The sequence below is a fragment of the Tamandua tetradactyla genome, chromosome 9 (assembly GCF_023851605.1).
Source record: "Tamandua tetradactyla isolate mTamTet1 chromosome 9, mTamTet1.pri, whole genome shotgun sequence".
In the NCBI taxonomy this organism is placed as follows: domain Eukaryota; kingdom Metazoa; phylum Chordata; class Mammalia; order Pilosa; family Myrmecophagidae; genus Tamandua; species Tamandua tetradactyla.
Genome location: NC_135335.1, coordinates 13,765,677 through 13,906,053, shown reverse-complemented (window position 1 = coordinate 13,906,053; position 140,377 = coordinate 13,765,677). Strand labels below are relative to the sequence as shown.

The following is a 140,377-nucleotide window of genomic DNA, read 5'->3' as shown; positions in this document are numbered from 1 at the left end:
CAATCTCATCTGTCTGCAGTTTGCGTCCTCCAGGAAAGGAAAGCAGCATACTTTTGCTTGCTGCACTCTTTGCCCCTCTAACTGTGTTCACCTCTTTCCCAGGACTCAGCCCAATCACCACCGAAAACCAGCAGATAATAAGGTGCACATGCTAATTAGATGCCCACCATCCCCATATGACGCCATTTCTGGGGGAAACGTGTCCTGAAGCCCATATGATCCACCTCCTGATGTGCTTAGGGTTAGCAGCTTCAGTAACCGCACCCCTAATCTAAGAGAAGTGGGGGAGCTACTCTCGAAGAACCCCCCAGCCTGCTGTCCCACTGGGACACACCAGGGTACGCTGAGTTGTGCCAAAGGCACCTTTGACCAATTTTGTCAAAATATTCAGCTTGTGAACTTTACATAATTTAAGGAATAAGCTGCCACTCAAGCACTCTCTCTGCAGACCCATTCCAGCCCTGTGATGTGCCTATGACGTGGAATGCCACTCAATTGGAAACATCTCAGAATGTGGCTAAGGGGTGAGAACAATCTTATCGAGATTTTGTTTGTGTGTTAGGGGTTAGGGTAATGGGTGACATTTGGAGGCCGATAAGTTGAGCTAACAAGGACTTTTGCTGTATATAAGGAACAGCTCCTACCTGCAAGCTTACAGCTTTCCATCCATCTTCCCTTCTCCGGTGGCTTGGGACCCAGGAAGAAACATGAAGTGGCTGCTGCTACTTAGCCTGGTGGCACTCACCGAGTGCATCTACAAGTGAGTTGGGGACACATGGCCCAAAGAACGATTTCCCAGGGGCTAGTTCTCAGGACACTTCTCACATCATCTGTCTTTCCCCCCGTATTTTTCTTCCTCTCTTCCCTCCTTCAACGCGTCCCTCGAGAGTCTTTCTTTCTTTCTTGTTCCTCTTTTGCCCTTTTGGGGAGGCAGCCCGGAGGCCTGTGGCCAACAGCTCACATCTTCCAGGGTAGCCTGGCTATGATTCCCAGTTCCGCCACCGGCCAGCTGAACAACTCTGAACTTTACCACTTAGAACCTCAGATCTTTCTTCTGCAAATAAGGAGAAGGATAGCGCCTGCCCGGTGAGGTGGCTATGATTAAATAAAATATTTGCTCATGGGCAACGCTTTGCAAAATGCATTACTGTGCAAAAACAGGGAGCTTCTCTCCAGCCCCCTCCTACTTGGGCTTCCTTCTCTTCCCTCTTCCACTGGCTTCCTTTTCCTTCTCGGGCTTCCGTAGCGCCCCAGAATCTTTGCCCACTCATTCTGCCTCCCTCAAACCATCCGCTTGCACATGCTCTGTCACAGGGTCCCCCTCGTCAAAAAGAAGTCCCTGAGGCAGACCCTGATCGAGAATGGCAAGCTGGATGATTTCCTGAAGAAGAGCAACTTCAACCCGGCCATGAAGTACCTCCCCAAGGAGGTGGCCGCCGTGCTGTCCACTCAGGCCCTGGAGAACTATATGGATGTGAGTGCAGACAGGTGCCCACAGGGCAGCTCCCGGGGGCGGGGAACCTGGCCAGGAGGAGAGAGGACGATCCGGGGGCCTTGGAGGTCAGGCCAGGGCTCTGAGGCACCAGTCAGTAATTCCTGGATTTGCTCCCTGGATCTCAGCAGCACAGGGGCTTAAGAAATTCACCCCCCAGAGCTGTGGCTCTCATTGAGTCCATTCGCTATTTATACAGGCTGAGCACACTGTCAAGTGTCAGAGAGTGTGCCGAGCACGGGCGGGGGAGGCAGCTGTGACCAAAATCGGACACGGCCCCTGCCCTCTTGGAACTCACAGTCTCATAGGCATTTTAATCAATGAGCCATCCAAACTGATGAAAAGTACAGCCGGGATGAGGGGCTCACAAGGGAAGGTCTGGGTCTGGGGGTGGGGGTGGGGCGTAAGAATGTGACATGGGGGCAGGCAGGGACACCTTTCTGGAGCAATGAAAGAAGAGCTTGCCCAAGGGAAAGGGAGAGAGTCCCAGAGAGCGGAACGGCCCGTGCCGAAGCAGGAGGGAGCACTGAGTGAGGAAAGAAGCCTTGTGTGTGCCTGGGGGCCAAAAGGGAGAGAGGTGGTGCAAGGGAGGCCCGGAGCAACGGGTGGGGTCGGCCAAATGGCAAATGGTGGTCTGTAGCCTAAAGGTCATTGAATCACCTTAAACAGCGGGTCGACATGGTTAGAACTGAGTTGCAGAGAACTCACTCTGACTCTTCTCTTTGGGCCCCAATGGCAATGCACGAGCCGACATCGTGTGCCCCTCTATGGATGGCACGGGCCAAGGGTCAGAGGAATGCTGCCAAATGCTTAAGAGCTTGGCCTCTGAACTCAGCCAGACCTGGTGCAATGCTGGGCTCTAATACGTCCAAGCCATGGTGACCCTGGGCAGGTCATTTAAATTCTCTGAACCTCAGTCTCCGCACCTGTAAAACGGAACCACTAGTATCTACCATCAGAGGGTTGCTGCATGAAATTATTTGTGTTTTTGGAGTTCTTAGCCCAGGGCCTGGCCCCTGTTAGGAGCTTAATAGGTGTTAGTCCATTTACTCAGTCAACAAGGATTTATGCAGCACCTACTGTGTGCCAGAGGCTGAAGTTACAAAGGCGAACAAGCTAAATTCCTGGAGCTTACTTTCTAGAGGGAAAGACAAATATGTAAGATAATTTCAGGGACTGACAAGTTCCATACAGGAAAATTAATTAGAGTAAAGAGAAACAGTGTAACTGGGTGGAGATGGAGAGGTAATTTCAGATAAAAATAGTCAGGGAAGGTTTCCTGGAAGAGGTGACATTGAACTAGAGCTCTGAATGATTGATGGGAAGGGGTCAGCCAAGGAAAGAACTGAGTAGACATTTTCCAAATCCAAGGAATAGCAAGTGCAAAGGCCCTGGGATGAGAATGAGCTCGCCACCTTCAAAGAGCAGGCAGGAGACCAGGGTGGCTTAAGCAGAGGTGGCCAGGGGCAAAGGACTGCCAATAAGAATAAAAATCATGGCAGAATGCATGGGTGTTTCAGTGATAGAATGCTCACCTTTCATGCAGGAGACCTGGGTTCCATTCCCAGACCATGAACCATTATTTACTAATGGCAATACCTTTCCCTGAAACTTGCTGTAGGCATCTGGGTTTAGAAATAAGATTTCTCCATGGGTTTCCATCTTCAGACTTCTTTATCTCTTGATCAACAATGCAATGAACATGTAGACATTTACTCTGTAGGATGCTAGAAGGTCACACCCCTGTCCTCTGAGAAGGTGGGGTCTCCAGGATGACGAGCCTAAGACATACAAAGACAGTGGCTGAATGCAGACTCTTAAGCTAAACGATGCTTAGGAGATTAAAATCAGAAGGGGAGTAGGGGAGCAATCTGGGAAGACTTCCAGGAGGAAGAGACAGCCAGGCTGAGCCTTGAAGGACAGCTGTGTCCGAGGAAGCAAAGAGAACAGCAAAGGAAAAGGCAAGGAGGTGGACTGAAGGGAATGCCCAGAATCATATTGGGGCAGATCCAGTGCCTGGCTGGGGGGGACGGGGTGGTCCCCGGTCACTGACCTGGACTGTCCTTGCCCTGACAGATGGAATACTTTGGCACCATCGGCATCGGAACCCCGCCTCAGGAGTTCACCGTCATCTTTGACACCGGCTCTGCCAACCTGTGGGTGCCATCCGTCTACTGCTCCAGCCCTGCCTGCTGTGAGTCCCGCGCCCCTCCCGCCGCAGCCCCTCCCTCTGCTCCCCAGCACCAACTGCCCCTGGGGACACCTGAACGCTCGTGGGCTTCCAGCCTGAGGGTCACTCGACTGGATTTTCTGAGCATCTGCTAGGTGCCAGGCTTCGGTGCTCTCCTGGCTGCTCATTGAAGGTGGCGAGCTCATTCCCATCCCAGGGCCTTTGCACTTGCTATTCCTTGGATTTGGAAAATGTTTAACTCTAGTTCTTTCCTTGGCTGACTCCTTCCCATCAATCATTCAGAGCTCTAGTTCAATGTCGCCTCTTCCAGGAAGCCTTCCCTGACTATTTTTATCTGAAATTACCTCTCCACCTCCATCCCGTTACACTGCTTCTCTTTACTCAAATTAATTTTCCTGTATGGCACTTGGCAATCCCTAGAATTATCTTACATGGTCCCTGCCTTCAAGGAACCCACAGAGAGGCAGAGAGAAACTCTCCCAAATAACCACAGCTGGAGGAGAGAGTGCAGGGGTCGATGGGGACCCACAGGGGACAAAGCTGAAGGGCCGTGGGACAGCCAGCTGGGAGGGGCGCCTGGTAGCCTAGAGACGAGGAAAGGTCTTTTTTTATTTAATATTTTCATTGACACATCTTCATAGACACGCAGTCCATCCATGGTGTACAATCCACGGCTCACAATATCATCACATAGTTGTGTAGTCATCACCATGATCATTTTTTAGAACATTTGCATCTCTCCAAAAAAAAAGAAGGAAAAGGGAAAAAGGAAAAAAAACATACATCCCATACCCCTTACCCTTCCCTCTCATTGGCCACTAATATTGCAATCTACCCAATTTTTTTAACCCCTCAGCACACTTCTTATTATTTATTTTATTTATTGTTGTTGTTTTTTTACTCATCTGTCCATATCCTGGATGAAAGGAGCCTCAGACACAAGGTTTTCACAATGAGGAAGGGTCTTGATTAAAAAATGAAAAATCTTCCATCTGCGATCAAAAAGGGTTTTGAAATTGGAAGATGTGGACAGTGTTTTAAGTCCCTTCCCCTCCCAGTTTTCGTTCATCTGAGTTTTTCGTCACAAGGAGGTGCCTGTGAGATGTTCCCCTTCAGAAGTCACTGGAACGCTGGCTGTCCAGGGTGGGGCCAAAAGGTGCTCCCAGGCAGCCCAGGGACTGCTCCACTCAGCGTGTGCCTGCTGGCGGGGATGGGGGGTCCTCGGGAAGCCCCCGGGGATGGCCAGGGGCTCTCCATCACTGAGCTGGTCCCAGATGGTCCAACAAGGTCGGAATGGAACTTGGCCGTTTCTGGGTGCCAAGATCCCGGGAAGGTGTCCCCAACCCGTGAGCCTGGCTGGGCGTGTGGAGGTTGACCGTGTCACTGCTTGCCTTTGCAGCCAACCACAACCTCTTCAACCCCCAGCAGTCGTCCACCTTCCAGGCCACCAGCCAGTCGGTCTCCATTGCCTACGGCACTGGCAGCATGACCGGCATCCTGGGATACGACACCGTCCAGGTGTGTGCCTGCGGGCTTGCCACCTGCTCCTGCCCAGCCCTGGGCCAGCTACTGGGGATCAGGGGGTGCAAAGTGCATGCCCCAGAACTGGCTCATTCAAGCAATATGGGTCCCTGGGTTCACAGAACGAACCCGATCGGGGCTGGCAGGGCGGGGCGGAGGGTAGGCGACAAGTGGCGGAGACGTCTCAGACATTTCCAGATAAGGCAGTGGCGGGACTGGAATGCAGTATATGGAGTCAGGAACCACCCCCAGCCCCCATCAAACCAAGTGCGCAGGTGGAGGGGAGAGCTGAAGGCTCCATTCCCTTGCGGAAACCCCTTCTCTACCTCCCCCTGCCACCCACAGCCCCCCTGAGTCACAAAAGCTCCAAGAGCCCCTGCTGCCGCCTCCAGGGCACGGCCAAGGCCAAGAGCCCCGATTGCCCCCAGATCCATTTTGCATGTGTTCGTCACAGACGCAAATGCATGCAGGGACCAGGTGTTTGGCAGCAAACCCTCACACCAAGCCCCACAGCCTGTGGCCACCTGGAGACCGGTCACAAGGACTCTCTCCAGTGGCACAACAAGCCTTCCGGGGGGAGCAGTCCCACCGGCCTCCTCCCAGCCCTGGAAGCCAAGGAATGAACGAGCGGTGGTGCCGTGGGCCGTGGCTGGCGCTCAGCCTTGCTCGGTGAGCACAGGGACTGACTGATGGTGAGCGTCTTGGTCTCCCCCCTCTCCCAGGTTGGTGGCATCAGCGACACCAACCAGATCTTCGGCCTCAGCGAGACGGAGCCCGGCTCCTTCCTGTACGAGTCTCCCTTCGACGGCATCCTCGGGCTCGCCTACCCCAGCATTGCTGCGTCCGGGGCCACCCCTGTCTTTGACAATATCTGGAACCAGGGTCTGATTTCCCAGGACCTCTTCTCCGTCTACCTGAGCTCGTAAGTTGGGTAGGGAGTGGCCATCCCCCCCCACACACACAACCACCCACCTCCCCACCACCCCCAGGGTTTCCAACCTGAAACTGCAGTCGCCTGGCCCAGCGGGGAGCCGGGGGTGCAGAGAGGCTCTTGGAAAGCAAGGGAACGAATGGAAAGGTTGACGCCTAAGGTGAACGAATACAAAGCAACGGTGCCAAGCGTCTCTCTGACAAACCAGCTTCACTCCAACTTATTCTGCCAGCGTGAATCTGTGTCACCTACCTTGACTGAGCCCGATTGTCCTCAGTCATTTGCTCTCCACTGCCAGGTCCCTCGTCACTGGACACCCCACCCCCACCCCCAAAGAGGCCATCTAGAGTGAATTCATTTAACATAGAGGGACCAAAAAGATCAGATCAGGACTTAAATCTTGAACGACGAACCTCAAAACTGCTGAAAAGGAATTTCTTTTCTTCATTAACCAAACATGGGTCCCACGCGTGACTTTGAGTGAACGCTAAGAACGGACAAAGAGTAAAGCAAGGGTAGGTTTGGGTTTGGTCAGGTTTCTCCCGACAAAAGGGAACGAGGGTGTAAGGAGACAGCCTCCGCGTCATTGACAGTTGCAGCGTGACCCTGGCAAGAAGTACTTTTCCGCAGGAATATCTGAGAATGTGCCCAAGGGGCCTGTCTCAGCCCCCCTTCTCTTTTGAAGCCATTATGTCATCATTCCCGTGTGTTTTCTTTGCTGTTATCTTTCTAACGCTGCCAGATTCTCATGGCTTGCCCAGCACTGTCATCGATGCTTCCAGAATGACGGTGCAAACGAACAAACCCTGTCGAGCGGGTTCTGTTTCATAAGCGGCCGATTTGTTGGTGATTGATGGCATGTCGCCATCTTCCTTTGCATCCCTATTCAACCTGAACACTGCAGAAAATGAGAAGATGAACATTTCAATAAGGAGAACCCCTGGGCAAAGGCCATTTCATCTTGTATTCTACCTCTTCGCCGCCCAGTTGGCTCTTCAACATGACCTGCATTTATGAGTACTTTAGTATTTTATATGGCGCCATCTTAAACTCTCCAACTGGACCAGAGTTGCTCCATCTCTGCCCTATTGGCATCTGGGGACAGGTCATTCCTTACGGCGGGGTGGGGTGTTTAGCAGCAGCCCTGGCTTCTACTCCCTAGATGCCAGCGGTGTCCCCTCTCCTAGAGGCAAAGTGCCCTGGCTGAGAAATCGATGCACTACATTCTGAGGTCCTTAAGAACGAGAGCTGTCGTACGGTCACTTCTCTTGTGTTCCCCATGATGACTAGGATGAGTATCATAGTGGAAATCACAAGCTTTGGAACCCCTAAGACCCAGGTTCTAATTTCGCATCAGCCACTCCCTGGCTGGGTAAACTGGGGCAAGTCGCCTCACCTCTCTGAGCTTCAGTTTCATCATCGGGAAAGTGGAGCAAGTAACAGTACCGTCCACTGCACAGGCCTTGGTGTAAGGGTTAAAAAAAAAAAAAAAACACTGTCACATGCTCAGCACAACTCCTGGCCCTGGCCAGTGGCCAGTAAAGGGTAGCTCTTAGGATGCACATATTAGACATTCACTTATTGCATGCGGAATGAATGAATGAATGAATGATCTCCGGTCTTCTTCCTCCATTTTCCACAGAGATGACCAGAGTGGCAGCGTGGTGATGTTCGGTGGCATCGATTCTTCCTACTACACTGGAGAACTGTACTGGGTGCCTCTTTCTGCTGAGGGTTACTGGCAGATCACCGTGGACAGGTGAGATCATGATGGATGAGTGACATCCTGGCCTCCAGACCTGTTTCTTGTTGGATGCACAATTCACTAGCTTTCCAGAAGCCTCTCAGAATGGCCAGTGCAGGAAAAGACAATCTGGGAAGGGAAGGGGGTTGTTGGCCAAGCCAAAGAGACCCTTGGAAAGGCACTTCAAGCACTCCGTGAGCATGAGATGACCGCTTTCCTTCTGGTCAGGGAGGCAGGACCCTCTAGCAGCATCCCTGGGGAGAGCTGAGGACCCAGTCTGCCCACACGTCTCAGCATTCAGGAGACCTGAGGCCAAGCACACAGGTTTCCCACTCTAGAGACATGGCACATTCAGTCTAGGGACAGGACAAAGGGCTGAGACGTTGTTTGGGGTCATTCCTTCCTGCTCTCACCTTCACAGCCTGTTCCTTGCCTCCATCTGGCTGCCCGAGTGACCAATTATCCCAGTTGGCCTTGAACTGAATAGTTTCCCAGGATGCAAGACTTTGAATACTTAAAGTATGAGCTGGTCCTCCATCCCTGCACCACTACGGTGCTGAGAGTTCATGAGTTCCTGCAATCCCGCCCTTCTCCTCTTGTTGCCCTCACTTCCCTCTGCCTACAATGCCTTCCTCCAGCTCTTCACCTCCCAGCTCCTAAGCAACCTTTGGTCTCTGCTTCTCTGAGAAGCCTTCCCCCTGGCAGCTCCTTCCCCGCCTCCATGCCCACTGGATTGTGTGTCTATTCTCCAATGACATGACCCACTCATCGAGCTCTTCCCCTGAAATAACTCTTCTCTCCAGTTAGACTGTGAGCTCTCTGCAGCCAAAAAAAATCTGTGGCTCCATCTTGTCTATCTTTGCATCTCCCAGGCCTGGCACAGAGTGGGCATTTGATATATATCTGTTAAATAAACGTATGCATGAACGTCAGAGCAAGTGAGACAAACTATGAGATCATATGCATTGGTCAACAGACCCACCTCCCGCCAGGGAAGGAGGCACCCTCCAGGGTCACCTGGTTCCTCCTTGGGGACATGTACCTCCTGGCGATTCAGGGGACCCTTCCTTGCTTCTCACCCTCAGCATCACCATGAATGGAGAGGCCATCGCTTGCAGCCAGGGCTGCCAGGCCATCGTTGACACGGGCACCTCTATGCTGGCTGGTCCAGTCAATGCCATCGCCTACATCCAGAGCTACATTGGAGCCAGCCAGAACTCCTACAACCAGGTACGTGTGGCCCCACCTTCCCTCCTCTAGAACCATGTGGCGGACCCACTGCACAAAGGAGCGAAAATCTTTCTAACCCACGCCACCTCTCGGTCTTCCCAGATGGCGATCAGCTGCTCGGCCATCAACAACCTACCCGACATTGTCTTCACCATCAATGGGGTGGAGTACCCTCTGCCCGCCAGCGCCTACATCCTACAGGTAAGGGGGCCCTGGGCCACCCACCAGATGTGGCCACACATCTCCCCTTCGCCCGGGGGAAAAAAATCACTTCTCCAGGCCAAAGCTAAGAGGCATGTCAACATCTGCTCTCCAGCCTCCAGAGGAAAAGAACAGCATAAAGCTAAATGCATGGATGAGATGTCCATGCAGCCCCCTCCCAACCCCCAAGAGAAAAAAAGCAAAGCCAAAAGGCGAGGGTGTGGAAAGAGGATTTGAAGTTGGAATCCAGGGGGGCTGATCCCTGGATCTCAGGGACCAACTGAAGCCCCAACTTCCAACCTCGTGCGAGCATCAGTTTCCTCGTCCCTAAATTAGAGACCTCAGCGTTCGCCACCCGCAGAGGGCTGTCAGGGTCACTGAGTGACATGGACGGCGTTTGAGCTGCAAAGCATCGGGCAAATGGAAGTCATAGCTCCCTTAGGGTTGGGACTTTAGACACTCTGAGTCACAGATCTTTATTCAAAAGAGCCACAGGAAAACTCGTCACCTTCTATTACGATACTAGGTGGAAGATTAGCTCCTCACTGGGCAAAAAGCGCCGATGCCTGGACTGTCCTCTCTCAGAGGCTCTGATTTAATTAGCAGGGGGTGGGGAGGTCTGACCAGTGGGAGGGAAGGAGAAAGTTTCAAAGCCCTGCACATGGTTCTAATGCCCAGCCCAAATCGTGCAGCCCAGTGACCCAGTGAATGAAACGGACTAAAGGCTGATCTGGTTTGCCACTGTATGGGATCAGGGTAATGAGACAAGGTACCAGGGTTTCCAAACTCCTCCCCTCCCCACAGCTCAGTTCTCCCTAAACCCCTTAGCTCCAATGCTGAGGCCAGGGTCCCTATGTCTGCCAGAAACCCCAGACAATGCAGATAATGTCCAGTCATCCCTGCAATGAACAGGTTAGACAGACAGACCCCAGTCCGAGAACAGCCAAGCCCCAGGACAAAGCTAGCAGGCACCTCCTTGCAAACCTCTTGCAGCCGGGCTCTGGCGATTTGATGTTTTATCTTGTTCCCCCACCCACCCACCCACCCAGGCAACTGAAACTGTTACATGTGTGTCCCATCTCTGTTTTGTGTTTTTGGTTTTTTGGCACGGGCAGGCTCCGGGAATCGAACCGGGGTCTCCGGGTCTCCAGCGTGGCAGGCGAGAACTCTGCCACTGAGCCACCGTCGCACCATCCCCATCTCCGGTTTTATTCTCCTTTTTCTCCAGAACCAGCAGGGCTGCACCAGCGGCTTCCAGGGCATGGACCTTCCCAGCGCCTCTGGAGATCTCTGGATCCTGGGTGATGTTTTCATTCGTCAATACTTCGTTGTCTTCGACAGGGCCAACAACCAGGTCGGCCTGGCCGCCTTAGCTTAAGCCTGAGCCTTTCCAGCCTCTTTCCAGGAAGGTCTCACCTCAGTCCTGTGTCCACTCTAGCTGTATATACTTCTCCTGATTGCTGTTCCTATGGGGTCATGGAGGTGGGCTTTTGGCCCCGTTCCCTGTCCTACTGATAATGCAGAATAAAAAATACAACCCACTGAAACATGTTTCTATGTTTTTTTTTTGGTGTTGCTGCTTCTCTTCACTGGTATCTCCCCTTAGGTCACTGGGGCAAGAGTCAATACATCCAGGCAAAGGAATGGGAAATGGCCATGTCCACTTGGACAGCACCTGAAACAGTAACACTGGCAGTGGACACTTCCTAATAGAACCGGGAAGAAAAGTGGGTCTCAGGGAGTCCTACTAGGAGTACCTGAGAAAACTTGGGGGTCAGAAATGCCAGGTCCATTGTCTCCCCATCGAATAGAGTGCCAAAGTTCTTGCTTGAAGAGGTCAACTTCTTATTTCCCCCAAAGCCCCTTCTGGAAAGGTGGCCGCTGATGGTGACCTTTTTTTTTTTTAAATTTATTTATTAATTAAAAAATTAACAAACCAAATAAAACATCAACATATATAATCAGTAATTCACAATATCATCACTTAGTTGCGTATTCATCATTTCTTAGAACATTTGCATTAATTCAGAAAAAGAAATAAAAAGACAATAGAAAAAGAAATAAAACGAACACAGAAAAGAAAAAAAAAGATTATACCTACCATATGCCTTACCCCTCGCTTTCATTGATCACTAGCATTTCAAACTAAGTTTATTTTAGCATTTGTTCCCCCTATTATTTATTTGTATTCCATATATTCTACTCATCTGTTGATGAGGTAGATAAAAGGAGCATCAGACACAAGGTTTTCACAATCACACAGTCACATTGTGAAAGCTATATCATTATTCAAACATCATCATGAAACATGGCTACTGGAACACAGTTCTACATTTTCAGGCAGTTCCCTCCAGCCTCTCCATTACATCTTGGATAACAAGGTGATATGTACCTAATGCGTAAAAATAACCTCCAGGATAACCTCTTGACTCTGTTTGGAATCTCTCAGCCATTGACACTTAGTCTCATTTCACTCTTCCCCCTTTTGGTCGAGAAAGTTTTCTCAGTCCCTTGATGCTGAGTCTCAGTTCCTTCTAGGGTTTTTCTCAATCCCTTGATGCTGAGTCTCAGCTCATTCCAGGATTTCTGTCCCACGTTGCCAGGAAGGTCCTGAGAGTCATGTCCCACATAGAGAGGGGTAGGGTGGTGAGACTGCTTGTTGTGTTGGCTGGAGAGAGAGGACACATCTGAGCAGCAAAAGAGGCTCTCTTGGGGGTGACTCTTAGGCTTAAATTTTAAGTAGACTTGACCTATCCTTTGTGGGGTTAAGTTTCATATGAACAAACCCCAAGACTGGAGGCTCAGCCTATAGCTTTGGTCGTCCACACAGCTTGTGAGAATATCAAGAATTTAACTTGGGGAAGTTGAATTTCTCCCCGTTCTCACGATGGTGACCTTCTTAAAAAAGCAGGACAAGATGGACTTGTCCCTAAGACATGGGCCCCAGAAGTGACAGAAGCTGACACCCCACAATCTTTCAGGCCGCTGTATGTGATCAGCTGGTTGCTTGAGGTCAGCAATGGAGGGCCTCTCCCACACCAGGTCTCAGATGCTCACCAGATCCATTTCCCCATCTGCAATTCAAAGAGAAGGGTTTCCCACTTTTTAGAGGTTGTGAGAAAGCGGCCTGTGCATGCTTAGAAAGGCAAACAGGAATTACTTAGAACGTCATTCCTCAGAATGGGTTTGACAGTGAAATAGTCAAGAAAACAAAGTTTTAAGATAAGCATGGACTGGAAGTTGAAGGTTTCTGGAAAGTTACCCTAGTGCAAATAACCTTCATAGATTCATATAATGCCCTAGGTGTTCTTTAGACTTGGCAGCAATGGTTTGGTTTGGGTTTGGCAAGTTTTGATAGGTAGCAATGTCTACTGAAGCTTGCATAAGAGTGAACTCCAGGGTATACTCTCTACTCTATTTGCACTCTCCCAGCAACTGATACTTTATCTGTTACACTTTTTTTTCCCCTTTTGGTCAGGATGGCCTTGTTGGTTCCATGGTGCCAGGGCCAGGCTTGTCCCTGGGAGTTGTCTCCTATGCCACCAGGGAGACCTTCATCCCTGGATGTCGTCTCCCACGTAAGGGGAGGGCAATGATTTCACTTGCCTGGTAGGGCTTCGAGGGAAAGAGAGGCCACACTAAGCAACAAAAGAGGTCCTCCAAAGTAACACTTAGGAATACCTATAAGCAGGCTAAACTTCTCCACTACATACACAAACATCACAAGAGCAAGCCTCAAGATCAAGGACTTGCTCTATTGATTTGGTTGTCCCTGATATTTGACATCGTGTCAGAGTTTTCCCCCATGGAAAAGTTTAATAGATCCATATTTTTTCTTCCATGCCTCAAGGGACTTTGCCAATACTTTTTGACTATCTGCTTAATATTCTCTGAGATCTATCCATGCATTATATTAAGGTATAAAAGATAAGCAGGGAACATGCTACGTTCTAGCCTCGGCTTGGAGGTTCACAAAGCACATTTCCCCATCCAGGGCTCTGAGAAGCCCTGCTGCAAATGACCTGTGCGCTTTAATGCAATTGAGTTTGATCCCAGTTCCTCTGTGGCTCATAAATCTACTACAGTCCTGTGCTCCTCAGCACAGTTGTTGGAAAATTTCCTACTTTCATCTCCCCAGATGTCAGCTGGAGACCCTGGCCTGAGGGCTGGAGCCGGGCCTTCCTGCTGAGATGAAATGATTTGGGGGTGCCCAAATCAAGCCAGCTTTAGAGAACCTCGGTTTGCAATTTTTCACTCGTCAACAAAAGACCCTGGACTCTAGGAAGGGCTGGGACGAGTTCTGCACCCAAAGCTCCAGGTCTCACCAGTGTCCCCCTCGCCCCTCTAACTCATTCTCTATCACTGAACAGTCTTTTGAAATATAAATGTGATCACATCCGCATCCTTGTTTAAAATTTTTAATCAATGCCTTGTACTTGCAGGTAGAATAAAACAGCAGCTCTCTAGTGGGGCTTCCAGATCCTGTGGGGTCTAATCTCCTGGTACTTTTCCTGCCTCATTCTGACCCCTTCCATCCCGAGCTCCAGCCACACTGGCCTTCCACAACCTCCAAAAACTCTCCCACATTCTTTCCCACCTCCAAGCTTAGCACATGCTGTTCCTTCCACCTGGGTTGCTTTGCCCCTTTTCCTTGACCTAGCTAACACCTGGCATTCCGCACATCTCAGCTTAAATGTCACTTCCCCGCTAGGCCTCCCCAACTACCCTCTCCTAGAGCCTGCCTTCCTCTTCCTTTATGGCACAGGCTATAATTACACATTAATGTGAGTGTTTGTTTCTGATCCACAAGGGTAGGGACTGTGATGGCTTTCATTACAGTTGAAGTCGCAGCTTGACAATAAAGGTCGAATGTGTGATTCGTTGAAGGTGATATTTTAAAAGGAAACAACTAAGATGGGATGACAGACCAGTGCTGATCTAAGACTCGTGTAAGATAACAGATGGGTCAGCTTCCACTCCAACCAATATTCTATCTCAGATGTGGTCATGGGACACGTGGGTGGATTTCTTGGGTTTCCAGGGAAGAATCTCACCATTTCCTGGCTCCTTTGCTGCCATTGCTTTTGCTGATATTTCCCAAGCACCTGCTATGAGCCAAGCCGAGTGCTAGGCTCTGGGGATGCAGGTGGGGTCCTCCTGGACCCTCTGTTTCCTCTTCTTCTCAGCCCCAGCAGCTGCAGATCAGCCTCTCTCCCACCTCTTCTTCCGTTTCCTCACCCAGGGATTCCTGGATCCAGACAGAACCTAGAGAGGTTCCTGTGTCAACACATCCGACCTGATACTTCCCACTTTGCTCCAAAAGACAAGATGGATTCGCATTCCTTTTTCTACAGTCTCATGCCTCTCCTTCATCCATCTGTTCATCCTTCTCCACTTCCTGAGAGCCTCTGGGGGTCCAAGCAGAGCTCAATCCATTCTTTTCATTCACACACGTCCAGGAGTGTTATTTTAATCTCACAGTCTCTGCTCCACTCATCTATGAAACCCAAACCCTCCCCAAATGAAGATTCTCACACGTTGCTAGTGGGAATATAAATTGGTACCATCCCTAAGGATTGGCAGTATCTATCAAAATTAGAAACGCCAAGAGCTTTTGGCCCACTTCTGGGGATTTCTTTTCAAGATACCCTTGAGCATGTGCAACTGATGTAAGTACCAGGTATTCTTTCTAGCGTTATTTGTAATAGCAAGATCTGAAATGCTTCAAATCCATCCATAGAGGATACTGAAACAACTGTGGTACATGGACTGTGATGCAAAGCCACTATGCAGCTGTAAAAAGAAAAATGAGTGTGCTCTCTAGGTACTGAGATGGGAAGATCTTGAAAATACATTAAGCTCAAAAAAAAAAAACATGCACAACTGGGTCTGTGTTGGGATTATTAGGACAGAAGAAAAATCTTTGCTTGCATATGCATAAAGGAACTCAAGAACTGGTCACCGTGGAGAAGACAGGGATGGAGAGAGATTGGTCACTGGATACGATTTTACATTTTTAAATTGATGAGGACCTACTACATATTCAAAGTAAGTTCAGGTATTTTTAAACCTTGGAAAGTCTGTCCTAATTAGAAACCGATTGTGATTTACCTTTAGGCCTGCTCACCTAACAATCTCCAAAAGCAGGTGTCTTGAAACTGGTCTGACCATTTGGCCCTTCTGGAACGTTCCATGTCCAGTGAAATTGGCATGACACCGGGCCATTGGCTTCTAACACAATCTTCCCCCATCCTACTGATTCTCAGAACTCTAAACGTGGAAATCCAGGAAAGGGGAAATGAAGGTGTATTCACCCAAGAACCAACACCCCCTTGCTTGATGGAGTTCAGATGGATGAATTTTGAGAGCAACCCACCCCAGCAAAAGCTCTGCCTGCCCTGCTTTCGCCCAGCTGGGGTCTCCAGCCACCCCTGGGGTAAGGGGTCATGCATACCAGGGGCTTATTCAGGGCAGAAGATGTTCTTGTCAAATTGGATTCCACTGGAATGCTCCCAACTTGTCATACAAATGCCCACGAGGGGAAGAGGGCAGCTCTGAGCCCTCCAGGGATCCTGAGAAGGGCCTGCATTTACCTAGGATATGAGGCACATGCAATGCCTGGAGGCCCACTACGCGCAGTTGCTAGAACCTTCTTGTGCCTGGGGCAGGGGGGAAGCAGGGTGAGTCCTTGGGTGGGGCCAGCTGGGTGCAGGGGAGCGCCGGCTACCCCAGGAGCAGCTGTCACCCAGTGGGGACGAGGACTCCAGCACCCTCACAGTCCCGGGGGGCCAATGCTGCAGAGGGTCCCCCGAGGGCCCGAGTGCCAGCTGCCTGCACCCTCAGAGGCTCCCCTTCCCCGTCTCACTCCAGCCCCCCTCACTGTGCTTCCTGGGCTCACCTCCCAGATCAATCACTGGCATATGGATGCTGGTCTCTGGGTCTGCTTTAAACTAATGTGATTGTAGCACCCTCCCCCCACCCCACCCCACCCCATAAACTGTGGCTGTCAACGGCGCCTCTGAAACCCCAGCAGAAGAGGCCAAGCCGAGTGAGATGTGAAGGGGGAAAGCCCAGACTATGAATCCAAAGAAAAGGGGCCGTTCTCTGCATTCACAAGCTGGGCAACCTCAGAACATTCTAGTCTCTCCCGGCCTCTGTTTTCCCAGCTGTAAAATGGATGGCAAATGGGCATGTCCGGATAAGCACATTTTTATACTTGAACCAACCTGAAAATGTTTATAGCTGCTTCTCTTCCCTTGCCTCCCCCTCGCCCCTTTTTTACTAACAGAATAAAAACCATTTACTTGTGTGCCATGGGGGTAGGAGATTGTTATTAAAATCTGAGTGAATAGCCTGATCAAGATGATGGAGTTGCCAGCCAACACAACAAGCAATCTCACCACCCTCCCCCTGTCTATGTGGGACATGACTCCCAGGGGTGTGGACCTTCCTGACAACGTGGGACAGAAATCCTAGAATGAGCTGAGATTCAGTATCAAGGGATTGAGAAAACCTTCTTAACCAAAAGGGGAAAGAGTGAAATGAGACAGTGTCCATGGCTGAGGGATTCCAAACAGAGTCGAGAGGTTATCCTGGAGGTTATTCTTACACATTAAGTAGATATCACCTTGTTAGTCAAGATGTAGTGGAGAGGCTGGAGGGAAGTGCCTGAAAATGTAGAGCTGTGTTCCAGTAGCCATGTTTCTTGAAGATGATTATATAAAGATATAGCTTTCACAATGTGACTGTGTGATTGTGAAAACCTTGTGTCTGATGCTCCTTTTATCTACTTTATCAACAGATGAGCAGAACATATGGAATAAAAATAAATAATAGGGGGAACAAATGTTAAAATAAATTTAGTTTGAAATGCTAGTGATCAATGAAAGGGAGGGGTAAGGGATGTGGTATGTATGAATTTTTTTTCCTGTTTTCATTTTGTTTCTTTTTCTGAATAGATGCAAATGTTCCAAGAAATGATTGTGATGATGAATATGAAACTATGTGATGATATTGAGAATTACTGATTATATATATGTAGAACAGAATGATCAAAATAGGAATGTTTGCGTTGGTTACGTGTTCTTTGGTATTTAAAAAAATAAAAAAATAAAAGGTGATGGAGTTGCTTCAGGGTTCTATCAACCCATTGAAGAGGTGAACAACCAGCAAGAACTGGCAGAAATCTCTCTCTCCAAGCTCCAGAAAACAGTTAAAGGACAGAAGTAATAGGGCAAGTGTCAAATCAAAAAACAAAAGCTGAGAGTTTGTCACCAGTGGACGGGCCTTGCAAGAGAAGCGAAGGAGAGTTCTGAAGGTGAAAGGAAAGGACAACAGAAGGGATACTGAAGCCACATGAAGAAATAAAAGATCTCTTAGTGGGGGTAACGATATAGCTAAATATAAAGGCCAGCACTATTGTCTTCTTGGTTTATAACACCATTTTTTGATTTCTTATAGGATCTAAAAGGCAAATGCATAAAGTGTAACGATGCTGAGAAACTCTGGAATCTGTCCTGTAACTACTTGTTGAAGAGTGCTTAGAAAACTACTGCTGTTTTCTTTCTTTGCTTTGTATATATATTATATTATATAATAAAGTTTAAAAAAACGTAATGATACAAATGTTCTAAAAAATGATCGTGGTGAACTTTAGGGAAACCCAAATCAATAGGCCACGCCCTTGATCCTGAGGCTTACTCTTGTGAAGATTGTGTAGGTAGCAGAGAACTTAAACTACCTATAGGCATGCCTAAGAGTTACTTCTGGAGGACCTCTGTTGTTGCTCAGATGTGACCTCACTCTCTCTAAGCCCAACACTGCAAGTGAAATCATTGCCCTTCCCCTTCCGTGGGACATGACATCCAGGGGTGAAAGTCTCCCTGGCACGAGGGAGAGGACTCCCAGGGATGAATCCAGACCTGGCACCATGGGATCAACAATTACATCCTGACCAAGGGGTAAAAGAATTGTCACAAATAAGGTATCAGTGGCAGAGAGAGTTCAAATAGAGTCGAGAGGCTACTCTGAAGGTTGCTCTTACACAAGCTTCAGGTAGACATTGCTACCCATCATAACCTGCCAACCCCCAACCAGGACCATTCCAGCCAATCCTAAAGAACACCTAGGGCAATATATAAGATTCCACAAGGGTTCCAGGCACTAGAGTAACTTCCCAGCAACCTACAACCTCCAAATGGGTCCCTGGTCCAGATAAGTCCTGAAACCTAGCCCAGCCTCTCCAGAATATCAGATAGTTCCATCTCCCTACCCCATATTAGTGACAGACCCTTCCAATATGAAAAGTTTAGAATGGCAATAGCCCACACACCCCTAAAGAGTGGGATGGAAAAATCAAAGGTAATGGTGGAGTTATACAGTGAAGATAGGATTTAACAAATGAATATGAATGCTGAACCATTAAATTGATATATCTTTTAGTCTCCAGTATTTTAGAGCAGATAGAAGTAAAAACCTAAAATTATGGAATTGTAACCCATGTCAAAGTCTGAAATATGTTCTATAATTAATTGTGGTGCTGTGCTTCGCAATTTATAGCTTTTTTGTATATATGTTATTTTTCACAAAATAAAGAAGGAAAAAAAAGTCAATTTTGATGATAAAAAAGTATTTAAGCCCACTAGCCTCCTTTATTCTGGAGCAGCTAGAAGGAAAAATATGAAAGGATTGTATGGTAGCCCATAACAAACTCTGGGATCTGTCCTGTAACTACTTGTTGAAGAGTGCTTTGAAAACTATTGCTTTTTTCTTTCTTTGCTTTGTATATGTATTATACAATAAAAAAAGTTAAAAATAAAAAAAAGATCATGGTGACAAATACACAACTATGTGATGATATTGTGAGCCATTGTTTGTACATCATGTATGGAATGTATGGGTGTGAAGATTGGTCAATAAAAACATTAAACAAAAAAAATGTACTGATGTCAGTAGTTTGGGGCTTATAATGTAACTTGTGAGAAGAAATACATAAAGTGGGGGGGACAGAGGGGTATAGGAATATAGTTTGTGTATGCTATTGAAGTTAAGCTGGTACCAAAGCAAATAAGATTGTTACAGATTTAGGTTGTTAAGTTAAAGCCCCATGGTAACTACAAAGAAAATATTGGAAAATATGCAAGCTCATAGAGACAGAAATTAGAGTACAAATCGCCAGGCGTGGGGGGCAGAGAGAATGGGGAGTTGATGTATGCTGGGCATAGGGTATCCGTTCAGGGATGGGAAAGTTCTAGCACTGGAGGGCAGGGTGAGGTAACCCAATATTGTGAATATAGTTAATCCCACTGAATGGTATGCTTGGGAATAGTCGAGATGGGACAGTTTATGTTGTATATATGTTCCCATAGTTAATAATTTTTTAAAAAAGGAGCAATAGTGCTCTCTTCGGCAGTACATATACCAAAATTGGAATGATATAGCATAGATTAGCATGGTCCCTGTGCAAGGGTGACAGGCAAATTCGTGAAGCATTCCATATTTTTTTAGGGACATCCAAATCAACAGGCCAAGCCCTTGCTCTTGAGGCTTGCTCTAGTGAAGCTTATAGGTAGCAGAGAAGCTTAACCTACCTATAGGTATGCCTAAGAGTTACTTCTAAAGGACCTCTTTTGTGGCTCAGATGTAGCCTCAGTCTCTCTAAGCCCAACTCTGCAAGTGAAATCATTGCACTCCTATCCTACGCGGGTCAGGACATGCAGGGGTGAATGTCTCCCTGGCAATGTGAGAGAGGACTCCCAGGGATGAGTCTGGTCCTGGCACTGTGGGATCAACAATCCCATCCTGACCAAGGGGGAAAAGAATTGTAACAAATAAGGTATCAGTGGCTGAGAGAGTTCAAATAAAGTCAAGAGGCTACTCTGGAGGTCACTCACACGTCAATTAGACATTGCTACCTACCATAACCTGCCAAACTCCAACCAAAACCATTCTAGTCAAAACTAAAGAACACCTAGGGTCAAGGAACCTAGGGTATGACATAAGATTCTACAAAGGTCCCATGCACCAGGGTAACTTACCAGAAACCTACAATCTCCAGATGGGTCCCTGGACCAGATAAGTCCTGAAACTTAGAGGGCCCAGCCTCTCCAGAACATCAGCTAGTTCTATCCCCCTATCTCATATTATTGACAGCCCCTTTCAACATGAAAAAGTTAGAATGGCCACAGCCCAAATACCCCTAGAGAGTGGGATAGAAAGACAAAAGGTGATGGTGGAGTTATACAGAGATGTAAGGTTTAAGAAACAAATATGATTGCTGAATCATTAAATTGATATTTCATTTAGTCTCCAGTATCTTAGAGCAGCTAGAAGTAAAAACCTGAAATTGTGGAATTGTAACCCATACCAAACTCTGAAATCTGTTCTACAACTAATTGTTGTGCTGTGCTTTGAAATTTATTATATTTTTGTATATATATTATTTTCACAAAAAAAAGGAAAAAAAGTCGATTGTGATGATAAAAAAATATTTATTCCTTCTGGTTTCCTAATTCTGGAGCAGCTAGAAGGAAAAATCTGAGAGGATGGTATGGTAGTCCATGACAAACTCTGGGACCTATTCTGTAACAACTTGTTGAAGAGTGCTTTGAAAACTATTGCTTTTTCCTTTCTTTGCTTTGTATATATGTTACATTATACAATAAAGAAAGTTTTTGAAAAAAGGGTAGCTAGAGAAACAATGACAATTAAATAAACGATCTTGGATGAGATGTGGCAAGGAAGGACGAAAGGCTCAAAGGGATATCTTGGGACATACAAAAAAATGGAAATATTAACTGTAAGTTTTATATCAATGTTAAATTTCTTGAATTTGATAACTGCACTTAAGGTGGTTACATAAGTATCTTTGCTCTTAGGAGATGGACATGACAGTGTTAAAAGTGATCAAGGAACATGATGTATGCAGCATACACTCAAGGGTTCAGAAAATGGATAGAAAGAAAAAGAAAGGAAAGAGGGATGGAGAGAGAAAGAAAGGAAAAGGAAGGAAGGGGAGAGAAAGAGAAAGAAATAAAAAAGAAAGACAAAAAAGTGAGAGAGAAAGGTAAAAAGGAAGAGAGGAAGAAAGAAAAAGAAAGAAATAAGAGAAGGATATGTTGGAGCTCTCTGTATGGGGGGGTTGTATTATTTCTATAAACTATCCTGCAAGTTTGAAAATAGTTCAAAATAAGTAAAAAAAAAAATATATATATATATATATACACATATATATTGAATGGAGAGTTATGAGCAATTGGCACTGATTTTTAACTGCTAACATATGGATAGCTTGGCTTGTTGAGAATTCCCAGCCTAGAAGCAGCGACCCTCCATCCAGAAATTAGATCTCAGGTAGCAGCGTGATGTGGGACAGGCTGCGGGAAGCCTGGGGACCAGGGAGGACACAGACAAACCACTGAGCCTTATAGAGGCGTCACCACAACCCTAAGAGAGAGGACTATTATCATCCCCCTTGCACAAATGAGGCAGCAGCGACCCAAGGGCCCACAGCCAGTCGGTACCTGGGGAGGCGCTGCAGACCTCACTGTCAACCTCCACCCCTTCTGTCTTCCCAGATGCAACAGTCTCTAAGGCGTTTGCATCTCTCAAGTCCACGGTCTCCACAATCCTCACTCTGGAACGATCATTCTATGGCACTACTCAAGTTAGAATCCCACTATTACACCAGCATCTGGGCTGGACACCCCAGAGGGCCTTTGCAGCCAGGAGATGCCTGCAGACATGTGACCCTAGGACCAGGCAGGTCAGAGGAGAGCTAAGGGGAGGTGGCCTCGGCCAGCGTGGGCATGGCCTGGGCCCTGGGGGGCTGGAGTTCATCCTGCAGCCTTCATGGTCTCCAGTGGTGGCCATCGGGTGACCTGACGATGACAGCTGTCTACCAGCCCCCAACTGAGATTCCTCTTCTCCCAAGAACGGAGGGCGCTGTCCCCTGTCTGTCCTGGAACTTTTGCTGCCCTGCCTACTCCCAACCTTTAGGACAGAAGGATTTATTCCACCAGCAGCTGGGACCATTGCCACTGACCCCCTTGGCCACCAGCCCTCATGGGGTATTGCCCTGGCAGAAGAGTGGTGTCCCCTTCTTGGGGCAGCCCAGGTAGAATCACCATCACCACAGGAGCCCAAAGCCCTGCCCCTTTGTCCCAACTCAGGACAGCTGTGCAGGGCCCATGGAGCCTCAGCGGTCCCAGATGGGGTTGGTTGAGGCCTTGGGGCAGGCGACAATCAACGAGCACGCCCTGATAATCGTCTCCACCTGAGACGTTCCTTCCCGGGGAAGCCAAGCTGCAGAGCCACCTGTCCCACGGCTCTTCCCTCCTCACCAGGGGCTTACATAGGACCCCTCCCCACATAGCCCAGCTTGGTGTAGGATTCCCAGATCTCCTGGGCCCCAGGCAGGGTTTTCTTCCAAGCTGAGGGGTTGGAGTGGGGAGCTTTGTTTACCACCTCTGGGCTTGGAGTAGAGATTCCACCCCTTCCCTCAGGCCGGGAGTGAATGAGCAGATCAGCCTGGGGAAACTGAGACAGCCTTTAATCAGGAGACCTCAGGGAAGGGCGCTGTCTGACTCTGCTCCTGCGGAAGGCGAGGGCTCAGCAGCCTCCAGCTTTTCCAGGAAAAACCAGCCGACCCCATGGTCCAGAGAGGACTCTGGTCAATGGAAAACCTTTGCTGAATTCTCACCCCATGTCGAGGACAAGGTGAGACTCTCCATTCCCACCGAGACGCCAGAAGGAAGGAGCCTTTGGCGTCAGCAGCCGGATTTGCCCCGTACGGTGACCCTGCACGCTCCTTGGGCCCCTGGCAGAGTTTTCTCGGTCCGGAATCTCCCACACATGTCTTGAAATTGACACCTGCTTACAAGATGGGCTCGTCCTCCCTCGAGGTACCCATTGCACTCAGAGGGGTGAGGCTGGAGGTGGGTGCAAGGACTGCAGGGCGTCTGGACGGGTTGGGAGAGAGTCTGTGAGGCCTGCGGGGGGTGCTGGGGCTCCCTGAGGGCCTGGGGACCCTCGTGGAAAGCGCTGAGGTTTCAGCCAGGACGGTGGCAGGCAGGGAGGCCCATCTGGACACTGTCTGGACCTTGGAGGCTGAGGAGGAGGAGGGCTCCGGAGCAGCAGGGGGAGGCCAAGGAGACCCCGGGGAGGCTGGAGGTAGAGAGGAGGCTCCTGGAGGAACCCAAGGCCCCCGCGAGGGATGAGGGTGCTGGGAAGCCCCAGGATCCCCTGGGAAAGTGCCCCCTGGCCCCGAGGGAACGTAGGAGGAGGCCTGGGCTCCTGGGGGGTTGGTGGGGGGAGTCTGTATGCTAGACAAGTTCTTTCTTAAGAGGAGCTGGAGGAGGCGGAGCGCTGGCCTTTGAGGTGATGCCGACGGGGGGCCGGGGCAGGTGCTACAGTTGGTAGGAGCAGAAGGGGCCTCGGGGTCTTCTCGGGGGCTCCGGGCAGCTTTGCTGAAGGTGGCGTCTCCAGGAGGAGGGAGGCCCTGCGGTTCTCCCCGAGGAAACCGGAAATCTAGAGGGTGGAGAGAGGTGAGGAAAACAAGGGGCACAGCGTGTCTCCCCAAAGCTGAAGCAACGGGGTAGAGGCCTTGGCGCACCTGGGGAGGCCCTTGGCACACCTGGGAAGTGGGCTTGACACACCTGGGGAGAGGCCCCAGCACACCTGGACAGGGACTTCAGCACATCACAGGAGGGGCTTTCACACACCTGGGGAGAGCAAAACAGCTCTTGCCTCCCAGGCAGGAGACCCAAAAAGGAACCCTGAGTGACGAGAGGCAGGTCACCAAAGCAGCACCGCCAGGGATTTGCCGTGTGACCTTGGGCAAGTCATGTGACAGCTCCGGGCCTCTATTTCCTCATCCATAAAATGGGCATAATAAAGACCACATGGCCTTGAATGAAGAAGGCATGGAAACTCTCCGCAAAGAGGCTGACGCATCATAAGGCCTTGACACATAATGGAAGGAAGAGGGCTGCACAAAGAGAAAATGGTGAATGGGGGAGCAAAAGAAGAGGGATTATGCAAGAGGAAGGTCTGATCAGGGAGGAAATGGAGGCCCTCAGGCACCTAAGAAAGAACTTGAACGATCACATTTAAAAATCATCTGACTGTGTGATTGTGAAAACTTTGTGTCTGATGCTCCTTTTATCTACCTTATCAACTGACAAGTAAAACCTATGGAATAAAAACAAATAATAGGGGGAACAAATGTTAAAATAAATTTAGATTAAATGCTAGTGATCAATGAGGGGGAGGGGTGGGGTAGGGGGCATGTATTAATTTTTTTCTGTTTTCTTTTTATTTCTTTTTCTGAATTGATGCAAATGTTCTAAGAAATGATCATGATGATGAATATGCAACTATGTGATGATACTGTGAATTACTGATTCTATATGTAGAACGGAATGATCAAAAGTTAAGAATGTTTGCATTTGGTGTTTTTTGGTATTTTAAAAAAAATTAAAAATTAATAAAAAGAAAACCTAAAAATCATCAACAACCACATGGATGTACTAAAACCCATCATATCGTACACTTTAAGTGCGTGGACTGTATGGTGTGTGAATTATGTCTTCTCCATGAAGTGGTCATGTTTTTAAAAAAAAATCACCCAAAGGAAGCAATTCATGTACTACATCAATACAATGCTGCTTTTCCTAAAGGGGAGGTCTCACTAGAAGGAGGCTCTCAGTGAAGGCAGCGGAGGCAGCCTGTTTCAGGAGACAGAGAGCTTGACTCTGGTGTGAGCAGCCCACGATGAATCCGGTGGGCATATCACCTCTTTGGGCCTTTCATTTCCGCACCTGGGGGTAGAGTGGGAAAGGGCATGGAGTAGGGAATCAAAGAGACCTGGGCTGGAGTGGGAAAGGGCATGGAGTAGGGAATCAAAGAGACCTGGGCTGGAGTCTACCAGCGCCAGCTGGAATGCAGCCTTAGGACAGAAATGTCTCTGTGCCTCCATTTCCCCATCTGTAAAATGGACATAACAGTGGTGCCCACCCAGGAACGTTCCCCTGAGGATTCGAAGGAGGCGATACAAGTAACACGGTTGGCACTCTGCCTGGCACCTTAGCTGAAGGCTGTCTCTGGAAAGCAGGGGGAATGATATCCATCAGCCTGCGGGGGAGTCGGTGGTGATTAAAATGAAGAAGGATCTATAAGGGCTTTATAAGCTTAGGCCTTAAGGTAACTTATCATCCCACAGATCTAAAGAGCAGCCCTGGATATAAATAACACTCCGCAAAAGATCAAAGTGGTTCAACTGGTACTTTCATACAAGAGAAAATTCTAGCCATAAATCAGTGGAAACATTCACTAACTTCTTGGCAGCTATGAAAACACAAAATAAGCCCATTTAAGGTACTTTATAAATATAGTAAATTGCAATAGGCCAAGCCCTTAATCTTGAGGCTTACTCTTGCGAAGCCTATATATGCAACGGAGAAGCTTAGCCTACCTATGGTATGCCTAAGAGTTACTTCTAGAGGGCCTCTTTCGTTACTCAGATGTAGCCTCAGTCTCTCTAAGCCCAACTCTGCAAGTGAAATCATTGCCCTCCCCCCATGTGGGACATGACATCCAGGGGTGAAAGTTTCCCTGGCAACGTGGGAGATGACTCCCAGGGATGAGCCTGGCCCTAGCACCATGGGATCAACAATTCCGTCTTGACCAAAACGCGGAAAAGAATTGCTACCTATCATAACTTGCCAAACCCCAACCAAAACCATTCCTGCCAATCCTAAAGAACACCTAGGGCCTTATATAAGATTCTACAAGGGTTCCACGCACTAGGGTAACTTCCCAGAAACCTACAACATCCAGATGGGTCCCTGGACCAGATAAGTCCTGAACCCTAGAGGGGCCAGCCTTTCCAGAACATCAGGTAGTTCCATCTCCCTACCCCATATTATCGACAGCCCCTTCCAACATGAAAAAGTTAAAATGGGCATAGCCCAAATACCCCTAAAGAGTGGGAGAAAAATCAAAGGTGATGGTGGAGTTATACAGAGAAGACAGGATTTAAATATATTAAATTGGAAAAATTAAATCAAAATCACACAATGAAGAGTCGGTGGGAATTGGGGAACGAGCTCCCTCACTATGAGTCTCCCCTTTCCTTCAGTCTAGCCCCAGGTCTCGGACTGCGTCAGAGCAATTACCAAATAGCACTCAAGGTCCTCTGACCCACTTACTCCATTTATGGAATCACACCTCCAGAATTCAACTCAAAAAAAAAAAAGTTGACTGACCAAAGATTTTCATAGCAGGTCCATTATGGATTGGGGGAAAAAAAAAAAAAAGAAACCACTTAAATGTCAATCAACAAAAAGGTAGTGGGTATTGTGGTGGTTTGCAGCTGCATGTAACCCCAGAAAATCATGTTCTTAAATTTAATCCATTCCTGTGAGTGTGAACTCATTCTAAGTAGGAGCTTTTGATGAAGCTACTTGAGTTAAGGTATGGCCCAGCCCAATTAGGATGAGTCTTAACTCTATTACTGGAGTTCTTTATAAGAGAATGAAATTCAGATAAAGAAAGAAAGAAGGCCATGGAAGTAAGAAGTTGAAATCAAGGAAACCCAGGAGAGAAGGGAGAGACCAGCAGATACCGCCATGTGCCATGCCATGGGACAGAGGCCTCAATGGGTCTTTGAGACAAAAGCATCCCCCTGATGATGCTTCTTGATTTGGACATTTCCCCAGCCTCAAAACTGTGACCCAGTACTTGCTTCAGTGGCACATATACTAAAATTGGAATGATAGCGAAGATTAGCATGGCTCCTGTGCAAGGACGACATGCAAATTTGTGAAGTGTTTCATATTTTTAAAAAAGAAAAAAAAAACAAAAAAAAAATGTGACCCATTTCAAGGTATTTGCTCTGAGCAGCTCAGAAAAGTAGCCAAGAGCATATTTGGGGTTTTTTTTTAATTGGCCAGCTGTGAGCCGTGTCAATACTCTGAAACTGCATGTGACGGTAGGTCATCAACCTGTTCACAACTCTGCAAAAAGATCCACATGGACGTACAGTAACATCGGAGAAAGACGGACAGACGAGACGATAAGCCTCAGAAGCCGGTACATGTGTAGCTACAAGCAACAACTCTGGGCTGAAATCCTGGCTCCACTCCCAATCCGCTGTGTGACCTTGAGCATGTCACTTTACCCTTCTGTGCCTCAGTTCCCTTGTCTAGAAAATGGGGGTGATGACAGTGCCTGTCTGAAAGTATCGCTGTGAAGAGGAGACAGAATAAGACATATGACGTGTCCTGACACACAACGAGGGCTCGGTACATGTTGGCCGTCTGTTAAAATTGATCCAGTCCCTAAATCATCATTTTAAAAAGGAAGAAAAAGAAGAAAGCAGAGGAAGACATTAAGGAACGTTAGGTGCTAAATCCTGGCATTGCCTGAAGAGCGCTGGCCGTGGGCCCATGAGGCTGTGTGACCTTGGGCAAGCTGCATGCTCTCTCTGAGCTAGTTTGCCCATAACCAGCCTTTTGGAGGTTGGGTTTCCGGGGATAAGGGCAAAGTGGGAGAGGGTGGTGCTGAAACGCAAGGAGCCAGTGACCTGTTTACCTGGGCAGGAGGAGCAGCAGTCCCTGGGGGGAGTGGAAGTGTCTACACAGTCCTGGTGACAGGGGACCTTCTCGCAGCTCACCTCTCCGAGCTGGGGAAGCAGAAAGACATGCTGGAGGAAGCCCAGAGGATGTCCCCAAGGACCTCTCACGCAAGCAACAGGACCCATGGAAAGGTCAGGGGACAGGAGGCAGCACCTCAGCGCCCACCTGAACACCGGGGGAAGCCAGATGCAGCGGGACCCCTTCTCACTTCCATAAAGAGGGGTCAAAAGCAAAGGTATTCTCGCAGGTAATTTAAGGTGAAGAATGGCCGGAGGAGGGCAGTTCGCATTCGCTAAGGAGCTCCCTGTTTTGCAAAGGGGCAAGAAATAGGCTGGGAGCCTGCAGGTTCCCCGGCCCACCTCACCTGGCACGTGCACCGCGTGCAGGGCTCATCATCCAAGGTGAACACCTGGCCGTTCGCCACCTTCCTTCCCTCATAATTGCAGTCTGCAGAGGCAGAGGAGACAGGGCCCACCAGGGTGAGAGCCGAGGCCCACCCGGAAGCCTCGGGCATGGGGGGCCGGTCCCACTTACCTAGGCACACGGGGCAGCACTCCCCATCTGGGTGGAAGGGGTAGGTGCAGGTGATGGGGCAGTCCACAGGTGAGCAGGCCACTGAACCCAGCTGCAGGACACAGAAAACACACAAGGCCCTTTGGTCCAGCCATTGAGGACCCTTCAGAGCCCCCACCAATGTCGGGGAGACATCCACGGCAGGGGGCGGCCATTTGCGTGGTTAGGGTACGCTCTCCCACTAGACCTGTGAGCCCAGGAGCACAACGGCCTGCCTGAGTTCCTCTGTCAACAGGCACCTGTCCAGCGACTCTGTGAACCACCCAGGAAAGGTGAGGGTGAGCCCTAAAAGCCTAGAAGAAAGGGGAACCCAGAAGCTGAGGCTCCCCAAAGCATGTGGCTGTGAACACACGGGGCGAACATGCAGTGGGTCACTTCAGCGCCCTAAGAGCTGTGGACCCCGTGTTTCTCGAACTTTCTGCAGACCCTGTCCCTGTCCGTGTGCATCCCCAGCTGGGGCTCACCGGGACATGGGGACACTCACACCTGCCTCCCACCACCTGCAAAGAAGCTGCGTCAAGCATCAAACGCTTTCAGCCACACAACGAAGGAGTCTGTTTGTTTTTCAAATTATCTAATGTGCCTTTTCAGACTGAGAGGCGGCATGGTTTCTGGGTAGAAGTATGCACCCCAGGATGAGAATACTAAGATCAGTTCTCGCCTCTCTGTTGGCTAATTACAGGATTTTGAGCAAATGGCTTTGTCTCTCTGGCCCTCAGTTTCCTCATCTAGAAGATGGAGGTAATGGTGGTTCCTGCTTCATTGAATTCATATGTGGATTAACTGAGTTATTACATATAAAGGGCAGGCACTTGTTTGTTCATGTAAATAGATTAAGCCCCAGGCTTTCTGCTCCCCACTTCTACCCTCCCTCAGCAAGAATCTTGGGGCCACACTTTGTCCTATGAGGAGCCGGCCCCCAAGACTCTCCCCGGTAACTGAGAAGCAGAGGACTTTGGCCTGCCTGGGTTAAAAATATTTATCTGGCCCTGGCTAAAATCCATCCTGGGTGGAGCTGGCTGGAGCCGTCTTTGGCCGTGAATGAGAAGTGACTCTTCTCTTGGAGGTCTCTGGATTTGGCCTCTGGGATTCGGGGGAACTCATGTCAGCCCCTGGGGGTGATTGCAGCGAGGGGTCAGACCTGGGAGATTCGTACCAAGCAGATGCAGCTGAGACAGGGGTCCAGCATGGACAGGAAAGTCTCATTGTTGTAGAAGATTCTGCCCGTGTAGGTGCAGCCTGCCAGAGAGAACATGCGGCAAGCAGCGGTCAGGGGGGTGATTGGTGACCAGGCTCTCCTCCAGGGCAAAGGTCGGGGGTTTATCTGTTATAGCAAAGGTCAGGCTGTCCACCTCCCCAGAGCAGTCCCTCCAGAGGGGTGGAGGGTGAGCGGTTAGGAGGTGACCAAAACACGTCTGAACTAGGTGCTGGCTTCATTGCCCTGGATTCAGCAAAGGGATCGAGTAGATGGGGGAGACACTCCCAACCTTCGGGGTTCTTGCCCCAGAGGGGGGGAGGAGCTTCGTCCTTGACCCCTTTTCCAGCTGGATCATTCCAGAAAGCTTGGGAGATGCCAGCTGGGGTGGGAGAGGGACATCACGGTCATCTGTCCACTATCCTCTCTGCTCCTTCCCACTCAGCCAAACCCTGCCAGGGCCCAAGGCCCACCCCAAACCCCATGCCCTGACCTGCCGGAGGCCTCCAGAGACCCAATCTGAATGCCTACGTGATGATCCTTATTACATACTGTGAAATCTAAAAGCAGGCGGTGAAACAGTAAGGAAAATATATTACCAAGACCAAAACATATAGACAGTAAAAACCAATTATACGTTGTATCTAATCTAGATACATCCTATGTAGAAAAGAGACTAGAAAGACATAGCACGCAGTTAGCAGTGGCAACGGGCCCCTTTTAATTTTCCTGTTCTACTTTTTTTTTATTTTTGCTTTCTGCATCTTCTAAAGTTTCTACAATAAAACATTACTCTTGAAATAGGAGAAAAGTAAAAAAAAAAAATACTATTAGCACTAAAAAACCAGAACCCAATTCCCTCATTGTCTCTCTCCGCCTCAGCATAGTCGATCTTTACGTCTGCTCACAGCGCCCAGCCAGGACCTGCCCTGGGCAAATGGCTCTACCTTTCTGAGCCTCAGTTTTCTCTTCTGTCAAATGGGACTGCTGGGAGGATGACACAAGATGAAGCTGGAACAGCACCTAGGCCAGATGGCAGCAGACCCCTCCCCGGTCCACCCCGAGAAACCCCATCATCGGGGCAGGGAATTACCGGCAGAGCAGTCAGGGCAGCACTGTCCAGGGATCCGAATGGGGTGGGGGCAGGAGTCCACGCAGTCCGTCCTCTGACAGATCACCGAGCCGTCTGCCTGCAGGAGAAGCTTCACCAACACCCCACCTGCAGCCCCAGACCCTGCCTCCCCAGCCTTCCACCCCCGTCCTGCCCCAAAAGAAAGGACAACGCTGCACACAGGCCAAGCCTTGCCCTAGAAGGTGCCACGCTGTAGCTGGCAGGTGGCAGTTTCCTCCCTCAAGAGGACTGCCTCCTTGGGGAAGGGGTCGGGGGTGAGCCTTCCAGAAAGGTCCCTTGGATCACTGGCTTAGGGAGCTCAAGGCTGGGACTCCGGTCTCCACGGCTTCCTGTCCCCCTGGAGCAGCAGCCAGCAGCAAGAATTCCGCGGGGCTGCACCCTCGCCCCCTTCAAAATTCTTCTCTCCGCTTTTCCCTGAAACCCTGGCTCATCCCAAACCCTTGGGGGACAATAAAATCCTATTTTTTTAATAGAAAACGATTCCACCGGACATGCCTGTGTCAGAAGACGAAAGTAGCATACAAAGCTTTTCTTTTTTTTTAAAAGAATCTGAATGCTATTATGAACCTTTTTTTTATGCTATTTCCTGATAATATGAGATAATACGAGTGCCCTAGATCAGGCATTGGGGGGGGGAAAAAAGCATCTGGCTGTACTTCCCTCCCACGTCTAATTCTAATGAAACATTCTAGAGCATTCCGGGGGCCGAGGCTTTTTAACAAATGGCACATCAAAGGTACTGGAGGCCCTGCTTCTCATTTTAAAGGGTCCCCAGATACGTGGGGATCAAAATGCAGATTCTGGGTTCAGAGATGTGAGCTGGGACTTGGGAATTGGTAGGGGATGTGAAACTGCTGGTCTGGGAATCTCATTTTAAGAAAGAAAGCTCCAAGGGATTTAAAGCTTTTAAAAGACAGAAAGAAATGCACTTAACGCGATACTTAAATTAGCAGAAAGAAAGCTTGGTAAGTAGCTACGTTTGTTTCTTGGACAGTAGCTATGTTTGCATTTCTTTCAGTCCGACCCTAATAACACTCCTATACCATCTACTTTCCTGTTTCTGATAGGATGAAGTCATATGATTCATACTAATAAAGAAAACATTGGAGTTTCATAGAAATAGCCTGGGCTGTTTTTTTTTGGGGGGGGGGGGTCTCCTCCAGCTCCCTCGGTTACCCATGCCCATGAAAACCTACTTTTAGGGCCCCGACCATGTCCTCATGCCACAGCCCTCTGCACAAGCAGACAATTCACAGGCAAGTCTTAACACAGACTGCTGAGCTCCACTCTGGAAAATCTACCAAAGCCCCAAGAAACTGGGTCCCAGTCCTTGCAAGGGAGCGAGACAGAGCTGAAGGGGCCAGGGACCCAGCCCGGGGCAGAGGGGTCTCCTTTGGGGGAGGCGGGGGGGGGGGCAGCTGAAGGCTGGCGGGTTGTCATTCACCTGGCAGACGCACAACTCACAGGGGTCACCAGGCGACCAGATCTGTCCAATCGGAAATTCAACTCCGTTGTCGTCGAGAGCGCAGCCTGGCCAGGGGGGACAGTGAGGGACAAAGGACGAGTGGGTAGATGTGGCGAGGGGGCTCCCGGGGGACCGCCGGTCCTACAGCAGCCCCTGCCGAGGGCACAGACACCCCCAGCCCACTCACTCTGTGCAGGCGACTCCTGGGTCTTCACACATCACCTGCTGAGCCCAGGGGCCACCCCACCCCCAGTATACACATGCACACATAAATACACTTATGCATACCTACACACACACACATGTCCCCTACGCAGATACAAACATATGCACACACAGTCACACTCAACTGACACACAAACGTACACACATACAACTCAAAGTCTCAGCAGGTGAAGCTCAGCCTCCCTCCTCCCGGGCATCCAAAATCCAAGCTGGCAGCAGCCCTGGGGTGGCAGGGCTGGGTGTCCTCACCTGTCATGGGCGTGGGCTCCCGGCAGGTGAAGCAGCACTGCCCAGGGCCCAGCCACCACTCCTCACGGGGACAGTCCAGCTCTGGACATGGCGTGAAAGAACATTCCACCTCCCCATTCTGGAAGACAAAGCCCAGGGGCCCGGACCAGTGAGCCCCCGTTTGCAGGCTAAAGAGGAAGCTGCAGGCTACCATCACCTTCCCCCTTCCCCTCAAGGAAAAGTGACACGGAAATCTCCAGGGAGCTGGAGAGAGAGGGAAGGGCGAGTCCTGCAGTGGGGGGCCACAGAGAGGGGCTGGGTGTGTGTCCCGGGAAAATACTGATGTTTGGCTGGAGAACCCCAATGCTGTACCAGCTCCAGCCTGCACCAAACGGTACCCTCAACTGCCACGCACCCATCCAGACTTCCTGCTTCCGTGCTTTGTCCCTCTACCCACCTCTCACTCTGCAGCCAGAGAACTTTCTCGAAAAAACCAATCAGATCATCCTTAGCCCGCTTTGCAAAGCGTGAGCCCTTCAGCCTGGCTTCCCAACTGAGCCTGAGGCAGAAGCTGCGGGTACCTTATCCAGATCCCCTCTGCTGAGTTCCCCCAGCGACTCCGGGATGGTTACTTTGTCCCCCCATTCAGCATCAATGACTGATTGATGCTGGGGTGTCACAGCCCAGCTCCTCTGCCTCTGGACAAGAGCACCCTGTGCATAATATGGTTCATATTTTAAAACTTCAACTTCTATGTGAGACCAAAGGGAGAGATGTTTATTGGGTGCAAAATTTATATTTTGGGTAGTGCATTTCCTAATTTCACCTGTCTGGTCAGCCTAGTTCAACACCATAAATACATGGGACCTTGACTAGGGCATGAGATTTTGTTGGTTTGTCCAGGTTAGCATGATGCCCCGATATATCCCAGAGTAATTTGAGCAGTGAACAAAGAAGTATTTGCAAGGTCCCCTCATTACGTGGGAGAAAGGAGGAAATATTCAGCTTCCCCATTTGGAGAATTTCAAATTTCACATCAATAGGCCAAGTCCTTTGACCCTATGAAGCTTATTCTTGCAAAGGATAGGTTAAGGGTACTCAAAATTAGGCCTAAGACCTCTCTCCCCAAAGCCAACTCAGCAGGCGAACTCACTGCCCTGCCCTCTACGTGGGACATGACTCCCAGGGGTGTCAATCTCCCTGGCAATGTGGGACAGAACTCCTGGGGATGAGCCGAGACCCAGCATCATGGGATTGAAAAAGACTTCTTGGCAAAAAGGGGGAAGAGAGAAATAAGACAAAATAAAATTGCAGTGCCTGAGAGATCTCAGAGTTGAGAGGTTATCCTGGAGGTTATTCTTATGCATTATATAGATACCCCTTTTTAATTTATGATATATCGAAGTGGCTAGAGAGAAGTACCTGAAACTATATTTCAGTAACCTTGGTTTTTGAAGATGATTATATAACTATATAGCTCTTACACTGTGACTGTGTGATTGTGAAAATCTTGTGTCTCATGCTCCTTTTATCCAATATATGAACAGATGAGTTAAAAAAATAAGGATAAAAATAACTAATAGGGAGGATAAGGGGTCTAGAGAAATTGGGTAGATTGAAATACTAGTGGTCGGTGAGAGGGAGGGGTATGGAGTATGGTATGTGTGAGGTTTTTTTCATTTTATTTCTTTTTCTGGAATGATACAAATGTTCTAAAAATGACCATGGTGATGAATTGACAACTATGTCATGATATGGTGAGCCAGTGATTGTACACTTTGGAAGGGTTGTAAGGCATATTAATACATTTCAAGAAAACAGCTTAAATATATACATATATTAGAGTAGCCAGTTGTGCCAGTTTGAAGCTATTATGTATCCCAGAAAAGCCAGGTCCTTTAATCCTCAGTCTATAGCGCTGGGTGGGATCTTTTTTATTGTTTCCAGTAACCTCTGATTACATGGTTTCCATGGAGATGTGTCTCCACCCACTCAAGGTGGGGTTGCTTACTGGAACCTTTTAAGAGGGAACCATTTTGGAAAAAGCTTTAGAGCCACCAGAACCAACAGGGTCCATACAGCCAGAGACCTTTGGAGATAAAGAAGGAAAATGCCCCTGGAAGAGTTTCATGAAACAAAAAGCCAAGAGAGAAAGCTAGCAGACTTCACCATGTGCCTTTCCAGCTGACAGAGGTTTCCTGAGTCAAGGTATCTTTCCCTGGATGCCTTGCTTTGGACACTCTTAGAGCCTTGCCTTAATTTGGACATTTTTATGGCCTTAGAACTGTAAACTTGCAATGTAATAAATTCCCCTTTTAAAAAGAAAAAAAAATTATACCTAAGAGTCACACCCAAAGAGCCTCTTTTGTTGCTCAGATGTCACCTCTCGTCCCTAAGCCAATGTGGCAAGTGAACTCACTGCCCTCTCCCCTATTACATGGGACATGACTCCCAGGGGTGTATCTCCCTGGTAATGTGGAACAGAAATCCCTGGATGAGCAGGGACCTGGCATCAAGGTATTGAGAAAATCTTCTGATCAAAAGGAAGAAGGGAGAAATGGGGAAAAATAGAGTGTCAGTGGCTGAGAGATTTCAAACAGAGTCGAGAAGTTATACTGGAAGTTATTCTTACTCATTATATAGATATCCTTTTTTAGTTTATGGTATATTAGAATGGTTAGAGGGAAGTACCTGAAACTGTAGGAATGTGTCCTGGTAGCCTTGTTTCTTGAAGATGATTGTATAATGACATAGCTTTTACAATGTGACTGTGTGACTGTGAAAATCTTGTGTCTGATGCTCCTTTTATCTAGGGTATGGACAGATGAGTAAAAAACGTGGATAAAAAATAGACAAATTAGAGGGAGCACAAAGGTTCAAATAAATTGAGTAGACTGAAGTACTAGTGGTCAATGAGAGCAAGAGGTAAATGGCATGGTATGTATGAGTTTTTCTTTTTTCTTTCTCTTTCTGGAGTAATGCAAATATTCTTGAAAAATGACCATGGTGATGAATACACAACTACATGATGATATTGTGAGCCACTGATTGTATACCGTGTATGGAATGTTTGCATGTTAAGAATGTTTGTACGTTATCGAACAGAGTTTAAAGTTTTGTATGGGTTCCAGTTCAATTTTTCATTTTTTTTTTCTAGCTGCTCCAAGACACTGGAGACCACAGAAATATCAATATGATTCAGCAGTCATACTCATTTGTAAATCCTTCTCCTTGTTACACTTCTCCTTGTCTTTAAATAACATACTTGTTAAAATGTACTTGGAAATGTCTTGCTTTTTCGTATATATATTCATATTTCGTATATATATATATTTCACAATAAAAAAGCGAGAAAAAGTAAGTTAGATTTATCAATAAAAATATTAAAATTTAGGAAAAAATAAAGAGAGCACCCCATAGGATCAGCCTGAGGCTTGGTTTCCCCCCTTAAAACCACAAATCTGCTTGGCTCCTTCCCCTGACCTGTCCTACTTCCCTCCTGCTCACTTGTTTGTCCTGAGAGCCCTGCCTCCATACATCACTTGCACAAGAACCCCAACTCAGGCTCTGTTTCTAGGGACCCCAACCTGAGATACGGACCCTGCCTCCAGCTCGTCTCTGGCCCCGAGCCCACTCTCTGGCCCCCTGGGCTCCAGCCAGCACCGTCTTAAGTTCTTAGAACTTGCTGTGCTCTCTCATGCCTCAGCTCAAGCAGTGCCCTCTGCCAGGCCCGCTGCCCTCTGCTCTGCACGTGGCTAGTCCTAGATGCATCTCAGGTCTCAGCTCAGCACCCCTTCCTCCAAGAAGGCTTCCCTGATGCCTATAGTCTGGTTGGGAGTCCATTGGCTGTCCACTGCCCACCTCATCTCAGAGCTTCCGGGCAGAGGAGATGAAGCTGTCTTGTGCTTCACAGGGCCCCCCATGCCCTGCACGGCACCTGGCATACAGTAGGTGCTCTGTAATAGCAGCGCTGAGGGATGCACTGCATACCTTGACTGCCTCCGCTTCCCTCTTGCCAGGTAGCCACTCTGCTTCTCCTGGTCAGGGCGAACTGGGGGGAAAGTCCTGCCCCCCACCCTGTCCCCCTCTCCCACCAATTCAATGGGGCCCCGGGCTCTTCAGCCCCCCTACCTGGCAGACACAGGTGGTGCATTCGTCAGCACCCCCACTGAACACGGCGCCGTCTGCATACCACCTGTCCTGGAAATAGCACCGCACTGCAGGGGGGGAAAGACACGAGCAGCTGGAGGTCTTTGGGCTGTGACAGCTAAAGCAAAAAGGGCGACAGGGGCAGGGGGCCCGGGCAGCTAACACACTCCCATGACACTCCCACAGCACGCTCCACACCCAGGGAACCAGCCCTCTAAACCCCAAGCCAAAAATATGTATATATTACTATTTAAAAACTAATGGGGAATGAATTATATGTAAAATAAGGCCCTTAATCAAAACAACAGGGGAAGCCCCATATAACTAAAGAGTAAGAGAAAAGAAGCAAACCCCAGATGGCTACGACAAAGGCTAGAGGATAATGCCTCTTGGGGAAAGCCTCTGATCCAAAGAGTCCGCCATTGGTAAAAACAGCCCCCAAACCTGTCCCGTGCCCACCTGCTGGCCATGAGTATAGAGTAGGCTTTCAGCCAGTCTGCCTTGGGTTTGAATCCCAACTGAACAATTAACTAGGGAATTCACTTTAGATGAGATACATAAGCTCTCTAAGCCTCAGTCTTCTCACCTGTACAATGGGCTTGATAACAGTACCTGCCTCATAGGGATTATATTTCTCATTTAAAATTAATTTTGATTAAAAATAATGTAAAGTTTAAAAGTTTAGATTAAATATTTAAAAAGAATACCAGCTTTGAAATCAGGTAGGTTTGAGGTTAAGCTCTGCTCCATTACTAACTGGCTGTGTGTCTTTGGGCAAATGACTTGACTTCTCTGAGCCTCAGTTTCCATATCCATAAAATGAGACGAGACACAGCCCTCCCTCAAGAGCGGCCACTGAAGGATCAAATGACAAATGATGGCAAGTGCTCTGTACAGCAAGGGGCACAGAGAGGTCAGGAAGCCTGGTGGTGATGGGCCATCCCAGGTAAGAGAGCCATATTCTTTTAACAAAGGAAAGAACCAATCCTTAGGGGGACAGAGGACATCCCTCCCTGCCAAGAGATGGTGCCCATGCCACAGTGAACTCCAGCCCCTTCCTGCCTGCAACAAGGGTGCCTCCTGGGGACAGAGCGTGAGCCAGGCTGTGAGCACAACTTAGCATCTCTCATGGTCAGGTTCATGTGTCAATTTGGCCAGGTGGTGGTGCCTGGTTTTCTGGTTGGGCAAGCACTGGCCTGTCTGTTGCTATGAGGAGGACATTTCATGGACTTAAATCATGACCACGTTGGCTGCATCCACAGGTGACTGCATTTGCAATCAGCTAAGGGGAGTGTCTTCTGCAATGGGTGATGCTTAATCTAATCACCAGAAGGCTTTTAAAGAAGATTCAGAAGAGACAATCATTCTTCCTGCTTCAGCCAGCCAGCCTCTCCTGAGAGTTCTTTGAGGACCTTCATTGGAGCTGCCAGCTCAAGGCCTGCCCTACAAAACGTGGACTCTACATCCCCACAGTTACTTGAGACACTATAAATTTTACATTTACAGCTATCTCCTGCTGCTTCTGTTTCTCTAGAGAACCCTAGCTAATACAGCATCCAAACCACGGTGCACATAGTAGATGCTCAATAAGAACGGGCTTCTGAGCTGGGACTCAGCATCAAGGGATTGAGAAAACCTTCTCGACCAAAAGGGGGAAGAGAGAAATGAGACAAAATACAGTGTCAATGGCTGAGAGATTCCAAACAGAGTTGAGAGGTTATCCTGGAAGTTATTCTTATGCTTTAAATAGATATCCCCTTGTTAGTCAAGATGTAATGGAGAGGCTGGAGGGAACTGCCTGAAAATGTAGAGCTGTGTTCCAGTTGCCATGTTTCTTGAAGATGACTGTATAATGATATAGCTTTCACAATGTGACTGTGTGATTGTGAAAACCTTGTGTCTGATATTCCTTTTATCTACCTTATCAATAGATGAGTAAAACATATGGATTAAAAACAAATAAATAATAGAGGGAACAAACTACTAAAAAAAATTTAGTAGATTGAAATGCTAGTGATCAATGAAAGGGAGGGGTAAGGGGTATGGTATGTATGAGGTTTTTTTCTGTTTTCTTTTTATTTCTTTATCTAGAATTGATGCACACATTCTAAGAAATGATCACAATGATGAATATACAACTATGTGATGAAAAAAATTAAAAAGAAGAAAAGAACAGGCCCTTTGAAATATTTTACTTGATCTGAGTTTCTAGAGCAGAGTTCAGTCTCCTCCCTCTCTCTTCCATTTACCCCCAGCTCAAAAGACACCCCTCCCCCCCCAACACACACACAAACACAAACCGAAGCAAAACTCCCAAGAGTCACTTGCCTGGCACACAAGTACAGCAATCCAACTGCGGGGGGCTTTGACAGGAGCCGGGAGGACACTCGGGGGAGATGCAGGACACGTTGCCAGCCTGATGAGGAGGCAAGAGACGGCAGTGGGTGGCCAGGGGTGGGAGAAGGCACAGGGCTTCGCTGACCCTCAGGCTCAGTCGAGGACCAGCCCATTCCCCCCTGGACACCACGCCTTAGCTCTCCTGCTTCCAGATAAAAGTCACCCAAAAGCCATCCTTGGTCACAAGAGGGAGTCTGCAGGGTCCCAGCTCCTGAGGCTTATTATGGCCTGGTTCATATCACATGTCTGGGCTTCCATCTTCCTATCTCTGAGTGGCGCTGAAACGTCGCCTCTCTCGGGGATGGCTGACGATGACGTGAAATGAGCCCAAAGAGCTCCATAAGGTAAGAGCTCAAAAACAGTAGCTTGCTACACGCCTCCCAATCTTGCACTACAGCTTCCGCCACTGGAGCCACTATTAAGAGCTGGTCAGAGGGTGGTGGTAGGGTTGACGGACAGAAGCCCGAGCTTTGGACCTGGACAGACAGAGGCTCACATCCCAGCTCTGCCACCTCCTAGCCTCAGGCTTCTCATCTCTAAAGCAGGGGCAGCAAAGCTGACCTTGAAACGCTGCAGAACCTCAGGTGGGAAACAGATGGCAAGCACCCAGCAAGTGGCCAGCACGGAGTGGGCACGCGTGCTAGCACCCGGCACTGTCTGGCACATAGTAGGTGCTTAATAACTCTGGAGGAGACGATCTGCCTACGGCAAAGTACTCTCCAACAAGTTGAGTTTGGCGATGCCTCCTCCCTCCCAAATGTGGATACCTTTATTCAACCGGCAAAATATTTTGCCTGGAGAAAAAAACACACCCTCCCTGGTGGGAAGTTTCCGAGGGAGTTCCATCCCTTCCCTTCCTAAACAGATGGCCCCTGTTTGCCTGCTGGCTCTTTTATGCTTGGCAGAAGCCTCGCAGGCTCCAAGGACCTACGGGGCTTGACATTTCCCCCAACCTTTTAAATTCTAAAAAGTTCCAACCAAAACCCCACCACCACCACCTGCGAACGTTCCCTCCGGTGGACAATCTCACCTTTTAATATTCAGTCCCTTGTCCTTTCCCTAAAACCTCCAAAGGTTAAGGAAACATCCACGAGGCTTTGGGGACCTTACCAGGCAGACACACACAGTGCAGTTCTCGTTGGGAGGTGAAAACACGTCTCCTTCAGCACGGATGATGCCGCTGTGAAAGCAGCCTTTGGGAGACAAACAGGACGCAGCGGAATCAGGCTTCTTCAAAGAAGAGGAAACTTGAGGTCTTCTTACTTTTCCAGGCATGACTCACCTGGAACCTTCTCTCACTGCCCTGGGTGCCCCCAGGAGTGGGAGACCCAGGGATCTTGCCCTGTCTCGTCCTTAGGACCCCTAGGAGACTACCCAGGAAACATCTGCAAAGGAGCAGCGAGACAGCCCCAGGAGAGTCTCATTCGTGTCTGATAACCTGAAAACTGTCTCGAGAGCACAGCATTTTATTCCAATAAGGCAGGAGGGGGGGGCAGGGAAAACACAGCCAGATGCCACGGACATGTCACTTAACCAACTCTGGGGCTCCGCTGCCTTCGGTGGAAAATGGAAAATGCTATCACGTGCCCTGCAGGGGACTTGGAAGGAGCCATGACTTTGGGTGAAAGTGTCAAGTCCATCCCGTTTAGAGCTGGATGCAGGGTACAGTAAGGGCCCGCAGTTATTGCTAAGAAATTAAGTGCACCAGGTGGGTCCCTGGACCAGTTAAGTCCTGCAACCTAGAGGGCCCAGCTTCTCCAGAACATCAGCCAGTTCCATCTCCCTACCCCATATTATCAACAGCCCCTTCCAATATGAAAAAGTTAGACTGGGCATAGCCCAAATACCCCTAAAGAGTGGGACAGAAAGATCAGAGGTGATGGTGGAGTTATACAGAGAGGGTTGGGTTTGGCAAATAAGTATGATTGCTAAATCATTATATTGATATTTATTTTAGTCTCCTGTATCTTAGAGCAACTAGATGTAAAAAACTAAAACTGTAGACTTATAACCCATACAGGGCTCTGAAGCCTGTTTTACAACTAACTGCTGCACTGTACTTTGGAATTTGTTGCTTTTTTGGATGTATACTGTACAAAAAAGAAAAAAAAGTGATGATAAAAAAATATATATATATATATTCCTCTAGCCTCCAATGTTCTGGAGCAGCTAGAAGGAAAAAAATCTGAGATGATGGCAAGGTAGCCCGTGACAAACTCTGGGATCTGTCTATCCTGTAAATACTTGTCAAAGAGTGCTTCAAAAGCGGAAGCACTTTCTTTGCTTTGTATATATGTTAGATGATATAATTTGAAAAGCTAAAAAAAGAAATTAAGTGTGGTTTCACTTTAACCCTCAGTAAGGGTTTGCAGTGGAATAAACCCACAATGTAGAGAAACAACTTTGCAAAAAACAAGTACCTGCCCTGGGGCTTCAGAATTCTTGTCGCCGTGCCCAGAGGGCAACTTTTCACAGATCCAGCAGGGGACAGGAACAGTCGTACCGCCCCTTCTCCCACAGGGAAATGTGTTTAGAAATGTGGGGAGGGTGCATTATTGGGGGGGGGGTGCATGGGGTGGGGCACAGTGTCTGGGGAGCCCCAGCAGCATTTGTTAGGGGAGGCAGGAGAAAAGACCCTCTGCAAAGCTCAGGGCAATCCCCACAACCGGGAACTGTCCTCACCCAAACCCCAGGGACCCCCTGCTTGGAAGCATCTGAGACTGGCTGGTAAGAACCAGCGTGGGACAGCCTCATGGTTCCACCATCTGAGCACCTGAGCTGCTCCTGCCTCTGCGACCCACACAGGTCATCTAACCATGTGGGACTCCCACATGCTCAGTTATAGGGCTTGGCGATGCCCATTTCACCAGGTAATGGACAGACCCAACTCAGAATCTGCAGCAGAGAAATGCTGACAAAATGATATTCCGCCTGCACCCCTTCTAGGAAAGTTCTAGGGTTGTGGCTCAGATGTTCTATCATTCTAGATTGCGGCAAACCCAAGCAGAAAATTGGGGTCCCTGATCTTCTGTTTCCTTGTTGGCACCTTCTGGGGTAGGACCTTTGCTGTCTACAAACACGAGGGATGGGGAAAGTCTCCAGGAGAGTTTCCCCAGCCCTGTGCCACCCCTGCTGCAGGCCCCTGGGCAGACTCAGGCTTTTGCATGAATCAATCTTTCAGCCTTCATCGTTCAGCAAGGGACAGCAGAGGACACAACCCACCCCGCCACAGGAAGAGAACCCTGCCCTCTATCTCAAATACAGTCGTTGTCAGCAAGCCCAACAGCCAGAGAAAACATTTTAAGATCTAAATAGGATGGTCTCCTTCCAGCTTAAAACCCCCACATGGCTCCCCCCAAAAAGGTCCTCCTTGCTCTGGTCCCCACCCACCTCTCCAACCTCCCCTTGCCCAATTCCGTGCCCCACCCGCACTGGCCCCCTTCCTGTCACTTTCCCACCTCAGCGCCTCCAGCCATGCTGTTCCTCATACCTGGAAACCCTTCCCCCAGCTCACCAACTGCTCATCCCTCTGGGTGCAGCTCATATGGGTTCTCCTGACCACCCTCTAAGTGGGTCCCCACTTTCTTCTCTATCCCGTCCATTTCCTTCATAGTGCCTAAGGTAACATGTAATTATAGACAGCGCTTGATTGCTGGTTCACATATTTATTGTCCAAATCTCTTATGAGATTATAAATTCCATGAGGGTAGGGGGTCGTGTCTATTTAATCCAATGATTAGCCACACCTGGAACACGGCACTCAGGCGCTGCTTAAAACCTACTCCCTGCAGAAATGGGAACTGGTTCTTCGAACTTCCAGATCTCTCTCGAATCCGATGACTCCTGCCCATCTCAGAGGCCACTAGCCTCTCTCACCTGCACCATTGCCACAGCCTCCTGGGTGGCCTCCCTGCCTCTGACCTGCCCTCTGCAATCCAGGGTGCCCTTTCCAAACACAAGCCTGGCCATCTCACCACCCTACCCATGCTACAGCAGCCCCTGCAGCTGACCCCTCTGCTTCATCTCTCTACACCCCCACCCCAGCCCCGCGGGAGGCCCCTGAGAAGGCTCAGGCTTTTGCACAAATTGATCTTTCAGCCTTGACCGTTCAGGCTCCACCCTCACCTCCCTTTTTCTCATTAACTCAGCCTTCCTGTCCGGATTTCGACACGCTTCCCTGGCCCTCTGGAGTCAGGATCACATTCTCCTGGGCTCACGCCACCAAGGCACAGATTGCAGAGCTGCAAAGCCGTCACCACCTCCCTCCCTGTCTGTCTCAGCCATTAGACACAGAGCTCTCTGAAGGCAAGACTGTGTCCCAAGACCAAGCCCAAGGCTTAACATAGAGAAGCCACCACATAAATGTTTCATTCATTAATTCATGAACTGAGCAGCCCCTTCCCTCGTGGAGCTTACAGTATAATAATTGCAGAAATAAATGCACAGTCACAACCATAAAGAAGAGATACCCTTTTGGGACACCAAAAGAGGAGCTGGAGAAATAACAGGTGAGATTTAAAGGGAAAGTGTTAACAAGGCCCAGATATGTGGGAGAGAGAGAGAGAGAGACCAAGAAATAGCATGTTCAAAGGCCCTGGGGCCGGAGAGAAAGCACTGGCAAAGAGAGAAGCCTAGAGGGGCCCAGTTCAGAGATCAAGATAGAGAGATCAAGTTAGAGAAAGTGATCAAATAGAGTCAAGAGGTCATCCTGGAGGTTATTCTTATGCATTATATAGGTATCCCTTTTTTGTTTGGTGGGTATTAGAGTAGCTGAAGGGAAATGCCTGAAACCGTTGAACTGTAATCCAGTAGCTTTGATTCTTGAAGTTGATTGTATAACTATATAGATGATTTTTTTTGCATGGGCAGGCACCGGGAATCGAACGTGGATCTCCGGCATGGCAGGCATGAACTCTGCCTGCTGAGCCAGCATGGCCTGCCCAACTACAAAGATTTTTACGGTGTCTCCAGGTGATTGTGAAAATCTTATGACTGACACTCCCTTTATCCGGTATATGGGAAGATGAGTAAGAAAATAAAAGCAAATATATAAATAAATATTTGGGGGGGATAGGGAGTAGGGGATGTTTGGGGTGTTCTTTCTTAATTTTATTTTTCTTCTTATTTTTATTGTGCATGCAATGAAAATGTTCAAAAATCAATTGCGATGACTGCACAATTATATGATGATACTGTGAAACACTGTATACTTTGGATGATTATATGGTACACTGAATGGTATACGAATATATCTCAATAAAACTGCATTTTTTAAAAAAAGAGAAAGTGAGGGTGGGAAGGTGTGTAGGGCTGAACTCTATGACATCATTTAGGGCTCAAATTCCACTCTCAGGCCCCACCCTAAACCCACTGATTAGGAATCTACATTTTAACAAGATCCCCAGTGATCCACTAAAGTTGGAAGCGCTCTATCCAAGTCCTGTTAAGGATTTGGAGCTTTATCCTAATCGCCATGGGCAGCAAATGCAAAGCTGAAAACAGATTATAGGAGGGAATCAGATAGGGGTGCAGAATTAAGAAATGCCCGCTTTCCTGGCTGTAGGAAAGAAAAAGGCTGGGGCAGGGGAAGGGGACTCCAGAGGGGATCTGAAGAGAAACATTGCATGAATGAATGAAGCTCAAAAGGATCCCCAGAACATGAATGGGTTCCCTCGAGGGCTATCACAGCCCAGAGCAGTGGATCTCAAAATGTGGCCCCCTGGACCGGCACATCCAGCATCACCTGGGAACTTGTTAGAGATGCAGATTCTCAGGCGCCACCAGCTGAGACCTGCTGAATCAGGAACTCTGGGGGTGGGGCCCAGCGATCCATGGTTTCATGAACCCTCCCGATGATTCTGATACACACTAAAGTTTGAGAGCAAGCCATTCAAGGGGGCTGTGTGTGTGTGGGGGGGGGGTTGTGGTTCAAGGGTTCCCCTGGCACCAGCTCTCACCTGTACACAATGGGCAGCACCCCTCATCTCTGGAGGGAATCGGGTGGGAACAAGCAGCTTCACACGTCACCTTTTCACAGGTCACTGCCCCGTCCTGCAAGCAGAAGCAGGGATGACGGCCGCCCCAAGGTTTGAGACCATCAGGGTAGCCCCGCAGACCCCTCACACCCACCTCGCACCAGCACTGAGAACACCTGGGCTCTGTCCAGTGGCTCCCAGACGCATACAGGGCTCCCTGGTGCCAGCAGGGAGAGGGCCCTGGTGCCAGCCGTGTGGCCTCGGGGTCACTGGGCGAGGAAGGGGTGGCCACCACCGCCCCCTGGAGGAAAGAGGGGGGCCAGAGGCTCCCCAGCAGGGAAGCACTAGGCACTGGGGTGGCCGTCGGGGCAGAGGGCAGCTGGCTTGGAGCAGAACGGGAAGCTGTGGGCAGTGCCTGGGTGGGAGACGGCAGGTGGGTGCTCCTGACCGCAGTGGGGGGTCCCGGGGCCCTGGAAGGAGGGCTGTGTCCTGGGGAGAGGGCAGGCCGGCCTGCCTCCGGAAGCAGCAGGAGCATCTTGGGGGGATGCTGCAGGATGGCCGAGGGGGCCAGCACAGCTTTGGGGACAGCTGAAACGGAAGCATAGAGGTCTCTTGAGGGAGGGGCAGGGGCAGGAGACGAGGTTCAGGGGCCCTGGACTCAGCTCCGCCACCACGAGTCCCCAAATGCCTCTGAGCCAGCTTCTTCACCAACATCAGGGGTCTGATCCCACCAGTCTGACCCCCAAACTGCTGAGGCTGCGAAGGTGATCACATGAGGAGAGTGAAGGCAAAGTACTGAATGAGCAGGAGGAAATGGCCAAGGAGACACCAGAGAGCTTAAAGCTTCAAATACTGCAAAATCAGTTGTTTTCCCCACCTTCCCTCCCTCGTGGGGCACAATGGGGATGCTAATTTTCCTGAGCCAGGCAGACCCTCTCTAGCCCCTGAGGGCCTCCTCCTATGCCTGGCAGGTGGGGAGTGTGTCCACAGCCCCTCCCCCAGATGTGGGTCCCCTGGAGGGGAGACTGAGGCACGAAGGAAGGACCCACCTACAGTGTCTCCAGCTGGGACAGACAGGCCAGCTTCGGAGAGGCTGCCAGCCCCTAACACGCACACACACACGCACACACGGAAGAAAAAAGAGCTTTTATCCTGCACTTAGACACCTACAGCCCAAGCGTTTTAAGGAAGAAGGAGGATCTTTAGCCTGGAGAAGCTAAGAGGGGAAGAGATGGAGGTAAGCATGGCGTGGGAATGAAAGGGAAGGGAAAGGGAGCGCGCCACAAAGCAGAGAGAGGCTGGGGAGAAAGCAAGCTTAGGGCTGAGAGTGGGGAATGCACACAGGCGAGAGCTCAGTGCTAACAGGGAGTTAGGTAGACTCCTCTAGGACAGAAGGAAATAGCTTTCTCCGCGCTGCCATGACCCCCTGCCAGAAAAAAGGGAGTTTTATGCAATAGTCACCTTCATGAACCATGGGACAGAATACCTATGCCGGCTTGCACACTTTTAAAGTTCTCAGGGGGTCTGACGCCCCGAGGTCTCTGGGAGCTGAGGTTCCCAGGCATTCCAAGTCACACGCCCCTCTATGGGTATGGGGGCTGTTCCGTTTTCCTTTTTACTATTGGGGTGGGGGTGGGGGGACAGAGTGAAAAGAAAGGGGAATAAAAATGGACAAAGAAATGGAAGGAGAAAGTGAGGAAGAAAAGGGGGTGAGTGTCGGAAATCAGTGAGAGGTGAAGAAGAGGAAGAGTGGGTGAGGAAGCAAGAGGGGGCTGACAGGGCGGGGCCTTGCTAGCGGGTGGAGCGGGCCCGGAGGTGGGGCTTGGCAGGGGGCGGGCCAGAATTCTGCAGGGGCGTGGCCTGGAGGTGGGAGGGCGTGTCTGAGTACTTAGAGGGCGTGGTCTGCAGGTAGGTGGGCCCGGCCGATGGCTGAGAGGGCGTGGCCTGGTGGCGGGTGGGCGGGGCCAGGCGGCGCTCACCTTCGCAGGTCACGCGGTCAGCTCGGAGGCGGAAGCCAGGTCGGCACGTGCACAGGAAACTGCCCACGGTGTTCTGACAGGAATGGTGACACACTCGCCTCTCCAGCGGCCGCCGACACTCGTTGACATCTGCAGGAGAGCCTGGCTGAGGCCACCCAGCTGCAGAACCCTTCTCCTCCGCTCCCCTGGCTCAGAGGGTGGGGGAGTCTCCCTGCCATGTTCAGATGGCTGGGAACAGGGCTCAAATCTAGCGCTTCTCCCCCTGGAGAGGTCAGGCATCCAGTAGGCATTTAACGGGGGCCCTCCAGGCCCAGCGCCCTGCAGCAATGATTAAGGCCGACTGGTGGCGATGAGCCCAGCTGGAACCGCATCTCCAAACCTTCTACCGTCTCACATGTCTAACTTTTGGGTGGTGCCGCCCCCTCTGGAAAAGGGTATAAAAAAACACAGGACGACTCAAATGAGGCTCCAGAGCAAAAACCTAACTCTGCCAGAACGAGGTCTTTGTTGCTCTGTTGTGTTTTTTTTTTTTTCAGGCCCATGGGATCCCACCTGCAACCCATGAGCAAGTTCTCTTTCTGGAAGTTTCTCAGCTAATGGGCTGAGGAAATAGGAGTCTCTCTCCTTCGAAACCAGAGAAACCAGGACATAACATGCTTTATTTACCCAGGAGAGCAAAGGCAGCCAAGAAAATGGATGAACAGAGGTGTGGAAGAGAAACACACCAGGGCAAAAGTGACAGGCAGTCGGGAAGAGTCCAAGGCAGGGGCTTCCCGGAGGAGCCACGCCAACCCCCTTGAAAGGTCAGGCTCAGAGCAAAGGGTCCCAGAGGGCCCCAAGGTCCAGCTGCTCACCTTTCCCTGGCCCTGGACTGAACCCACCTCATCCTCCTGATCAGCAGGCTAGGTGTGAAGGCAATAGGAGCCTTCCAACCCTCACCTACTCACCTACGCAGGAGTGCCGGTTGCCGTGAAGATGGAAGCCAGTTCTGCAGGAACATCTGTAGCTGCCGATGCTGTTTTTGCATCTCTGCTGACAGGGGGTCCCGAGGCACTCGTCAGTGTCTGGGAGGGTAAAGGACAAGGCACGAGCCCATTTACCCATGGAGTTTTGGGAATATGAAGCTCCCCCCTTCTGCTCTCATTCCCATCTCCTACCGCAGTCAGGCCCGTGGGGATCATCTTAACCCCTCTTTCTTCCTCATCATTCACATCCACTGTCAACTCCTACATACCCCCTGGACCAGCCCACTTCTCTCCATCTCTGCCATACCAGCCCAAGCCACCTTCATCTCCAGTGTAGGAAAGCAGCAACGGTCTCCTGAATATTTCTCTACCTCTACTCATGCTTCTTGCAAGTCATCTTCTACACAGCCTCCAGGATGGCACAACCAAAGGGCACCTCCAATCAGGCCGCTTCCTGCTCAAAACCTCTCAGTGGGCACCCATGGCCCCTAGGAGAAGGTACAAATGCCATATACCTTTGCTCATGAACCCTTCACAACTGGCCCTGGGCTGCCTTTCCACCTCATTTCCTGTCCTTTACCTCCACTCTGGCTTAAAGCTTTACCAGTTTCCACCCCTACCCATGCTCCCCTATCTGCTTAGAATGCCTTTCCCTCTTGTCTGGCTGGAAAACTCCTACTCATACCTCAAAACTCAGCTTCTATAGCACCCACCCCTGTAAAAGATTCCACACGTCATTATTTGAAACTGTGAAAAAAACTGGACATAACTGATCAGCAAAAAGAGAAAAGTTAACAAACTATGAAATATTCACCCAGCAAGGTACTAGGCAGCATTTAAAAAGAACCAGGCGGATCTATTTACTTTGTAGTGGAGAGATCTTCAAGACCCAATGTTGAAGGAAAAGAACTAAGAGAGGAAACACTGGGTTCAAATTCCAGCTCTAACATGATCTCAGGCACGTTAATTCGTTTTTTAAGCCTTAGCGATCCTTTCAGGAAAGTTGAGAGAAACAGTGCCGATTTCCTAGGATCATTTTGAGGATTAAAGGAGAAAATGCATGTGAAATGCTTAGCAAGGTGCCTGGAACACAAGGCTTCAGAGACTATTCACTATTAGTCTCTCGTACTATGTCTCTTTAAGTGTATAGGTATGCAGGAATGCACCTAATGGGGAGAGGCAGGATGAGCACCCAACAGACCCATAATCTGGCTTATTTTAGGGAGAACAGAGGGCTGGGATGGAAGAGGGAGCCCAGGGCTACTGCCATCATTTTAAACACTTTTTACATAACTCATCAAAATGTTGAATACGAAAAAAAAAAAATGTTGAATACGCACAACACAACAGTATCCAGAGAGGCCTTTTGTCTGATCTGTCTTGTGTACCTGAGAATGTTTCTTTACACAACTTGCACAAATACAAGTCATTTTAAAGGAATAAGCAGCCACACCTATAAGAATGGCTGCTATCGAACAAACAGAAAGTAAAAGTGTTGGTGAGAGGGGCAGTGCAACAGTAGCTCAGTGGCAGAGTTCTCACCTACCATGCCGGAGACCCAGGTTCGATTCCCAGAGCCCACCCATGCCAAAAAAAAAAAATGTTGGAGAGGATATGGAGAAATTGGAGCACTTATTCACTGCTGGTGGGAATGTATAATGGTACAGCCACTATGGAAGACAGTTTGTTGGATCCTCAGAAAACTAAATATTGAGTTGCCTTACAACTTGGCAATACCACTGCTAAGTATATGCCCAGAGGGGCTGAAAGCAGTGACACAAACAGACATTTGCACATCGATGTTCATAGCAGCACTTTTCACAACTGTCAAAAGATGGAAACAATCCAAGTGCCCATCAACGGACCATGAATAAATAAAATGTGATGTATGCGTATGATGGAATATTATGCAGCAGTAAGAAGACCTGAGGTCCTGAAGCATATGACAATGTGGATGAACCTTGAGGACATAATGTGGAGTAAAACAAGCCAGACATAAAAGGACAGGTACTGTTTGATTTTGTTATTATGACTCTGGTAAAGGTAATCTCGGAGGTTACACTGTAGAATATAGGGGAACTATAGGTACACAGAAGCTAGAGACAGGGGAAAGATCACCTAAGAGGTTGAACTTAAAAGTAAGGGAAGGGGCGGTGCAATGGTGGATCAGTGGCAGAATTCTTGCCTGCCATGCTGGAGACACGGGTTCGATTCCCAGTGCCTGCCCATACAAAATAAAATAAAAAATAAAAAAAGTAAGTGAGGGTGCATGGGTGGTTCAGTGGTAAAATGCTCGCCTTCTATGTGGGAGACTCAGGTTCGAGTCCTGAACCATGCACCACCACCCACCCAAAAAAAAGGAAAAAAATGAAGTCAATCTGATTTGGGGCTAGGGTAAATTAGAATACAGGGCAAAAGATTATAGTGTATGCACTCTGGAACTTCACCTACTGTATGAGACCAAAGGCAGAGAGGCTTATTGTGTATGGAACCTAAATTTTCTGTAACACAAAAAAACTAAATTAACCTGTATGGCGCACTCATTTAAACAACCCAAACACATGGAGACCAAAATGCGAACAAGTCCTTGTCATTTCTGTATATATCTGGTGACTGCCCAGACTATGGTAGGCTGATAATTAAAAAGTATTGTAGAGTCTCTTGAGGGACTAGAGAAAAAATATGTAGCTATTAAATTTTCCCATCTGGGAAACCCCTGGTGCACTCACAAACATTAGAGACTCCCCAAAACATAGGCCAAGGCCTTGACATTGAGGTTTGGCCTTATGAAACATTTCTACAATGGAGAAACTTAGCCCACCTATAATTATGCCTAAGAGTTGCTTCCAGGAGACCTCTTTAGTTGCTTGGGTGTGGTCTCTCTCCCTCTCTAAGCCCAACTCTGCAAGGAAAATTATTACCCCACTTCCCTATGGGATACATGATATTCAGGGGTGAAAGTCTCCCTGGCAACGTGGGAGATGATTCCCAGGGATGAGCCTGGCCCTGATATTGTGTGATCAATAATACCTTCCCGACCAAAAAGGGGAAAAGAAAGCTAACAAGATATAGTGGCTAAGAGTTTAAATAGAGTTGAGAAGCTGTTCTGGAGGCTACTCTTATTCAAGCTTCAGGCAGATATTGCTAATTGCCACGGTTTGCCAAACCCCAACCAACATCATTCATTAACTCTAAAGAGCACCCAGGGTTCTAACTGAGACTCTATAAAAGTTTCACAGGTGGTTCAGTGGTAGAATGCTCGCCTTCCACATGGGAGACCCGGGTTCGATTCCCAGACCATGCACAAAAAAAAATAAAATAAAATAAAAATTCATGCACAAATTTACTTCCCTGAACCCCGTTAACTCCAGAAGGTTCCTAGGTTAGATGAGTCCTGAAATCCAGAGGGGCCAGCCTCTTCAAGAATATCAACTAATTCACTCCCCCTACCTTATATCATTGACACCCCCTTTTCAATATGAAAAAGTTAGAAAGGGCATAGCCCAAAGATCCTTACAGAGTGAGAGAAAGATCAGTGGAGAAGGAGGAGTTATAACAGAGGAGATAAGATTTAACAAACAAGAATGACTATTGAATCACCATATTGATACGTTTTTTTAGCCTCCAATGTTTTGGAGCAGCTAGAAGGAAAAACCTAAAAGTGTGGAATGGGGGCCCATACCAAACTACTAAACCTGTTCTGTAGCTGCTTGTTAGAGTATACTTTGAAAATTACTGCTTTTTCTTTCTTTCTTTTTTTTTTTGTATATATATTTCGCAATTAAAAACATTAAAAAAAAATAAAAGTATGAGTAGTTATTTTAAAAAACTCTCTGTCGGAACATCAACTAGTTCCATCCCCCTAGCCCATATTATCAACAGCCCCTTCCAACATGAAAAAGTCAGAATGGCCAGAGCCCAAATACCCCTAAAGAGAGGGATGGAAAGATCAAAGGTGATGGTGGAGTTATACAGAGAAAGTAGGGTTTAGCAAACAGGTATGATTGCTGAATTATTATTTTGACATTTCTTTTAGTCTCCAGTATCTTAGAGTAGCTAGAAGGGAAAAACCTCAAATTGTGGAATTGTAACCCATATCAAATTCAGAAATCTGTTCTACAACTAATTATTGCAATGTGCTTAGAAATTCATTGCTTTTTTGTATATATGTTATTTTTTGGGAAAAAAAAAGTTGATTGTGATGATAAATGCACAGCTATTAAAAAAAAAAAAAAAAGCTCTCTCTCATCCCGCTTACTTAGGAGGCAAGATTCCTTTCTCCCCTAGGATTCTACGGTACTATTACCTCATTCCTGCCTGATCTGTCCTTCCTCTCCCCACCACTCCAGGGCAGATAGAGGGCTGAAGTTTTCTTACTCCCTGTGCATCTCCAGAGCATGGGGGGGGGGGGGGGGGACAAATGAACGTGGTGAATAAATGACTCCGTCCCACGGTCCCTGCAGATATGCTCACAGCCCCCTTCCCTTCCCTCCAGGCCCTCCCTCATCTCAGTGGCTCCCTCCCCAAACCACCACCACCCCCACCCAGCCAGCCTGCCTCCCTCTGCCCCCACCTATCCCTTCTGACCCATCCCTCCACCCTGCAAACACAGCCGCAGTTTTTAGCAGTTGTGGTTGAGACAAAGGCCCTAGAGTCACACCTTGCCGGGATACAAACCCTGACTCCACCACTTACTACAGAAATGGCCTTGGACAAGTCTCAAGGCCTTCGGGAGCCTCAGTTTCTGCATCAGTGAAATGGGGATGATGACGGTAGCATCTCCGCCCTGGGAGGACTGCGGCCGAGGTTAAGTGTGATCGCACACGGAGAGCATGTGGGGCTGGGCCCGGCACGACCGCCCCTCCACCCTGTCGGCTCACCTTGGCAGCTGTGGCGGTCAGCAGCCAGCTGCATGCCCGGTCCACACTCGCACACAAACCCGCCTTCCGTGTTCACGCAGTGGCCCTCGCAGGAGGAGCTTAAACACTCATCGATGTCTGGGGAGAGAAAAACCACCACCTTGCAGGGCCCACCCTGAATGGGGTCGTGATGCCGGAGAAAAGCTGATGCCTGAAGATGCCCAGACCCATGCCTGGGGTGGCAAACCCTCCCCACCCCAGGAAGAAAGACCCGGAGAGTCATCTGGCTGGGAGAGAACCCCAGAAAGATGGGTCGGAGGAGCTAGATCCTCCCACCCTATGGCCCCAAGCAGACGGGGTGACAGAGAGGATGGCCGATGAAACTTTCTGATGCTCCCCCCTGCAGGGCAACCCCACGGAGCTCCCCAGAAGGGAAGGAGAGTGGTGGGGAGGCTGGGTCATTCCCTGAAGTGTCTATTGAGCACCAACTGTTTGCAGCAGACCCCAACAGGGGCCGTTGAGGGCACAAGGATTAAGACATCCCTGACCCCCCAAACATTGACAACCTGATGACACAGGAGCCAAGGCACACCCCACAGGAGGCTAGCACATGGCAGGGGTCACAGATGTCCAGCCAGAGAGAGCAGGCCCCAGGGGCATGGACAGGAAGGAGCAATGGATGGGGCAGAGAGGTCTGGGAGCCTTTGGGAAGAGGGGCTGCCCCAGCAGAAAGGAGCTGAGGAGCTGGCAGGCAGCACCTGGTTACTTTTTGGGTAGTGCACAGGGTTCCATCTGGCTGAAGTTGGGGCTCCTGTCAGGGCAGTGGGGGACAGGGCTTAAGGGTGGAAAAAGATTGGGCACCTTCAATGCTAGACCAAGTTGGCCAAACTTTGTTCCAAAGCCACGGAGAGTTCTGCCCAGGATGTGTGACGCAACCCATCCTGCTTTAGGGAAGTTAAGCTGGTGAGATGTTCAGGCTTGAGGAGTGAGGGGGTGCTGGGAAAGGCAAGTCCACACATCCTGCCTCGTGGGCCCCCCTTCCCTCACCTAACAACAGGAGCAGCTCTGCCCCCCTCCAGGCTACACCAGGGTCTCCCCACCCTGACTCCCAGGCTCTCTGGACACCCCTCTCCTGACCCACTTACTCAGTCCTCTTGCCTTCTACCTGGCATCTGCTTGCTCCTCCCACCTTCAAGCTCATGCCCACCGCCTCCAAGAAGTCCCCCTGGACTAACCCCATCCACTTGGATCCCTTGTGGCCACGGCCAGTGCCATCCTGCCCTGTGCTTGCTTTGACATTCTTCTTGGGATTCTCCTTGGGGCAGTTCATCTCTGCAACAAGAAGCCTGGATGGAAAGCCCCACATGGTGAAGATACTGAGAGGCAGACCAACTGCTTTGGCTCTCTAAGGGGAATTGAGCAACGAGCACCAGGAATTCCTTAGGATACCCTTTGACCTGATAGTTCTGCTTCTGGGAAATAGCCAGAGATGCCAACAAGAAGTCTCTTTATTGCAGCATTATTTAGAGTGGTGAAACATTGCCAAGACCCTAAGTGACTGGTTATGGTTAGGTTCGGGTGTCACCTTGGCCAGGTGATGATACCAAGTGGTCTGGTCAAGTAAGCATTGGCCTGACTGTTACTGCAAGGACATTTCACGGCTGGACAAATCATCAGCACGTTGACTGCATCCATGGCTGATTACATCTGCAGTTGACCAAGGGGAATGTTTTCTGCAATTAGTGATGTTTAATCTAATCAGCTGAAGGCTTTAAAAGAGAAGTCAGAAGAATCTCTCTCTTGGCTTCAGCCAGCCAGCCTCTCCTGGGGGATTCATGGAAGACCTTCATTGGAGCTGTCAGCTTGAAGCCTGCACCAAAGAATTTGGACTCTGGCATCCCCACAGTTGGGTGAGATACTTTTATAAAATCTCAGATTTACAGATCTTTCCTGTTGGTGCTGTTTCGCAAGAGAACCCAATACAATGACAGATCTCAGAGAACTAGTTGTTTAAATCACAGTGGCTGCATGATGCAGCCATAAAAATTGCTTTGAGGAATATCTAGTGCTAACATATAAAGTTGTGAGAAAAACAATGAGCAAAAGCTATATAAGGTAGGATCCCAATTTTATAAAACATACACACAAATACGCATGCCTTCACATACAGATCTATATCTGTCTGCGCACTCACAAACACATGCACACACCAGGGAAAAGGGCAGAAAAATAACTTCAACAATTTAGTAACAAGTATGTCTGAGCTGGGACTTCAGGGGCATGTTTATTTTCATCTCTCCTTGCTTCCTTTATTTTTCAAATGGTCTGAAATGAGTTCTCTTATGATTTATACTTGGGGACAGACATTATTTTTTGGCAAGAAAACAGTTTCTTTGCATGACTTTCCAGAGAGTCGAAACACCCTTTTGGAGTTGTAAATAAATAATAGGGGGAACAAATGTTAAAATAAATTTAGTAGATTGAAATGCTAGTGATCAATGAAAGGGAGGGGTAAGGAGTATGGTATGTATGAATTTTTTTCTGTTTTCTTTTGACTTCTTTTTCTGAATTGATCCAAACGTTCTAAGAAATGATCATGGCGATGAATATACAATTATGTGATGATAAAAATAAATAAATAAATAAAACTTCAAAATAAAAGAAAGAAACTGGTCGCTGTGGATTCTTCTGGGCAAGATAACAGATTTTGCCTACAGGAACTTTTTTTTTTTTTTTTCAATCAAGAACAAATAACAATTTTATAAAATAATGACTGAGTTTTGCTTTTCCTTCTTGCCTTGTCTTTCAAATGTCATTTTCCCAGGGGAGACTTCCCTGATCGATGTACACCCCCCTACCCCCCCCCAACCTGTCTCAGTGACATGTCCCCTCTGTGTGGACCCTGACCCCTTCAACCTCTCCAGTGCTGGTCGCTGTTACACTGAACAGCTCTTGCCCCATTACTTGTCTCCCTTCCCTACATCTAGAAGTTCCATAACCGCTGCCAAGGAATAGCTCAGTCCCTGGTCCATAATAGGTGTTCAATAAACGTTCGTGAACAGAAGGGATGGACTTTCCTCTGTTCTCATACTTGCCTGGCTCTCTCAAACTTCAGAGAGACTCCTGGCTCTAGAGACCATCTGGGCAGGACAGGGAGGAAAAGATGGAACTGGCCCTTCTGCCCCCACCCCATCCCCAACCACTCCCAGACCTCTCACCTGTACACCTGATGCCAACGGCTGTCTCTGTCATCAAGAAGCCCACAGGGCACACTCGGGCCACCTCCTGACAGCCGCCATGGTTACACGTAAGGTCACAGCCATACTCGCCGCAGGAACCGTGGGCTGCTGAAAGAGGCAGCACGCCCGTGAGTGCGCCCCACGCTGCAATCCCCGCCACCAGGGCTGCTCCTGAATTCTGTTGGAAGTGGGGCTCAGGAGGCAGACAGGCCCAGAGCAAATCATTAACTTCCGCGCCTCGGTTTGCTCATCTATAAAATGGGAATGATGAGTCCTACCTAATAGGTTTGTTTGCAGGTGACACGATAGGACCCATCTCAGAGGCCCAGGGCCTGGCACCTAATCTCAATCAATGTTAGCACAATTGTTCCCATCAGCCCTTGCTCAGCCCAAGTTACCTGGGCAGGTGGCCCCCTGCTCTCCATCCTGGCACGAGCAGACATTGGGAGCGATGCAGATGCCACTCCCACAGCCGAAGGAGCAGAGGGCTGGGAGGAGAAATGCCGGTGAGGGTGTGGGGGCTGGGGTCCCCACCCACCCACCCACCCACCCATCCATCCCCAATTTGCCCCTCGGGCTGGCCTGGGGACTGAGCGCTGGAGACGTACACCACCGGTGGAGGAGGCTTAGGCCAGGGGGACGGGCACTTACGCAGGGTGCAGTGCCCACTGCCCATGGAGGGTGCCCAGCCAGGGCAGCAGCCACTCCCGAACCCCGAAAGGCAGACGTGGGGGCCCAGCCGGCGTCTGCAAGAGAGGAGAGAACGCTTTCCACGTTCTATCCCGGTGGGAGGGACTGGTGCGCAGGACCGTGAAAGCCTCCCAGTTTTCAGTGAGTCAGTCAACAGGTACCAAGACTCTCCTGGAAGAGCACTGGGAAGTTTCCAAGGAAAAACAACCCAGACAGTCTCTCCTGGGAAGTAGAATAAACACAAAAGGTCTGAGAGAACAGAATTGCCTCCTCCAGAACACCTCCCGGGAACACAGAGCAAAGTGTGGTGAAGAGAAAGGGGCCTTGGAGCAGGGACGGGAAGACTCTGTGCTGGATCAAGAGCTGGGGGCGGCTGCCTCAGGACCTTTGCACTTACCCAGTTCCCTCCATCAGGCTCGCCCCAGACACACACCCAGCTCCCTCCCTCACCTCACCCTCCTATCTGCTCACAGGTCTCCTTCTCAGAGAGAACTTTCTTGTACACTCTTATCTGCTCCATAACACTTCTTGTAATATTAATTATTAATTTGTTAACATGTTACTTTTCTGTCTCTCCCACCCCCACCCCCCAGGACTAGTGTTTGATCTTCCTTTTCAATGCAGCACCTAGAGCAGTGTCTTATACACACAGGTGCTCAAAAAACGGTTATCCAAGTGTAGCTCAGTGGTAGAATTCTCGTCTGCCACGTGGGAGACCCCGGTTCGATTCCTGGCCCATGTACTTCCCAAAATAATAATAATAATAATAATAATAATAATAATAATTCAACAAATGGTGCTGCAGTAATGGATAGTAACATGGAAAAAAGAATGAAATGTGACCCCCACCATATAGCATACAAAAAACAATGGTTGTCAAGGGAAAGTTTGAGAAGGGGGGGGCACTTGGAGGGCACCACCATAGGTGATGTGGGGGAGGGGAGCAGTGGCTGCCCAAAGCTGGAGGCAAGAGGGTCTGCTCAGCTGGTACAAAGTCCACAACTGGACCAAAAAGCCAGGAAGCCGGATGTGCATTCACCAGTGTGCCCAGCGCCGCTGGACAAGGCAGGGTGGCACAGCCACCTACAAGCTGCCATCCTCACCCTGAAGACTGCCAGGCAAAGAACCGGGTGACAACAATACAAGGTGACAACCGAGATGGGCTATGGAAGCCCAATGGAGTTTGGGGTGCTTTCCTAATAGGGCAGCATCTAGGCTGAGGTGGGAGAGAGGCGAAGGGGCAGCCAGATGAAGGTGAGGAGGGGAAGAAGGTATGCCAGGCAGAGGGACAGCCTGTGCAGAGCAGGGAGCCCAGGACCGTGACTGGTTCTGGGGTGCCTGTGCCAGGCAGAGGTGATGACGTCCAGCCTGGTTTGAATGGGGAATCCTGGTGTCAGACACTAGGGACACCAACAGTTTGCCCAGCTCCGCTCCACCTGGGTTCTGAGGCAGATGGGGGCCAGGTGGTCAGTTTTTCCAGCACGAAATATATGTTGGGCACAGGGGTAGACACTGGGGACGGATGTGCCCCCTGATCCAGGGAAGGGCAACCTGATGGGAAAAGTGGATACTGAGAAGGTCATCTGAAATGTCACAAATATTCTGGAACCAGATACTCTGGCGGGACAGAAGAGTCTGTCTGAAACTGTCCCTGGGGCCTCCGGGACCTTTTTTCCTCTCTGATGTCATCACAGAAGAAGGGGCCTCCCGGGGCTGGGGGAGGCCTGGCAGTGATGTGTCACTCAAGCCCTCTGGCCGGAGAGACTACGGTAGCAGCCTGGGAGGGAGGGGCCAGCAGCTCCTGCCCCTCTGATCGAGCTAACGAGATCCCTGAAAGGGGCAGGCGGTGCCACCGAAGAGCAGACGAAGGATGCCGGGAGAAGTTGGTGGCGCCCCACCCGCCGGTGGGCCGGGACCAAGCGCCAGCCAGAGCGTCCCAAGGAGCCTTGTAGGGCGGGCAGCTTCGAGAGACAGGTGGCGGGAAGGCTCCGAGACGCCGCGGAGCCAGGCCGCGGGCTGAGCGGAAACTGGCAGTGGCAACGCGACGCACGTGCGAGCTGCGAGCCTGGCGGGGAAGTCCCCGCCGCGCGCCCCCCGGAGGAGCGTGGCCGCGGGCCAGGCCGCCAGCTGACAGCGTGTTCCCTCGCCCGGAGCATCACGCACACACGTGCTCGGCCCCGCGGCGGCCGGGCCTCCCGCGGGGGAAACACGTAGGGAGGGTGGCACCCATCGGGAAAGCCAGCCGGGGGGCACAGCCCCCCACCCCCAATCTCGGCCCCTGCCCGGGTCCGCGCGCGCACACACCGGCGGAAACCGAAACATAAGGCGGAGGGACCCCGGCTGATCCCATGTCCACGGTGGGGGCGCCCCCAGTCCCGGGGCGGCTGGCACAGCCGGGGAGGCCGGGCACCTCCAAGGCAGGGGGACCGGCACGTTGGGGAGTGGACGCCAGCCAGTCCGGAGACCACTGGCACGTCCCGGGCTCTCCTCGCCAGGGGTCCGCGCTCCACGGCAGACTCAGATATGCCCACCCAGCGCCTGGCTCTCCGAGGCCGCCGCCCCGCAGCCCGATCTGGGACGCCCCCCACCCCCACCCCCCACCCCACCTCCAGTTCCCAGCCAGGACAGCCCTGTCAGGGTCCGCAGAACGAGTACCAGCTCTGCAGCAGAAGTTGCCGTCTCTTTGTCCGGACAGAGTCCCAGGCGAGAGTCCTACGCCGGGGCACCCCTCTGCGCCTCCCCACTCCACGCGGGGAGCGCCGTCGCGGCGGGGCCGGAGAGGGGCGCGGGGCGCTTACCTCTCGGCCGCGAAGTGCCCGGGCGGCTTCCTCCCGGTGTAGCCTCGGGCCGGGGCTCCCGGCAGCAGGAGCGCGGCGCAGGCGGCCCGGAGGAGCAGTCCGACCCACATGACCGACGGCGGCGGCGGGTCCCCCCCACCCCACCCCCCCGGGCTCAGCTCGGCTCCGGCGCCGCACGCGGAGGAGGGGGCTGCTGGCCCTCGCCCCTCCTCCTGGAGCCGCGGGGAGCGAACCAGCGAGCCCCGAGCTGGCACGCGGAGCCGAGCAGGGGGGCTGGGGACGCCGAGGAGGAGGGGCCGGGGGCCGCCGGGGAACACGGCGCACCGCTTGGGGGTGGGGGGGTGCTCCGACCCCTCCGAGGGAAACACACAAAAGGCCGCGCCGCTCACCCGCCGAGGGCCTCTGCAGGAGGCGCGGAGCCCCGGGGCCGAGCCGGGGCAAAGATCAGGGACCTCTGGGGGCGGGACTTCGCCCCTAGCATCTAACCCCTGCCCAAGGTTTGGGAGGCTTCCTGTGAAGCGCTGTGGGCGTCAGACCGAGGCCCTGGGAAGAAAGAGACTTTGGGGAACCAAATTAGCGCTGGAGGCTGCTTGTCTGGGAATTGCCTGTCTCGGTGGAGTCCCGGAGGTCTCCGTTGTCAAAAAGGTGGGAAGCATTGAAATACGAACCTAGCGTTTTGCTGGGCAGCTCTAGGCATGGTCCACAGCCTGCCAGCTGGTCTGCACCTTAACCCCAGGGTGCAAGTGATGGTGGCACCCTGGCCAGCAGAGCAAAGCCAGTTTTGAACTCAAGGCTCCTCCGGGCACCCAAGGGACAGACACCCTAACTCTCCGGGGTTGTTAGGAGAGTGAGGGAAGAGCTGGGGCTGTGGGCAAGAGCGGTAGAGGCAGAAATGGACGCTGCCCCAGACCACTGGTCAGAGACTGTGGGGGATGGAGGAGTGAAGGCAGGGCAGTGGTGAGCAGGTGGTGGACAGAAATCAGAATCATCCAGCTGGTAGAGAGCTGAAAGGATGACCGAGTGCTACCTTCTGTTCTGTGCAGGAATCTTCCCTGGCCACCCAGATCCAATTAGTCAAGCTTTTGCTTAAACACTTCTGGGATTAAAAAAAAACTCATTACCTGTCAAAGGGCAGCCCCATCCAGTTTTAAATAACTACACTGGTTAGAAAGTGTCTTTACTTTGCAGCTAAATAATCCCAGATCCTTTGGTTCTTACCCTACCATTCCCTCCGCTGGCTCTGCCCTCAGCCCATCCCTGAGGTCTTCAACATCACTGGCCACAAACATGGGTGTGCTAGCAGGGAGCCTGACTTGTCTCTTTCCTTCCAGAGGCCGTGCTTTTATTAATGCAACTTGATACTACTTGACTTTATTGGCCACCACGTAATGCTGTTAGTTCATAACACTGAGTTTGCAGCCAAGGAAAACCTCAGGTGTTTTTTTGCCGTATTTTTATGCTGTCATCTTTGAAACACACGCTGCTATGCCCCCTTCCTGAACCTGTGTGGTCCAGTTGTTACAGATGTTCACACTTAGGCCTGTTTTCTCACCTTGCTAGTTTTGACCCATTTTCTCATCTAGTCCCAACAAGTAGATTGCCAAAATGTTCTATAGCTTAAGATGAACAAAATGTTCTCATTTGTGTACCCTTAGAATCCTAGGACATCTTTCTTGCCTCCAACATCCACGTTGCACCTTCTGTACCCCTATAGTGCATTCCTTACTACTACTTACAAGTCCATCCTGGTTGTAGTAACACACTCGTAGCTTTCCTAGAAACCTAGTCCTGAATAGGTAGAAATGTAAAGCCCTTCACTTGGGCCCCCCAAAATCTCTCGCACCGCTGCACTTACCATTCCTACTTAACCACCACTCAAGGTCAAATAGGTCCTGGGGGCCACCCACATATTACCTTGGCATTGGTTAAGGGCACAGAATCTTCCTTTCACACACTTGTCATACCTCATACCATCTTCCCTCAGACTCCAGCACACCTATGGATACCTCCATTCTCAATGTACTCTCCTGCCTACCCCTGCAAAACTCATGCTCTGCCAGGGTTCGCCCTCTACTGGTCAGTAAGCAACTGGAATAGCTGAGATGTAACTTGGCGCTTAAAGAAACTACCCTAAGGAAGGAGTTGGGATACTTAAGATGTAATAAATTCCTATTGGTGAGTAGCCCCACATTTTTCTAAATAGACCCTGGCATCACTTTCAATTCCCCATTAAGTTCCTTTAGCCCTGTGGCATTTACCAGGCTCCTTATGTCTACTTTAAACAATTTGCCCCTAGTCTGATTTCAGCTATTTTCTTGTCTTTTCATCTGACCCCTAGGCGTCTTGAAGTTTGGATCTGAGAGTCTCTAACTTAACTTTCTGTTCATCTTCAAGGAGTAGTTTGGGCATAACTGAAGTTCCCTGGTGTTTCTTCTCCATTTCTGTGGCTTGTGGCTTCTTGGTAACAAAAGGGACCCTCCACCGAGGGTGGAGGATCCAAACTGTTGGCTGCAGAAAGAAAGTCTCTGGCGTGTGACCCTGTCCTAACGGTCATGTGATGAGTCAATGATTCTATTATTTTCCCAAAGGTCTGTTCAGGCAGAGGCCAGGAGTGAGGCTAGCTCATCAGCGCCTACATGGAAAGGAAGCATTCCAGCTGGCTGCAGCGAAACTCCAAAGACAACCTTTCACCCCTGGAGGGTGATTAATGGTTTTGAAGAGGGGGTGTGGGAGTGTGGCTGCAAAATGTCAGTTTCCAAAAGGGTTGCTGGAAATTCAAGATTGGAGAAAACAAAAAACAGCATAAAATTGCAGAATCCACAGCTTACAAAGTCAAGACCGAAGCCACCGATAAGTAATGACCCTTCTACTCGATGGAGCAGGTCTCAGTGGCTGACATTCAACCAGAATAATCACCCCACCACATCTGTCTTCCTGATCTGGGCACCTCAGTTAGGGTCCAGCCTCCCGTATAGGATCAAATTTTTAAAATAATCACAATCTGGAGACTACTGCTTGCCTGCCTCATTAAAGCTGGTCTCTGGCATGGGGGTAAGACCTTTTCAAATTCAAACCATGACTTTTAAAGAATTCAAATCACAGTGTTGCATTTCAAGTTCAAACTGTGGTTTCTGAGAGATGATTATTTTTTCTTTTAAGTCCCTCATCCCGCATCCTCAAAAATTCCAGGAGGAGGAAAAAGGATAATGAAACCCAAGGAATGCCTCCGAGGAAGGAAACTTATTCCAGAAGACCCCCAAAGTAGAGATGCTCCTTTGCCCTTTTCCTTTTAAGCCAGAATCTCTCAAAACCACAGTTGAAACCACACTTTTCCTAACACTGTAGCAAGGGCTGGTCTTAAAGGAGCTGACCAGAATGTGTAGGATCAACCTGACTCCATTGCCGGGACAGAGCAACCATTATTCCCCCTGGGTCACCAGTGGAAATGTGGCCCCAGACACTCTGATCCACTGAACTGAAAGAACATACACTTGGCTTGCCAGTGGACTCCAAATAAGCCCTACTCCAATATATTCAAAGGCACAAAAGGTTTGCTTAATTAGAACGGAGGAAATAAAATAAGAATCCAAAGGTCACATGGTAGCAAAGATCTTGGAGGTGTGTGAGGGGCCACTTGGCTGAGCCAAGGAACAATGCCGGGGGGTGAGGGTAGGGGGCTAGTTCCTGAAACGTTGCACACACACACATCTGGCTCTAAAATGACGTCAGGGCACTCCCAAGCAACCCCCAGGCCCGGCAGGTTAAAGCAGAAGCAACTGAGAATCAAATGGACTGACTGAATTTCCAGAACCTGATACCATTCTTGAGATTCCACCAAACTATCACATGGCAAAGAGGTGAAGATGTCTTTTCACTACTTGAGTTCCTCTAGCAGCAAAAACAAGTGATAACAGCAGCTACCATGCAACAAACTGGATGGGGGAAGAAAAGCAGAAACAAATGCATTTTTCTTTAGATTCTACTTTATTTGGTAAAACTTAGAAACTAACAACCAATTCACACATACCCCGCCTCCTTCCCTCTGAAGAAGGCAGTTCTCCAGAGACAAAAGGGCTGTGGCTTGCGGATCATCCACCATCTCCAGGTTTTATACACCAGCAGCCCATGGCCGGTGTTCAAACCTCCAGACCCCAAAGCTTGCAGAGGCAACAGAAGAAAGTAAAAGGAAGCTCTCACTCCAAAGACAATGAAACCCTCCCACCCCTCTTCCCCCTACACACAACCTCCCTATACCCCCAACCTAAATAAAAAGATAGAGGAAATGCATGAGTGACACACACACGCACACACACGCGCGCGCACATACACACACAGAGCTTCCTTTCAGCTGAAGAACTGCAAGATCCCTCCCTGGAAAGAGGAAAAGTGGCCAACACCAGCTGAAGTTTGGTGGTCCAAGGTAATGGCTGGAATCATGGGAGACTGGTAAAAATCCAGGGAGAAGATATTTCGCCTTCAGCCTATACCAGGTCTCTAGTGAACTGGTTTTAGTTCTAAAACAACCCCATTTCCACACAGGTGCACTGTGGGTGTGGGGAAAGCTGGCTTAGGGAAAGGCTTCCCACGGCCAAGAAGACCACTGTGGAGAGGGAGAGGAGGGGGAGGTGTGGGCAAGGGGATCCCTGTCCTTGGCTAGTGAATCCGAGTTAGCTCCTCCACAACCTTGATGAGGTCATCTGCAGTGGCCTCTCGCTTCATACCACTGCCATCGTCGTACTGCAAGGAAAGGGGAAAGAGGCTGTGAGGGCTGAGACCACATTCTCCCTTACCTCGGGGAGGGGGTGCCCACAAATGTCTGGGAGAGAGAAGCCATTATCCCCACAAGCCACAAGAGACAGAGAGGCTACAGGTCCATCACAGCCCTGGCAGGGAGGAAGGAGTCATCAGAAACCCACATCTCTCCTTTGCAGGGACAGGAACACAAGGTCTGAAGGCAAAGCCTGGCTCCTCTGCCACCATCTGCATCCACTTCACCACTTCAAGGATGGTCCTCTAAAGACGCCATCTCTAAAGACGCCATCTCTAAAGACCAATATCTCAAACTCCAGCATGGTGGCAATTTCTCTTCCCTGCAAGATCCTGACCCTGCCTCCCACCTTTGGGTCTGCCAGAGATTCCACACATGCCTGTAACATGTCCTGGTCTGTTCCCAGTACAGTGCCTGGTACCTGGAGGGTCCCCATGAGTCTTGACTGCATCTCTTTTCCCTCAGATTCCACCTTCCCGTGTGGGTAAGAAATATCCTTAAAGGGCTTTTAGAATCAAGGAAGAGATGTACCCAGAGTTCTGACAATCTGCTGGAATGCCCATGGACTTAACTGGCCCCAGAAGTGTAGATCATACAGCTCACCTGTAGGTTTGCCACAACCTCTTGCATCTTGGGTCTGCTAATATCCAGGAAACTCTCAATCAAATCCCCATCGATGAAGCCTGTGGCCGGTTCTGTCTTTCGCTCAGTGTGAAAAGATCTCCAGGTGGACAGGTGGGTTAAGGTATATGTGATTATTCGGAAATACCCTCACTTGCAGTCACCCCACTTCTGAGCAGGACTATAATCTAAAGCAATCATTAGGTTTAGAACAGGAAATAACAGTTCCAACCAAAACTCAGTAAGTTACAACACTGCTTTTAGGACATGTTTAGAATTGAAAGAAAGAGAAAATTATTACTTGACCCAACTAGTGTTCTCAACTTGTGTTATCAGATGCTATTAGAGTAAAGCCTGGACGTGTTTTCATAAGTGCTATGGTGAACCTGATGTGCATGCCTGGTGAGAACCACGGGTCTAAGGCTTACCCTGATGTTTCAAAGATGAATAAACTGAAGTTCAGTGAGTTAGGCATGAGCAAAGTTCTGCTAATATCCAACACATCAGCCCATCTTCTATTCCCTGGCTAGAGCTGGACTGAACCACATTCCATTCTAATAGAGATGTAGCCAACCCCAAACACATGGCCAGAGTGCCTCCCAACTCCTGCCTGGGGAGGATTCTCTATGGCTCCCCCAAGAAATGGAAATTTCCAATAATGCTTGAATTCTGATGTCCCAAGGTGGCTGATTCTTAGACCTCTCGAGTTTTTGGCATCTTCACTTTTTACCCTCTTCTGCTAGTTCTCCTAGCAAGGATCCTCAGATGCTGCTGCCCCCAACAAATTCACTGAAAGGATGTGCTACCAGGTCACAATCTACACTTACTGTTTGGCATGCAACACTAAGAAGACCAGGGGCAGACACATATATATGCTTCCAGAACGGGCCAGTTGAAGCTGAGTGACAGCCACGTAGGAATTCAGTATACTATTCTCTCTCTGCTATTATATATATTTGAAATAGTCCATAAGAAAAGGTTTGAAAATAAAAACTAACTCATTTCCTTGCAGGCATCTAGTTAAGACATTTCTTAAATGGACAGCAATTTCCAGCAGCAGCTTTGGGAAACACAGCTCTCTGGGAAGGATATAAGGAGTGCTCAATCTTGCCAACACTTTTGATGACTTTATTGAGTCGATTCTGCATATCCAGCAGGAGGTTGTACCAGCTCTCTGATAGTGAGGTCACCAGCCCTAAGGAAGGCAAGGGGGCAACAAGCTGCAGAGATCTCCGGAGCTCCGAGAAGGCGTCCTCTATTAAGGGCAGCCCAGGTAAGCAACACGAGGAGGGCCACAGTGGCTGCAGCCTCCTCTAGTAAACTTCTTGGCTGTGTTCAACTCCTCCCAGTCCCTCATAATGGTGGTCTCAGGTAGACTTGTATGGGCACATATCCCGGCAGGGGCTAACCTTACCAATCATGCCATTGACTGTGCCAAAGAGGACCGAGCCCTGTGTTGGAGTGGAAGTCTCGCCCAGGTTCTGCATGACCAGAGAGCCGTGGCAAAAGACATTGACAAATTCGCCCAGGTGGAAGAGGCCAACCTCCTGCAGGTGTTGCCGCTCCTCGTCAGTGGTGGCAGCACTGAAAGGCAGGATCAGAGATGTGCATGGCCTCTTCCAGTCTCCACCACCAGGCCCAGTGATAGAGAACCCCTATGCTGGGGACAGTCTGTACTGAGCCGCTACAGTGAGTCGACACCCACCACAATGAGGAGCCAGTCTGAAGAGGCCAATTTTGCAGCCTTCGATTCTCATGAAAAAATTCCACTTCTGAAGAACAGCCCTAAACCTGACAGAGAACCCAAAACCCTTATTGCTCACAGATCTAGGATATGTGGCACCACCCCACCACTGCCACAGCTGGCCACTCACCTATCCTTCTGACACACAAACAAATTAAAGGCATTTTCGGCCCCCAGGAAATTGTCATCATCCAAGATTTCCACAGCACTCATCCAGTTGGGGTTAAAGTCTCGAGCAATCTTAAAATAGGGTAAAATAAGAAAACACAATCAGCAGGGTCTCAATGGAATACAGTTCTGGGTCTTGTCTTTCCAAAACGTCAGAAGCCATGACCCCACCCCATAGAAGATACAGCTCTGTGTTTAGCATGTACTACCCTGGAAAGAGTCCCATCCCAATCTCTGGCCAAAGCAGCCAATTTGATTACAATTGGCCAGAGAGGGCTCCTACTCAGAGTTCAAGTTAGGGTGTCTAAAAATACTTATTCTCTACAGATATGCATGCCAGGGAAAACGTTTCTGCCCCACAGGGTTTGACTATCCTTTAGCACCAGAGAAACACATGCAGGGGTCATGGCAAAGGGCAGTTTCCAGCACGGCTTAAGTGGACAAGCCGCTGGCCCCTACTACCTCTTCAAAGTTCCCTTCCATGGGCTTGTAGGCCAGCAGCAGCACCGAGCGCATCAGGTCGCCCACCAGGATGAAGTCGCCCTTGGTCTTCAGGTAGAGAGCCATGATGTTGTTGTAGTGGTTGCACTCTGTGCGCAGCTCCTTCTCCGCAGTCCACTCATAAAGCCGCACCTGTTAAGGGAACTGCGTTTCACTCTACCTGGATTCTCCTGCAACCCCCGACCCCTCAATCTTCCATCTGCACCACAATCTGCCAAAGTGCAAACCGGATATGAAATGGTTTTGTGTGGTACTTCGATGAACATTTCTTATTTCAGTAGCGCATACTTACTTTAGTGGAAAGGTGAAAATTGAGCTAGTATATCAAACTAGTGGTAGTTTTCCTTTATATAAGACATTTTGTAAATAGTAATGGAAGTAAGACTATGGTTATGACAAAAGATGGTCTTGATGTGACTGAAATTTGGTAAACACTGGCCTACAGAAATATCTCTTGTAAGATCAGTCTCTAATTCCTTGATGAGAAAGGAACAAGATCACCACCTTTCCTGAACCCTTCTCAAAACTTGTACCACCTTCCTGCAACCATCTGATGTGGACCCAATGAGTAGAAAAAACTGAATGGAAAAGTACCACAGAAATATTGTCAAATAACTAAAGCAATCAAGAGAAATAGATTCTATGGCCAGCTCTCCTGCACATACAATACAAAACAAAAAACCTTGCTTTTTTCTACTCCACTGCAATGCTTCTTCAGTTACAACCACAATCTCCAAAAGAATGAAGATGCTTTATAACCAGCAACTGATATTTGGCACAGTCTAATCCAAGGAAGACAGACTCTACTCACTCAAGAAGCCTTCCCTAGCAAACCCTTCAGGGTGCAGGTAGTCCTGCCCACCACCTCTGAACACACAGCAACTCCTGGGCACAATGCATTAAGCCACAATCTTTCAAGGTGTGTCCAAAGAACCCTAGCTCCACAGGCATATACGTACTCCAAGAGTAACTTCAGAGCTCTGCATCTTCACCTGAGCCCAGTATTCCATGCCTCCAACAGTGGGAGAACAGAGGGGGCCCCAGAACTCCATGCACTCCTGAAAGACCCCCAAACTCTCACACTCCACACTCTCAGCCTCCCCATCACCATTTACCAGAAAGATGTCTAGACCAAGGTCACATACCACCAAGAACCCAAGAAACTCATCCCAAGAGGTTCTAGACCTCCACTCTCCAATATGGTTCTAGACCTCCGCTGTTCAACATGGTAGTCACTAGCCAAATGTAGCTACTGAGCATTTGAAATGTGACTAGTTCAAACTGAAATGTGCGGCAAGTATAAAATACACAACTGATTTTAAAGTTTTCACATGAAGCAGCCAAACAAGCTGTGATGTATACATATGATGGAATAATATACAGCTGTACAACAGAATAAAGTCATGAAGCATGTAACAACATGGATGGATCTTGAAGACATTATGCTGAGTGAAATTAACCAGAAACAAAACGACAAATACTGTATGGTCTAACTGATATGAACTAACATTAATGAGTGAACTTGGAGAATTTCAGTTAAGAACACAGGTTCCCAGGAGATAGAAATAAGGTAGAAATTGGGTAATTGGTGCTGAAGGGATACAGATTGTGCAACAGGAATGATTGTAAAAATTAAAAAATGGATAGACAATACTACCTAACTGTAATACTATAATGTTAGTACACTGAATGAAGCTGAATGTGAGAATGATAGAGAAGGGCTGGGGGTATGTAAGAAACCAGAAGGAACGATAGTCAATAAAGATTGAGATGGTATAATTTAGGAATGCCTAGAGTGTACAATGCTAGTGAGTAAATGTACAAATTACAAAATGATTTTGCATGAGGAAGAACAAAGGTATGTCAGTATTGCTGAGTGTTAAGATAGATGGTCATTCATATTTTAAAATTTCAACTTCTGTGTGAGACTAAAGCAAAAAATGTTTACTTGGTACAAAATTTGTATTTTGACTAGTGCAATTCCTAATATAACTTACATGGATAGATTAACTAAACATCATAAGTACATGGAACCTTGAATAGGGTACGAGATTTTGTAGGTTTGTCCAGTGTGATGCCTGGATAAATTCCAGAGTGATTTGAACAGTGAGTAAAGAAGTATTTGCAAAGTCCCCTTGGGAGATTGGTGAGAAAGGGGGAAAATTCAACTTCCCCAAGTTGAATTCTTGATATTCTCACAAGAAGTGGGGACAACCAAAGCAATAGGCTGAGCCCCCAATCTTGGGGGTTGTTCATATAAAACTTAACCCCACAAAGGATAGGTCAAGCCTACTTAAAATTAGGCCTAAGAATTACCCCCAAGAGAACCTCTTTTGTCGCTCAGATGTGGTCTCTCTCTCCAGCCAACACAACAAGCAAATCACTGCCATCCCCCTGTCTACATGGGACACGACTCCCTGGGGTGTGGACCTTCCTGGCAACATGGGACTGAAATCCTAGAATGAGCTGAGACTCAGCATCAAGGGACTGAGAAAACCTTCTCGACCACAAGCAGAAAGAACAAAATGAGACAAAATAAAGTGTCAATGGCTGAGAGATTCCAAACAGAGTGGAGAGGTTATCCTGGAGGTTATTCTTATGCATTAAATAGATATTACCTTGTTAATCAAGATGTAATGGAGAGGCTAGAGGGAACTGCCTGAAAATGCAGAGCTGTGTTCCAGTAGCCATGTTTCTTGAAGATGAATGTATAATGATATAGCTTTCACAATGTGACTGTGTGATTGTGAAAACCTTGTGTCTGATGATCCTTTTATCTACCTTATCAACAGATGAGTAAAACAAATGGAAAAAAAAATAATAGGGGGAACAAATGTTAAAATAAATTTAGACTGAAATGCTAATGATCAATGAAAGGGAGGGGTAAGGGGTAAGGTATGCATGAATTTTTTTCTGTAGTCTTTTTATTTCTTTTTCTGAATTGATGCAAATGTTCTAAGAAATGATCATGATGATGAATATGCAACAATGTGATGATATGAATTACTGATTATATATGTAGAACGGAATGATCATAATAAAAAAAAAGATTAGGTCTAAGAGTCACCCCAGAGAACCGCTTCTGTTGCTCAGATGTGGCCTTTCTCTCTCAGCCAACACAACAAGCAAACTCACCGTCCTCCCCCTCTCTACATATGACATGATTCCCAGGGGTGTGGACCTTCCTGGCAATGTGGGTCACTGTTCAAATCACTCTGGGGGTTATCGGGGCATCACTCTGGACAAACCAACAAAATCTTGTGCCCTACTCAAGGTTCCATGTGCTTATAATGTTCAGTTACGCTGTCTACATAAGTTATATTAGGAAATGCACTAGTCAAAAGGGAAAGAGAGAAACAAGACAAAATAAAATGTCAGCGGCTGAGAGATTTCAAACAGATTCAAGAGGTTATCCAGGTTACTCTTATTCATTATAGAGATATCACCTTTTTAGTTTTAGGTGTATTAGAGAGGCTAGAGGGAAGTGCCTGAAACTGTACAGCTGTGTTCCAGTAGCCGTGTTTCTTGAAGATGATTGTATAATGATACAGCTTTCACAATGTGACTGTGTGATTATGAAAACCTGTGTCTGATGCTCCTTTTACCTATGGTATGGTCAGATGGGTAAAAAATATATGGATAAGAAATAAACAAATAGGGGGAACAAATGTTAAAATAAATTTAGTAGCTTGAAATGCTAGTGATCAATGAAAGGGAGTGATAAGGGGTATAGAAAAAAATAGGGGAAACAAAGGCTAAAATACATTGGGTAGATGGAAATATTAGCAATCAATGAGAGGGAGGGGTAAAGGGTATGGTATGTAGAAGTTTTTTTCTTTTTTCTTTTTATTTCTTTTTCTGAATTAATGCAAATATTCTAAGAAATGATCACAGTGATGAATATACAACTATGTGACGATATTGCGAATTATTGATTATATACCATGAATGGAATGGTCATATGGTGAGAATGTTCATGTTTGTATGCTGTTATGTTTAAAAAAGAAAGAAATAATAGGGGGAACAAAGGTTAAATAAATTGAGTAGATTGAAATACTAGTGATCAATGGAAGGGAGTGGTAAGGGGTATAGAAAAAAAATAGGGGGAACAAAGGTTAAAATACATTGGGTAGATGGAAATACTAGCGGTCAATGAGAGGGAGGGGTAAGGGGTATAGTATGTATGAGTTTTTTCTTTTTCTTTTTCTGGAGTGATGCAAATGTTCTAAGAAATGATCATGGTGATGAATATACAACAATGTGATGATAATATGAGCCACTGATTGTACACCAGGTATAGAATGTTTGCATGTCAAGAATGTTTGCATTCAACGCTAAAAATATTAACTAAAAAAGGTTTTGCACGAAAAGAAATATAAGCCATCCCAACAACTTTTCATATTAATCTCATGCTGAAAATTTTAGATACATGAGATTACATAAAACACATTAAAATTCATTTCACCTGCTTTTTTTTTTTTTTTTTTTTCCTTTTGCATGGGCAGGCACCAGGAATCAAACCCTGGTCTCCAGCATGGCATGGTGAAAACTCTGCCTGCTGAGCCAGCATGGTCACCTGCTTTTTACTTTTGCTAATGCAGCCACTAAAAAACTTAAAATATATATGTTAGTTCATGTGATATTTCTACTAGACAGCCCTGCTCTAAAAAGCTCTCGATCTCACCTGGCATGCCACCCCACCCCAATTCCTTCATCCATCACTCGATCTTCTGGAACACAGTCAGTCTCAGGCAATCTTTTCCCTGCTGGGTCCCTTCACCTTCTTACTCTAACTGAAAAGAAGCTCTTTCATGAGAAACCTGTGGCCCTTGTAACTTGACTGTTTTCTCTCCTCTTAGTCTTCACATCATGGGACTAGAGGTGTGAGCCGTGCACCTCCTCACCTGTTCTTTTACACTTCATCCTTTTCTCCTCACTAATCCCCAAGTTGAAGCTCACGTCACCAGACTATATATTCCTACTATTACTTCTTGACACAGTCTTCTACACTCCCCCCCCCCACACACACACTCTCTCTGTAACACTTGGCTCACTGCCACTCTTTTACTACACATTTCTATTATTCTTGGTGACACTAATATTTACAGAGATCTTTAGATTTTTCTAATACCCTAACCTCTTACTTTTTTGACCCCCGTCCCTGACTTATCTTGTCTACTCCTACAGTCATCCCTTAGAGACTGCCATACAAATAACCACACCGCCTCATAACCTCATGTCTGCGGTTTCATCTTTTTTCAAATACTTGGGGTTCCATGACTTTAATCATTATCTTACACACTCTCAACTCCCTTGTCCCTCTCTCTATCATGCTCACCCAACAAAACCCCAAGCCCGGTTAAATACTAATCTTCGACAGCAGCTAGGGAAAAACAATCAAGCAGGATGACTGGTCACATATTAAATTCAAAACCACTGACTGAAAGTCAGCTCACACATCTCACTCACCATCTTCCTAGTACATTCACTATTCTGGTCTCCTAAAACGATGAAGTCAAACCTTCTCCACTCTCTTCTAACCCCCAATACCTCCCCCCTTCCATCTTTCCTCAGCGATTTTACAGAGAAGATGGGTACAATCAAAAGAGATTCCCCCCTGCTTCCATCATCTGCACCCAAATACTTTCCCCTTTTCTCTCATCTAAGGTCACGACTGCGCACTGGATTCCAGCTCCCTCTTGCCTTGGTTTCAGCATGTCTTCCCTTCTTAATGGCTCTTTTTAATCAGCACAGAAATATGCTGTAATATTTCCCATCTTAAAAACCACCACCAACAAAGCCTTCTCGTCCTGAAATCTCCCTCTAGCTACCACCCTTTCACTCTATTCTTTACCGCCAAACTCCTTGAGAAGGTTTTCTACACTGCCTATCCTCTCCCAGTCTGAGTCTAATCCATTCCAGACAGGCTTTCATCCCCACCCAGCAACCAAAATGGTTCTGGTCAAGGTCACCACTGACTTCCACATTGTTAAAAGCAACAACAATTCTTATGCTCCCAGAGGTATCTGCATTTTTGCTGTTATTTTCAGTTTCCTCCTACTAGAAATCTTTCTTTCCTTGACTTCCAGTACACTGTTCTCTCTTGGTTCTCTCCTTCCCCAGTTACCCATTTCTGACTGACTGGATCTTCCTCATAGCTCTGACTTTTTAAATGCTGGAGGGACCCAGGGCTCAATCTTCAGAACTCTTCTTTATCCACTCTCAGGCATTAGGTGATGTCAACCAAACTTCTACCTCTAAATGTTACCTAGTAACTGCCCCACTATCTCCAGCCAACCTTTCCCCTGGATTCCATACTTGTCTAATCCAGCTAACTGCCTGACATCTCCACTTAGATAACTAGTAATCACTGAAACTTGGCATGTCCAAAACCAAACCTCTCACCCCTTTGCAGCACAAAGAAGTGAAAATGGTCACTACCCAGACATCCCTGAAGATTGCATTATCAAATGACAGGGAGGAGGTATAATTGAGAACTTAAACGATTTAACAAATGATTATGACTAATGACTCATTACATGGATATTTCTTTTTAGTTTCTAGAATAGCTAGATGGAAATAACTGAAATTGACTGTAATCCAGTAGTCTTGATCTTTGATAATGATTGTATAACTATATAGCTTTTATCATGTAAAAACTTTGTGACTGACACTCCCTTTACCAGCGTATGGGTAAATGAGTAACAAAATAAAGACAAACAAAAATAATAATAATGGGGGGGTTAAGAGGTATGGGATGTTCTGGGTTTTCTTTTTTATTTTTATTTCTTGTTGTGGAGTAAGGAAAATGTTCTAAAATTGATTGTGGTGATGAATGCACAACTATATGATGATGTTGTGAACCACTGATCATATACTTTGGATGGATTATATGGTGTGTGAATATATCACAATAAAATTGTATTAAAAAAAAAAAAAACAACTCTGGTTTCTTCTCCAAACTTATTCCACTCACAATTTTCCCCATATGAGTAAATAGCAAATCCATTCTTCCTGTTGCTTAAGCCAAAACCCTTTATTTTTCCCCTGCTCTCTCAACTTCACCTCCAATCCAGCACCAAATCCCATCCACCCTACCAATATAATACATGCACAATCCAGCTACTCTTCACCCTCTCCTCCATCACTGCCCTGGTCCCAACAAACATCAGCTTCTTTCTAGATTTTTACAAGAATCCCCTAACTGATCTCACTGCTCCAACCCCTGACCCCCTCAACCTTCTCCAAGAAGCCAAACGATCCTTTGAAGATACAAATCCAATCATGTCACTCCTTCACTCAAACCCTCCAAAGGCCTCCATCACCCAGAGTAAGACCCAAAAGCCTCAAGGCAGACCACCAGGCTCTACCTGGTCTGGCCCTGGCTCCTCCCTGACTTCTCTCCCAACACACCATCAGTTCACTCCCACTCAGGCAAGTGCCCTTTTCTACCCCAGACACAGGCACGGCTCACTCCCTCATTTCCTTCAGATACCTGCCCAAATACCACTTTATCAGCAAGATGCTCCTGACCATCTGAGATGAAATCTATACCCCCACCTCCCACACACACCTCTAGCCTCTTGCTTCATTTTATTTCTCACCATGTGTTTATCATCGTACTATTTACTCATTTGTTCATAAGCTCCAGAAGGGAAGCCCTTTGTTCACTGTCTCTACTATATCCCAACTACCAAAACAGTGCCTGGCACAGAGCAAGTGTTTAATTAATATTTTTTGAATAAACAAATGAGCGTACAAATGACTAGAAACCCTCACTTTAAAGTCTTTAGGACCTTTTAGCATCTGTATACACTATGATGCAAGGTGAAGCTCTAGTATACAGCATTTTCCCAAACTTACTTAACCATGAACCTCTTTAATCAAATGCACATACGATTATTATTTTTGCAAGGGGAGATACAGGGTCATGGCAAAAAGAAATGGAATATTTCACAGGACTAATATTTCAGGGATATGCTCAGGAAAATACAGTTTGGCTCATTTTGGTCCACATGAATAAAATATTCTTAAAGTATTATTACACTCTGAGTGCAGGGTCCATACGTCTCACCCCTTCCTCAATCCCCACAATTACGTTCAGATATACAAAGGGGCTTGTGTAGACAAGTCTGACAACTGACACCCAGCTTAGAGATCCACATCTTCCAGATCCATTACTTTGTTATCCCTAAAATCTGACACACAGCAGCCCCTGGAAACTAGGGGAGACATGCACTTCAGACAAATGTACGCAACCCGAGGTATACTATTCAAAGTGGAATGGGTCTCACCGTGCTGTTGATGCTGGCTAGCAGCTTCCCATTAAATTCCACCATAGAGTACACAGCCCCTTTCACTTCCTTCTCAGCCACAGTTTGAAGTTTTCCTGTGGGAGAAAAAAAAAGATACTCATGGGTCTCCTTTATGAACCCACACTCTACCCAGTCAAAAGAATTCTCTGGTTTCCCCTCTGGCTCAAAGCACTCATCTGAGAAGTGGGAAACAGAGTCAGTGTATACTGGAGTCAACTACCAACTAAGATATGAGCCCTGAGGCAATGTGCAGATATTCCACAATGTGCCTCCCATTCTGAAGCTCCAGATATGTCTCTCAAGTTCTAGGTGCTTCCAAGCGGAGGCCAAACTCCATCTCAGCCATCTGATCTGAGATTTCTGGGCTGACAGCTAGTCTTTAGAACCATCTTGGATGTGGGAGATGAAAAAGATACAGAGAAAATAACACACAATGCATAAACTGAAAAGGACCTAAATGGCTAAATGCTTAAGCAGAAAACAAATTTGGGGTTGATGCCGGTTTGAAAGGATGTATGTACCCTACAAAAGCCACATTTTAATCCTAATCCCATTTTATAAATCCAGCCATTTCTTCTAATCCCTATTCAGTACTGTATGTTTGATATTTTAATTATATTATCTCCCTAGAGATGTAACTCAATCAAGAGTAGTTGTTAAGTTAGATTAGGTGGAGATGTGTCTCTACCCATTCTAGGTGGGTCTTGACTAGTTTACTCGAATCCTATAAACAGAAGAAACACTTTGGAGAAAGAGGGAGATTCAGAGAGAGCAGAGAAAAACGACATAGCCATGAGAAGCAGAGTCTACCAGTCAGCGACCTTTGGAGATGAAGACGGAAAACGCCTCCCAGGGAGCTTCATGAACAGGAGGCCGGGAGAGAAAGTCAGCAGATGATGCCATGTTTGCCATATGCCCTTCCAGCCAAGAGAGAAACCCTGTGTTTGCCATGTGCCTCCTCACTTGAGAGAGAAAAACCTTGAACTTCACTGGCCTTCTTGAACCAAGGTATCTTTTCCTGGATGTCTTAGATTGGACATTTCTATAGACTTGTTTTAATTGGGACATTTTCTCGGCCTTAGAACTGTAAACTTGTAACTTATCAAATTCCCCTTTTTAAAAGCTGTTCTGTTTGTGATATATTGCATTCTGGCAGGTAGCAAACTAGAACAGGGTTCTTAGCTCTCAATTTGGCTACTAGATGCTCCTATCATTCATCTCTTCCCTTTTAATCTACCTTTCAAAGTCAAGAGGAGGAAGAACACAACCTAGACTTCACCTGTGCCTCTTTGCTTACTGGCGCCAGCAGATCTCACCATTAATACTGAAGAAGGAAGGAATGTCTCTCCACAGTAATTAACCCAAGTACATCTACCGCTTAACTGAGGCTCCCAGTCTGCTTGCTTTCCCAAAATTGCACACCTGCCAGAAGTCGGAGACTGGCTGTCCACTTACCATCTGAATACTGAAAGACCACAATACGGCCCTGCTTGGGTTCCGCCTCTTCCGGATACACCATGGCTGTGCCCACAATGAAGTATGTGTTTGGGTCTTTACCCAACTTGCAGGACACCAGGCTGAGGGCATACTCATTCTGCAGAAACTGGTGGGCATGAAGCACTAGAAGGGCAGCAGAGAAGACATTGCTTGGTTATACCCCGTCTGCATCCTCGGGCACATGTCATCCTATATTTCTTTATGACTCACAGCTCAGCTGTAACCACACTCTGGTGTCACAGGGCAAGCGCCCCCTGCCATCCCTCACCAATCACTAAAGACGTCAGGATGTCCAATACTGCAAACTCACTGGCAACTCAGAGAGGTCCCACCCTTCCTTTCTCCTCCTCTTGGAGGGTCTGCCATATGATTAAATGTTGGAATGTATGAGAACCCAGAGTACCTCGTTTAAGGAAGCTACAGATAAAAATGATAGCAAGAGCTCATTTGCACCTTCGAAGGTGTGCTGGTCAATGATAAGGAGGTTGTGCACCTCCACCTCTTCTCCGAAGGAGGTCTCATGAGGAGCAGTGCTGCTGGAAAACAGCTTGCTGGAGCTCACACTGCTGGACAGGGCCTGAGAACAAAGAGAATTTATGTCATCCCTCTCCAAAGCAGAATGGGCACTGAGAAGGGATCAGTGTGGAGGGATCTCTGAGAGAGTATCAGAGAACTGAGGGTGGCATCTGAACAAAAAGAATTTTGAAGACTGGCAGCTTGCAGAATAGAGTGTTTCACAGAGGACATATGAATCCAGGATAAGGATCCAAATTACATATGAAATTGATGTATTAGACCAAAATGCTACAAGAGTGTAAGTGTCAATAAAGTTCATAAAAACAGAGATGTTTCAAGCAAACTAAAGAGGAATCCAAGGAACCAAGTAAAATGACAGACTCCACTCCTCTCACTGAGTAGAGTAGGGGAGTACTTCAAATAGAAAGAAAAATGTAAAGCTGTTCTTCTCTGGATTAAGGGAGCAGTCCTACTGCAGATGTTTGGAAGGAAGAAAGGCAGCGGATATATGGGAGAAAATGATCAGATAATTTCTCCTTTGAGCCTACTACGTGCAGCTCTAGATTGTTCTATTGTCCCAAACTGAAGCTTGGATTTGCCCAATGTCACACAGCTAGCAATAAACTTTGAAGCCACACAGACAGCAAAAACTTTGAAGCAAGCACTGTCAGACTCCCAATTCCATGCTCTTACCTACTCTGCCCCCAATTACACAAGCCCACAACCCAAACTGATGACAAGAGAAAAGTATTCATCCTGTGGGGACATGAGTAGCAAAATCATTAAGTGACCCTTTTATTCCCAAATTCTTCTGAAACCTCTAAAGAAGAAGCCAAATCTGGCCCACTGCCTGTTTCTGCAAATAAACATTTTACTGGAACCCAGCCATTATGCCCATTTGTTCACTTACGGTCTACAGCTGCTTTTGTGCTACAATGGCAGAGCCGAGTAGTTGTAACTAAGATCATATGGCCTGCAAAGCGAAAAATATTTACTATCTGACCCTTACCAAAAAAATGTCTGCTGGCCCTGCTCTACTGTCATCTCTTTGTCCACGAGCCTCACCTGGGTGCTGGCACTGGGCCTCAGAGCGGTCGTGCCCCCACTTGTGTCTTGGACTTCAATACGGCTAGAGAGGACCCCAAAACACTGGGATACCTCCTGATAACAGATCTTCCTGCAGAACAAGTAAGGAACAACAATGCCTCTCAGAAAAAGTCTGAAGTCTAAATCACCATCGCCATCCTTCTGCAGCCCTCCTACCCTTGTCCTTACCTGGGAGACTCGTAGAGTGGCACTGTGCGAATGTGCAGCTTTTGGATCTCGTCGATGGTGCCGATGGTGAGGGTGCTGTTGTTGGCCAGTGCCAGGCTGGAAAGAAGGGTCTGGGTTTAGATTGAGTAAACCCAAGGAAGGAAAGGATTCTACAAGGCAACTTCGCAAAGGGAAGAAAAACAAGGCAGAAGTTTACACCAGCTTACTCCAGGGCAGTGGTTCTCAACTTTGACTCTATGTTAAAACTTACGCGGGACAACTAAACAATGTTGATGCCTGGCTCCACCCCCACCCCCCAAGAAATTCTTTATTTCATTGGTCTGGATGGGTGTAAGCTGGGTGTTTTTTTAAAGCTTTTCAGTTAATACCAGTGTGTAGCCAAGGTGAAGTATAAAAGCTAACTGCTCTTTTAGAATCTGCTGGAGAGCTTGTTAAACCACAGACTGCTGTTCCCAGCACCAGAGTTTCTGGTTCAGTGGGGCCGAGGTAGGGCCTAAGAATGTGCAGTAATAATGAGCTACCAAGCAGTGCTTAAGAATTTGCATTAATAATGAGCTCCCGGGTAGTGCTGCTGCTGTTGGTCCCAGGACCACATTTTGATAACTTCTGCTAGAGGGGAATACATAATCATCTATAAATTGTGGGTTCTTAAACTTGGTTAATCATCTGTATCCCCGAGAGGTTTTCTGAAACTACAGGTTCTAGGACCCAATTTCAGACCTACTAAACCAAAATCTGAGGGAAGATTAAAAAAAAAATCTGTATTTTTAAAGAAGTTTCCCAGCTGTTTTTAACGGGAAGCTAGACTGGATTTGAGAAACTCTGCTCTATTCTTCCCATCACAGCTATTTACTGACTTTGACATGGGAAAGAGACTGGGGGTAAGGGAGGGTGGTGGGGGAGAAGGGCTTCAGAAACGCATTAAGATGCTCTAGGTGGCTCCTGCTGAAGAAGGAGGAGGCTCACCTATCAGGATAGCCATCTGAGTTGAGGGGACACATGTAGTTCACCTCCTTGAGGTTGACGTTGGAGAAGACCAGTTTGTGGTTGCTGCTGTAGATGACAGTTGGGCGGTCGGAGCAGGCAAAGACGTTAGTGGTGGAAAGAGAGCGGAAAGTCCTCAACACTGTGGGCTGCGTGCCCAGCGTCACCTTCTTGCGGTCGCTCAACAGGCCTACGGAAAGAACAGCATCGAGAGAAAGAAGGAAGCAAAGGAAAACAGGACAAAGAGCTGGATTGTGAAGGTGCAAAAGCAGCACCTTGAGGCAGAAACCTCTGCACAACTTCAACACTCTATGTCTCGGAGAGGCCCACCAGCAAAGTGCTAGACTCACCTGTCTCGATGTTGAGCCCAAAGTAGAAAAGTGCCCCATCTCCCAAGGCACAAAGGAGGTAGTGGCTACTCTCAAAGGTGGTCATGAGGATGGAGCGAGGGATGATCTCTGTGGGAAAGGGGTATGGTAAGTTCTTGTTTCGTATTTCCAAATCTGATCCCAACCCAGGCATCCAAAAGACACACACCTCCACCCAGCATCTCCTTGTGCAGTAGTTCGAAAGAAGGCAGTTTCAAAATACGGGCCGAGATGTCTGTCCAGAGACCGATGGCACAAAGAGGGGACAGCCCACTGCTGTCCCCTAATGGGGTGATGTCCAAGCAGGCCACCTCATGTTCCATCTCAGTATGGCTGGACAAAAGAGGAATATGGCAGAGAAAGGAACCCATGGATCAAAGAGGTTCCAGAGAACCAGGGAGAGAAGCACAGACAGAGAAACACACACCTGATCTGTCCGAGCTCCCGAGGATGGATCTGCAGATAGTAGAGGGCCCTTCCCACGGCCACCACTACCTGGCTGCTGTTGCAGGAAGCCACGCTGATGTTCTTGCCCTGAGGCTCCTTCCATTCACTGACTAGAGCTTTGGGTTCTTGAGAGACCAATCTCACAGATGCTGAAGTGATCTACAGAAAGGAAAGATATCTCCAAACACCTGCAGGGATCAATGCAGGAGCGGAAAGGTGATAAGTGCCGCCCTAGAGGGGTCGGTCCTAAGAATAAGCCACCTCATTCCTCTTCTGCCATGCAGATACTTTTTTTCCCATAAAGTCCATCAATGATTACCACAGATGTCATTTTTAGATGAACCCCTAAAGGAGAATGACTTAAAGCAGTTTATAGCTTACATACCTACAGCTATAAAAAAAAAAAGGATTATTTCATTTGATTGAGGCTCGAAAAAAAAAAAAAGCATCTTGTGGGAAGTTATCAATGGAGTAAAATGCTATGGCCATCAAGTGCAACAGTTTTTGCCAACCCAAAAAATCAGATTTCTAAAATATCCAAGTTCTTTCCTGTGCACGAACCATTAAAATCATTTAAGATTTTTTAGAAAAGACTAAAAAATTGTATTGAAATTATATTTTATAAATTAGCTTTATCATTGAAATAAAAGAAGAGTGAGTTTACATTTAGGAAGGAAAGCTTATGGGGGTGGTGTTAGTTTAAAGCCTAATAGATGCATGAGTTGGTGCCAGTTTCGAGGTCAACAGTTTGAAAATATTGGCAAAGCAATGACTTAGTATCTGCGCACCTCCTACATTTGGTCCACACGTCAAGACCTCCCCTCCAATTTTGCCAAGTCTACCACTGCCTGTTGGTTAAAAGAAGTTCAGTGGATAAAAAGACAGAGGTAAATTTGTGACCTAGACACCAGGTCTGCAAGAAATACTAAAGGGAGCACTAGAGACAGATACGAAGATGGCAGAGAGTGGTGTGGAGAAGAGTGTAGAAAGGAAGACTATGAGTAAAGGTAAAAAGAAGGAAAATTAGATATGACATATAAAATCCACAAGGCAAAATAGTAGAAGAAAGTACTACCCATGCAGTAATAACACTGAATGTTAATGGATTAAACTCTCCAATCAAAAGACATAGTCTGGCAGAATGGATTAAAAAACAGGACCCATCTATATGCTGTCTCTACTCAAAGAACACGAGGCCAAGGATACAAATGGACATTTACACACCAATGTTTATAGCAGCATTATTAACAATTACCAAGAGATGGAAACAGTCAAAATGTCCATCAACAGACAGTTGGCTAAACAAACTGTGACATTTACATAAGATGGAATATTATGCAGCTGTAAGACAGAATAAAGTTATAAAGTATGTAACAACATGAATGAACCTTAAGGACATTATGCTGAGTGTGATTAGCCAGAAACAAAAGGACAAATACTGTATGGTCTCACTGATATGAACTGACATTAGTGAATAAACTTGGAATATTTCCTTGGTAACGGAGACCATCAGGAGATAGAAATAGGGTAAGATATTGGGTAATTGGAGCTGAAGGAAGACAGATTGTGCAACAGGACTGAATATAAAAACTCAGAAATGGACAGCACAATATTACCTAACTGTAATACAATTATGTTAAAACACTGAATGAAGCTGCATATGAGAATGACAGAGGGAGGAGGGCTGAGGCATAAATGAAATCACAAAGAAAGATAGACGATAAAGATTGAGATGGTGTAATCTAGGAATGCCTAGAGTGTATAATGATAGTGACTAAATGTACAAATTTTAAAAATGTTTTTGCATGAGGAAGAACAAAAGAATGTCATTACTGCAGTGTGCTGAAAATAGATGGTACTTAATATTTTAAAATTTTACCTTATGTGTGAGACTAAAGCAAAAAATGTTTATTTGGTACAAATCTATACTTTGACTAGTGCATCTCCTAATATAACTTATGTAGATAGTTGATTGAACACCTTAAGTACATGGAACTTTGTATAGGACATGAGATTTTGTTGGTTTGTCCAGAGTTGTCTGGGATGAATCCCAGAGTGATTTGATCAGTGAGTGGAAAAGTATTTGCAAAGTCCCCTTCGGGGAATGGTGAGAACGGGGGAAAACTCAACTTCCCCAAGTTGAATTCTTGATATTCTCACAAGCAGTGTGGACAACCAAAGCTATAGGCTGAGCCCCCAGTCTTGGGGTTTGTTCATATGAAACTTAACCCCACAGGGGATAGGTCAAGCCTACTTAAAATTAAGCCTAAGAGTCACCCCCAAGAGAACCTCTTTTGTTGCTCAGATGTGGCCTCTCTCTCCAGCCAACACAGCAAGCAGACTCACCACCCTCCCCCTGTCTACGTGGGACATCACTACCAGGGGTGTGGATCTTCCTGGCAGAGTGGGACAGAAATCCCAGAATGAGCTGAGATTCAGCATCAAGGGATTAAGAAAAACTCTAGAACGAGCTGCGACCCAGCATCAAGGGATTGAGAAAACCTTCTGGACCAAAAGGGGGAAGAGTGAAATGAGACAAAGTGTCAATGGCTGAGAGACTCCAAACAGAGTCGAGAGGTTATCCTGGAGGTTATTCTTATGCATTAAATAGGTATCACCTTCTTATCCAAGATGTAATGGAGAGGCTGGAGGGAACAGCCTGAAAATGTAGAGCTGTGTTCCAGTAGCCATGTTTCTTGATGATGATTGTCTAATGATATAGCTTTCACAATGTGACTGTGTGATTGTGAAAACCTTGTGTCTGATGCTCCTTTTATCTACCTTGTCAACAGATGAGAGGAACATATGGAATAAAAATAAATAATAGGGGGAATAAATGTTAAAACAGATTTAGTTTGAAATGCTAGTGATCAATGAAAGGGATCAGTAAGGGGTATGGCCTGTAAAATTTTTCTGTTTGTTATATTTTTCTGTTGTCTTTTTATTTCTTTTTCTGAATTGATGCTAATGTTCTGGGAAATGATCATGATCATGAATATGCAACTATGTGATGATATTGTGAACTGCTGAGTGTATGTGTTGGGAATGTTTGTTTCTTGTAATTTTTTTTAATTAATAAAAAATTTTTTAAAAATAAAAAAATAATAGATAATAGGGGGAACAAATGTTAAAATAAATTTAGTTTGAAATGCTAGTGATAAATGAAAGCAAGGGGTAAGGGGTATGGTATGTATAATCTTTTTTTTCTGTTATCGTTTTATTTCTTTTTCTGTTGTCTTTATATTTCTTTTCCTAAATCGATGCATATACAACTATGTGATGATATTAAGAATTACTGATTATATATGTAGAATGGAATGATATGTTAATGTTTTTGTTTGTTGTTAATTTTTTTTAATTAATAAATAATAAATTAAAAAAAAAAGACAGAGGTCAAAAATTAATCCTTAGGAACTAAGTGCTCTGCCCTGCATGGGGAAGACAAAAGTCACAGAGTGGAAAACAGTTCAAAAGGCAAGGAGGGTGTGCAAAACACGGAAGAGCATCAGAGGTACTCCAAACTGCTGGGTAGCGAGAGGATGCTCAGAAATCAGACTCTCAGGCTTGACAAGCACAAAACGGCTCTTGCCCCCACATCACAGATAAATTTCTAATAAAGACCAGAACAAAATAAGAGCTCATCATAATAATATGTGAATATTATGCAGCATTTAGATAAAATGATGTCATGGATGAAACTTGAGGACATAATGCTGATGAATTAAGTTAGACACTAAAGGACACATAGTGTATGATTTCATTATGACGACTCTGATAAAGCTGCCAGTGTTTTGGAGTAGCTAGAAGGGCATGGTAACCCATGACAAACTCTGGGAACTGTTCTGTAGCTGCTTGTTGAAGTATTCTTTGAAAATTATTGTTCTTTTTCTTTCTTTTCTTTGTGTGTATATATATATGTTATATTTTACAACTAAAAAACGGTTGAAAAAATACTACAAGCAGTTACAGTAATATTCGACAATAAAAATTCCTGAAATCAAAATAATAATACATGAGAAGTGCTGTCAGCAGGCACATCTGGATGGCAGCATCATGACTTTTTTCCTTCTTCTTTTGTGCTTTTCAGCATTTCCTAAACTTTTACACATAAGCATGTTTTACTATTATAATGAAAAAAAAATGTTAAATCCCTTGGAAGACACGACATAATCAGTGGTAAACAGGACCCCAAACCATATATCTACAGATGCCAGTCTGCAAAAGGAAATACAAATGAATACAATATACATACACTGGCAAAGAAGAAATAAAATGGACTATGTTTAAAGGTCCAGTGGTACGCTGTCCTGCACTCTAAGTCAAATTCAAGTAAATGGCACCTGCACCTTTCTCGATTATTACCTGGATGAGCTGCTGATGAGCCACGTTGCCACAGAAAAAAGTCTGCTGATCATCCACAAAACCCATCAACTCAGTTTCTTCCACCTCCTCTCCATTGAGCATGAGGACTCTACAACAGAATGGAAGGCTTGGGTCAGCCAGACCAGCTTCCTCCACTCCCCACAACCTCCCCCACCAACACCTGAAGCTGGCACCAGACCCATCTTACCTGGTCTGGCCCACAAAAGAGAGCACCAAAGTGTCATCAGTCTCACGGTTAGGGTCAGACCGCAGTGGCCATAAACCTGGAACAAGGATCAAGGATTAAGAGCCATTCCACAGACCAACACTGAGCTCTGCTCACTGACAGAAGGGGCAGCCTAATACCTGGGGAAGAGCAGAAACTTTGGAGTCAGTCCTGAGCTGAAATCCAAACTCTGTCCCTTCCTGTTAGATCTCGCGATGTCTTTTTCATGTGATTGATTTAGTCTTCTAATCCTTTCAGAGTATTTTCAAGTTTTACTTACATACGTTTTCCCACATTTCTTGTTAAATTTATTCCATGGTATTTTATCTTCCTGTTGCTAATGTTAATTGCCTCTTTTGCTCCACTGTATCTTCTATGTTGAAATGACAGCCATTGATTTCTGTACATTAATTTTATATCTGGTACTTAATGAATTCTCTTATTGTCTGTAGTTTCCTAGTTGATTCTCTTGGGTTTGTAACTATATGTTCTCTTCCTTCCTAATTCATATACTTCTATTTCGTTTTTCATCTTTTCATATCCTATTTTTGATATTCTGAATTATTTTGATATGCCTCCTACATACAACTTTGAGTAGGTTTTGCTTACAATTCAATTTGATCATCTTATATCAGTTGAGTTCAGCCCATTTGCATTTATTGACATATATTTGATATCAATTCTGTCATATTATTTTAGGCTATGTTTCCTATTTATATATTATAAAAATCTTTCATTCTGTAGTTTTTTTTACCTTTTTTACTACTGTAGTTCTAGAATTAAGGAACACGTACTTTTGTTCTAGAAGTTATCTTTATACCTATACCTTTTTATATGATGCCCTCAGACCCCTCTTTAAGTATTCTATCAGTTCCCATATATAAGGCAATGTAATCTTTTCCTCCCCCTCTCCTCTACTCCACTACCCAATTTTAGCCGACAGTATTCTTTCTTAAGTTTACTTTTGTACCTGTTTAAGTAGGCTTAAGCTTCTACCACATAATTTTTCATTATGACATTTTTTTATTCATCCCAGCTGCCAATGAAGTGTCTTCATGATGTGTAATGAGGCCAAAGGTCAAGGTCACCCAATTAAGTTCTGCATCTTATGTCCACCAAAAGGTTACCTTTGATGCCTGGCAAGTCAATGCTGGCATGCTCGTGGATTCCAATTCCATTCCGGATGATTCGCAGAGAACCTTCTTTGAAAGCCCCAGAGCATGTGACCAGCTGCAAGTAGAGAAAAGGTTTCTAAAATAATCCTTTCAGGAGGCTGGAGTCATCATACTGATACCCAGAAAATAAAGAAGCGATGCCTAATTCCAAGAATCCTTATTGCGGAGCTATGACTGAATATGCAGACTTAGCAGAGGCTGATCTCCAAAGTCTCTCAAATTTACTAAGCAGACAGGTTGTGCTGGTCCAAGAAATAAAAGCTCCTACCACTGATCCCAGCAAGCTTGTTTAGATCCTTGGAATCCTAGTTTAATACAAAGAGTACAGAATCTGGAGCCAAGCCTGTCTTTATTAGATGTGACTTTGGACAAGTTATTCAATCTTTTTCAACCCTAAGTTTGCTCTTTTGTGAAATGGTAAAGAAACCCTGTCTACCGGGGGGGCTTAGAGATAGTGAATATAAAGTACATGGCAGAACAAGAGGAGCAAACAAAAAATGGTACCTGTCCTTGCACCACTGGGATTAGTGATGAGGCTCTTAAAAAATATCTTTCAATGTGCACTCCCCATTCCAGATACGCAAAGCTAGAAGGACACAGTGTGAGGGGACATACGAAATATCTATCCCCCAGGCTGACCCCCTTTACCTGCCCTTGCCCCTGTCTCTCCAGGTCCACCACACACATGTCCACAATGGGTCCCAAATTGGTAAAGGTTTCCATGGCCACCACATAGGAGCCTTGCTCATTGCTGTCAACGTTGAGCTAAGAAGAAAGAACAAAATTAGTCCAGGAACGTCCCTAAAAGACCACCCTAAAAAGCTGCTTATCATACAAATGAAACTCTCAATCCTACTAGATCTGCCCTTCCTGTGCTCCACAAGATGTCCCTAGAAGGGGACTGTTGACCTAGGGACGTGGTTTTCCTATAGGAGACACACTAGGGATTTCTAATCTGGAGTTCTATGGGTGGATTTCAGAGAAACAATGCATTTTCAAAATTAACTTAAAATACCCACAAATATTTTTCTGCAGAGAAGATCCAAAATATTCATATTCTAGAGGGGATCCAGTATATTAGATCATGACCTATTTGAGGGTAGAAGCTGAATCTCATTCGCCATTGTATCCACAGCACCCACCACCTTGCCTGGCAGACTTATACAATAAATCTTTGGGTCAAAGAGCTTAGCCAGGATAGACAATGGGTCAGACAGGTAGAAAGCTGGATAGGAGGGATGGGGATGAACTGCAGAAATCCTGAGAGGCATCAAACAGAGGAGAAACTTGATGAAGAAAAAGAAGCCAGAAGAGCAAAAAAAGGTTCTCACCTTCACAAGCTGGGAATCACCAAGGCGTGACCCGACAAACACAACACCATTGTCCAGGTACGTCAAGCACTCAGCGATAGAGGTCTGGAAGAAAAGCACTGGCGTGAAAGGAGTCAGAATGGACTCCATGGGCGATCCAGACACTGTCCTATCTACTCCTCAGACAACTGCAGTTACACTTCAGGATACAATCCTCCATTTCAAATTCCTAGGTCACACTAAACAAGTCTTCCCCAACCTGTGAAGTTTGTGACTTCACATCCCTCCACTCAGAAACTTTACCTTGCCTGCTCCAAACAATTTTAATTCAACAGCTCCAGTCTGCACAAGACAATTAAAATACCTTTAAAATTCCCTACAGAATTTAAAGCTTTTGGGGAACCTCCTCCCAGAATTGATTATCAGCATAGACTTATCTGTAATTCTAGACTGCATCCTTTCCTGTTTCCCTCCCTTTCTTTTTTTGCTTATGAGATTCCCCAACATCTAACTTCTTCAAAAATCACTTCCAGAGCAGGACTGACAGGGTTTATCACTAAGTGTCAATACCTTAAGAAAGTCCCATAATCCCCTGGGGCATAACGTGGGTCCATACATCTGCGGTCGTAAGGCACCTACGAGAACTCAGCAGCAGAATAGCAAGCCCTTTACCTCTCCAAGGAGTTCCACACGAAGATCCTTGAGGGTGACAGTGCCATCCATCTGTTCCTCTTTCTCCAAAAGCAGCATGAAGAGCCGTCCTTCCATGTCTCCCAGCAGATACCGCGAACCATTGGGGTCCACTCGATTGTGGCACACAATTGTGCTTTGCTGCCAACGAGGAAGGAAGACATGAAAGATTAAGGGATTAGGGATCAACAACCACAACAGCAAACCCTAGCAGACCACTCCCATTACTACGCCCACCCACCCCTTTACCAGCTGGAACCTACGGAGCCTAGGAGTCCACTCAGCAAACATTACACATGTGACAGAAAATGGAGAACTTGTTGACTCTGAAGATAACTTTCTGAGGAACTCAATATAATTTAAAGCTTATTCATATATTTCTACTAGGAAGGGGAAATACATAGACTAGAAAGCAAGTCTAAGTATTCACTGGACTAAATGCTTCCACAGATTTATTTACCCTTAAAAAAGGAAATAATGAAATTAAGTTTTTAAGCCTTTATATATACATATATATATTTTTTTGCATGGGCAGGCTCTGGGAATCGAACCCAGGTCTCTGGCTTGGCAGGTGAGAATTCCGCTACTTAGCCAACGTTGCACCACCCGGCTTTATTTTTATGACTTGAAATTTTAAGGACTAAAATTTCTTAAGTCTCTATAATTTCTCACCACATTACTTCACGTGACTTGAGCCCTGACAACATTATAACCAATAGAACTTAAACAATTTCTCCTCCTGATGATTCATTTTAAAGTTGTTTCAGTCAATGCTTATTTCTCCATTGTAAGCCAGGGAGCAAGCTCTACAAAAGCAGAAGGAAGGCTAATTTCTCTTTGTGTCCCCAATGACCAATATAACAGCCTACACACAGAGAGAACAGTGGGACAGGTACTTGTGGATCTCCTTTCGAGGAATGGAGAGAAAGGAAAGAGCAGAGGAAGAAACATAGGAGAAAGAAAAAGGGAAGGAGGGGGATAACTACTTTCTGCATTTTTCTGTAAACCCACAACTTTTCTAACAATAAAATAAAAAGAAAGGGAAAGGAACACCATTCACCTTGATGATAGGAGGGGCAATCGCCAGGTATTTGTCTCCATTGTGATAGGTGATTGATTCCTGCCCAATGATGATGGCCCCTCCAAAGGGCTCTGGGACTGCAGGAGAAAAAGAGTAGCATTAGAATGTGCAGCACTTTGGACCTGCCAAACTGCCTGAGGCACTATAACATAATCAAAGTCCAGGGAAGGTAATATACTTTTCTATACTCTTGTCTGCAATTTCAGACTGGCCATCATCTAATCCTGGAAATATTCTTATTACCTCTATTTTAATTTTTTCGGTGTTTCTAGGAGTGGGCCTTTTCAATAGTCTTTCCATATATTCTCCCCATTTTCTCCCCTAAACTTCTGATCCTTTCTAGCTAAAAGCTTTTACTCTTTTCCTTATCTCCAGTTCCCCCCATTATGGGATTCACCATTGAGTTTTAAATTTCTACTGGGGAGGCGGGCCACAGTGGCTCAGCAGGCAGAATTCTCACCTGCCATGCCGGAGACCTGGGTTTGATTTCCGGTGCCTACCCATGCAAAAAGAAAAAAATCTACTGGGTAAGACAGTTCACATATTGGGGGAATAATGGAAGATATGAAGTAAAAAGACTTGGATTCTAGCCCAGGCTTTGCCAATTAGATACGGACTTGGGCCAGCCCCACTGGCCCTGCTTCCTCACCTATGAAACAGAGGACTCAGATTAGAAGAACTCTATTGATCCCTTTCAGTTTTTAAATGTTATGCCCAACAATAATTCTCATATATGACTCTGCAAATCAACCTCAGTGTTTTATCGGCAACCCTAACCCCAGGCAAAGGAAAGTTATACCTTCTGGAGTGAATAAAACCAGAAAATTCCAAAGACAGAAATTAAAAAAAAAAAAAAAGAAAGCACATTTAGGGAAAAGGGACATAAGGGAGTGCTGAAGAGTGCATGCGTGCAATAGTACCTGAGCAGTGAAATGAATCGCAGAAAAAATGAGGAAGAAGAAAAAGGAATCAATCAGCCAGAGAACTGGGGGTAGGGGGTGGGTAGGAACAACTTTTCTAAAACGCTCCCCAACCAACCTGCAATCACCATGGAAGCTTCAGCTTCTACATTTTCCTGCTTCCAAGGGCCCTTATTGAACTCCTTCTCCCGGAGAGACACCTCATAGGTTTTCACGTGCCGCCCCTGAGGGTCCTAGGTCAGGAAAGGTGGAATGGTAGGTTAGCCCTTATGAAGGGTGAACCCTGGGCTGGAGGGGAGACCTGAAAGAGACAAGCCACCACACCTGGCATCTGACAATCACGGAATCTTAGGCATGCTTGCCATGACAGCCTTTCCATCCTTATTTATCAGGATACTGACAGCCACCAGCTAAGCTCGAGATTAATTTCTGGGTACGCTGCTGACATCTAATACCTACTGTCTCACCATCTGACCAACCAGGAAAGGTTTAAAGAACTTGAAAAATGAACTTGTCACACTAGCTTAGGCTCTATAGGATACAATAAATACATGTATGAGTTACTTGGCCTCAGAGAACTTACAAAATAGAAAGAGAGAGAGGGAAAAAAAACAACACTGAGAAGCCAAATCTATCAGAGATTTTAAAAATGGATACAATTTTTACAAGAATTCTGATAGGATGATAGTAGGGAGAACAGAACATATGTTCCTCTAAAGTTTGTCAAAACCTCCAGTTCTCTATTGTAATACCATCCTCCTGATGACTGTAATGATATAGATTTTACAATGTGACTGTATGATTGTGAAAACCTTGATGCTCCTTTTACCTAGGGTATGGACAGACGAGTAAAAAATATGAGTAAGAAATAAACAAATAATAGGGGGAACAACAGTTAAACTGGATAGACAGAAATACTAGTAGTCAATGAGAAGGAGGGGTAATGACTATGGTATGTATGAGTCCTTTCTTCTTTATTTCTCTTTCTAGTGAAATGTTCACTTTCTAATGCAAATGTTCAAAAAAATGATCATGGTGATATATAAACAACTACATGATGATACTGTGAGCCACTGATTATATACCATGTATGGAATGTTTGTATGTTAAGAATGCTTGTATGTTGTTTTATCAATAAAAATATGTTTTTAAAAAGACCATCTTTCTCTCCTTTTCCTGAATCATGACTCATGTCAATTCTGGGACCATCAAAGTCACCTTTAAGAAACTATAAAGAAGAATGAGCTGGGACTCAGCACCAAGGGAACGAGAAAACCTTCTCGACTAAAAGGGGGAAGAAAGAAATGAGACAAAATAAAGTGTCAATGGCTGAGAGATTCCAGAGTCAAGAGGTTATCCTGGAGGTTATTCTTATGCATTAAACAGATATCACCTTTTTAGTTAAGGTGTAACAGAAAGGCTGGAGGGAACTGCCTGAAAATGTAGAGCTGTGTTCAAGTAGCCATGTTTCTTGAAGATGATTGTATAACGGTATAGCTTTCGCAATGTGACTGTGTGATTGTGAAAACCATGTGTCTGATGCTCCTTTCATCTACCTTATGGACAGATGAGTAAAACATATGGATTAAAAATAAATAAATAATAAGGGGAACAAATGTTAAAATAAATCTAGTAGATTGAAATGCCAGTGATCAGTGAAATGGAGGGATAAAGGGTATGGTATGTATGAATCTTTTTCTGTTGTCTTTTTATTTCTTTTTCTGAATTGATGCAAATGTTCTAAGAAATGATCATGATGATGAATATACAATTATGTGATGAAAAAATAGGAATGTTCATACTGTATGTTGATTGGTTTTATTAACAAAAAATTAAACAAAAAAAAGAGAGAGACTAAAGAGCAGGGAGAGGGGAAAAGGCTACATTTGGCTAGCTGTGGATAGTTTCAACAAAGGCTGGGCCAGATTCTAAAAGGTTATGGCAGAAATTCAGAATTTTTCAGGGCAGGGAACGCATCTCAACCCATTAAAGCTCCTAAAACACTTAGCCTGAGTATCTTCCATACAGTAGGCACCTACCTGTGCTGGTTTGAAAGGACTATGTGCCCTAGAAAAGCCATGTTTTAATCTTGATCCAATCTTGTGGGAGCAACCATTTCTTTTAATCCCTATTCAGCACTGTAGCTTGGAAACCTGATTAGATTATCTCCATGGAGTTATGGCACACCCATTGTGGGATTAACTTTTGATTAGATGGAGATGTGACTTCACCCATTCCGGGTGGCTCTTGATTAGTTTACTGGAATCCTTTAAAAGAGGAAGGATTGTGGAGAGCAACAGAGTCACAAGAGAGCCACGAGAACCAAGAAAGCCCACGCAGCCAGGGACCTTTGGAGATGAAGAAGGAAAACATCCCCCTCACCCCCACCCCTGCGTGGGGAACTTCATGAGACTAGAAGCCTGGTGAGAAAGCTAGCAAAGGTCACCATGTTCACCATGTGCCTTTCCAATTGAGAGAAATCCTGAACTTCATCAGCCTTTCTTGAATGAAGGTAACCTCTTGTTGGTACCTTAATTTGGACATTTCTATAGACTTGCTTTAGTTTGGACAATTTCACGGCCTCAGAAATGTAAACTTCTTACTTAATAAATTCCCCCTTTTAAAAGCCATTCCATTTGTGGCATATCGCATTCCAGTAGCTAGCAAACTAGAACACTACCTAAATATCTGTCGTTGAATTTTTGGCATAAAACAGAAGACAAAGTAACTTTTAGCTGATGAAAAGATTTTATTTTCAATGACTGGGGTCAGAAATAATTTCCCCAAAATTCAAATCAGGATTTGGATCTGGGCGCCCAAACTTATAGAAATGAAGACTGTTTACAATTGGCAGCCCCAAAACTGGGAATAGACAAAGTCAGTTTCGAGTAGCCAACAATATCACTGACCTGATATTCACAAAAGTGAAGAAGGGAGAGGAGAAGTTTTATTTTTTTATTTCAGCTCTGATAACACACTATAAACAAGATCAAACAAAATCTAAACTAGTTTCAACCTCGTTCAACTGAACCTTATCCCAATTGTCCTCAGAACTATAGTACTTATGGTAAATGCTAAGAAACAAACCAAAAAAACTTATCAGTACTGCCAATATATACTTGGCTGGAAAAATGTTTAAACGCCCCCGCATACGACATTGAACTGGACTATTGTTTCCTTCTGCCATTTATTCAATCACATGTAAATAAAATGACCTCATGCTGTATGGCCCTTTGTTAAATTGCTGAGTTTTACCCTAATACAAAAACATGGACTACAGTACATAGTACAATTACAGTAATATTCTTTCACCAGTTTTAACAAATGTATCACACTGATGCAAGATGTTACCAGCGGAGGGAGTGGTACATGGGAACTCTATTTTCTCTATGACCTTTCTGTAAACATACAATTTCTCTTCAAAAAAAGCTGAGTTTTTAGCAAGATACTGGTATGTCAGCTTGCTGCTCTCCCACCCCACCCCGCCTAAACAGATTTGGCCCCGAGAACAGCTGTTCAGGATCAGCTCTGCTCAAGTTTTAGGCAGACACTAAAATAGAAGTCAGGAACCAGCAAGTCACCACAAACCTTTTCTTAGAAGACATAAATAAGGCACCACCAAGAAATGTTTCCTTTGCTTGTAAAGGCAACTTTCCGATCATTTCTCCATAGCTAAAATTTAATAATCCCCAAGATGGAGTAAGAGACTTAGACAAAGCATAAACTGGGTCACCCTATAAAATCTCCAAGGCCCCTAGCCAACATGTAATCTCAGGATTAAAACCTGTGCTACAAGCCCCAGAGAGCTTCCTGTCTCCACAAGAAGTATTTCTGCACTTAAAATGCAACCAAAATTTGACCCATATTGATTGTGTTGTTTAAAACGTTTCAGGACAAAAAGATCAAACATTTCTGGCTCACCCTACTACCAAATAGCAAAGACGTAGCAAAAACAACTTCCACTCTGCCAAACCACACAGCTTCTCCCCTCTCTCCCCGCCTCAATCCAGTACCTGGTAGACAAAGCAGATGGTAGGTGCTTGGCAACCATATAGGAACTTGACGTCTATGACATGCAATTCTTCCAGGCGTATGTTAAAGGCCTTGAGCTCTTTATTGTCACGGTCTAGTGGAATAACCTTGAAAAGGCCATCGTAGAGTCTCAGGCCAATCATCCGACATTCGGGATCAATGATGCCGATAATGCCCGTCTCTGAGGGGCGGCCAATCCGGTCCTAAAACGTAAAACTGGGATTAGGGAAGAACCTGAACACCCACAGAGTTAACGGAGGGCAATGGGCACCCCTTTCCCAAGAGCTTTGGCTGGCGTCATCTGGATCCCACAGTTTTAGTCTAACAGCACACCAGGGAGCCCAAGTATTAGTGCATATCTTTCTGTAAAACACTAAAAATTGTTCATCTCAATTATTTCCCTGTTCCTTGAACCCTGAGTAAAGAAGACCTTTCTTCATAAAAGCTCAAAACCCTCAGAGTTCTCCTTGTTTCTCTGATCACACGGAGACGTGCACTTGCATTTCAGTTCTCCTCATCAAATCATGACAGTCCTACTTGGAGATTGTTCATCAACCTGAAGCAGCCACCTCACCTGAACATTACCATGTGCTCGCGTGATGATGTCAATGCTCTCGCCACTCTGCTTATACTCCAGGATGCAGGCATTATACTTAGCCGTCAGGATAAATAGCAGGTCCTTGCTCTCTCCCTGGAAACCAACATTACGCTATCAAAACAGGTCCTTTTAAAAACAGGAACACTTGTTCAGATTTTTTTAAGCATGCTAGAAATGTCCAGACTCCTCTCTCCCTGGAGAGAAAAATCCCTAGTCACATGAATGCTGAGTATGTAAGTACTAGGCACATAAACAACCTAAGGGCATGTCCGAAAGGCTGGAATTGAGACTGGTAAACACTCAGTCCTTACTTTCAGAATCTCCATCTCTCCTCTACATCCAATGCCTTCCATCTCAAACTAATCTCACTCCTACCATTCAAATTCTGAATGAATACAATATTGTCTTTGAAAATAACAATGGAAGTTAAAATGGATCTACTCCATTTACTTAAATGAGTCTTACTCACAACATAAGAGCAAAAAAATGAATATTTCCTTCAAGGACTGTAATTAAACTTTTAACTTTTTGCTTTTTGATAAGATTCAGTTAAGATATTGGAAGTAATGTTCTGGCCACTTAGAAGACAAATGAGTCATAATGCTAATAATAACAATAATAACAATAACAGACGTTGTTAACAGAGAGTACTTACTGCATATTGGGTTATCTTCACAACCACACAGGGGATTGGATACTATTCTCCCCCTTTTGCAGATGGGGAAAGCAAGGCTGTGAAAGTTAAGTGAAACTCAACTAGGACTGTCTTATTCTCAAGACTACATCTAAATCAATAAGCAATATGGTGACCCCCATTTCAAACTGCTTTAATTTCACCTTCTTAAAGAATTCAACTTGACAGTTTTCCCAATGAGTCTCTCCTACTTTTAGGAAGCCTGTTCAAGTACAGCATAAACTGGAATCTGCCATTCAAAAAGAGAAGTTTCTCTCCTAAACCTTATTCCATCCATCCCAAGTTATATAAGGCATAAAACAATCTATAGCCAAGAGTTCTTACTTCATTGCTGGGCCCAACCCAGAGCACTTACCTTGGGTCTGAAAAGCTCCATGACAGCAATCTTTCCATACATGCCCACCTCCTTGACAGGCCGAAGCCCTTCGGCAGTGACCACATAGATCTCTAATCTTGTGTTTTTGGCAATCAACAGGTTCAGATCTTCCGCCGAAGTAAAGTGTCCTGAAAGAACAGATTCTCTAACCTATAAAGCCAGGGGAAGTGTCTCCCCAGGAGCATGTAAATAATCCTACTACTTGCAGCCAAACTACCTAGAGTATTCTCAGCTTTCCCATTTATTCCACATATTTTTTGAGCTCCCTCCAATTACTCCCTTTATTGTCAAATCCAGCATCTCACAGAGTCTCACTCCACACATTCAACAAGGCTGTCTCCCTAATCGGACTAAGAAAACTGAACTGGCGTTAATAGCAGTGAGTCCTTCAACTGACAATGACTATGAAAACCCTTCAGACAACACCATCCCCTCAAATTTTACTTTTCCTATTACAGTGGCAGATCTTGTTCTCTAATTAGAGGATGCTGGAGAAGTGTCCATCTCTTCCAGTACTCATGCAAACTCTCACAAAACCTTAACCAAACAGACCAGGTCAGGTGAAGAAAACCCCAAGAGCCATGAATTATAGCATTGTTTTGTTCACACCCCTTGCCCTTCCAGCAGTCTACCAATCCCCTCACCCACACTCTGCAACCTCCAACTCTCCCAATAACATTGCTGTGTTTTGAAATCATGACTAGGATTTACTTAAAGCATATAAGCCAGGGGTCTGCATATTCAGCAGAGAACGTGGAACTGGAGATTATTCCCGGAGTTCCGGACATGGGTGGTCATGTGTGTCCTTAATAAACCCTGCATAGTCAACAAGGCAAACTCTGCACTGGGCCAGGCCATCCTAACACCCTTCTTCAGCAGCCACCTCCAGGCAAAGGGGTGAGCCTAGAGAGAACCCTCGCCCTCTCGGGTGAGTGCGGGCATTCCTCACATCCCTCCGCCTCCTACGTCCCCTAGACCCCCACTCATGAAAATTCCTGATCCAAAAGCCGCCCCGTCACCACCCCCCTTTCCACCAATCACATGAGGTTAATCTCGGGGCCTACGCACCACCACACAATCAACTCACACTAAGCTCTCTGTCCCACTGGACTCATCCCTGTCTCGAGGCCAGGTGACCTCCCAGGACGAAAGGAGACCCTCATGTAGAGCTTTTATTCCCCAAACACAGCTTCTTTGGAAGTCGTGGAGCTGGGAAAGGTTCCTGGGCCGTCAGCGCCTTCTCCTCCCCCGGCCCGGTCCTGCCCGGTCACCCCAAGGGCCGCGGGCCTCCCTAGGCCTGGGTTTCCCCCAGTGCCCTCCCTCGTCGGGGTCTCCGGCCCTGGCAGCCTCACCGGTCACGCAGCCGTTCACGGCGGTAGGCTTCTGTGCCGTTACCACGTAGTTGTACGACATGTCGAGGCCTGGGGCGGCCCGTCGGGACTTGAACGCAACGACAGCGAGACCGATACGAGCGAAAAGTCAAAGATGGGAGATCCCACCCGTGCGCGGCAATCTCCGCTGCCGCTGCCTCCGCCCCAGATACACGTTGCAGGCCAGAGCGGCCGGGGCGCGGGGCATCACGGGACGGCCTCACCTGGTCCTGGAGGACTCGCGGGGCCGACGGCGGCCAACCAAAAGAGGCCCCGCCCCCAAGAGGCCCCGCCCAGTTCCTTACCGCCAGAGCCGCAGTACCCGGATGAGAGCGCGTCGGCGGATGCTGGTGGAGCTGCGGCCGCAGCAGCGGCGTAGAAGGTGGTAACACCGGCTCTGTGTTACTTTACACGGCCGCCGCCCCCCACCTTCCCGTCCGCGCCTTTCGCTTTTCCCCAGACCCGTGCCCATTGCTCTCGCGGCCTTCGGGGCTGTTCCGCATTTTGGAACCGGAAGGACTTCAGAAGCCTTGAGAGGGGAGGGGAAGTGACAGTTGTTTGTGCAGAACAGGCTTAGGGCCGAGGTCCGTGCCTCCCTCCTCTTTAACCCTCCCAGTTCCCCCAAAAACCCGGGGCCCCCGCCTGACCTTAAAGCAACCATCTCGCCCCACTTGGGGAGCACTAGGACGCTCATTTCTCTCTCCTGTAAACATTTTTTTTAATGTTTTTAAAAAATAGACGTAGAAAGACCCAGTAGGCTATTGCTCGACATCATTAGTTCCCCTATCGCTGTTCAAAATCTGACCTCAAACAAAATCGGAGTTTACCAGTAAGAACCCTAAGGGTCCAGGAGGGTGGTCAGTTGGCTCTGCACTCTTCAAGCCACTCCACATCCAACAGGCTCCCCGGAGAGCAGGAGAACCATATAGCCTGGCTCACCTGCAGGATGCCAGATTGGAGCCAATCCCCGTTTTAGAGATGATGAAGGTGCGACTCAGAGAGGGAAATTGATTTGCCAAAGATTCCCCCAATAAATCGGAAATAGAGCCACATCTCATCCCAAACTGGGCTCTTGCCGTTGCACACACACTGAGCTCCCCACCAGAACACTGGATGATCCCTGAGCTCGGCTGAAGTGAGGGGAGCTAAAATTGTCATTGTGGTTTACATGGGAGGTTCCCCAAGCCTGGGATTCTGGCTGACTTGGGAGGCTCTGCATTATCTGTAGAAAAGCATAGGCTTTGCAGAAAGACCAGACATGGACTTGAGCTGTGGCTCTTGCCACTATGACTTAGACAAGTTAGCATACCTCTCTGGGTCTCAGTTTCCCAAGATGTCAAATGGGGTCATAAACCCAAATCACCTCCCTCCTCGTGTATGGAGATCTTTGCTTACAGAGATTTTCATGCAGTACACATGAAAGAAATGGAGTTACTGTGTGGGTAACTTGGCTCCTTGGTGGCGAGGTGGAGGCTGCCCCTGGGCATAAAGGCAGGCCTGTGCCCAACCCCTATCGATCTGTTTTCTGGTAGGCAAGCACAGGTGTGAACCTTGGTCAGCCTCACACTCTTCTCCATCCCTTAGCCACGTACTCGAGTTTGGACTTGGATCAGAGTCTGAGGCAGCTCCCCAATTACTAGGGCACTGGAAGTGTGATTATGCCAGTCTGCTGTGTGTGCCTTCAGCACATGGTGTCCTTGCCCATTCCTGCAGGTGCTACTGCTGCCTCCAGTGTGCTCAGACCTAGGTACTGCTCTGATCCTCAGCAAACTCATTGTAAAGCTGTGAACTCAACCTCCTTCAGAGCCTTCCCACCATGGTGAGTTCTTTGGGGGCTGGGGGTGGGAGAACAGTACTGGGCAGGTTCGTTTCCTGGTGCCTGCCCATGCAAAAAAAAAAAAAAAAAAATGTGCTGGGGCCTTGGAGTAGTGGGGGTCTAAGCCTGGGCTACCCTGGAACTCTGTAGGCTCTGCTCAGGCCTCCTGAGATTCAGAGGGGTTACGAGAGAGGGGTCATTCTCCCATTCAGAGGCTGACTCCTGCTTCCCTCCATTTCTTGGAGGCCTCTGGTCCCATCTAGGCCTGAGACTGTAGCCTCTGAGTCCCTGTGGAGACCATCTATCTGAGTTCTGGGTCATGCATTTAGATTAGAACATTAGTGGGTACCTATTCGGTAATGGATACTGTATAAGACTCAGAAGAAACTATGAAGAACTTTCTTGTGACTGTCCTTAGACAGGGAGGCTCAGCGTGTCCCTGGACATTGTTCCAGGTCCACTGTAGAACTAAGCTGAACCAAAGCAGGCCTCGGACAGACCTGGGTTGAAATTTCACCCCTGGCACCAGCCAGCTATGTGACCTTGCATAATACCCTTAACCTCTCTGGTTGAGGACCCTCTTTCCTCATCTGCAGTATGAGATAAACTAAAGACAATCTCAAGTGGCTGTGAGTAGGGGCAGGCCTATTCTAGTTTGCTAGATGCTGGAATGCAATATACCAGAAACAGAATGGCTTTTCAAAAGGGGAATTTAATAAGTTGCTAGTTTACAGTTCCCTAGGCTGAGAAAATGGCCCAGTTAAAACAAGCCTATAGAAATCTCCAATCTAAGGCATCCAGGGAAAGATACCTTGGTTCAAGAAGGCTAATGAAGTTCAGGGTTTCTTTCTCAAGTGGAAGGGCACATGGTGAACACAGTCAGAGTTTCTCCCTCATCTGGAAAGGCATATGCTGAACACGGGCAGGGTTCCTTTCTTATCTGGAAGGGCACATGGCAAGCATGGCGTCATCTGCTAGCTTCTTCTCCTGGTTTCCTGTTTCATGAAGCTCCCCGGGAGGCATTTTCCTTCTTCGTCTCCAAAGGTCACTGGCTGGTGGACTCTTCTTCTCATGGCCAGGTCGTTCTGCTCTGCTCTCTCTGAATCTCCCATTCTCCAAAACGTTTCCTCTTTTATAGGACTCCAGAAACTTATCAAGACCCACTAAATGGGTGGAAACATGTCATCACCTAATCCAGCTTAACAACCACTCTTGATTAAATCACATTTCCAGGGAGATGATCTGATTACAGTTTCAAACATACAGTATTGAATAGGGATTATTCTGCCTTTATGAAATGGGATTTAGAGTAAAACATGGCTTTTCTAGGGGACATACATCCTTTCAAACCAGCACAGGGCCTCACACACCCATGACTTCCTTTCCTTTTCCATCCTCTGGTCTCTTCAGACCACCAGGAACCAGGGATGGTACTGGTCCCCAAGTCTTCCTCTGTCTCTAGTGCAGGGATGGTTTAAAGACCCAGGCAGGTCAGATTATCCAGGATGGACAGCAGGACACATTCTGGCAAGCGGGGGCCCTGGAGGTAGAGTTTGGAGTTGAAACTACCTCATGGCTTAATTTCACATCCCAGGCTCTGGTGGACTCTGAAAGCCACAAGGCTATGTCCTTCCTCAGGCAAGACCTGGCACCATCAGCCTCCCTTCAGCCCCTCGGTAAAGCAACATGATGCAGTCAAAATTGAGACCAGCTTTGGAGCCAGGCAGACCTGGTCACTTAGTGGCTTGAGCACAGTCATTTAACTGTGCCTCATTTTCCTCATCAGGCTCATCTTTCGTCTACAGGGTTATTGGGAAGATAAGGTGAGACATGCTTTCAGCACTTAGAAATGGGCCTGGCTCTCAGTCACTGTTCAGGAAATAGAGCTAATCTTATTATTTTGCCCACTCCTTACTGACCTGGGATACTTTTCTCATTCTGAAGCAGGTGGCTTGGCCTTGGCCCCTGCCTCACCTATGAAAGGCCGGCAGGGAGGCAAGTTTTGCACAAAAGAAATGGGTGCTAGTAGGCTCCGGAGGAGCATAGCCGGAAGTGCACCCTGCCAGGACGTGACTTGGGTGCAGGCTGCCCCTTAGCCACCAGGCGGCACTGCGAGCCCGGCCCTCTGGGTCCCACTGGGCCTCAGTCCCACCCTGGTCAGGACAAAGGCAGAAGCTGCATCTCAGATTGCAGGCCTTGTTCAGCTAGCCCCAGTTGAAAAGTAAGAGGGATAGCTATTAACGGGTTAAAAAGTAATAGGCTCAATGGCAGAATTCTCACCTGCTATGCCAGAGACCTGGGTTCAATTCCCGGTGCCTGCCCATGCAAAAAAAAAAAAAAAGGTAATAGGGATAGCCCCCCTTTTTTGGAGCTTTTACTACGTAACAGTCACAAACCCTGTTATCTTATTAAACCTCTCATCTACAAAAGTGGCATCAAGGCTAAGAACAGTGAGCTGACTTAACTGAATTCTCACAGCTAGGGAGAGGCAGAAGTGGAATTTGAACCCAAGTCCTCCTGGTTGCAGAGTCCCCACTTTTAAGCACTCTAGCACACTTCTCCTACCGTCAACCTGTGTGTAAGCTCAGCTGATCCCGGGGCTTTCTGTAGTACTCAGGCAGGCCCGTGCCGCATGGGTCCCTCCCACCGCCCCCATTCTGAGGCTCCTCATGGCCAGACTACTCCTGTGGCTTGTGAGTTCCTACCCACTTCTCCTGGTGGTCACTTGTTGCTGCAGCAGTTCTAAGTTGCTTCTCTTCTCCTGCACCCACCATTCTGTTTCATACCTTCAGGCTTTGTCATATCTCTCTCCCTCTGCCTGGAATTCCCACCCTCTCCCCTCCCTCCATGCTCCCTACTCCCTATTTACCCACCTACTTCTTCGCAATTTCCAGGATGCTCCAAGGAGGCTGAGGTCCCCTCTGCTTCCGTGGCATAAATGCATTCCTATTGTGTCACACTTCCCTCGGCATGTGGACAGGATCTCTGTGTTTCCATTGAGGACAGGAGCAGCCTTTTATTATCTCTTTACACTCAGTGCCCAGCACTGGTCCCGGCACATGAAAGGGCTTGGGCAGTGTCTGCTTTGCATCAGAGCGCCAGTTGGAGCAGCAGATGTTTAGCCCTTTCCCCTGGCATAGGAGCCTCAGCCTGGAGCTGCTTCTCCTTTGACAGAAAAAAGGCTATTGGACCCCAACTTTATTAAGCTTTTCAATATTCAGTACTCCAGTACCCCCATTTTCCTTGTATTGAAACCATTTTTCAGGATAAATTTAAGAAGCAGCCCAAAACCCTTCATAAGTCAGGCACTGAATAAAAAGCCTCAGGTAGGAATCCCACAGAAACATCTAGCTGTCAAGATGTCACCCAAGGGCGGGCCATGGTGGCTCAGCAGGCAAAGTTCTTGCCTGCCATGCGGGAGACCTGGGTTCAATTCCTGGTGCCTGCCCCCCCCCACCCCCACACACACACAAAGATGTCACAAAGAGTTTCCAACTCAAGGAACTGCTGTGTTTCCTGGAGTTCCCGGGTGGGTGTGGGAGAGGGGTCTTGGCCATAGCAACACAGCTGGGCTGGATGGAGGTGTCTGTGCTGACCCCAGCTTGAACCTCCTCCTCACTCCTTTCCCACAGACCTCCAAGAAGCTGGTAAACTCGGTGACAGGTTGTGCTGACGATGCCCTCGCTGGCCTGGTGGCCTGTAACCCCAACCTGCAGCTCCTGCAGGGGCACCGCGTGGCCCTCCGTTCTGATCTGGACAGTCTCAAGGGCCAGGTAGCCGTGCTGTCCGGTGGGGGCTCCGGCCATGAGCCTGCCCACGCCGGTAAGTAGCCTGGGGTGGAGGCAGGGGGTTGCTCAGCAGAGTGGCCTGGGACTCCCAGCATGAGATTCAGGGCAGAGTCCAGCCCAGAACCAGGAACCAGCATTAGCTCCAGCTCTCTACTCCCTCATGCTGTGATCTGGGGCCAGCCAAGGCCTTTTCCTGGGCCTCAGTTTCTACACTGATAAAATTATGAGGTTTGGCCCCGTGAGCTCTCAGCCCCTTCCAGATCTGAGAGTCAGTGATTCCGTGAATCCTCCTGGCCTGGACCCCCAGCTGATCCACTCTGTGCTCCATAGAGCCTTCCTGTCTTCCTTTCTAGAGTGATAGCCCTGTCCTGAGCGCCCTCCCTAAGTTTCACGTGCAATTATGGCCGGTGCTGTGTGTTTCTTGTCCTTTGCCATAGATGTTTTGCCCCCTCAGCTCTGCTGAGAGCTCCTGGAGGACAGGAGGACCAGGTTTTGCATCGTTTGTACTTTTCTGTCTCCCTTTGATGAATTCATTTGTTCATTCAGCACACACGAATGAGTGTCTCCGGTGTGTCTAGTGCTGTTCTGGGCACCAGGGACCCTACAGGGAATGAAACCTATATGGTCCCTGCCCCTACAGAGCTTATATTCTACTCTCAGGAGACAGTAGCCAGGTGACAAAGAAGTAAATGAGGTCAACCCAGAGGGTGATAAGTGAAGGTGGTAAAGACGGTAAAACTGGGTAAAGGAATGGCGAGTCGCAGGGGCTGGGGTGGAGTAACTGCTTTAGATCAGGAGGTCAGGGAGGGCTTCTCCAAGGACAGGGTCCCTGAGAAGGAGTTGCTCACATGAAGACCTGGGAGAGAGCAGCCCAAGTACGCTGTAGGGTTCAGCAGTCCATGAGACCCAGGAGCGTGGGGAGCCTTGTGACTAGGCCCAGGCCCCCCCCCATCACCCTCTCCCTCACCCCTCCCCATCTCCAGGTTTCATAGGGAAGGGGATGCTGACAGGGGTCATTGCAGGAGCCGTGTTCACCTCCCCAGCAGTGGGCAGCATCTTGGCGGCCATCAGGGCAGTGGCCCAGGCAGGCACAGGTGAGACCAGCAGGTAGAAGGGGCTGCTGCAGGGAGGGCAGACTTGGGCAGAGGTGGGGGAGGGGCTTTGGGCGGGTGCTGACGGGGTGCTGACGGGGCTCTGCCCGGGTGCTTCTCCAGCGGGGACCCTCCTCATCGTGAAGAACTACACTGGGGACAGGCTGAACTTCGGCCTGGCCCGGGAGCAGGCCCGGGCCGAGGGCATCCCTGTGGAGATGGTGGTCGTTGGGGATGACAGTGCCTTCACTGTCCTAAAGAAGACAGGCCGGCGGGGGCTGTGTGGCACAGTGCTTATACACAAGGTGAGATGTCCCACCCAGGACACTGGGGCTGTTCGGGGCTGTTCTGCCTTTCGCTCAGCCTTCTGTCCCCTCCTAGCCTCTCTTCAGGCTGGTCAGCCAAGGCAGCGTGGTTGGGCACCCACCATATTCCTACCCTCCCTCCCTGACTTTCCAACTTCTGCCATCATCGCTACCATCATTTTGTGCTCCCTTAACACCAGCTTCTTGTGCCCACCAGGCTGGGCGTCACCTCCGTGGCTTGGCCTTTGCCACATCTATACCCCGGAATATCCTTCCCTTGTCCTCCCCCATTTGGGCCTGACTAACCCCTACTGTTCGTGAGTGGCCCGGCTCATGTCTCCCCGTCTCGGAGCCTTTTCCTGACCTCTCCACTAGCCCACACTGCTTAGAAGCCCCTGCTCAGGGACCCTCATAACCTCCTGTGTATCCTGAACTCTATCATTGCATTTAGCACTTGGTATTAGATTTTTAATTTGTATGTGTTTGTTTCCCCACCTCTTCCAAGACTGTGAGCTCCTTGAAGTCAGGGACTATGACTTATTCATCTTATCCCCTATGCTAGGTAAATATTGGATGGATGGATGGATGGATGGGCAAAGTGAAGTTCTGCGTATGTGCCATAGGAGAAAGAACTCTATCCTAGGAATTGGGAAACTCATGCTGTGTGACATTGGGCAACCCCCCTTCTTTTTTTTTAAATATTTATTAATTTAGAAAATTAAGAACAAACAAAAAAATTAATATATAATTCCATTCTACATGTATATTCAGTAATTCTCAATATCATCACATAGTTGCATATTCATCATTTCTTAGAACATTTGCATCAATTCAGAAAAAGAAGTAAAAAGACAACAGAAAAATAAATAAAACAATAATAGACAAAAAAAAGATTATACATACTATACCCTTACCCCTCACTTTCATTTATCACTAGCATTTCAAACTAAATTTATTTTAGCATTTGTTCCCCCTATTATTTATTTTTATTCCATATTTTCTACTGGTTTCTTGACAAAGTAGATAAAAGGAGCATCAGACACAACGTTTTCACAATCACACAGTTACATTGTGACAAGCTATGCCATTATTCATTCATCCTCAAGAAACATGGCTAATGGAACACAGCTCTGCATTTTCAGGCAGTTCCCTCCAGCCTCTCCATTACCTCTTGAATAACAAGGTGATATCTACTTAATGTGTAAGAATAACCTCCAGGATAACCTCTCAACTCTGTTTGGAATCTCTCAGCCATTGACACTTTGTCTCATTTCACTCTTCCCCCTTTTGATCAAGAAGGTTTTCACAATCCCTTGATGCTAAATCTCATCTCATTCTAGGTTTTTTCTCAATCCCTTGATGCTGAGTCTCAGCTCATTCTAGGATTTCTGTCCCACGTTGCCAGGAAGGTCCACACCCCTGGGAGTCATGTCCCACGTAGACAGGGGGAGGGTGTTGAGTTTGCTTGTTGTGTTGGCTGGAGAGAGAGGCCACATCTGAGTAACAAAAGAGGTTCTCTTGAGTCGCCCCCCTTCTTTAGGCCTATTTCCCCATTTGTAAAGTCCTCCTCTGGCTCCAACAGACTGGGATTCATAGAGATTCCTGGCAGGTACACTGTGAACATTGGAAGTATGATGTGCCCTGAATGTGATGGGTCAGGATGGGTGTGGGATTACCAAGAGATACCCCCTTCTCAGTAAGAAAGCCAACCACAGACCATCTTCTTTCCCCTAGTGGTACAGTGACTGCTTCCCCCTTGGGGGCATATCTCTGCTTGCGTGCAGGTGGCAGGTGCCCTTGCTGAGGCAGGTATGGGGCTGGAAGAGATCACAAAGCGGGTGAGCTTGGTCACGAAGGCCATGGGTGAGTGCCAGTCCGGGGGGGGGGGGGCATGTCAGGGATAGGTGGAGGCAAACTATGGGAGTAGGAACACATATCTGTCTGCAGCACAGTAGTGACTTTCCAGCCGTTTCCTAGGGGCTAAGGAAAGGTCTCCAAGGGGGAGCTTCTGGGATAGCAAAGCTGGGTTTCTCTTTCATCACTGAGATGAAAAGAGGGTGGGAGGAGCCCTTTTTGGTGAAGGGGATGCCCATAGACAGGACTTTTAAGAGGTTGCTGCAGCTCTTCCTGGGCCCACTGACAAGTGAGAGCACTGATCCTTTCATGCACATTTCTCATAGGTACCCTGGGGGTGAGCTTGTCCTCCTGCAGCGTCCCTGGTTCCAAACCCACCTTCGAACTCTCAGCTGATGAGATAGAGCTGGGCCTGGGTAAGTTCATGGTCACCCTGTCACGGCCGTACCTACTCCCCCTGCCTTGGGTTGGGCCCACCTCCTATAACCTGGGAGCCATGTATGTGGTCCTCTCTGCTTAATACTCACCTGGAGCTGTCCCCAAGGTGGTCATAATATTTTTAAGTGGGTACATGAAAGCCCTCCTGGCCCCAGCCTGCCTGATTTCTTGCCACCCATTCTGGTCACATGGGTCTCTGTGCACCCATCCTCCTCTCCCTCTGCTCCCACCATTCCTGGGTCCTCCTGCTCCTGTCAAGATGCCACCCTTCTTCCAGGGGCTACTCAAAGGCCACCCTGGCTATGAGGCCATCCCTGTTCCTCTCCTTTGTTCACAATGTGACAGGCATAGGCCTCCAGTAGCTTTCCCGTGACTGCCTTTGGGTAAAGCTACTTCAGTTCCTGGCTGTGTCTACCACTAAGCCATAAGCTCCTGGAGAGCAGAGACCAGGTACTTTGCATGATTTTACCCATTGCCAACACACTCCCTATGTACACAGCACCTAGCTGAGGGCCAAGCACTTGATAAGTCCTTGATGAAAATGTGACGAGTGCATCCCCAGGCCCCAAGCTGGTCACTGCATCTGTCTACAGGGATCCATGGGGAAGCTGGTGTGCGTCGAGTCAAGGTAGGTAGATTCCCTGCCCCAGGCCCATCAGACATCAAGCCTTCCAGACGCAGCTCACTGCTGGCTCCCTCTGACAGATGGCAACTGCCGACGAGATTGTGAAACTCATGCTCGACCACATGACCAACGCCTCCAACGCATCCCACGTACCTGTATGTTTAGGTGAGCACCCTGTCTTCCCCATCCCCCATCCCTCCCCACAGCTCTGTCCAGGGGTCCCAGCAGGCCTCACCTGGGGGCATCTTTTCTATCCACAGGCTCCTCGGTGGTGCTGGTGGTCAACAACCTTGGTGGCTTGTCCTTCCTAGAACTGGGTATCATAGCCAACGCTGCTGTCCGTTGTCTGGGTGAGCCCCGTGCTAGAAAGGATGCCCATCCCCCCTACCCCAAGAACGTCTTTACTCTGGCCCTTTGAAGCAGGATGTAAAAAAAAGCAACTGATGTCCTCCCTGTCTAGTGGTGGCATCGAGCATGGCTGGGCCATCAGAGGAGTCACCTACCTATTAGGTGCCTTGAGCTGAGTGCCTCAGCCTGTTTCCTTATTTATGAAGTGGGGATAATAATAATAATAGGACCTGCTTTATAGGATTGTTGGGAAGATTAAATGAGAGTGAACGTATTTAAGACATTTAGTGCCTACTAAGAACTCAGTAATCGAGACCTGTAATTATGCATCTGTTCCTATCGAGGGGGCAAATCCAGGAGATGCGGGCAGGGCGCCAGCTTCCAAGGTCCTTGTCTTTCTGTGATTCTCTGGGGGAAAGTGTCCTTCCCTTCCTCCCTCCCTCACGGGCTCCCATGCTCTGGCATGCAGAGGGCCGTGGAGTGAAGATCGCGCGGGCCCTGGTGGGCTGCTTCATGTCAGCCCTGGAGATGCCTGGCGTTTCTCTCACCCTCCTGCTGGTGGATGAGCCCCTCCTGAACCTCATAGGTGAGACCAAAACCTGGAGCCAGAGGGAGCCAGAGAGATTAACAGGGACTTCTGTCAGGGCTGACAAGAAAAATCAGGACGGTGGAACCTGTGAAGTGGCCCTCTCCGGCTTCAACCTTCTGCAGCTCTCACTTGATCTTAAGGGGTTGGAAGTAGGATTCTCCTCAGTCTTTCCCTAGAGGCCCCACCCCCACCCCTTTCAATCCCTTGTATACAGTAGCTGTAGGTTGGTTGAGGTGGATTCCCTTCCTCCAAGGCAAGAGGCCATCCGTCAGAGCAGCTGGGGCCACCAGTGCCAGGTGGGGAGTCTGAGCCCATTTGATTCCTGGCTGTTATGAGATTAGCCTGCATCTTGCTGGTCCCTAGATGCTGAAACCACTGCATCAGCCTGGCCTAAAGTGGCCAAGGTCTCCGTGACTGGACAGAAGCGGAGCCGGGCAGCCCCCACTGAGCCTCCAGAGGTCCCCGATGCCACTGCTGCAGGAGGTACTAGACCCTTCTGTTGGGGTCATCCTTGGCGGCCTGGGGCTTTGACCTGAACCCCTATGTGGGGGTATACAGCGGGCTCTGCTGGTGCAGTCAAGTCTGCTTGTGAGAAGAGCCAGGTGGGCCTCTTCTCCGCTGCCCTCCCTTTCTAGGCTCAGCCTCAAAGCAGGTGGTGCTCGTGCTGGAACGGGTGTGCGCCACCCTCCTGGGTCTGGAAGAACATCTGAACGCCCTGGACCGGGCTGCAGGCGACGGGGACTGTGGCACCACCCACAGCCGCGCTGCCAGAGGTGGGTGCCCCGCGGCCCCTCTGGGGTCAGGAGAGAGGCCAGGAGAGCACATCAGTTCCTCAATTTGAGCATTTCACGCATCAGAACAATGTCACAAACTTCTGGAGTGCTGACGTGGGGCTGCCAACTTTTATTTTGCCAAGTGAGGTCATTCGCAAAATCCTAGAACCCATTGCGCACATTTTCCTAAGGAAAAGGATCTTCTAATACCGCAGATGTAGAAAAGTCATGATCTCTGAATAAAGTCTCAATTGTATAACTTGAGACTCAAGGGAAACATTGTGTTGCCTTTGGTTTTCTCACTTCAATAAGACCAATGAAAACCTTTTTGTTGTCAAGCACCATTCATTCAAGAAAAATGTAGTTAGTGCCTAGCCTGGGCCAGGCACTGTTCTCCAGTCTATGGGTTCAATCCTGAACAGAGCAGACAGAATCGCTCCCTCATGGCTTACATTCTGGTGGGGGAGACGGGCAAATAAGTCAGTGAAATGTAGAGGATGTTCGTGCAAAGTACTCAGGAGAGTAAGTAAAAAGAAGTAGGCTATGAAATGTCAGGGTTAGGTTAATTTTAGAAGGGTGTTCAGAGCAGGCCTCTCCCACTACTTGGCTGCCAAGGTTCCTTTTGGTTATCATTTCCCAACCTCTCTCCAACCTCCCTCAGCCCCCTTTCCTTCTGACAGACAGATGGTGGGCATGGGGGCAAACAGAGTCTCTGAATTCCTCACCATCTCTCTCTGCCTGCAGCGATTCAGGAGTGGTTGAAAGAAGGTCCACCCCCTGCCAGCCCTGCCCAGCTCCTTTCTAAACTGTCCTTTCTGCTCCTGGAGAAGATGGGAGGCTCATCTGGAGCGGTGAGCATTGGCACCTCAGTGGGCCACAGGGCTGACAGGGAGGGAGGGCATCCTGGCTGGGCAGAGGTCCAGGCCGGTTCCTCAGGTTCAACCTTCTGGACCCAACACGCCACCCCCTTCCTTCCCCTTCTCGCCCAGCTCTATGGCCTGTTCCTCACTGCGGCTGCTCAGCCCCTCAAGGCCAAGACTGGTCTCCCAGCGTGGTCTGCTGCCATGGACGCCGGCCTGGACGCCATGCAGAAGTGAGTCGGCACGCTGTGGTGTAGGCTGGGGAAGGGGTGTGGTGGGAGGTGGCTGATGTCCTCTGCTCCCAGCTAGACCTCGTCTTCACCTCCAGGGAGCTTCATTCTGTTCTCTTTCTCTGCTAGGTATGGAAAAGCTGCCCCTGGGGACAGGACAATGGTGTGTATTCTCTCTGCAGCCCTGGTCCTCCCTTCTGAGCCTATAAGCCCTAAAGGCCACCCTCAGGGGCAGGGCCTCGCCTAAGCCCCCCTCCCTCATCCTGCACAGCTGGATGCCCTCTGGGCAGCAGGACAGGAGCTCCAAGCCTGGAAGAGTCCGGGGGCCGATATGTTACAAGTCCTGACCAAAGCAGTCAAGGTGAGTGAGGCTGGGCCCAGCTGCCCAGCGAGACAGGCTTGGGGCCACCAGGCTCCTCTCCGTGTGACCCGAGTTCCCTCCTCTGTAAAACTGAGATGGTAAAGTGCCTATCTCAGGTTATTGTGAGGCCTGAGAGATACCCATAGAGCCCAAGTCCAGTGACTGGTTCATAACTTGGTAAATGGCAGCTCCTTTCCCTACTAGAGGCAGGGTGGGCAGTGACTTCTCTGCCCTGGTGACACTACAGAGGCTGCTAGCAGAGTTGGGACAAGAGGGTCGAGGCCAGATAGCATAGCAGAGGAACTCTGCCCATGGTAGGAAGGACGCCTGGTGGCCCATCCCTGAACCTAATCCCACGCCCCCACCCTCAGTCTGCTGAAGCTGCAGCCGAGGCCACCAGGAATATGGAAGCTAGAGCCGGAAGAGCCAGTTATATCAGCTCTGCACAGCTGGATCAGCCAGACCCTGGCGCAGTGGCAGTTGCTGCCGTTCTCCGGGCCATCCTTGAAGTCTTGCAGAGCTCGAATGTGTGACTGCCTCCCTCAGCCTCAGCTCCTTGCTCACTGCTGTACTGAGATTCCCATTGTTACGTCCCCCTACTCTTCAACAGCCACCCTCCCCTCACTCCCACCCAAAGCGCCTATTCTTCCTTCCCAGCAGGAAGGCCCCACCAAGCCTCCAGAACACCTCCATGCAGAGGCCCGGGGCAGGCCACGTGCCTCTTCAGCAGGGCGCCATCCCTTCTCAGGGAGGATGGAGTGCTTGGGTCATTGAGCCCTGCCCCCAATCCTGGATGTCAGCGTTAAGGCATTTTCCTTGGGCTGGCAGCACAAATCGTCATTGCCAATGCTGATTTGGTTTTAAGATTCTGTCTTTGAAAGGCTTTCTGCACCTGAATGTGTGCTGGCATGGAAAAGAAAGCTAATAAATGACACTGAAACAACATAGGTACTATCTTCTCTCTGGTGACCTTGTCCCAAGTGTGTGAATGAGTGGGCCTCCAGATGCTCCAAGAACTGGGACTGCCCCTGGTGGAAACGATGGTAGCCCCTCTCCTATCAGACAGAACAGTCCCAGCCAAGGCCCAAAGGCAGGTCTGCTCAGCTGGGCTGGCTCCACTGGGGTCCCCATTCCTGCCTTCTCCCCAGTATCCACACTACCCCTAGTATGTACACCTCACGTTAAGAATGAAAGGAAAACTTTTTTCTGCACCAAATCAAATGAGCAGATGGGGCACCCAAAGGAAAAGCTCAGGCGTAGCTCAGAAACTGCACCTGAGCAGCCCCCAGATGAGCAGGGGGTGCTGTTGAATTTCAGGGGCAAAGGGTTCACACATGCTGGGCACACACTCAACATAGGGAAGCAGGTGACAGCTCTGGCTATGATTCACTAGACATGGTTTTGAATCCTAGCTGTGCTTCATCCCAGCTCCGTGAACTCAGACCTATATGTAGCTTCTTAGAATAAGTAAAATCCACATGGAACCCTTCTTACAAGTATGTGGAAAGGATTCAAGTGAATCGATAAAGGCAAGATGCCTAGCACCCTGGGTTGTCCACTCCAGGTGGCAGTAACAACTGGTGCACCCTAGGAATGGAACCTGCCGTCACCTACTGACCTGAACTTGGATGCAGGCTTCCCCTGCCCCTGGGCTCTGCTCAGGGGCCCCTGTCCACAACTAGAATATCAGTGTGCATGGGCACATGATCCCAGCAACTAGGAAAGAGATGGGCATCAGACCCCTCGCCTGTGGGCCCCAACTCTGCCATGTCCTGGGTGGGTGGCCTTGGGCAAGTCACATCCTTTTTCAGTCTTGTTTTGCCTATCTATAAAATAGGAAAAATACTAGAACCTTTCTCATGAGAAAAACAAGTGCTCAAAAGGCATTAAGGGTCATCTAGAGATAAATGGATGACATGCAGTCCTATCAAAGCAGACAGCTGTGTGGGTCTTTGATGCCTTCTGGTCTGCCCTCGCCAGATCTTGAGGGTCAGAACTGTCCTGAGATTTTCACATGTTGCCCCAGGGCCCATTTAACCACAATGTCACTTCAGCAGACAAAACGCTGATTCTTGAAACACGTTTAATGAAAACTGATCTCCATAAACAAGCAAAATGCTCCTGCCAATATGGAAGAGGGTGAGCTGGCCATGGGCGCCCAGGTGACTGGCAGTCACTGCAATGGCTTTGAAGGCTTCAGCCCAATCCAGAGTTTCAGTCACATCCCTCCTGCCGGCATCTCGCAATGTGGAGTATGGTTAGCATCTCAGTGCTAATTGCCAGGGAGTCAATGGGCTCCAAACCCCAGACATGGGGCTGCTGGTTCTCTCAGCACAGCAATATGGACCCTGAGACCAGGCAGAGCTCATCTGGAGAAGGCAGGAAAAGGCACAGCAGCAGCACAGAGCAGAGGTCTAAGACTCCTCTTGCCCCAACCGAGTTTCTCTAGAGAAGAGCGCGAGCTCACGCTCTGGCATGACATGGAAGACTGGGCTTAGCGAGGCAAGTAGTCATGGTGTGAGCAGATGAGGCACCTCGATACCCAACCAGGAACACCTCGGAAAGTGGCAGCACCCAGGGTTCTGCTAGGCACAACATGCCACAACTTTGGCATCACAGTTTTATGGTGAGCTGCAGAGTGAAAATCAGCTGGGCCAGAGCCCAGCCAAGAGAAGCAGGACTGGACCCGCTCAGGAGAGGCAGGAAAATCCTCTTCCATAAGAGAAGTAAAAGAAGCCCATGCCACATTGACTACTTATCCCTATAGGGACATCTTGGGACAGGCTGTCTGTTCTTGGGACAGGTTACCAGGGTTTGTAGGGCTGCCTGACAGTGACAGGCTTGTAAGCCACAGGCAAAGGCTGAGATCCAGACCGCGGCTGGAGCAGTAGCTAGAAAAGGTGGAGCCACATGGTCACATTACACACCATGGTACAAAACAGAACAGCTAGGAGCAGTCAGCTCCTCAGCTTTCTGCAGAAGCTGCTTCTGCCTCCATTCTCCTCTCCTTCAATTACCGCATGACTTTTCCTCCCAACCTCACATCCAGGTGGGAGCTAGATAGGGATAGGGCAAATGAAGCCTGCTCCATGGTGGGGCAGCCTACCTGAAATGGATGCCTTCAAGAGGAAAGCTGAAGGACACATCACCTCTCTCATTTTTCCTGTTATGGACTGCATTTGAATCCCAGCTCATTTCCTCTGGCAGGATTTTCTACCACATCCCTATGGATATGAAATGCAATCAGCCTGACTTCTTCAGAGAACAGCAGCAGCATGAAGCAGTCAGGACAAGGAGGATGTTGTATAAACGCGGGAGCTGAGATGCTGATGCCGAGAAGCCAAAGTCACCAAGCACAGCAAATGGGTAGCAGATGAGTAGAGAGAGCAGGCCCAACATGGAGGCAACATGAAGTCTGGGCACAGAGCCCGAAGAAACCAGATGAGAGCTCCAGGTAGAGCAGAACTTCTGCCAGGAGGACATCTGCATGACCGACTGCTCCTGGGAGCCCCTTCTTGCTTCACTCCCCATCATGCAACAGGGGCTGAAGAGAGACAGGCAGAGGTACAGGGGTTAATGGCATAACGTCAAAATGGCCCTGACCCGCAGGAGTCACACCAGCGCTGAGCTGTTCAGATAGACCCCAACCTGCAGGGTCCTTGCCCAAGCCACCAGGGAAGCCGCAAAGTCCCTCAGCCTATACACACTCCATCTAACCACATCCCATCAGGTGGCTGTGTCTCCATGAACAAGCCAAGACCTACACCAAGCACTCAACTCATCACTAAAGTACCCACTGGTAAGCTCCAGTCCCACTAGAGTAGTCCCCAGGCTGGTAAATAGAAATAGCTACATATAGTCATCATACACAAGCCCATCATTGGGGAAGATAAGGCCATATTTCGCCAAATTAAAGCACGGGGCTTTGGGGAGGGGAGTAATTCCCTGTCTTTCCCAGTGGACAGGCCACCAGAAGCCCCTGAGCCTAACGAGCTACATTTACCAGTCCCTGGGATGTGCTGGTTTGTTACCAGTGCTCCCCATCAGCCAACCTAATTCCACCTTCAGGCTACTCGGTTTCCCACCATGCTACTAGGCTTGTCTTCTTGACCAGGCCCAGGCCTATCCTGATGACCCTTCTCTAGGACTGGCCCTACCCCACCCTGGAATGGGGGCCAGGAACCCACACATACCTGTCTGTCGGTCAGGATCCTTGGGTCTGGGCGCTTCCAAGAAGAAGCCAGAAGGATGTAGAGCACCAGCAGTCCGAAGGCCACCACCAGCATCCCGGTGCTGTTAGCAAAGACAGCCTCACTGGGCAGGCTGGAGTATGGCTTGGTGACGTTTTTCCTGAAGATGACAAAACAATGTGGGCCCTCTAGAGACTCGTGCTCCTCTTTTTGCCCAGCAGGAGACTCACTGCCACTAGGGAGAGGGTAAGAAAGTCTTTCCAGGACTGCCCTGAGCTGGAATTGTTAACTATTTTTTTTTTTATTTGGATGGGCAGGCACCGGGAAACGAACCTGGGTCTCTAGCATGGCAGGTGAGAACTCTGCCTGCTGAGCCACCGTGGCCCAACTGTCACTACCTTTTAACATATTTTTTAAATCCCTGCCACAGTAAGAAACATCTTAACATGTTTTTTACTTATAAGGAAGCTGAGGCTCAGAGAGATAAATGAATTGCCCAACGTGGTGTAAACAAGTAAAGGGCACAGCCAGGATCTAAACCCAGGTCTGACTTCAAATCTGATTTGCTTTACACTACACCCCACTGCCTCAGAAGAACAGAGGACAGTAGTTTCAGACTGCCGAAGTCAAATCCCAGCCCTGCCGCTTGCTGGGATTAGGTAAGTTATTTAACCTCTCCGTGCCTCAGTTCCCTCGTGTGCAGATGGCAATGACAATAGTACCAACATTGGAAGGTGGGTGAGAGGATAAATGTATAAGATGCTTAGAATGGTTTCTGAAACGCAGTAGGTGCTGAAACCTTTTGATGCATGACAGCTATTTGCTGACCTACTTGCCAATTTCAGCCTAAAGAAAGATCAATTCTAGATCAGAAGTGGGTTCAACCCCAAAGGCCCTCCTGCCTTCGGGTCCTATGATCACAGAGTATGACATCTGAAGACTCCCTCCACCCCACCTTAGAGTTGGGGGCCCTATCCCACTCACAGACTGAAGAAAAGTTTCTCGTTAATGCCGGAAATAACGGACGCGATGGCAAGAGAGAGGATGGAGGCTCCAAAGAAGACGTGGATGGGTTTAAGGAGGGAGCGCAGCCACAGTGAAGCCCAGGGCAGGAGGAAGACGGCAAAGCCCAGGAACCACTGGAGACACCAGGGAGAGAGCAAAAGGACCATATGTGTGTAATGTGTGGCACCCCAATCCCACCCACCAGCACCCCCTACCCGCCTCGGGACCTTGGCCCGTCTTTCCCAATTTCCAACTTTCCCACCATGCATTGCCCCACCACCACACCTGGCTTCTTCATTATAGTCTGTCCATTTCTATTTCACAAGCATTTGAGCAATAACAAGAACATTCAATAAAATCTTTAACTACAATCCCACTCTCCCAACAAAGCCAACCATTCACCATTCCTACTTGTCTCTGCTTATAAAACTCACTTGCACAGGGCTGGCATCAGAATACAGAAACCACTCCTAGGACTACTTCTGGCTCACAGAAAGGTGGCAGTGGGGAACATAGAAAGGATGGCTGATTAGAGACAGCGTGGTACGTGCTGTGACAAAGTTAGCACAGAGGGTTGCAGGATGCCAGATGGGAGGGAAGAGGGGTAAGAACAGGAATCACCTGCCTCCCACAGCCCTTTATAAAGACTGCCGATTCCATGGCGTGTGCCCTTCAAGGCCGGCTCCAGGCAAGGACCACAGAGAATGTTTGGTGCTGATGCAAGTGAAGCCCTAACCAGATCTCACAGCTGCCAGACCCAGCGGTGGGAAGCCCGAGGAGGGCTGAGCAACTCACCTGGCAGGCGAAAAGGAAGACGGTGGTGATCCCCAGCCAGCTGTGCAGGGAGTACAGGTTACTGATATGTTCGTGGTTGTGGAAGTTAAAGACGGCAACCAGCCCCAGCACAGTCAGGATGAAGGCTGTCAGGTGCAGGGCTGCGTGGAGGAGTTTCCAGGGCAGCCTGGGCCCCACCCAGGACTGGGGCAGGCGGTATACCAGTGACGCTGCAGGAGAGAGTCGTCCCAGCCTCTGCTTACTCACCTTTAGGGGGAACTAACCCCCATGATTCCCACACAGCCTCCCGATACCTTCAACGTGTGTGAAATGGCAGGGAAGAAGGAAATGGGTCATGGGTATCATCTCTTTCTATCTTCCTGTCACTTCTAGAAAAGCAGTCGGCCATGAAGGACAGGGAGAGGGCAGTGATAAAAAGGGAGGACCAGGTTTCTTAGACAGGCCATTCTGTCGTTACAATAACAAACCCACCTTGTATATGAATTTGGTGGGTTAAAAAGCACCTTCACATTCATTTTTTTCTTCTAAGTGTATTTCTACCACCATGGTCAGCAACCTGTGTCCAAATCCCAGCTCTGCCTCTTACTAGCTGTTTGTCCTCTACTCTGTCTCAGGTTTCTCACCTGAAAATGGGGACAACGGTAGTGCCCACCTCACAAGCCTGCTGTGAGAACAAAATGAGCTGACTGTGTATATGAAATGCCTATGGTAAGCTATTACCACTGTCATCATTATTCCCAATTAACATGGGGGCAAGAATGAGGCTCATCTGGGCCCCAAGGCACAGCCATGTTTGCATGGGGCAAAGCTGATAAAGGGCAAGGTCTAGGAGGATAAACACGTCCCTCTGTCAGGGGACTGACTGTGCCATAAGAGGTACAGTCCCCTAAAGCAGGGGTTGGCAAACTACAGCTCACAGGCCAAGTCTGGCCTGCTGCCTCTGTTGTAAATAAAGTTTTATTGGAACACACACATGCTTACTCATTTATGTACTGTTTATGGCTGCTGTCATGATACAATGGTAGAGCTGAGTAACTGTGACAGAGATCATATGGCTTTCAAAACCTATCTGGCCCTTTACAGAAAAAAAATGACTGACCCTGCCCCAGAGTAAACACAAAGCTGTCCTTTCTAGATGACTCCACTCTTACCACTTCTTCCCCCAAATGACACCTAGACCCAGTGACAACCCAACCCATCCTACCCTTATAGCCCCAAACCTAACACTGCCAAGGCCCAGCCCAAGAGAGGGAAGATGCCATCCTGTCCAGGCCTGGACCACAACATGCTTGCCCATGGCTGACCTCTTACTCACCAGCCCCATAGAGCACCACCATGCCAGTAACCATGAGCACCGGGTGCCAGTTGAACATGAAGATGCTGCTGTCCCAGGCAAAGCCACCACGCCAATACTGCATCCAATAGATGGTGAAGAGGATGCAGAGTGAGCCCAAGGATCCCAGTGCCAGGCAGGACAGGTAAAACCATCCTGCAGCCATTCTGATCAGGCACTCCTAGGAGAAAATACAGAAGTCACAGATGCCCACTGACTCTGGTGTGCCTCACACAGTGGCTAAAGGAAGCAGCACTGAGCTCATCCTCACCTCATGGAACAGATGTTTTTTGCTTCAGTTCCCCTGCCATCAGCCTGGGCACTGGCCCATAAGGCCTTGATGGCTGGGCAGTCAAATCTCTGGTCACAGACACTGATTAAGGCCTCACCCCACCACCTGGCAGAGTGCAGCAAACTCAGCATGTGTCTGGCCCTGGGGAGGGGTGTTTCTGCTGTGGCCAGATGCCAAGGCCCAGAGCCCTGGGGTCAGTCTCCCCTCACAGACCAGAAGGTAAAAAATTACCCTCCAGAAAAAAGGTGAGTATCTGAAGGAATCGAGACCAAGCTACAGCATATGATTACCCAGGCCCTCAGTTTTAATGTAAGAAGGCAAAATCACAATCTGAAAGGGACAGACCCACTACTATTAGGCCAGCTGGGCAGTTCCACGGACTCCACTTCTACAGAAAATCTCTTTATCCCCCCCAACAGTGAACTAACCCTTACTGGGCAAGTAGGATGAGGCCTCCACTCCTCGGTCCCCACACTCCACACCTGGAATCAGGTAATACCCTCCACTGTCCCCAGGTCTGAAACTTCTGCTTTCTCTATCAATGGGGAAAGTCCAGAGGAGAAAGGAGGAAGCAAGAATTCATGGTCTAGAAAGCAGGAGGTTTATTTTGAGATTTCCTTATATACTTGGTAAACTCAGAAACCAAACTTTGATTTCAGCAAATGCCTGAGGCCACTCTTAAAAGCCAAGCAGATGGAAGGGTGCACGGCTTGGCTTCCATGGGGGAGACCCAGGTTTGATTCCTGGATCATGCACCCCTCCTCCAAAAAAAAAAACAAGCAGGTAGGGGTGGGGGTTGGCAGGCAAGTGTGCAAATCTACAGGCCTGTACCTACTTTCAGCTCATGTGTAGGAGGCTGCTCAGGTCCAGCCCTCAAGGCAGACACCCTGCCCTAAGGACTCACACCAAGAAGGCAACACATGGTTTCCTGCAGTTAAGATCCCTCAATCTGAGAGAGAAGAGAAGGGGTCTAAAACAGAGCCCTTTGAAGAGAAACACTTGGTTTCACACCTTTAGACCTACTGGCAGGATGACAGAGTGGCAACCTGGGCTCCACTGATGCACCTTGAGAAATCACTTAACATTTGTAAGACTTCATCTTTTCACCTGAAAGAAAGAGATCATGAAAACAATCTTTATTGAGCAACAGCTCTGAAGACACCACACTACAGTCTTATATCCATTATTGCATTTACTCTTCTTGCAAACCTGTGAGGAATTATTATGCCCATTTTATAGATCACATGAGGAAACTAAGACTCAGAAAGATTAAGTAAGAAGCGCTGAGACCCAGTAAACAAGGAGACTTTCAAGCCATCTGTTTGGCATCAAGGCCCATGTGTTTTCCTTGACCACAGGATGTCAGCAAATTAAATGAGGAAATGTGTGAAAGGACACTGGGAGAGTAAAGGATTATACTCTTTTTATTGTTATAGCATGCCATTCTAACTATTATCAAAAACCTCAAGTTCATAGCCCTGTGCTTGCCCAGGCTTCTCAGTGGCCCCAATTCCATGCCATACCAGCTCTCCCCATGCCAGATGTCCACCTGTTCCAGTCTGAATCTATTGTGTACCCCAGAGAAACCAAGTTCTTTAATCCTCATTCAATATTGCTGGGTGGTACCTTTTTGATTATTTCCATGGAGATGTGACCCACCCAACTGTGAATGGTAACTTCTGATTAGCTGGTTTCCATGGAGATAGGTCTCTACTCATTCAAGGTGAGGTTGCTTACTGGAGCCCTTTAAGAGGGAACCATTTTGGAAAGTGCTTTAGAGCCACGAGAGCCAAGAGAGCCACCAACAGAATGGACAGAGCCCCAGGGAAGCCACTGAATATTCCTAGAGAAAAAGCGAGCATATGTGGCCATGTGCCATTCCAGCTGAAAGAAAAACCCCAAACATCATCCGCCTTCTTGAACCAAGGTATCTTTCCCTGGATGCCTTAATTTGGACATTTTCATGGCCTTAGAAATGTAAACTTGCAATTTAATATATTCTCCTTTTTAAAAGACATTTCGTTTCTGGTATATCGCATTCCAGCAGCTTGCAAACCAGAACACCACCTAAACTTGGAACAGACTCTTGGCCCTTACAAGGTGACCCAAGTAGGCAGTAATCATCAAATGTCCAAGAACTGGGGGGGGGGGGGGGGGTGGACGGTAACCACACTCCCATGAAGCTGGTGGGAGAAAATCACAAAACCAGCCTTCTGAGAGCTTTGTGACTCAACTACTGAGCTCACAGATTTGCAATCACTAAAGAGATGTTTCCTTAATTCCTGCAAGAGCAGAGGCAGTTCCAGGTCACCAGAGGCTCAGCTAAAACACCCTCACCACTCCCAGTGCAAAGTGTTAAGTCAGCATTAAGGAGTTTTTGGCAACCATCTCCACTTATATCTACCTTCACAATATAGTGCTTTTCAATTTCTAGAAGGAAAATGAAAAGTAAATATGCTCCAACAGGGTTTCTAGAAGAGGGGTCTGCATGAAGGTCCTAGATCACTGCTCAATGACTAACTCAAAATAGATAATGGGGAGTTTCCAACAGCAAGCAGATTATACTGTTCTGCTCACAGCTCACAGATAAGCAAACCCTCTCTGCCCAAGACAGACGATAAAACCAGGGAAAAAGAAGAACTCAGTGAAAATTGCAGCATGAATGCTAAGAAAAAAAAATTTAGAATTTTTATTATAAAAGAGCAGGACATACCCACCACTGTCTTCTCATCCTGCCCTCATTTTGTAGCACCCCATTCTAAAGCAGGGATCAGCAAACTCTTGTGTCAAAAGCCAGATAGTAAATATTTCAGGTTTTGCAGGTCCTCCAGTCTCTATCACAACTATGCCACCAACTCTGCTGATGCAGCATAAAAGCAGCCACAGATAAATACCTTAATAAGGATGGCTGTGTTCCAATAAAGCCTTACGGCCACAGAAATGTGAATTTCATGTAACTTTCACATCACAAATATTATTACTCCTTTTACTTTTTTCAATCATTTAAAATGAAAACCATTCAGGTGGGCCAATTTGGTATGGGGGTTGGAATCTTCTCTCCAATCTAATACCTTCCTCAATCCTTTGGCAGAAAGAATTCTCCCAAGCAGAGCCAAAATTGATCAGGTCCAGGGGTAAAATGGATATTTCCCATTCAGTCCTTAGCTTTAGAGAAAAAAAAACAAAAAAAACTCTATTCCAAATTCTTACAATGTTACTTCTATAATTTAGAGTTACAAAGAGATGAAGAAACAAAAAGTTTGTTGCTCCCCCTTCTTAGGTGGATTGGGAAGCTTCAGGAATCCTAAGAACCAAATTTTAGGGTTCAAGTCCTAAATCTTTAGTTTACAAATCAAAAACACTGGAACCCAGAGAGGGAAAATGACTTGGCCAAGGCAAGTGGCACGGGTATAGGAATCCAGATCCACTCCTCGTCAATTCCTCACTTTCAAAGATACCTTCTGTAAGTTCAGATGAGGAGGTCAGGACTCAGGAAAAAGGGGTCCAAAATTCTAGCCAGGACCTAGCTAAACAAAGTTCGTCTTTCCACCAGAGTAATTAAAGACCTGTTCTTCGAACCGTGCGCAGTTCTTGCTCAGATGACCGGAACTGTTTCAGGAACTCGGGGGCCGATTCCTGACCTCTCTGCTGGATCTCTGGTCTCCACTAACCTTGGGTGAAAATTAGAGCGATGAGCTCCGTCGGCTGGCTGCATCTTCTGAAAAGTTTTCGTGCCTATATAACCACTACCTGTGGAAGGAAGTGCACGGAGACCGGCGCCCATTTCCTAAAATGAAGGATGTGGACAGAGCGAAGCGAGCAAGAGTAGAATGAGAGCTCGAACCCAGTCCCCTAAACTCCCAGTCCGGGCTCGTCCTCATCCATGAACCACAGTGGGACTCCGGAGGACCGAGATCTTCGAGACCCGCCTCCCAGCCCTCCTCTCGTCACCCAGCGCCGCGACCCAAGCCCGAAGTTTCTGGGAAATGGGGTCAGAGGCGCTGAAAGATGACCGAACCCACCTGGCACTGCCGATCTACAGCAGACTCACCCGCGCTCCTCATCCCCTTATAACCTCGCAGCACTTCCGGTCCCGCGCGAGGCCGCCTGGGAAATGAAGTCCCGGGCCCTGGAGCCCTGCTGCCATCGCGCTCGTGCCCTACCCCCTCCCTATTCCTCCGCCGGCGTCTGTCCCCCAAGCGCAGGGTTCCAGGGACTAGGAGCACCGCGACGGGCTCTGCCCCGTCCCTCACCGACCCCCATGCCGTAGAAACGGAAGTTTTCGGGCCCACACGAAGCATCTCGGCAGGGGCCAGCGCTCAACAGGGCTGCGCGCGGCGAGAGAGGGAGGCTTGGACAGCGGGAGGCGGCGCTGAGAGAGTCAGGAGAAAGGTGGACGAGGGGAAACGAGGGCCATAACATGGCGGCCGGGCTGACCCTGGAACGGGCCGAGAAAACCGAAGACAGCGAGTAAAACCCCACGGGCGGGGCTCGCGTCCGCCATCTACTTCCGGTAGTGAAAAGCGGCTTCCGGAAGCCGGGACGGCGTCCCCATGACAACCGACGAGCCCTATTTCAGGTGAGGGTGGTTGATGAGGCGTGGGTAAAGTGACCAAAGGCAGGACTTTTATTGTTGTGGTCGTTTGGGTTTTGTTTTTCTTTTCCAGGACAACCCCATCTTTAAGTGGTCTGGGAAGGGTTAGGGGGATGGCGCAGGGGACAGAGGAGACGTGGCAGGTAGCCGTAGACAGACTCTGAAGAGCATTTCTTTCCCTTGTGAATCACCGGTGCCCGCAACTGGAGGAGATGATCACCTTTCACGTGGGCATGGCGATATGCATTTCTGTCTAACGGATCCTCCTGACAGTCCTCTGTGGTGGCCCGGGAGACGACGATTAAGTGACCAGCGTTGGCGTCAGATCGGGTTATGAATCTTGGCTCTGCTCACTGGCGAGCTCTGTGACTTGGGGGAATTACGTGAAAACTCTCTCACCCTGCTGACCTTGCCTTTGGAATAGGGGTAGTTATTAACCGCCTTACAAAGTCGTTGGGAAATTATCTTGGTTGGCAAGCTTAACCTGGTGTTGGTACATAGGTGGTGGCTACCAGTTTTATTTGATGATTGAGAAAACTTGGGCTCCGAGAGGTTCCTTAACCTCTTAAGCCCTCAGTGTAAAGTGGGGTGGTTATGCATAATAATAGCTACCGCTTGGGATAGAATTAAATAAGGTTCTACATATGAAAAGAGTTTGTAATTGTAAAGCATTTTACAGATGTTAATTTATTTTAATCGCTGTAGCACTTTAAAACATTTTGGAATTTTGTTTATAGGTTCTACCCAGCTAGAAATCACAGGATACCTCCACTCCCCATAAAGTAGCTTCTGGGCCTTGGAAAATATGGAAGTAAAGGCCCAGCTCCCCTTATGTGGTGCCACTGTGTTGCTACCCTGTTTCCTCCTAGCTTTTTCTGCCTACAGCACTTCACATTTCTCCTGTGCCAACATTTTATCTGCGTGATTACGGATCATCCTGTCTGTTATATAAGAGGTAGTGTAGTGTTAAGAGCATGGACTCTGGACCTAAAGTGCCTGGCTCTGAATCCCAGCAGTGCCTCCTACCAGCCATGTGACCTTGAACAAATTATTTTACCTCTCTGGGCCTCAGATTCCTCATCTGTAAAATGGGGGGAAATAGTGTATCATTAACCTCATGGGGTTATTGCAAGGTTTAAATAATGTTAGTGCTTAAAAAGTCCCTGGCACATTTTAACTGCTATATAAATGTTTACTGAGGCTGCTATTGTTATCATTAATATTAATAATTTTATTATTAATAATTTTATTATTAATAATTATATTACTGCTGCTACTACATGCCCAGATGGTCACTCTTCTCTGTAGTACTCTTAGACTCCTTTGAACTCAAGAATTCTGGGTTTAGAAGATTTGAGGCATGGAGAAAGTTTGAGGGCGAGGGTCTCTAGAAGGAGCTGTAACCGAGAAGTTAGAATCTAAGGGATGATTTTGATTACTGAATCATTATATAGATATTCCTTTTTGCTTTCTGCCATATTGGAGTAGACAGGGAAATACCTGAAGTGTTTGAACTGTAATCCAGCTGCCTGGATCTCTAATAATGATTGTATAACTTTTATCTTGTTGTGCCCTTGTGATTATAGAAATCTTGTTACTAATCTTCATTTGTACTCATTTATCCAGTTTTTCATCTTTAGAGTTTGTGATCACTAAAGACAGCCCCTAATGTTTATTAATAAAGGGTTTTGAGTCAGTCCAGAGCTAATCCACCCCAAGTCTAAAGTAATCTTGATAACCAAAGCTGTATCTGACCACAGTGGGCCCACCTGATATGCACAGTAGCTGAGACTTTAACCTATAAGTGACCTATACCTCATTATAATATTAAAACTCATGCCCATCATCATATTAAGGTTGCCATTTCTTTATATTCGTTCTTTGACTAAGCATGTAATCAATCTGTGCATGCTCAATAATTAGATCACTGAAAGGTTTAGGAGGCGAAAGGGTGAGAAAGAAGAAAGTTAGACCAGGAAATTTAAGGTGGGGGGGGTATTTCTGCGCTCCCAGGCAGAGCTCACCAAACCCAAGATGGAGGGGGGTGAGTGCGCGTGGGCTTTGGCACGGGCAGCTTTTAAGGATGGAGGTCAGGTGACGTCTGGAAGGGGCGGTTCATTAGTTCCAGAAGTCAGGTTGAGAGGGGTGACACAGCTTCCGCAGCTCCAGTTGCAGTGCCCTTCCCCGTTCCCCCGACCTAACAATCACCTCTAATTATATCATCTAGAAACATTGTGCTCATTATCGTAAAGCTTTTTTGATACTATAAAACTGTCAGAATTACTGCACTTCAGGGAGACATATTTTTGGGCGAGTAGGCCATCTGATCTCCTGTTTCACGTCTAGCAATAAACATTTACTCTCTTTGAAACCCCAGTGTCTCAGAAATTGTTCATTTGAGCACATCGGGCAAAAGAATCCACTCCCTTTGTCCAGTAACAGAGTGACTAGTTGGAATTTTGGTTGTCCTTAGTTTTGTTCACTGGTGTATTCCAAGCACGTGGTGTGGTACCTGGCGCATGGTAGATCCTCAGTAAATATTTTACATTAAAGAATTTCTAACCTCTACTATCTTATTGCCCCAACAGGCCCTTGTCTTAGAACAAGGGAACAAACTTTGATTTGGAGGAACTGCACCTCTCTCCCTCAGTGCTGAGGAGGGGAGCCAAAAGCAGTTTTCTGGAGAACTGTGGAATGTGCCCTTGGAGTCCCAGGAGAGCAGAAAAAAGATGCTCCAAACAAGTAACTACAGCCTCGTGCTGTCCCTGCAGTTCCTGCTGCTGACCTATGACCTCTTTGTCAATTCCTTCTCAGAGCTACTCCGAGTGGCTCCTGTCATCCAGCTGGTGCTCTACATGTGAGTACAGTGGGTGGGTCCGGCAAGCTGAACCCAAGCAGTCTGAAGGCCCTGACAATCATGACTTAGCGTTTTCAAGTTAGTAACAGAGAAATATCAGGGATGATAAGATTTAACGTTGTCCTGGGCACTCTGTGGTACGTAAACATGGTCACAGGTCTTATTTGTATGTCCCTCCAACAAAGATTGGGAATAAGGGAAGTAGTTCACATGGGGATGAGGGACAAACTGCTGACCATTTTCTTTATCTGTGGGTGGAAATATTGTCTTCCATTGCCATGACAGAGGATTACAAAATAGCAGACTAAAAAAAAGGAAATCGTATTAACAATATATATGAATCCTATAGGAGTAAAACTGTTGGCATTTGTCCTCCAGATGATTTATGACTTTATGAGGCAGTTTCTAAACTGAAACCCACAGTCTTGGGACCGGTCTTTCTTCAGTAGATAGTCAGCAAGTATTCACTGGCCTGTCAGACACTGTCCTGGTGGCTGTGGTAGACCTAACAAGCCCCTACTCTCATGGGATATACATTCTAGTGGAGAGAGACAACAACATAAGCAAAAATAAGATAATTCCAAATAAAGTAGCTGGGTTTTAGGTAGTGGGGTTAAAGGAAAGCCTCTGAAGAGGGATGTTTAAACTGAGACTTGGGTGGCACTAAGGTATCACCCACGCAGAGATCAGGGGAAGTGCATTGCTGTCTTTCTAGATGAACCTGTCTGATGGGATAAGGTTATGTGACAGACAGGGCTGGCATTTTCTGGATATAGGGAGAAAAGTGGCTTCTCCTTGAAAGTGCCTAATGGACTTACTGAGTTACGAGGTCAGGGCCAGAAAGCCTTGTGTGTGGACTATTCAACTGATGGGGCCAGCAGATAGTTTTAGCTTTATGTTATTTGGGCCCCAAAGCCCACACTATTTCTGGGGAGGGGGGGTGTCAGCTGACTGTATCACAAGGGAGGGACACATTCATGATGTGCCCAGGACTGAGGGCCAGCTCTGGGGCCCTCATACAGGCCTCTGTGTGGCTGTGTTTGGTTTGTGTCTGCAGCATCCAGGATATTGCCGTGCTCTTCAACATCATCATCATTTTCCTCATGTTCTTCAACACCTTCGTCTTCCAGGCTGGCCTGGTCAACCTCCTTTTCCATAAGTTCAAAGGGACCATCCTCCTGACGGCTGTGTACTTTGCCCTCAGCATCTCCCTTCATGTCTGGGTCCTGGTAAGACTGGGTCGTGATCCTTAAAGGGCTAGGAATCCCTTTCTCTGAAAACCCAGCATCATTCTTTTACACCACAGCAGGTGAAATAAAGTGATCAGGGCTGGAGTTAAGCACCTGAGAATTGTATAAGGTACTTCTGGCCCACCGTAGATGTTGACAAACAGTCTTAGCCAAGAGGCAAGGAACATTCAGTTCACCTTTGCCCTAAATAGGCCTGCCAAGGCTAAAACAGAAAGTTGATTCTGTTTCATCATTAGCCGTTTGGGCAAGTGGGTGCAGAGACAGCATATTCTCAGGCATCGTTGTCCCATAGCTAGTACTACAGGCAGTAAATGGTGCCAGGAAATAGCCAAGCAAGCATGCTGCTTGCCCTGTAGTGATCCATGCCCTCTGCCAAGTGCACATCACTTACACTCGTAGGACTGCCCTCCAAGATGTCTCCCTTCAGTTCTAACATAGGCCTTGGGTCAGGTTCAGTATACAGGGTTCCAGATTTCTTCTGCTTCACTTCACAAACTCTTCCGTCTCTTTGGGTATCTCGTGTTTTTCTCATGTGCTCATTTTGATGGAATACCTTAAAACCTCAGGGCACCTCTGTCACTTTTTTTTTTACTAAAGCTGAACCCTTTACTAAGTTGCCCTTATGACTCCACAGGAGAGAAGTAGAGCCCACAAAAAAAAGAAGCAGAGCAGTACTGAAGTCTCTGGCATGAAAGTAGGTCCTGGCTTTGTATTGTAAAACTGCTAACCTGATTAAGCCCTGAGTGTACCAGGCCTTTATCTGACAGGAGCTGAGCCTGAGATTTTCAAGGTTTTCAGTAACCATCCTGCACTTCTGAGATAATATTATTTCATCTGTCTTTGGCAAAGACTATGAAATGAAAAGGAATAAATTGCTTATTTCAAACTTCTTCCCTCAGAGTTAAAAGGGTATTTATTCCCTTTGTAGCAAAAAAAGGAGCTTGAGTCTCCTTTGAGAACCATCCTTGGGGTTATGGAAAGAGAGAAGGAGAATCAGATTAGCATGATTTTAAACCAAGTGAGATATCAGCAGGTAGCCAGGTGGGAGGTGTGAGAACCTCATCAGGCGTTAACCTTTCCCTCTCTACTCATATCTCCTTCAGAACTTACGCTGGAAAAATTCCAACCACTTTGTCTGGACAAGTGGACTTCAAACACTGTTTGTATTCCAGAGACTAGGTAAGGAACAGACTAATCTCAGGGCTAAACTTTGGTTCCACATATGGCTCTGAAAGGCAGTGAGAGCCTTTGTCCTGAGATGGTTGGGATGGCCATGCCCTTATTGGGAGACAGTGGGAAGTCATGGGACAGAACCTCTCACCCCCTATAGGTTCTGTTTTCCCTCAGAAATGAATACCCGGGAGCATCCCTGGGGCTGCTTTTCTGCTTATTATCCGCAGCGGCGGTGCTGTACTATTACTTCTACAAACGGACAGCCGTGAGACTGGGCGATCCTCGTTTCTACCAGGACTCTCTGTGGCTGCGCAAGGAGTTCATGCAAGTCCAAAGGTGACCTCTTCCTGTCACACTGATGGATGCTTTCCTTCCTGACAGAAGCCACATTTGTTGTTCTGCAGGGGGTTGGCCCTATGCACAAGGAAACAGCTTGACTTTCCTGACAGGCTCAGGCCAGTTGTATTAAGCATTCAAGATGGAAGATCCTCCCTCTTGCAAGTTAAAGTATTCCCTATTACAGGCACCAGTACCTAGCCCTTACTCACCTCCTACCTCAGTTGTGTGCATTCTCCTTTTCTACTCTATACTGTTTACTGCTCTCTGAACCCTCTATGGCTCTTAGCTTAGTGAAGCTTTTCCTTTAGCCTGGTTCAGGAGAACCTCCCACCACCCACTTTCCTTACACTACAAGCTAATAACTAGAGGATGCAATGAGTGATAGTTATATGCTGATTCATCATACCGCAGACTTTTTTTTTTTTTTACATTTTATAAATAGGAAATAAATTGATTGCTTTTTCCATAAATTATGGAGTCTGTGTATCTAGCTAGATCTCGTCATGGTCAAGAAGCATGCCAAGTCCTAACCTTGGCATCAGCTTGACCCAGTGGGCAGACTGAACCAGAAATCAAATACAAATATTTATTGAACCACTGTATGAATACAAGGTATTTTTGCAGAAATTCAAGAAGTGATCTTATGCGTCACCTCCCACCCCTAAAGTTCCAGACTTCCGAGCTTGGTTCAGACTCTGTCACTCTATTCGAGGCCTGAACTGCCCTCAGAAGAATAAAAATGTTCCTTAGTCTGTTTTGGCAAAATAAATTTATAAAATTCTTGTAACCATAGTATCTGTTTTCTAATGCCAGAATAACGTTATGTAATAAGCCCCCATCAAACTTCAAAGTAGCATATAACAATCAACAGTTCTTTGGCTTTTGCATCTGCAGGGTGCAGCTGATCTGGGCTGAATTCCAGTGATTTCAGCCGGGCTTGCGCCTGCATCTGTGATCAGCTGTGGTGGTCTTGGTTAGGCTCACTCATTCTGGAAACCTTGGCTGTTGGCTAATCTAGGCTCACCTCAGCTGGAATTACTGGAGCTACTTGGCTCACATTCGCATGGTTCAGCCTCCAGTACACTAGCCACTAGAGTATGTTCTGAGCCAGAGAGAACAAGCCCCAGGGTGCAGTGCCACTTCGGGCTTCTGTTGTATCATGTCTCCCAAGCTCTCTTTGGACTGAGCCCAGAGTCAGTGGAAAAGCACTACAAAGTTTCATGACAACAGGCATGGATACAGGGAGAGGTGAAGATGTGGGACCATTAATTCAGTCGGTCTATGACACCATAGAGTTGCTCCATGAAACTTGTTACTCAGAGATGCTTTAGGGCCAGGGGGTAAATATTTTAGGCTTTGCAGGCTATTCAGTTTTTCTGTTGTAACTACTCAATTTTGCCATTGTGAGAGCATGAACACAGTCATAGATAATACAAAAATGAATGAGCACAGCTGTGTCCAGTACAACTTTTTATGGACACTGAAATTTGAATTTCATCTAATTGTCATGTATCAAAAAAACATTCTTAGCTTGTGGGCCATACAAACTCAGGCAGTAGTCTGAATTTGGTCTGCAGGCCATAGTTTGCCAGTTCCAGGCCTGGAATGGAAGTTCTGAGGAAAGAAAGAGATATGAGAGAATATGGGTAATTAGATGTCAAGATTTTAGCACAGGTTAAAAAAGAAAATGTACAACATTCAAATAAAATGTCTACAGCATCTGCATCATGTCCTGTAATTGGAACAAGTAACCTGAACTGTCCTACCAAAGCTAGCATCTATACTGACTATACCTTCATCTGTGCCAGTAACAACTAATGAATCTTTTAAAAAAAATTTTGGATCTTTTCATAAAAGCTCTTACAGGAATACAGTAATTCCCTTTGCTCATCACAGTCCCTGAAAGATAGACAGTTCTGATTTTTTTTTTTAGGCTCGATGATGAATCAGGGCTAGATTCTTCTCTGTGGTCTTTGCAGCTAATGAGAATAACCAAAAGCCTGTTTCCTCCCACACAGTGTTTACAGTGTCTTATGACCCTGTGAGTCACTGGAATGTGTATGTATCCAAATATAAGCATTTATTTTCCTTAATAGCTAATACATTCACATGGTACAAAAGTTAGAAAAAGGTTTATGCGGTTAATTTTCCCACTGTTATATACCAGTCACTGAGTTCCTTCTCCCTCCCCTCTTTGACAATCTATATTTACTTATATAGTTCTAATAGAATAGAGAATGTAGTAACATTTCAGAAACATTTTTAAAGGAAAAAGTTCCATAATCCTACCACAATCATTTCAAATCCTTAATATTAAACACAGTTATGAATATGGAGGTGTACCATACAATAGTCTGCTTTTTTTTTTTTTTAGCAGTAGGAATATGTTTTTCATGTAAATAGACTCATTGGTATAGTCAACTTTCAAAGTTCAGAGGAAGGAAATAAGCACTTTAAAAGTGCTGAGAGACTTCCACTTTCAGTAGGATGGAGTTGCTGCTGAACTCTTTTTGGAAACTAGGAAAGCATACCAAATATAAAAATCAAATTTTTAAAGGCCTCAGAGGGCTGCTGAAGTAAGGAGGATTAGACAGCCTAAAATCCTAGACTAGGGAGACTCATGGAGATGTGAGCTGACAATTTGCAGCTTATTTTTCCCAAGGGACATTTCCTGATTCTGGGTTCAAACAAGAGGCTCAGAATCCAGGCATTGCCCAGACAGACAGATGCAGCCAGGGAAAAAAGATGCCAGCTGAGTTCTTAGTTATCTTGTTGTGCTGGAGTGATAAAGTTCGGGACTTGAAGAGCTTTAAAAATAATTTCCCCCTCAGGATATTTACTAAATTCTGAAGCTTGCATAGGACCAGAGGCTACAAAGAGCTAAGCCTCAAACTTCTGAAACACTAAATAGAGTTCTGGGTAGTCTTATGGTGCTAAGGAATAGAATTGAGGGTTCACCAGGGGAAGGGGCCTGGTGAACACAGGGCTTTCTAGGGACAAGGCAAAAGAGGTAGACAGAGTTACCAAAATTGCTGTCCCATCTCAAACCATTTAGTCTCTGATTGGATTAAGATGGTCAGCCCCCATTCTATCTGCCTAGCAGAGGGAAGGGTGGATGAAAAAACATCTAAAGGCTCTATAGTTTTTGATACAGAAATTCTAAGATGTAATAAAAACTAGTGTGCCAAGAAATGAGGCCTTTGCTACTTAAAATCAGAGAAAACCTAAACAATAGAAATAGATCCAAATATTGAAGTAAGCAACAAGAACTTTAAAAACAGATTTTTTAAAAATCCATAAAATTTTACAGGGAAGTGGATTTAAAAAATTATCAAATAGGAATTCTAAAAGTAAAAAATACAGTATCTAAAAAGAACTACTAATGAGTTTAGCAGCAAATACAACACAAGGCAATGAACTAGAAAATAAGTGAATAGATGTTTAATCTGAAGCACAGAAAGAAAAAAGAATGGAAAATACAGAAAGGAAGTATAAGAAATGTGAGACAGTGAAAATGTTACATAGAGAGTTCTAGAAGGAAAAGACTGACTAGAGCAGAAAAAGACTGACTAGAGCAGAGGCAATAATTGAAAAGATGCTGGGAAATGTTCCAGAACTAATGAAAGTCATCAGTCCACTGAACCAAGATTCTCTGCAAACTTTCCCAGGTAGCATAAATACAAATAAATACTATACTTCTAATAATGGCAGGGATCTTCTAGGAATGATCCCTCCAAAGATAACAATAAAATGTGAGCATACAAATAATAAGAAATACTACTACTGATAATTTTTTTTTTAATGTGAGCATAATACAAAAAGTTGCTACTCAAAGACCAGGAGAATGAAGGGAAGCAGGTGGGCAGATGAGAAATCCACACCCAGAAGAGTGTTAGGCAGAGAACATTCCCTATTTTTGCTGCTTCTAGGCTGGCAGCAGACAGAGTTGATGTGTCCAGCAAACATTGGCAAAATCTCAGTACCAGAATACAGAGTCAGGGAAACTGAAGCTACTAGAGAGAAAAGAGGGAATCTTAGAAGGGAAAGAGCTAGGGAATCTTCAAATTGTCTGCCCACGTCTCTGCCCATATTCTGATCCACATGTGCAGTTCAGATTCAAAGCAGCCCAGCTATAGCCAGAAGATCCAAACGAAGATTGGAATTGCCACCCAATATATGAACTTGTGCTGTGCATACCACCAAGTTCATTGTTGGACAAAATGAAAGAAACGCCACTCTTGGGAGAAAATAACAGGAACCGGAGTCTCCACAACATAACATTCAAAACTGAAACCAACACTGAAATGATCCAGATACTGGAATTAACACAATGGTTTCAAAACATATCTTATAACTATCCTCAATGATGTGAAAGAAAATACGTTCTTAAGAAAAAGTTAGGCGACCTCAGCAGAAACATAATTTTTTTTCCCAAAACAAATCCTAGAACTAAAAAACACAATAATTGAGATTTTTAAAAATTTACTGGATGAACTTCACAGCAAAAGAGGAGATAACAGAATATTGAGTTAATGAACTAGAAGACAGACCAATAGAAATAATTTCAGCTGAAGGCAGGAAAGGATTTTTAAAAAGAACAAAGTTTCAGAGACTAGTTGGATAATATGAAACAGTTTAATATATTTGTAATTTGAGTCCCAAAAGGTAGAGAGAGAAAGAATAGAGTAGAAAAAAATATTAAAGGAATAATAGTCAAAAATTTCCAGTCGAAAGACTGAAATTTACAGATTCAAGATTTTCAACAAACCCACGTCTGTAAACTCGCAAAAAGACCACACCTTGGCACATCGTGGTCAAACTATTAAAAGCTAAAGATGAAGAGCAGATGTTGAAAGCAGCAAGAGAAAAACAACATAGTATATGTAGAGGAACAATTAACAGCTAACTCCTCACTAGAAGTCAGAGGCCAGAAAGAAGTGTAACCCACATCTTTAAAGTGCTAAAAGAGAGAAAGAAAAAGGCCCACTCGGAATTCTATATTCAGCAAAAACATCCTTAAAAATGAAATTGTAAGGGCAGGCCCTGGGTGGCTCAGCAGGCAGAGTTCTCGCCTGCCATTCCAGAGACCTGAGTTCAATTACCCTGCCCATGCAAAAAATAAATAAGTAAATGAAATTGAAATAAAGACATTTTTAGACAAAAGAAATCTAAGGCGATTCTAAAGGACCTCTTTTGTTGCTCAGATGTGACCTCACTCTAAGCCCAACTCTGCAAGTGAAATCATTGCTCTACCCCCTAAGTGGGACATGACATCCAGGGGTGAAAGTTTCCACGGCGACGTGGGAGAGGACTCCCAGGGATGAATCTGGCTCTGGCACTGTGGGATCAACAATTCCATCCTGACCAAAAGGGGGAAAAGAAGTGTAACTAATAAAGTATCAGTGGCAGAGAGAGTTCAAATAGAGTCGAGAGGCTACTCTGGAGATTGCTCTTACACAAGCTTCAACTAGATATTGCTACCTATCATAACCTGCAAACTCCAACCAGGACCATTCCAGTCAATCCTAAAGAACACCTAGGGCAACATATAAGATTCCACAAGGGTTTCATGCACTTGGGTAACTTTCTAGAAACCTACAATCTCCAGATGGGCCCCTGGTCCAGATAAGTCCTGAAACCTAGAGGGCCCAGCCTCTCCAGAACATCAGATAGTTCCATCTCCCTACCTCATATTAGTAACAGACCCTTCCAACATGAAAAAGTTAGAATGGCCATAGGCCAAACACCCCTAAAGAAAGGGATGGAAAGATCAAAGGTGATGGTGGAGTTATACAGTGAAGATAGGATTTAACAAATTAATATGAATGCTGAATCATTAAATTGATATCTCTTTTAGTCTCCAGTATCTTAGAGCAGCTAGAAGTAAAACCTAAAATTGTGGAAGTATAACCCATGTCAAATACTGAAATATGTTCTACATCTAATTGTTGTGGCGTGCTTTGAAATTTATTGCTTTTTTGTATATGTTATTTTTCACACACAAAAAAGAAAGTCAATTGTGATGATAAAAAAATATTTAAGCCTTCTAGCCTCCTATATGCTGGAGCAGCTAGAAGGAAAAACCTGAGAGGATGGTATGGTAGCCCATGACAAACTCTGGGATCTGTCCTGTAACTACTTGTTGAAGAGTGCTTTGAAAACTATTGCTTTTTTATTTCTTTGCTTTGTATATATGTTATATTATACAATAAGAAAAGTTAAAAAGAAAAGAAAACGAAGGCGATAAGCTGTCAGGAGTACCGCACTATAAGAAATGCTAAAGGAGTCCTTGGCCTGCAGGTAAATGGCAACAGATGGAAACCCAGGTCCTCAGAAAGGAATGGAGAGCATCAGAATCGGTAGGGATCTGGGTGGATATAAAAGACTTTTTTTTAATTTTTCTTTTTTCTAATTTCTTTATGAAATATGGACACAGAATTCAGATTCTTCTCAAATATACAGAATATTGATCAGTGTAGTCCATATGCTGTGCCATAAAACAACTCTCAATAAACTTTAATGACTTAAAATCATGAAGAATGTCTTTAACAATGGAATCGAGTTAGAAATCAAAACCAATTAGACTGCTAGGTGATTCAATCTGGATCCAGTCAGGAGACAGAAACCACATGATAATTTAAACATGGCACATTTAATATAAAGGGTACCTGAGGGCAGAGTGAGAGTATCCAAGGAAGGACAAACTCGGCAGGTCTTCCCCACCCCCACAGCTGTAGGTCAGATCTCTCTGCAGCCCACTGAGTGTAAGGGTCACTCGTTTGCCCAGGCCAGAGCTGGTTCACTGTTGCAAGTTAAAGAAACAACCCCCCACGGTGCAGACAAGCCAAGGTGGGTAGGTGTGCAACGAGTGTGGGGATACCACCTGTAGGCACAAGGTCCCGAGCACACAGTATCCACCTTGGGTGGATCCCAGGAAACAACTCCATGAAGCCCAGGTGAGCCAAGGCTGTTGGGCAGGTGCACTGAGGAAGGCATAAGGCATAAAGAGTGCACAGTGTCCATGCAGGGCAAGGAGGGCCACAGGAATCAACCTAATTCGATCCTCTGGGATGCAGTTGAGCTTAGGTTGGTGAGCAGACAGATGCACAGGGGGCCCTGGGGATCTGCTCTGGGTGCAGTGTCTGTGGTTGGAGGGCTTTGAGAAAAACCATCCAGGGCATAGATGAGCTGAGGCTGGGGAGTAGAGGCACAGAGGGGTCTGGGGAGCTACCTCGGGTGCCAGGCCTGAAGCATGTGCTATCATTGACTACGGGGCCATGACATGGTGGTCCCATGGCCCAAACTGGGTCTGTGAGGTTGCTGAGGGAGCGCCTGCTCTTGGCATATATATGGATGGAGCAGAGTGCCAACAGATGTCCCCATGCACATGCGTCCCTGCCAGACTAGCAGGAGCAAGAAAAATAAAAACACAGCACCCTGGAACCAAGAAAATAAGTCGCTTTCTTCTTGGAAGGTCCATCCATCATCCTCTCGACAAAGCTTAACATCGTGCTCAAGGAGAAATGCTGAGAAGTCCAGTCCTTCACCGTGGAATAGGTACTGAAGAGTGAATGTGGTATGAGAGGCAACAAATAGATAATTGTCAGAGTATACTTTTTTGGTTTCCATATGCACCTTTGTACACACATTTGAACTCCCCCATTAGTTATACTTCTACTAACAAGCTACCCTTCTTAAAAGAGAAAAGGGGAGAAAAAGTGAAGAGGTTCTCAGCCTTCTCCCAAATGAGGAGACACACAATTCTACCAGTTCTATCCCCCACTGGCTATATTGATTACTCTCCAGATTTAGTCAGGGTTCCACTAAATATTCTGTTGCATAAAGACTAAATTGTAAAGTTGACCTCCAACAACTTGTACATAAGACAAAAATGGGAAGGATAAAGAAGAAAATGGTCAGTTTATAAGCATTTTTATGTATATAAGGACCAAAGGGAAAACATGCCAAGCTACTAAAATCCTCCTTTTGATAATGGGTCACAGGATCACTGCTGACATCCAAGGCTTCCTCCCTCAACTACACATTCTATATTTTCCTTGCCCTCAACTAGAACTTCTGCTTCTCTTGGGTTCTTTACCTGGTAGAGTGATGCAAATCTTCATTCCCAAGGATCTAAGTCCTAAATCACCCTAAATTGGGGGGCAGGGAGAGGGGGAGGGAGATACTAAGAGTGCCCCAGAGAATTCACTGGGTTCCAATCATAGTCTGCCCTTGCCTCCACTGGATAGCAGCAACCCAGTGCCTGTTTGAAAAGCCAGAATTCATTAATTTAGCCAATATTTTCAACGGAACCATTTATGTTTCCCCTAGTGGGAACAGTCTCTCCTTGGGGCTTGTGATCTCCAAACAAGCTCAAATGTGCCACAGCAAGAAACAAAACTCTGTGAACAGGTTATTAGGTATAATAATAGCAAGAGCCTCTCTTACTTCCTGAACTAGGCTGGCAGTGAGTGAGACAATACCATGTAATGGTCCCTGATTCAGAGCACATCCAGCATTCTATAATCTTTCCATGATGTCTCCCAATGGTGCAATAACTGAGTCTTCAGTAAGCCACTCCACTTTGCAAGGAAGCCAGCTGCTTCCAGGTGACGGGATATGTGGTAAGACCTGTTAGAACTATAAGCATAAACTGCACTTCCTTTCTGGGAAAAGGAACCTTGATCAGAAGCAACGTGGGAAACGGCTCTTTGGGCTTCAGACAAGCTGAGGCTGGTGGGCAGGTCCACAGAAGGAATCAGGCTGTCCCTGCAGATGCCTGGCCTGGAACCTGCAGTCTGTGGATCAAGGGCAGCCACAAGGCTATCCCCAGCTAGGGCCTCCCACTCTTGGCACACAGCTAGGTTAGAGCAATGCTTATGTGCCCACACACATGCAATGTTGAGGGCCCCAACAATCGTGCAGCAGAAGAAAGGAAAATCAAAACCCAGCACCCTGGAACCAGGAAGACAAGCCTCTTTCTTCCTGCAATGTTAGTGCAGCGCCCTCTGTTGACAAAGCGCAACATTGTGCTTTACTGTAAGGGAGAAATGCTTCAAGAGTACAATTATCACAGAAGAGTTACTGAAGGATAGAGCCAAGCGGCAATGTATTGGTAAGATATATCGCTAACCGCACACCAGGAAACAACAAATATTTAAAAATTAAGTACTACACTTCTAAATAATCCATTGGTCAAGTAAGAAATTGTAAGGGAAAATCGAAAATACTTTGAACTGAATAATAACAAAAATACAACATATCTAAATGCCTGCACTGCAGCTAAAGTATTGTTTAAAAAGCAATTTATAAAATGTTTTTGCATGAGGAAGAACAAAGGAATGTCATTACTGCAGGGTGCTGAAAATAGATAGTAGTTAATACTTTAAAATTTCAACTTTTGTGTGAGACTAAAGCAAAAATGTTTATTTGGTACAAAATTTATATTTTGACTAGTGCATTTCCTAATATAACTTATATAGATAGCTTGAACTATCTTGGAACCTTGGGTAGGACATGAGATTTTGTTGGTTTGTCTAGAGTGATGCCCTGATGAATCCCAGAGTGATTTGATCAGTGAGTGGAAAAGTATTTGCAAAGTCACCTTCGGGGAATGGTGAGAATGGGGAAAAATTCAACTTCCCCAAGTTGAATTCTTGATATTCTCACAAGCAGTGTGGACAACAAAAGCTATAGACTGAGCCCCCAGTCTTGGGGTTTATTCATCCGAAACTTAACCCCACAAAGGAAAGGTCAAGCCTATTGGAATTAGGCCTAAGAGTCACCCCCAAGAGAGCCTCTTTTGTTGCTCAGATGTGGCCTCTCTCTACAGCCAACACAGCAAGCAGACTCACCACCCTCCCTGTCTATGTGGAACATGACTCCCAGGGGTGCGGACCTTCCTGGCAACGTGGGACAGAAATCCTAGAATGAGTTGAGACTCAGCATCAAGGGATTAAGAAAACCTTCTTGGCCAAAAGGGGGAAGAGTGAAATGAGACAAAGTGTCAGTGGCTGAGAGATTCCAGAGTCGAGAGGTTATCCTGGAGGTTATTCTTATGCGTTAAGTAGATATCACCTTGTTATTCAAGATGTAATGGAGAGGCTGGAGGGAACTGCCTGAAAATGTAGAGCTGTGTTCCAGTAGCCATGTTTCTTGAAGATGATTGTATAATGATATAGCTTTCACAATGTGACTGTGTGATTGTGAAAACCTTGTGTCTGATGCTCCTTTTATCTACCTTGTCGACAGATGAGTAGAACATACGGAATAAAAATAAATAATAGACGGAACAGATGTTAAAATAAATTTAGTTTGAAATGCTAGTGATCAATGAAAGGGAGGGGAAAGGGGTATGGTATGTATAAATTTTTTTTCTGTTTTCGTTTTATTTCTTTTTCTGAATAGATGCAAATGTTCCAAGAAATGATTATGATGATGAATATGCAACTATGTGATGATATTGTGAATTACTGATTATATATGTAGAATGGAATGATCAAAATAGGAATGTGTACATTTTTTGTGTGTTTTTTGGTATTTTAAAAAAAAGATGTAAAAAATTTTTTTTAAAAAGCAATTTATAGCTTTAAGATGTTTAAAAAATTTTTATTGTGGTAACATATGTACAACATAAAAGTTCCCATTTCAGCCACTTTCAAATATACAGTTCAGTGGTATTTACAATATCGTACTACTAGCACCACCACCCACTGCCAACATTTTCCATCACCCCAAACAGAAACTCTGTACCAATTAAGCATTAACGCCCGCCTTCCCCCATCCCCAGGATCCCGGTAACTGGTCCCCTATGAATTAACATATTCTATTAATTAATATAAGTGAGATCATACACTATTTGTCCTTTTGTGTCTGGCTTATTTCACTCAAGCTGATATCTTCAAGGTTCATTTATATTCTGGAATGAATCATAACCTCATTCCTTTTTATGGCTGAATACTATTCCATTGTATGGATATACCACATTTTGTTTAGCCATTCATCTGCTGATGGGCACTTGGGTTGCTTCCACCTTTTGTCTCTTGTGAATAAGGCTGCAATAGACCTTAGTGTACAGATACTTGTCTGAGTCCCTGCTTTCCTTTCTTTTGGGTATACACCTAGAAGTGGGATTGCTGGGTCATATGGTAGTTTTGTTTAACTTCCAAACTGTTTTCCACAGCAAATGCACCATTTTACATTCCCACCAACAATATACTAAGGTTTTTATTTCTCTGCAGCCTTGCCAGCTACAAGAGAATAAATTTTATTTATTCTATAAATAAATATTAAAATAATATTTTCTGGTGTATGTGGGGTAGTATCACATTGAAATCTTGATTTGCATTTCTCTAATGGCTAATTATATTGAGCATCTTTTCATGTGCTTATTGGCCATTTGTATATCTTCTTCAGAGAAATGTCTATTCAAATCTTTGGCCAAATTTTTAATTGGGTTGTTTAACTTTCTGTTATTGAGTGGTAGGAATTTTTTTTTTTTTTTTAATTTTTTTATTAATAAAAAAAAGAAAAGAAATTAACACAACATTTAGAAATCATTCCATTCTACACATGCACTCAGTAATTCTTAGTATCATCACATAGATGTATGATCATCAT

The 140,377-nt window shown here is 47.1% G+C and overlaps 6 protein-coding genes and 3 non-coding genes across 27 annotated transcripts; 6 read left to right on the top strand and 3 right to left on the bottom strand.

Annotated features, from left to right (window-relative positions):
* The first annotated feature begins 631 nt into the window (after positions 1-631).
* Positions 632-10,852, top strand: LOC143645882 (pepsin A-like). The gene is made up of 9 exons (XM_077114993.1): positions 632-760; positions 1,315-1,474; positions 3,569-3,686; positions 5,083-5,201; positions 5,927-6,126; positions 7,778-7,894; positions 8,965-9,109; positions 9,212-9,310; positions 10,539-10,852. Exons 1-9 carry the CDS (start codon positions 708-710, stop codon positions 10,686-10,688), a joined length of 1,161 nt encoding a protein of 386 aa, XP_076971108.1. The 5' UTR covers positions 632-707; the 3' UTR covers positions 10,689-10,852.
* Positions 10,853-19,705: 8,853 nt separating this feature from the next.
* On the top strand, positions 19,706-19,812 carry LOC143647463 (U6 spliceosomal RNA). Its single transcript, XR_013158092.1, has one exon. It is a non-coding gene; the product is annotated as a U6 spliceosomal RNA (small nuclear RNA).
* Positions 19,813-22,833: 3,021 nt separating this feature from the next.
* Positions 22,834-57,443, bottom strand: VWCE (von Willebrand factor C and EGF domains). 2 transcript variants are annotated; one of them, XM_077114992.1, is made up of 19 exons: positions 56,978-57,443; positions 56,725-56,814; positions 56,306-56,434; positions 53,109-53,225; positions 48,211-48,327; positions 47,264-47,392; positions 45,439-45,872; positions 45,267-45,360; positions 40,420-40,502; positions 39,241-39,328; positions 36,895-36,980; positions 32,785-32,902; positions 32,290-32,375; positions 30,807-30,903; positions 29,675-29,757; positions 28,480-28,570; positions 28,310-28,392; positions 27,902-27,992; positions 22,834-23,836 (listed from the first exon to the last, which is right to left on the bottom strand). In XM_077114992.1, the coding sequence occupies exons 1-19, from the start codon at positions 57,000-57,002 to the stop codon at positions 23,184-23,186; spliced, it is 2,694 nt and encodes an 897-aa protein (XP_076971107.1). In that variant the 5' UTR covers positions 57,003-57,443; the 3' UTR covers positions 22,834-23,183. The 2 variants fall into 2 exon arrangements, with proteins under 2 accessions (XP_076971107.1, XP_076971105.1); XM_077114990.1 differs by having other exon boundaries at positions 28,310-28,570.
* On the top strand, positions 27,046-27,150 carry LOC143647462 (U6 spliceosomal RNA). The gene has a single exon (XR_013158091.1). It is a non-coding gene; the product is annotated as a U6 spliceosomal RNA (small nuclear RNA).
* On the top strand, positions 50,496-50,566 carry TRNAR-UCU (transfer RNA arginine (anticodon UCU)). Its single transcript has one exon. It is a non-coding gene; the product is annotated as a tRNA-Arg (tRNA).
* A 6,334-nt stretch (positions 57,444-63,777) lies between the features above and the next one.
* On the bottom strand, positions 63,778-98,069 carry DDB1 (damage specific DNA binding protein 1). Its single transcript, XM_077116041.1, has 27 exons — positions 97,835-98,069; positions 96,462-96,610; positions 95,389-95,505; positions 94,796-95,017; positions 90,901-91,015; positions 89,842-89,939; positions 88,764-88,922; positions 88,113-88,196; positions 87,430-87,546; positions 86,734-86,836; positions 85,589-85,664; positions 85,381-85,489; positions 80,999-81,177; positions 80,741-80,904; positions 80,554-80,661; positions 80,186-80,393; positions 79,220-79,315; positions 79,010-79,121; positions 77,882-78,005; positions 77,387-77,551; positions 75,911-76,005; positions 67,578-67,748; positions 67,078-67,187; positions 66,618-66,787; positions 66,296-66,398; positions 65,186-65,309; positions 63,778-64,551 (listed from the first exon to the last, which is right to left on the bottom strand). The coding sequence occupies exons 1-27, from the start codon at positions 97,893-97,895 to the stop codon at positions 64,468-64,470; spliced, it is 3,423 nt and encodes a 1,140-aa protein (XP_076972156.1). The 5' UTR covers positions 97,896-98,069; the 3' UTR covers positions 63,778-64,467.
* Positions 98,070-98,107: 38 nt separating this feature from the next.
* TKFC (triokinase and FMN cyclase) lies at positions 98,108-111,873 on the top strand. 5 transcript variants are annotated; one of them, XM_077116043.1, is made up of 19 exons: positions 98,139-98,234; positions 98,753-98,839; positions 99,566-99,671; positions 103,301-103,490; positions 104,440-104,550; positions 104,671-104,852; positions 106,637-106,715; positions 107,033-107,122; positions 107,738-107,772; positions 107,850-107,934; positions 108,030-108,119; positions 108,587-108,703; positions 109,070-109,189; positions 109,342-109,479; positions 110,224-110,330; positions 110,469-110,572; positions 110,699-110,732; positions 110,841-110,930; positions 111,302-111,873. In XM_077116043.1, exons 3-19 carry the CDS (start codon positions 99,669-99,671, stop codon positions 111,461-111,463), a joined length of 1,737 nt encoding a protein of 578 aa, XP_076972158.1. In that variant the 5' UTR covers positions 98,139-98,234; positions 98,753-98,839; positions 99,566-99,668; the 3' UTR covers positions 111,464-111,873. The 5 variants fall into 5 exon arrangements, with proteins under 5 accessions (XP_076972157.1, XP_076972161.1, XP_076972158.1 ...); XM_077116044.1 differs by lacking the exon at positions 98,139-98,234 and adding an exon at positions 98,246-98,436; XM_077116042.1 differs by lacking the exon at positions 98,753-98,839 and having other exon boundaries at positions 98,108-98,234.
* A 1,123-nt stretch (positions 111,874-112,996) lies between these two features.
* CYB561A3 (cytochrome b561 family member A3) lies at positions 112,997-123,057 on the bottom strand. Of its 5 annotated transcripts, none has more exons than XM_077116048.1 (8): positions 122,568-123,057; positions 122,217-122,295; positions 119,557-119,652; positions 118,236-118,434; positions 116,921-117,129; positions 116,105-116,259; positions 115,124-115,280; positions 112,997-114,474 (listed from the first exon to the last, which is right to left on the bottom strand). In XM_077116048.1, the coding sequence occupies exons 4-8, from the start codon at positions 118,417-118,419 to the stop codon at positions 114,451-114,453; spliced, it is 729 nt and encodes a 242-aa protein (XP_076972163.1). In that variant the 5' UTR covers positions 118,420-118,434; positions 119,557-119,652; positions 122,217-122,295; positions 122,568-123,057; the 3' UTR covers positions 112,997-114,450. The 5 variants fall into 5 exon arrangements, with proteins under 5 accessions (XP_076972163.1, XP_076972166.1, XP_076972162.1 ...); XM_077116051.1 differs by lacking the exon at positions 122,568-123,057 and adding an exon at positions 121,617-121,710 and having other exon boundaries at positions 122,217-122,561; XM_077116047.1 differs by lacking the exon at positions 122,217-122,295.
* On the top strand, positions 122,635-136,405 carry TMEM138 (transmembrane protein 138). Of its 10 annotated transcripts, none has more exons than XM_077116056.1 (6): positions 122,635-123,124; positions 125,728-125,996; positions 127,054-127,225; positions 127,881-127,940; positions 128,350-128,425; positions 128,594-136,405. In XM_077116056.1, the coding sequence occupies exons 2-6, from the start codon at positions 125,869-125,871 to the stop codon at positions 128,686-128,688; spliced, it is 531 nt and encodes a 176-aa protein (XP_076972171.1). In that variant the 5' UTR covers positions 122,635-123,124; positions 125,728-125,868; the 3' UTR covers positions 128,689-136,405. The 10 variants fall into 10 exon arrangements, with proteins under 10 accessions (XP_076972171.1, XP_076972170.1, XP_076972176.1 ...); XM_077116055.1 differs by having other exon boundaries at positions 122,636-123,124; positions 128,650-136,404; XM_077116061.1 differs by having other exon boundaries at positions 122,636-123,124; positions 128,577-128,656.
* Positions 136,406-140,377: the final 3,972 nt, after the last annotated feature.

Excerpts from the sequence above, each read along its gene's own strand:
- LOC143645882 (XM_077114993.1), top strand. The coding sequence starts at position 708 with ATGAAGTGGCTGCTGCTACTTAGCCTGGTGGCACTCACCGAGTGCATC. Across the intron at positions 3,687-5,082 it reads CTGCTCCAGCCCTGCCTGCT|CCAACCACAACCTCTTCAAC; the intron begins GTGAGTCCCGCG and ends TTGCCTTTGCAG. Across the intron at positions 7,895-8,964 it reads TGGCAGATCACCGTGGACAG|CATCACCATGAATGGAGAGG; the intron begins GTGAGATCATGA and ends TCTCACCCTCAG.
- VWCE (XM_077114990.1), bottom strand. The coding sequence starts at position 57,002 with ATGGGCAGTGGGCACTGCACCCTGC. Across the intron at positions 39,329-40,419 it reads GCACTGTGTGTGTCTGCCTG|GCTGGCAACGTGTCCTGCAT; the intron begins GTAAGGTCCCCA and ends CCTCCTCATCAG. Across the intron at positions 23,837-27,901 it reads CTGCTGCTCCTCCTGCCCAG|ATTTCCGGTTTCCTCGGGGA; the intron begins GTAAACAGGTCA and ends TCCACCCTCTAG.
- DDB1 (XM_077116041.1), bottom strand. The coding sequence starts at position 97,895 with ATGTCGTACAACTACGTGGTAACGGCACAGAAGCCTACCGCCGTGAAC. Across the intron at positions 88,197-88,763 it reads GTGTGGAACTCCTTGGAGAG|ACCTCTATCGCTGAGTGCTT; the intron begins GTAAAGGGCTTG and ends CTTTTCTTCCAG. Across the intron at positions 67,749-75,910 it reads TAGCCAGCATCAACAGCACG|GTGCGGCTTTATGAGTGGAC; the intron begins GTGAGACCCATT and ends TTCCCTTAACAG.
- TKFC (XM_077116042.1), top strand. Across the intron at positions 108,704-109,069 it reads GCCCCTCCTGAACCTCATAG|ATGCTGAAACCACTGCATCA; the intron begins GTGAGACCAAAA and ends GCTGGTCCCTAG. Across the intron at positions 110,733-110,840 it reads CCCCTGGGGACAGGACAATG|CTGGATGCCCTCTGGGCAGC; the intron begins GTGTGTATTCTC and ends CATCCTGCACAG.
- CYB561A3 (XM_077116048.1), bottom strand. The coding sequence starts at position 118,419 with ATGGCTGCAGGATGGTTTTACCTGTCCTGCCTGGCACTGGGATCCTTG. Across the intron at positions 116,260-116,920 it reads TCTTCCTTTTCGCCTGCCAG|TGGTTCCTGGGCTTTGCCGT; the intron begins GTGAGTTGCTCA and ends TGGTGTCTCCAG. Across the intron at positions 114,475-115,123 it reads GGATCCTGACCGACAGACAG|CCCCTGTTGCATGATGGGGA; the intron begins GTATGTGTGGGT and ends GTCTCTCTTCAG.
- TMEM138 (XM_077116063.1), top strand. The coding sequence starts at position 125,869 with ATGCTCCAAACAAGTAACTACAGCCTCGTGCTGTCCCTGCAGTTCCTG. Across the intron at positions 125,997-127,053 it reads ATCCAGCTGGTGCTCTACAT|CATCCAGGATATTGCCGTGC; the intron begins GTGAGTACAGTG and ends TTGTGTCTGCAG. Across the intron at positions 128,426-128,646 it reads GTTTGTATTCCAGAGACTAG|CGGCGGTGCTGTACTATTAC; the intron begins GTAAGGAACAGA and ends TATTATCCGCAG.